The sequence below is a fragment of the Callorhinchus milii genome, unplaced genomic scaffold (assembly GCF_018977255.1).
Source record: "Callorhinchus milii isolate IMCB2004 unplaced genomic scaffold, IMCB_Cmil_1.0 Scaffold12, whole genome shotgun sequence".
Classification (NCBI taxonomy): domain Eukaryota; kingdom Metazoa; phylum Chordata; class Chondrichthyes; order Chimaeriformes; family Callorhinchidae; genus Callorhinchus; species Callorhinchus milii.
In genome coordinates, this window is record NW_024704753.1 from 14052516 (window position 1) to 14184685 (window position 132170).

The 132170-nt window shown below is 45.6% G+C and overlaps 4 protein-coding genes and 2 non-coding genes across 6 annotated transcripts; 3 read left to right on the forward strand and 3 right to left on the reverse strand.

Moving 5' to 3' along the window:
- Positions 1-13749: 13749 nt before the first annotated feature.
- trnan-guu lies at positions 13750-13823 on the reverse strand. Its single transcript has one exon. It is a non-coding gene; the product is annotated as a tRNA-Asn (tRNA).
- A 668-nt stretch (positions 13824-14491) lies between these two features.
- Positions 14492-14565, forward strand: trnan-guu. The gene has a single exon. It is a non-coding gene; the product is annotated as a tRNA-Asn (tRNA).
- A 3610-nt stretch (positions 14566-18175) lies between these two features.
- p4htmb (prolyl 4-hydroxylase, transmembrane b) lies at positions 18176-49417 on the forward strand. The gene is made up of 9 exons (XM_007890327.2): positions 18176-18466; positions 20798-20879; positions 34105-34295; positions 35045-35141; positions 40993-41155; positions 42552-42737; positions 44621-44711; positions 45744-45867; positions 46571-49417. The coding sequence occupies exons 1-9, from the start codon at positions 18176-18178 to the stop codon at positions 46780-46782; spliced, it is 1437 nt and encodes a 478-aa protein (XP_007888518.1). The 3' UTR covers positions 46783-49417.
- LOC103176654 (secreted frizzled-related protein 5-like) lies at positions 27574-30420 on the reverse strand. Its single transcript, XM_007890326.2, has 2 exons — positions 30203-30420; positions 27574-27863 (listed from the first exon to the last, which is right to left on the reverse strand). Exons 1-2 carry the CDS (start codon positions 30418-30420, stop codon positions 27632-27634), a joined length of 450 nt encoding a protein of 149 aa, XP_007888517.2. The 3' UTR covers positions 27574-27631.
- Positions 49418-52340: 2923 nt separating the features above from the next.
- wdr6 (WD repeat domain 6) lies at positions 52341-60755 on the forward strand. The gene is made up of 6 exons (XM_007890554.2): positions 52341-52441; positions 54064-56512; positions 57231-57323; positions 57950-58066; positions 58601-58722; positions 59954-60755. Exons 1-6 carry the CDS (start codon positions 52369-52371, stop codon positions 60418-60420), a joined length of 3321 nt encoding a protein of 1106 aa, XP_007888745.2. The 5' UTR covers positions 52341-52368; the 3' UTR covers positions 60421-60755.
- Positions 60756-66804: 6049 nt separating this feature from the next.
- dalrd3 (DALR anticodon binding domain containing 3) lies at positions 66805-80570 on the reverse strand. Its single transcript, XM_042339699.1, has 13 exons — positions 80337-80570; positions 79098-79399; positions 78035-78330; positions 76629-76681; positions 76159-76281; positions 75284-75354; positions 74488-74546; positions 73574-73656; positions 72611-72737; positions 71760-71818; positions 70217-70330; positions 69164-69232; positions 66805-67387 (listed from the first exon to the last, which is right to left on the reverse strand). Exons 1-13 carry the CDS (start codon positions 80568-80570, stop codon positions 67268-67270), a joined length of 1710 nt encoding a protein of 569 aa, XP_042195633.1. The 3' UTR covers positions 66805-67267.
- Positions 80571-132170: the final 51600 nt, after the last annotated feature.

Sequence of the window (132170 nt, forward strand, 5' to 3'; positions counted from 1 at the left end):
GTCCGCCTAGAGTGTGACCTGAGCCTGGCTGACATGAAGCCCCCAAAAATTAGCACATCAACAATAACAACTTGCATTTATATAGCGCCTTTTACGCGGGGGTAGCGTCCAGGAGCTCTTGAGCCTTGGCCCCTTGTCCAAAATAGAACCTCTAGGTTGGCAGCAACACGAAAGATCTTTCTGGAGGAGCATTTGGAACGACTCACTTTGCTTTTCAAACAGAAGCTTAGCTGTGTACCTTATGAGTTGGCGCAATTTGAATCATAAATTAATCATTGACCCGAACTGAAAGGGTGTGCGTGGCTTTTGTTGCCTTGAGAAAGTTCTGAAGAGGGTTCTACATCCTCCTCCAAAGCGAGCCATGTCTTTTTATCTTCAGATTCCAAAACGAGAACCTCGAGACCGATCTCTGCAGATCAAACAGTCCCTGTAAAGGGTATAGTTTTATTTTTAGTGTGACTTCACACAGCATTCTTTGGTAAAACCGCTTGGGGATCTTATATAAATAACTATTATTATTCCATGCTGGTGTATCTATATATGGGAATGTCCTTGCCCTTATCTGAGGACATTATGAAGCTTCTCCAACGACCGACCCTGACTGCTATGTGCCTATGTTCCATCCTCTGACTCATGCTCAACGGGGAAGTGCTCCAATTCTCTGCGTGTACGGGCTTCTCTTTGGGGGAGGACAACATCCCCCTTGGCAGACAATCACAAGAAAATCCTCTCCCAGGACCATAATAAATGGAAGAATTTGGACACTTCTATTTACACAAAAGAAACCAAGATGAGGCCAAGCTCAGCAAAATAATAAGTTCATCGTCTAAAACTGGTATCGTGCCAATTGCTGACATTGTCACCTCCCGCTGGATAGAGATGAACCATTGAATGAAATGGAAGGCAATCTATGCTTGTGACCCTATTAGGGTTCATCTGAAACCTGCTCCAGCGCAGCACAGAGGAATTGCGAGTAAGTGGAAACCCGGTTGTGAGTCGATTGGTGGATCGCTTTTCCGGGGGTAATAATCCCTTCAAAAATAATAAGTTGGTCACTTCAAACCATGACTGTTTGTGGGACACTGCTATTAGATTCAGCAGGTACACGTGTAACCAAGGTGCATGCTCGACTCTGTGATAGAAGGTTATGGGTTTAAGCCCCACATCTGGACTTGGAGCTCACAGTCCAGCCAGAAATGTCCAACGCAGAGCTGGGAGAGCCCTGTCTGATCGGAAAGGACCTCTTATAAATCCTCTGGAATTACACCTCCCACCTCATCACTCGGACCGTTTTTAAACTCGCTCGTTATATTTCCTGAGAGGTTCAGAAATACCGTCAGCAGAAACTGTTGCAGGAATGCGATGCGTTCAACGGGAACGAAAATGGAATGCTTCATTTGGACAAAAAAGGACACGGAGAGCTCGGGGATAAAAATATTCGATAAACAAAGATGAAAATAACTTGTGGAGCTGGAAACGCACTGCAGGTTTGCAGTTCAATCTCATTGAGCTAAGCTGCTTTTTCATATTTACATTATCCCACAGAAATTGCAGTGTTTATGCCAAGCCCTTAACTAAATGTTTCCTGTGAGAGACAGCAGCTGGAATCATTTCCAGATCTCATTCCTTTGTGTGGTGTTATAGGTTCTGATGAATGTTTACGTGAATTTTGTTGTTGGTTCTGAATTCTCAGCAGCCTATTGGGAACCTCGCCAGTCACCCTTTGCCAAGTGCTTTCAGGCAAACGCAACTGGAATTTGTATCAATAACAATCCTTTCCTTTGATCCACTGCCTTTTACATCGGGAGAATGTCTCAAAGCGCTTCACAGAATGTAAAGTAAAGTGTGGTGACTGTATCTGTAGGCGAACGTGTCAGTCAATTGCCCACAGCAATGTCCCACCAACAGCCATGAAGGGAATGACCATCCTATCTGGGGGATTGTCGATCGGAAAACGGGGAAAACTCCCTTTCTCTTTTCCTTTAGTCCCGCAGGATCTTTTACGTCCATCTGAACAGGAGAGACATCAGTTTTCCGAAGGACAGCACCTCCAGTAATTCAGCGCATCCCCCAGTATTGAATTGGAGGGTCAGCCTGAACTGTCAATTCAAAGTCCCACAGCATTCTGAGTCGGAGGCGAGAGTGCTGCCAACTGAGCCAGACTGACACCTAAATGTTTTTTCCTTTAAGAATTGTGGAATCATTAATTAACCAGCAAGCCGGTTTTCTTTGTAAGAGAGAGAAAAAAAAAACACCTTCTAAATTAAGGCTGAATGTTTGGACACATTTCTGCAGACTTTTAAGACAAAATAATATCGCAGGCCAGAGATGAGGTGGCGTTTAACCATTAACTTATCATTGGGAGCAAGCTTCCCGCTGCTTATCTAGCTAGCGCCACCTTACCCTTTAGGCTTTAGCTTGCGGGATTGATAGGAAGTGAGTTGGAAGAATCCCTGACTGCTCTGTGACCAACACCCACCGGGAAGGACCTGCTTCAGTGAGAAGTTGGGAGAGTGACAGTGGGGTAGAAAAAGGCAGGAACTCAGGAGTCTGGTGAGAACATAGGTGCTCCAAGACTACATCCTCCACGAAGGGTGCTATATAAATGTGACTAACAGCCGGATTCCTACTTACCGCTAGATAAACAGAGGCAATTGGTTAATTACTTAATAGGTAATCAATTAATAAATTAAGGAGTATCTCTGCAAACCTCAGGCCCCTTTGTCTTCTCCCACACCGAGGCTCCGCGTGTTGTTCTGATTAGTCCTAGCTACGGCCTGCTGATCTGCAAAGTGGCCAGGTGAAAGTGACCTTTCTTTTATCTAACTGTGCTCAGGACTCCGTCCAACTTTCCTAACAAGGAATCACAGCCTGTGCTGGAGAGATCACAAAGAGAGGTTCAGGATGAAAGAAACCGCAGCCTGTTTGATCTTATCCTGCCCTCCCTCCCTCCTTCCCGTCCTCCTATCACAATTATTACCCAACGAGCCCAGCATCTTGACCTCAAACCTCCCTTCCTGGTAACCTGTGCCAGATATTAACAACCCTCTGGATAAAGAAATACTTCCTGGTGACTGTCACTGTGCACAACCTTGGCGCTGGGTTTGACTCTCAGCTCTCTTTCCTCCCTCACACCCTTGGTCCCTGACCAAGATACGCTTTTCCACATCTTTGCCACATCACCCTCTGCTCTCCCTATTCTCACGCCCGCCCCCCCCCCCCACCGCGCTGCCGAACCTCCAGTCACTCCTGCGTCACCTCCAAACGTTTCAAATGTTCTGCCCGGCTCCAGCTCATCCCAGACTCCGCTGCCCACATCCTTACTCACACTAAGGGAAGCGACGAGGCAGAAGGGCTCCAGGATGGAGTTCCAGAGAGCTTGGGCGGAATGGCTGGAAGCTCAGCCGTTGGTGGGTTGGGGGCGGGCGGGAGACGTGAAGCGGGCCAGTGTTTGCCGAGGGGAGGGAGGGTTGCGGGACGTCACAGAGGTAAGCAGAGCGGCTCTAGACTACAGTATAAATAAAAAAAAGAGCAGAATCCTTTATCACAAGACGCCTAAAAGGACTATCCATGTCATCTTAAAATAGCTGTATGCTGTCACACATACCAGACAGACTGAAAAGTCTGCACCGTATGATGAACTTTCCCACAGTATTGATGGCTCACTCAGACATTTTCCGTTCCCCTCTTTGAGACCGTGTCATTTGGCTTTCTTTACCGTGTCCGTGCTGCTTCTCCACGTGTTTGCATCTAACCCCGACAATCCAGACCTCCTGACACTGTCCTGTGATTGTGTGGTCATTGGAAAATCGGTTCAGATTTACTCAGGTTTTTGTTTGGATGTCAGCCTGGCTCAGCTGCATCTGGGTCAGAAGTTTGAGATGTCTCAATGACCTGATAAGGTGCCATAGCAAATGTAAGGATTATTATTATTGGGGATTTGAGACCTCCATGGAAACTTTAAGCTCACGTAATGATAATCCTTGCATTTGATACAGCGCAATCAGGAGGATGTCCCAAGTAAAGTATAGTGAGGCAAGTGTACATTTTGTTGACATAGTCCAGGCCTGTGGTGGCCCAATTTTTTGGCCAATCAAATACATTTTTCTTTGAATATTTCTTGATTTATGGCCACACTATGAATAGTCATTGGAAATAAAATATTGTTTACACAGACTTACTTAGACTCGGGTGAATGTTTGGGGCGGTGGGGGAGGGTGCATGGGTTGGCTACTGTTGGTCTAGGTTGACACTGCAGTGGTTGTTTGTCTAACTAGCACCATTAGGGCTTTGACTTGTAGGGTTAGTCCTGTGGAGTAGACTCCACGTGGAGTCCTGTAGCTCACTGGTTAGAGCACTCGCCTCACAAGTGAACGACCCGAGTTCGATTCCCGGACAGGGCGAAACGTTGGGTGAGTTTCCTTACTCCACGCACACGCCTCTGTGTACCTAGTGATTAGGAACCCGGAACCCGGTTGTTAGTCGATTGCCGATCGGGTTTCCGGGGGTAATAATCCCTTAAAAAAAATTATAAATTGGTCACTCAATTGTCGACTGTTTGTGGGACACTGCTGTGCTCAATTGGCTGCCGAGTTTCGCCCACAAAATATGGTCAATTCACATTACAGTTTTTTCTGTGAAGCGCTTTGAGATGACGTGATAAGGCGCTATATGAAATCCAAGGGTTATTATTATTAATAGGAGCCGAGTGGGAAGAATCCCTGCCCCCAGTGACATATCTGCCCTTCCGAGTCCTGCCGAGGAGCCAGGGCAGCTGGGCTCTGGAGTATGGAGGAGCCACCTGGAACTGGATCAGCGAGCCCATCACAGGGGGTTGCCCGATTCTGACTCGGACAGACTTTCGTGGTATTTCTAGAGATCTTCAGTGTTGAGTAACTGGAGCTCACGCCGTTACTGGACACTGCTTGAGCACTGCCGTCGCCATGATCATTGTCCGCACTTGTGTCTGCAAGCGTCTGCATTCCTGTCCCACTCCAACAGCTGGTGAAATAAGAGTTCCCAGACAGCGCAGGTGCAGCTGTCAATCTCATCCATTGTGTGAGCCTTGGGAAATCGGGTGTTGGCATTCTGAACTCTGAGCTCTGGGTTGTTTCAGAATATTTAGGCTGAATTAAATAGATTGTGTCTTCGCTGAGTGGCACAGTGAGGCTGCAGTTCGATTTTTGCCCGGACGATGGGATAAACCTGCTACCGCACAGATGCTAAATAATAATCTTTCCACTTGATACAGCGCCTATAACGTCAAAAAGGTTTCCTGTAAATTGTAGTGACTGTGTATTTTGTAGGCAGCCCATTTGCACAAATCAGCCATGAAGTGAATGACCGATACTGAACTCACGTAGTCTAAGCTGATACACCATTGCAGTGCTCCGGGGGGTGTTTCATTGGCGGAGGTGCTGGCTTTTGGATGAGTCGTTAAACCGAGATCTCATCTGCCTGTTCAGGTGGATGTTAAAAAATCCCGTGGCACTCTTCGAAAAGAGAAAGGAGTTTCACCCAGGGCCCTGGTCAACAATCCCCCAAATAAAATTGGTCCATGACTGTTTGTGGGACATTGCTGTTCCTAATTGTAATACCACGTTTGCCTACAAATATGCAGTCACTCCATTTCGCAAACAGACAAGTGCTTCGCTATACCAAACACAAGGATTATTATTAAGGATTATTATTATTATTTGGGTTTTGGGTTGAAATGCGTGATGGTCTGACTGGCTCTTGATTTCACCTGCACAAAATTGGCACATGCCCATTCCAGCTCCACACAATTATTGATTTGCCAAACAATGCTTTAAGCAGCCAGTGACTTCAAGTGCCTTTTGAAGAGCGTAACTGTGTCGGAGTATTTTATGCTTGCAATAAAGGTTAAGTGAACATTCCTGAGACCAAACCACATATCATTATAGAGACAAGTGCGTCAAGCTGGAGGTATTTTGCAATACGCTGGTATTTATTACTTCAATTTCATGCAATGTGGGTAGATAAGGATTCGGCACTTATCAGAATAAAATCTACTTACTGTGGGCGACAGACAAGAAAGTCTGGCTTGTTAGAGGCACTTGGGAGGGCAGGCCGATCCCCGGGGGCTGGGATTCTTCCCACTCGGTTCCTATTAACCCTGAAAGCCAAATCCTCCATGGCAAGGAGTGGGAAGGTTGCCAGACAGTGCTCGCAATGAAAATCTGCAGTTTTAGCTGGTTAAACTCCAGCAGTTACAGCAACACAGCACACACTCTCTAGAGCTACTTTTGCCATTGTGTGCCGAAAACTCTGGAATTGGCTAAGCAGGAGGTGACCCTCCGGGGACAGAGTGCACGTTCCAATCCACATAAAGTGAAATTTCCATGCATCTAGTGAACTCTCAGTAGGTGAACTCTTTCAGCTAAGAGCTCAGATACGCTGCCCTGCCTGAAGGGAACTATATAAATGCACGTTGTTGTTGTTGTAGCTTGGTTTTGAGAATCTTAAACACAATGCTGAGCTTCTGTCATCATTTCGATTTACCTGGCTGTCCAAAAATAAATGAATGCACTACACTCGTCTCTAAGTCAGAAAGTTTGGGTTCAAGCCCCACATTGGGGGAATTGAACTCACAGTCTAGGCTGGGGGGGGCTTTGCAATGTCGGAGATGCCGAACTTCAATGGGTCGTTAAACTAAGGTCCCATCTGTGCCTATTCAGGTGGACATGAAAGATTCCAAGGTGTCATTCGAAAAGAGAAGGGAGTTCCTCCTGATGTCCTGGCTGACAATCCCCCAAATAAAATTGTGGTTCATTCATGGCTCTTTGTGGGACATTGCTAGGTGCAAAGTACATTTACTTCCAAAGTATACAGTCACTACGTTTTTCAGTAAATCCTGTGAAGCGCTGTGAGACATCCTCCTGACGCGAAAGGCACTATATCAAATGCAAGGATTACGATTGAACCCTTGTCAACGAATTAGTTTACAACAACAACTTGCATTTGTATAGCGTCCTTGACATTAATAATGTGAAACAATCCCTCATTGCCTCCTTTGAACGTTTGAAAGCACTGCGCTAATTTATTAGGGTAGGTACTTCCCTTAGCTTAACCGATACATCCTCTGCTAATAACGTCTGGAATAACCCGAGGGGGGATTGTGTGCTGCATGGAATGACGTTTTGTCTGTACAGCAGAGAGAGTGCTTTGCCTTTTACCGACAGAGGAAACAAACAGCCTGTGAAAGGTCACTTCTGTGCTTCGAGGCGAACAACTGCAAACTAGTGCGTCATTGGGATAAGAGCTTAAGCGACCTATTTAGGTCGTCTGCCAGCCTTGCGCTAGAAACATTATAATGAACGCTTACAGATTGAATCAGTACTGATATCTTTGGAGTCCAGTAGCATTGTGGTTAGTTAGCACGTGACATTGCTATGTGCAAATTGACAAACCGTCAATCCACGACTTTTTTGTGGGACACTGCTCTACGCAGTTCATTTTGCAATATATTCTGTGAAGTGCTTTGAGACGTCTCAAATATAAACGCAAGGATGATGCTGGTGCCAGCTCCTCCACTGAAGCTATAGTAATTATCCTTGGCTTTAATCAGGGGCTGATCACGTCAATGCCTGGGGTTTCTGTAACGTGCAGTGATTGTGTATTTGTAGGTGTATTTGTAAGTGGCCATTGATTTGTATCACCTGAATATCCCGCAAACAGCCAGGAGGTTGGTGACCAATTGGGAGATTGTTAGCCAGTTACACAGAGAGAATCTCCCTTCCGTTTTTAACACCTTTCAGCATTATAGACACCAGATCAAATGTATACGTTATTCGGGGCTGCAAGCTACAGCCCTAACGGTTAGAGTGATCCAAGCTGGACAAGCATCGGGAAGCTTGCCGGACAATACTCTCAATGGCAAGCTATGTGGTGTTAGCTGGTTAAACTCCAGCAGCACCCCAAACCACTCTGAAATCCCCAAGATTTGGTTCTCGTTGCCTAATGCTCTGCAGGAATTGGGTAAATAGAATGTGTCCGTCCAGAGACAGAGTGTGCGCGTTCCACTCCAGACACAGGAATTTCTATGTGTAAATAACACACATATGTGGAACTCTGTCTGGTTTGGATACTCTTAAGTACGGTGATGGGTTTCTGTCATGGCATGTGGTCAGAATGCCGAGACGCTAAAGGTCGGAGACATCTGCCTCAAACGCACGTTTTGAAATTATTATTTATTGAAATTCATGTTTTGAGGGATTCGGTGATATCATTTAAAGGACGAGCTGCATCTAAATCAAACTGGAATCAACCCTGAGAGGTATTTCTTTAACAGAGGGAAAATTGGCTTCCAGAAGATGCTTTCCAGGAAGGGTGGTTGAGGTCAGAACCCTGGGACTCATTCAAGAAACGGGCTTGATACTGTAATGGGAGGCCAGTCGGGAGGGTAAGAAGGGAGCTATCAAATGGTTCGAAGGACCTTCTTCACCCGAAACTCTCCTTTGATCTTAGGAAAAAGCTGGGAATGTTTGACAGCTGTTTGCGTGCAGAGTTAAATTGACGATGGCAGCAGATACTGTACAGTATTTGCACAGTGGGTGTGTAGAGCAGAAGGGAAAAGTTTTCAGTAACAGCATGTTAATGTCACCACTTAGAAAGATGAGCCAAACCCCCTGCCCATGTTCCTTCACTTCTGTCAGGTTGGTTAACGAAGTGCTGAGAATCCAGAACATTTCACAGAGACAAACTGGCGTTCATTTTTAAAAAAATTAAATCAATCCACGACTGTTTGTGGGACACTGCTGTGCGCAATTGGCTGTCTCGTTTCACCCACAAAACACACAGCCAATTCACGTTACAGTATATTCTCTGAAGCGCTTTGAGACGTCTCGACGATGTGATGAGGCGCTACATCAAATGCAAGTATATCAAATGATATTATTTGCAAGCTGAAATTTCAGGAGATTCAGGTAGAAATGCGAGCATGTTGGCTGCAGACCTGAGTGGTCTCAGTACAACATGCGTCTTAATCCTTGGACCACAATCGCAATTCCCTCCTCCGCGTCTTGTAGGATACAACAACAACAAGTTTAGATTTGTATAGCGCCTTTCACGTCAGGAGGACGGACACAGGGATAGGTTCAGACTGAGACGAACAAATATTCCTCAGATCACCCTCGTTTTTTTGCTGCTGGGATTTGGAAATATTTTTCTTTGGAAGGGTAAGAGGGCAGATCTGAATCAATGAATACTCTGCAGTTTCAACAATGCAAATGCAGCAACTCTGTGAAGCACTTCGAGACTTTCTAACGTAATAATAATCCTTATCACGTTATCTCAAGACGTCTCAAAGCGCTTCAGAGAAGCCTGAGATACTGCAAAGGTGGTATGACTGTATTTTGTGGGCAATATATGCAACTTTGGATTATAATAATCAGATTATTATTATATTATAACTTTGATTTAAAATTAGCCAAACTTATTTCAGGTGCCGGCAGCTTTGGCTATGCTTTGGTTGTGCTCTGTGTGTTACAGCTCTGCGATCAATCTGGATTAAGCCTTAAATGGTGAGACTTTGAGCACGTAGCCAGCCTGGTGTGTAGATCACTATCGCTATTAATCCTTCCTGTAATAAGAATCCAAAGAGCAAGATGAAATTGCCTCTCTCTCTCTCCTTCCCTCCACCTCGACCCACCCCTCCCAAATAGGCTCAGTCCATTGGTGGACTATTCAAAGGAGGACTACGACACGGAAGTGCCCAGGTTGGACTCGCTGCTCTGTGCAGTTAGCTGACGGCCAGGATACTTAGTGGAAGTATTCCGTGGCTTAGCTCTGCCTATTATAGGCCAAGTCTGTACTGGTGCTCGCTCCACCTCTGCAGCTCTCCACTCTGATCCCATTCCCCTGCTCTTATAATATATCATACAATACCTCCATTGCGCCTTATCATGTCTTCGAGACGACACAAAGCGCTTCACAGGTTATACTGTCAATAGTGAATTCACTGTGTAGTTTGTGTAGTACTTTCCCTTTTCCCTTTAGTAGTTATTTTAGTAGTTATTTTTAGAATATCTAAAACAAGCATCAAACACATCCTTCAACCAATGGTCCTTCAATCATTCTTACTAAGAATGATTTCTTAGTAAGAAATCTACTAAGAAACACCGCAAATTAGGCCTTCATTGTGGATCCAGTGGTTTTAGGCAGCAGCTACAAGTGGTTTTAGGCATAAAATTAAGCAAAACACAACTAAATCGATGTGAAATGTATTATAATAATAATAATAATCTTTGCATTTGATATAGCGCCTTATAACCTCATTGAGGCATCTCAAAGCGCTTCACAGAATATATTGTAAAGTGGATTAGCTGTATATTTTGCCAACTGCGCACTGCAGTGTCCCATAAACAGTCGCGGATTGAGTGACCACATTTTTTTTGAAGGGATTATTACCCCTGGAAAGTGATCCGCCAACCGACTAACAACCGGGTTCCTACTCACTGCTCGGAAAACAGAGCCGTGTGGAGTAAGAAACCTTGACCAAGGTTTCACCCCGCTTGGAAATCGAGCCCGGGTCCTCTCGCATGCAAGGCGAGCGATCTAACTACCGTGCTATGGGATTCCAATTTATATTCCGGGAGACAGTGTAGAAGATGTTAATGGAGTGAACAGAAAGTAAATATGCATCAGCTCTGGCAAATGGTGCTGTAATCCCTTAAGTGAGAGCAAAGACACCTTAAGTACATTGATATAATTCCCTTGACCTAAAAAGGAACGAGCTACGTGCTTTGCGTAGGTATTAAACCTCGTATCCAAATCACAGCTGTGCAATGTCAACAGTGCTGCACCAGGTCAGCATTAAGGCACAAAATGATGGTTACTCGCAATTATATTAGAATGGTTAATGGGAAATTAACCCCTTGACGAACTTTCCCATCTGAGTCAGAAGGTTGCGGGTTCAAGCCCCACGTCAGAGGCTTTAAGCTTTAAGCTCTCAGTCCAGGCTGACCCTCCAGTGCAGTGCTCAGATGAGATATTAAACCGGGATTCTGTTCAGGTGGACGTCAATGGTCCCACAGCACCATTCGAAAGGAGAAGGGAGCTTCTCCCAGTTTCCCAGCGGCCGACGTTTCCCCCAGGTGAAGTCGGTCAATTTTGCGGGACTTCACTTTGCGTAACTTGGCTGCCGCGATCGCCTCCGAAATACAGTCACTGCGCTTTGCAAAAAAAAAAAAAAAATTCTGTGAAGCGCTTTGATGCTTTTGATGAGAAAGCGCTTGATCAAATTCAAGGAGCATTATTATTCTGTTGGAATTCTTTTTCCAGGGAAACATTACGCCTTGTGCGGCCTCTGAATATCATCAGTAAACAGACATTTTAATCTTCGGTGATTAAATCCACATTTCAAATTCCAAAAGCTATTCTCTGGGGACAGGCAGCTGTGTCCTATCAGACGGCATTCTCCCAAAGGGTTTATTCCTTTGGTGAGGACAAATGACTACAAATGGTTCAGAATAATAATCCTTGCGTTTGATAAAATGCCTACAACGTAGAAATGTCTCAAACTGTTTTGCACTCGTTACTATTAAGTGCAGTTACTGGTATGTGTGGGCGAACACAGCAGCCAATTTGCACGCAGCAATGTCCCGCGACCGGCCATGCGGAGAATGAACGATTTTATCTCGAGGATTGTCGGTCAGGAAACAGGGAGAGGGAAACTCCCTTCTCTATTCGAATGGCGCAATCGGATCTTTAACGTTGGCCTAAACGGGCAGAGGGACCTCAGTTTAATGTCTCATCCAAAGGCCAGCACCTCCGACAATGCAGATACTCCCCCGAGAGTGTCGACGAGAACATGAGGACCAAAGTCCCCGGTGTGGAACTTGAACCCACTACTACCTTTTGGCCAGAATTGAAAGTGCCATCAACGAAGCAGTAACGAACATTCCCTCAGGTACAATACCCGAACGATATTGAGTAACATCAGTGCATATTGGTTTCTCTTTCATTCCATCTTATTAGTCATTTGTCCTTGGCACTCGCAACCCGCAGCATAGACTTTTATAGCACGGAACGCAGACAGATCGACTATATATAGGCACTATATCAAATGCAAGAATTATTATTATTATTATTATTATAACTTCAAAACACCCGGTCGGTCACTGTACTTCACGGTTAAAATCCCGACGAGCTCTCCGACGCGTTTCGACGGCGCACGATAAGGGGCGTTGGTCGGATCCGGAGATGGCTACTGTTATGTTAGGTGGAGAACCCGGTGATGAACGCGCAGCCCCAACCCAGCCTTCGGGAACGGTTCCGAGCCGGGGCCGCGTCAGCCGCTCGCACACTATTCTCCTTTGACCCCGGGGGGGGAGAGCCAATTTGGTCGCCTTTACTCCAGCTCTCGTTGGCCGTGCGGCCGGCAGGTCAGCGCGAGATGGGAGCGCTGGACGCCGGGTGCCCACGGTGGTGCTGCGAAAGGGAAGAAAAAAAAGGAAACAGCGCGGATCGGAAGCGGCGCGGAACCTCGGCCGAGCAGCCAACGGCCCGGCCCCCGCGTCCGGATCAATCGGCCGCACGTCGCGGGACAGCTGCTGTGCATTGCCCTCTCAATCGGTCTCGGGCGCCACAGTCCGATCGGGTTTTCTTCTTCCGCTGAAGTCACTTTCCCCGCGAGCCACGGAGACGTTTCTGCGCAGCGTCGAGTCTGCGCCGCCGCTCTCCCGTCGTGCTCACGCTGCGCCATCGAGTCTGGGTTTGGGAAAAAAAGAGCGCGAAACCGGTTTGTTTGTACCCTTTTTTTTACACAGTTCGCCCACAAACGCACAGTCAATTCACTTTACGGTGTGTTCTGTGAAGCGCTTTGGGACGTCCGCCCGACGTGAGCAGCGCTACATCAAATGCGAGGATTATTATTGTTATTATTATTATTATTATTATTATTACAGTGGCAGTTGTTTTTTTTTCGCAGCTCTCAGCAAATGACCAAAATGTGTGCGTTTTCTTTTTTTTTCCACAAAAAGAAAGAGAGAGAGAGAAAGAGAGAAAGAGTGAAAGAGAGAGAGAGAGACAACGGGAGTAACACGGAAGAGGCGTTTCAAATAAAATACAACACAACACAACAAAACAAATCGGAGGCGAAGGACCGAGTGGTAACCGCAGCGCTGTTCGCAACACCACCGGTGGGACGGCTCCGATTTTTTTTTTTTAAAAAAAAAGAAACGGCGCGAAAACATATTGGACCGTTTGTCGGAGTGAATCACGTTCACAATAATAATAATAATAATAATAGCTATTACGATGATGTGCGATCATTACGTTATTATGTTACTATATTATAATAATAGTTATTACAATTGTATCTGTTATTATGACGACGATGCGGTTATGATGTGTGTTGTTTCCATTGTTGTCATCATTCATTGCAATTATAAGTTGCGTTATTTACGATGTGTGTTATTCTTTGGTGTATAATGTTATTGTAATTATAAATCATATATTGTGTTATTTATGATTTGTGGTTATGATGTTATTGTAATTATAAATCATAAGTTGCGTTATTGACGGTGTATGTGATCTGTTGTTATAAAGTGATTGTCATTGTAAAGGATATGTGACGTTGTTTCTGATGTGTGCGATTTGTTGTTATAATTATAAATGACAGTACCGAGTTATTAACGGGAGATGTTTTATTTGTTATTATTATATTAGAGGTATATTTATTTATATTTATTAATCTATGTCTCCCGTGTTGTGGGGCAGTAAAATCTCCGTCCCTGGGTGGGCTCGAACCACCAACCTTTCGGTTAACAGCCGAACGCGCTAACCGATTGCGCCACAGAGACTGACACGGGCGGTGGCGCCTTCACTGGCCTCTAACCAGCACAACCGCCGCTCCCCCCCCCCCCCCCGGCCCGGCGTCAGCCCCGCCCACAGCCCCGCCCACAGCCCCGCCCCCACACTGCCCCACAGCCCCGCCCACAAGCTCCGCCCGCACAGCCCCGAAGCCCCGCCCCCACAGCCCCGCCCGGCGTCAGCCCCACAGTCCCGCCCACAAGCCCCGCCCACACAGCCCCGAAGCCCCGCCCCACACAGCCCCACCCACAGCCCCGAAGCCCCGCCCCACACAGCCCCACAGCCCCACCCACAGCCCCGAAGCCCCGCCCCACAGCAGCAGGAGGCAGTTACAAACCCTCCCCCTCCCCTCCCCCTCTACACACACACACCCCCCCACACACCCAGGGTGGGGGTCCCCACCCCGACCCCCTTGGCTCTGGCCACTCAGTGGCTAATACTGTAGCCTCAGGTATTATTAGGTGAGTAACAGTTTACCCCCCACCGCGAGAGAGAGCGAGAGAGAGAGCGAGAGAGCGCAGACCCTATTCCTCACAACAACAACAACAACAACAAACAAACTGCATTGCGAGGCAGTGGGGGGTTGGGAGGACGAGGAAGAGGTTAACGCAGCAGCTGTTGTGCTGGTTACAGGGCCACTCGTCTGCTGCCACCGTCAGTCTCTGTGGCGCAATCGGTTAGCGCGTTCGGCTGTTAACCGAAAGGTTGGTGGTTCGAGCCCACCCAGGGACGGAGATTTTATTCCACCCCCCACCCCCCCAACCCCCCGCCTCGAGGGGTCAAATGAAGCGGCAATTCACTCCCCACCCCCCACCCCCCACCCACCCTCACCTCCCACTCACTCCGAACACCGACAAACATTCATCTTGTCAATTTCCTTACCTTTGACCCCCCCACCAACCCCACGCCGCCCCCCCCCACCACCGCCCCACTGCCCCCCCCACCGCCCCACTGCCCCCCGCACCGCCCCACTGCCCCCCGCCCGCCCGACCAACCATTTCAAAAACACCCCACAATTACGTGCGCACCTTTAATTGCAACCCGGAGTAAACCGAACCCGTACAACCCGGGTCGGATTTTACTGCGAGGCGCAGTGATTGAGTGATTTCTGGACGCGTTCCCTTCAGGTCCCGCCGGCTTGTTTGTGCGGCCGGACCTGAAAGATCCCACGGCTCTCCGCCGCGTCTCTCTCGCGTCCCCCCCCCCCGTCAACAAGTTCCTCCCAATAAAATTGTTTCACGTGGCTGCTCGTGGGACATTGCCGTGGGTTTCGCTCACAAAAGTGCCCAGTCCATCCACTTTGCGGTATATCCTATGAAGCGCTTTGAGACATCCCACAGATGTGATAAGGCGAGGAATCAAATGCGAGGATGACTATTGTTAAATGATAGGGGTCAATTTGTGCGCTCAGCAACGTCACTGAGAAATGCGCAATGCCTACACTTTACCGTAAATCCTGTGAAGCTCTTTGAGTGATGTTTGAATGCTGTGATCAGGCGCTATATCAAATGGCAGCATTATCATTCGTAATAATAATAATAATAATCACTGTATCTAATGTTTGACCAGTAGGAGTCACTGTAGCTGTTTAATTGTTTAGGTGTGTTTTTTCATTTAGGGACATATCTCACGTATTTTATGTACTTATGATGTCTCAACGACGTGATAAGGCGTTGTATCAAATGCAAGGATTATTATTATTTTTAAATTCTTTTCATTCTTTGTCTCCTTACTCCTCACTCGGAGGAAAGGGCGAGCTGGAGATAGATAGTCTCAGACCTCTTTTCGCTCTCTCTCTCTCGCCCCAATAACAGTCTCATTCCATGGATGCCAATTCGAAACAACAACAACAACAACAACAACAACAAGATTCCATTTATAAAGCGCCTTTCACGTCAGGAGGACGTCCCAAGGCGCTGCACAGTTGGGTCATGACAGTTCAGGATGCACCAAGGCAGCGGAACAAGAGGACACAATTTTAGAGTTGCAAAGGGCAATTTCAGGACGGACACCAGGACGTTTTTCTTTAACCAGAGGGTTATTAACAAGTGGTATAGATTGCCAGGAAGGGTGGTTGAGGCCAAGACATTGTTCTGAAGGGATGAGACCCGGTGTGCTGAAGGGCCTTCTTCATCCGAACCAATCCTGTGATTGTTTGAACTGATCCTCGGTTCACTTAATAATAATAATAATAATAATAATAATAATAATAATAATAATAGTCCCTGAAATTGATTTAGCTCTTTCACGTCTTCTAGACGTTTCAAAGCGCTTCACAGAATATACTGTAAAGAATTGATTGTATATTTTTGGTCGAAACATACAACATTAAGTGGCCATTTTTCATGTGTGAGACCAAAGTAGTCCTGAGGGGGTCACACTGTTGCCCATATCTGACATCCACACATGCTCACTTTCCACTATCAGGAGTAGGAACCCCGTCTCACACTGAGACCAGTTTGTGACCCTTCCTGAGGTCAGCAAACTGAGCGCAAACCGAGGATTGACCCTGCAACCTCCAAATCCCACTGACAACTGAGCCAGGGGAAGGGGAAGTGGACCTGACCTCATTGTGTTTAATCTTCGTCACAAATTATCCACTGTTTTGTGCTGGATGTTTATGCAACATGAATAGTGGAACATTGTTTGTCATTTCACAGTGAGTGTAGAATTGATTCCAGATGAGATCACGGGCCATTTTTCCTTCAGGATATTAGGAAATCGAACAGCTGTTGATTGCTTGCCATAGCCATGGCAACTCACTCCATATGATTGCAGTGTCAATAGACAAAAAGAAAAGAGCTATCAGCGCTTCATCCTGATGATAATCGTCCTTGCTTTTCAGATCGGGAGGATATCTCACAGTGTTTCACAGGATTTCTACTGGAAGGTGTGTATTTTGCAGGTGAATGCAGCAGGCAATTTGGCCACAGATATATCCCACAAAACAGCCACGAAGACCAATGATTAAATTTATCTGGTGATTCGTTGGGCCAGGACGTCAAACACGAATAGCCCCTAAATAAGTGTAAGTTATCCCTGTTATTGATTGACAGACCACATGTGATTGGTAGTGTAGAGTGAGGGACAGCTCATGTAATTGACAGGCTGTACAACAAAAACAAGTTACATTTGTAAAGGGCCTTTCACGTCGGGAAGGCGTCCCAAGGCGTATAGTCGATTGACAGCTCTGATCTGAATGACAGCTCAAATGACTGACAGTCTACAGTGATTGGCAGCTCTTGCCTCAACGACGTGATAAGGCGCTATATCCAATGCAAGGATTATTATTATTACTGACAGTCTATAGTTGATTGACAGTTTATCGTTGATTGATAGGCTATAGTTGATTGACAATCTGTAGTTACTACGCAAACTCACTGCTTGTCGGCCTCCCCCACTCCTCCCTCCACAGACTGCAGATCATCCAGAACTCTGCAGCCCCCGTGCCCTCTCCCACACCGGGCTCCGTGGCCCCATCACCCCCATCCTCGCCCGACTCCAATGGCTTCCCATCGCACAGAGGATACAGTTCAAGATCCTGGTCCTCACCTTCAAAGCCGTCCACGGTCTTGCCCCTCCCCACCCGCCCCCCCCCCCCGCGCCCCCACTACCTCTGAGAGCTCCTGTCCCTGTACCACTCCCTCCGCTCAGCTTCACGTCTCCCTCCTCGCTCGCCCCGCGATCGGCGGTCGGGCCTTCCGCCACTCTGCCCCCCTCCCCCCACCCTCTGGAACCCCATCCCGCAGTCCCTCCGCCTCGCCCCCTCCCTCGCCACCTTCAGGACCCATCTCGAGACCCTCCTCTTTGATCGCGCCTTCGATCTCCCCCTCCCCCACCCCCTCCCCCACCCCCACCCCCACCCCGGGTCCGAAACTCTGACCGTCCAGCGCCTTGGGCCGTCCTCCCGACGTGAAAGGCTCTCTGGGCAAATGCAATCTTGTGGTCGTCGTCGTCGTCGTCGTTTGTTTGTTTGTTTGTTTGTTTGTTTGTTGTTGTTGTTGTGGTGGTTGTACAGTTGATTGACAGCCTGTAGATGATTGACAGCCCCGAATGACGCACAGCCAACGGTGATTGACAGCGTGACGTCACGGCGCCGCACGCCCGGCCGCTGGAGAGGCGGTCACGTCGGCGGCGGCGTGGTGACGTCAGGGGGGGGGGCGGCGCGCGCTGGCCGGAGTTCTGGCCGCGGTTTGAAAATAACGGTCTCGCGGCCCGCGAGCCAGTCCGGCCCTCCCCTCCCTCCCTCCCTCCCCCCCACCCACCCACCCCGAGCCCTCAGCCCCGTCCCCCGCTCTATGTGCCGCTGAACCCGCCGCCGAGGGCCCAGGCTCCGGCCGCCATGTCGCCGAAGGAGAGCGTGTGCTCCCGCTCCTATTTCCTGGTTGTCATGGTGTTTGTTCACGTTTACATCGTCAATGTGATCGCGCTGCTGCTCTACGTTTACTACACCGGGGAGGGGGACACCGGCACCGCGGCGGGACCGGCCTCTGCCCCGCCTCACAGAGCGACCCCCGCCGCCGCCACCGCCACTACCACCACCGGCACTGCACCGGCACCGCCCTCACCCTCACTCCCCAAACACCACAACCTCTCCCCGCTTGGCCGCCTGCAGCGACTCGAGGGCATCAAGGTGAGCGCTGGGGGGGGGTCTGGGGGCCAGGTTTGGGTTGGGGGGGGGCAGGTTGTGGGGGGGGGGGCAGGTTGTGGGGGGGTCTGGAGGCCAGGTCGGGGGGGAAATTGGGGGCCAGGTTGGGGGTGAGGGTCTGGGGGACAGGTTGGGGGGGTCAGGTGTGGGGGGGGTTGGCAACCAGATTGGGAGTGGGGGTCTGGGGGACAGGTTGGGGGGTGGGGGGGGGGGTCTGGGGGTTGGCAGGAGGGTGTCTAGGGGTTACAAGGGGGTATTTGGAAGATTGGGAGGGGGTCCTGGGGTCCAGCGGGAATGATATGTGATGGATTGAGAAATGCTGGGATGTGGAATGGGGGGGTGTGGGGGGGGTGTCACCAGAAGGAATCAGGCATAATAATAATAATTGTGGCAGCCAATTAAAAATTAATTTAAAAATTACACACAGTTATACACGGCAGTAAACCGATAAATCTGTCAGGGGTACTGCGTCCAGGAGCAGGTAATAGATGTCTGACAGAGCCGACAAACTCAGGTGGGAAGGAATCTGGAATTGAAGGAGAAATTGAAGATTTAGAGGAAGAGGGACCCAGGCATAAGCGATAGTTTGGCACTGTGAAGAATTCCCATTTTAAATGTATATTCTGTGCTTCCCATGGACTGGCGAATCGATCCAATTTTATGATGCAGATTTTGTTGTGTAAATTGATCGTTTTATATGCTGTACAGTGAATCAGTTGCATAAAGTGCGTCAACCATTGACCCCCAGGCTCACTCGGAGCAGAATTCTACCCTTTAAGAATATGGGGCAAATACCGCCTTTTGGTGCACATCCTTTTAATCTGAGTAAGTCAATGGAGAGCATTTAAAGAATTAATAATAATAATAATCCTTGCATTTGATACAGCGCTTTTCACGTTTTCTAGACATCTCAAAGCGCTTCACAGAATTTACTGTAAAAGTGAATTGACTGTATATTTGTGGGCGAAACGCGGCAGCCAATTGCATACAGCAGTGTCCCACAGACAGTCGTGGATTGAAGTGACCAATTTATTATTGTTTTTTTTTTCTTGAGAGATTATTATCAGGCGTTCGGAGGGTTTCACCCCGCCGGGAATCAAACCCAGGTCTCTCGCTTGTGAGGCGAGTGCTCTAACCACTGAACTACAGGACTTACTGCTAATGGTGGAAGCAATCATGCAATTTGTATTTTTAATGTACTAAACACATCCAGAATTAGGCATCGTAAGTTTCTTAAGAAAATACTCCTTAAGATACTCCATCAGCTTCTCCATTACTTCCTCAAGTACTTCGTTCACACTTCAAAGTGACATCATGTCAAACCAATACAAAACCGCTTACCATCAATGTGGGATATTCTATTTAAAAAGCTGAAATCAAAAGATGTCACCTTTGTCAAAATAGACAATACACTCTTAGCTGCATACCACAATTCATTTAAAGAAATAAAAATAAATGGAAATTAGAACAGCAAAAAGAAGATATAAACTACAGGAATATTAAGATACTTTCAAAGTTTGTCCTCTTATAGTCATCTAAATTAGGGTCTGGATTTCACGGAGCAGAATGTTAAGAGTCAAAGTAGTTTGAGGTTAGACAGAATGTAAAGATGATCAATTACTGGATTTAAAATAAAATTGAATTAAAACTTTACTTGCTTTTACACTGTATCATCTGGGCCAGCAGTTGTAATCCTCATGACCGAGTAAAGTTAATGGGTTTGGAATCGGCTGCTTTCAAACATAAGAACGTAGGAATTTGCTAGGTGAAAGATGACCAAGATCTACCCAGTTTGCCTTCCTAACAGGCGCGAGACATTTTGTGTCCTAATCTGTTTCCCAAGATATTATTTTCTAGCAGAAATCTATCTAATTTGTTCTTGAAACAAACATTTTCTGCTTCCACCATCTCCCTAGGGAGCCAGTTCCGTAGGTTTACTGCTCGCTCACTGAAGTAGTGTTTCCGCAGATTTGTTTTGAATTTATGGCCTTGAACTGCAGTCGGTGTCCTATAGGTTCTGCTGTTCAATACAAAATAGAGCTACACCTTAGCACAAACACTACTTTGGGAAGAAACTCTGTTCCTATTAGTAGTAGTATTATAATCTCGGCTGTAACATTATCAGAAGGTCTAAGGTTGAATCAACCCGAACTGCTTTGGTATAACACTCAATGAAACCCTATAGAGGGACATCAGCGAAGGTTGATTTTCCATCCTGGTTTAACTGCACTGTGAATAATGCATTGTTTTTTTTTAAAAAAGGTACTTTTTAAAAAAAAGAACAGCCATAAAAAGTAAATTTTGAATTCTTTGCAGGTTGGCCATGTACAAAGGTTGGACCTATTACCTAACAAGGTACATTACATGAAAACACTGAGCATGAAGCCACTTCTGTTTGGTAAGATATGGTGCTTTTGTTTTTCTTTAGGAATTTTAGATCAAGAATACAAACTGTCAAGTGTCAGTGTTGGAGCCTTAAAGCTCTATTCCTTGAAGGCAGCTATTTTAGGGGACCCGGGGCCAAAAGAGAAGCAGTGTGATGTTCCCACGTAGTGCTATGTACTTGCTTAGGTGATCTCTTCAGGTCGGTGAATGTTTGTTATGTCAATGTAAAGTGGTCAAGGTAAAGTGAAGAGAAGGGGAGCATGGAATAAGTCAATTTGAACAAAAAATGTTTCTATGCAAAAGTATACTGATCCTGCACATACAAATAAGATGAACATCTTGTATGTGTGTATATATATATATAGAATTTTGATTTTTTTGTAACCTTTAGGTGTTTTTTCTGATACCTTTTCATACATGGTTGATTTTAAAGAGAATATTTTGGTTGGTCAGCCAGCAGTTAAAATGTCCGCATAATTCTTCTTGGAATTTAAAATAACTTCAAGTTTCTAACTGTCCGAACATCAGGTGTTCCCCTTTCTCTCTTATGTTTGGCTCAGAAGATTCAAGGCCCCTAGGGAATTAACCTCATAGTCAAGGCTGACACGAACGCAGCCCTGGGGTAACCCTTCATTGACAAGTGTTGTGGTTCACATCATGAGAACTTAAAACTGAAGTCCCATCTGCCCATTTGGGTAGACATTACAGATAATGTGATATGATTCAAAAAGAGATGTAAATTTCTCCCAGTGTTCAGGCTAACAATCCTCCAGATTAATTCACCATTCACTCATTGTCTATTTTCATTGTAAATGGCTCATGTATGCTCTTACACTTGCCAGTAATTGTACAAAACTTTGGGTTTTAATATGATAAAGTGCTAGAAAAATCCTTTTTACAACTATTGTGTGGGGATGTATTAAACAAATGTAGAGATTTCAATAAATAAACAAGTCATTTCAGAGCGGTACAAGGCTTACTAGTTAACACATTTGAATCGTAAATTCTTGAATTTGTGAATGCAATAGGTTTAGGGAGAGGAGAGAGAACATTCTTAGTGTTTTTGTCAAAATAAAGAGACCCAACACTTGAATCACAATACACAATATATTTTGCCCACAAAAGATAGTCAATTCTCATTACAGTATATTCTGTGAAGCGCTTTGAGACATCTCGAAGACTCGATAAGATGCTATATCAAATGCAAGGAATATTAATATTACTATTACTGCACTGGGATATTAATCAAGTCTATGTTCCAAGGTTATTTTATTTCAGTTTTCTCCTCTTGTCCTCTCCTGAAGACATTGTAGCCAGGCTACAGTTCTACAGCAAATATCCAGTACCTCACACAAGTGGAAATTCATCATTCTGATTGCTGTGTACTATAATAACTTGTGTTGGAAAGTGTATGCTTGTGGAAATCAGGTGAGGATTGGCAGCACTCACTATCCACACATAAATAAAGGTCACTTGGGTGAGGTATCAGAGAGCTGCCAGCAAGACTAAAAAAAAGTGAATTGATGGAATTACACTATTGTGAAAAAGTATGCATAGCATCTTAAACATGGAAACAAACTGATATAGAGAACTTTAAATTAAAATACCATTACATTTCTGATTAACTATAAAACACATTTCTTGGAATCTGTTTATTGCCTTGGATAGGTAGGACACGACCCCAGTACTAAAATACAAGATGTATATCATAACCATTTGATCTGTATTACAAATTACGTCTCTAATACAAGTTGCAGAAATTGTTCAATCAAATAACCAGTGCTCCCATTCCTTGGTAGGCTGCAGTATGTTTTGGGATTGAATTACAGATACAAGCAAGGGTTTTGCCTGCAAGTTATGAAATAGACTGCAGAGATTCTCTGAAAAAAAGGATACAACTTCTGACTTACTCTGAGACTTTTGACACCTATTTTGATGTGACATTTCTGCACTCTGCTTAGTTTAGGATTTGTGGAGTGAGACTGAGTAAAGAACAACTTGCATTTATGGTGCCCTTCATGTAGAGTCATGTCTGAGTGCTTAAAGAATGGAAGGGAAAGTGAGCAAAATAGCAAGGAAAGAAATAGCAAAGAATTCAAATGAAGAGGCAAGCAGAAAAAAATCAAGGAGACTGAGAGAAAGAGGCAGGCTACTAAGCAGTAAATTCTGAAGATAGTATTTCAACTTTACATTTAAAAACATTCCTGTACGCACATGTGTGGAAACATGCATTATTCTGTGTGTTGACATGCTGGAAACCCAGAATGAAAATTCAGGGACAAAGTGTGTCACACTGATGGTCGAAATCTGGATATGAGAGCACTGTTTATACATGGCAAATTAGCCATTATGTCGATGTTGAGGCCCATTCACTGGAAGAAGTGTTCTACAACTTTTGACTTGAACTTCTAATAGGGAATCTTTTACCCCTGCCCACAGTCAAAATATAATTGAGGTTCTACTAGAATATGAAAACAGAATTGCCAAGTATGTTAAAGAAACTGGGGGATCGCTCTTAGGGTAGGGTTTCAAAACATTGTTTTTCTGGCAGTCTGGGACCAGAATTACTTACGAAACAAAATCTAATGGTTCTAATTTCAAATTCATTGATATTGATACAAAGGAAATGCTGAGTTTGTTTACAACTATTTGACAGCAATTTTTCCATTATCTTAACTGATTTCAAATATCATTTCCTCTTATTTCTCCTGTGGTTTCAAATTCTTTTTGTTTCTCCTTAATTAGTCCTGAACCAGGGCTGGTTCTCTGTAATTGTCAAAGTTAATCATGTTGACCAGCAGCGATTGATTTGTTGAAAACAGAATAACATTTTTTTAAAGTATCTATGGATTGAGAATTCTTTACCTGTTCGGGCGCGGTTTTATATCTATTATTTATTTTGTTCCGGTGTGTCACTTTATACAAACACACATTCTGGTAATTTTTGTATCTGTTCCAGTGCTGTAGTTTGGGAAAATCGTATTAACAGGGATAAATTGGTGAGATTTCCAATTCTGCGGCTCCACCTGGGGAAAGTTCTACATTTGTACTTTACTTCTTTCAGAACCAGTTGCTGGCGATGTTTGTTAAGTTTGCTTGTAAATCAGGAACAATATTTCTTATGGGCTGGGCCAATAAAAAAGTGCAGAAATATTTGCCCAAAATTGCGGAGCACTTTGAATTCTGCGGACAAGTTTGCTGGCTTTTGAGGTTTGATTGGTGCTATTGCGGACACATTTTGCTGCTAACCTTCATTTTTTTCTCTAAACATGAAGAAATGACACATTAGATTGTTATATAAAAAATATTAATTCCTTCTTTAACAAAAACAGGGTGGCCTTTTTGGTGGGGGAGTGGGGGAGGGACAACAATGAGGCTACAGGGGCTCTTAGGGCCCAGCACCACACACAGACCCAGAGAGAGAAAGAGACACACACACAGGGACACACATTCTCAGAGAGAGAGACGCACACTCACACAGACACTCACAAACAGAGAAAGATATACACACACACACACACACACACACACACAGACACTCACAAACAGAGAAAGATATACACACACACAGACACTCACAAATGCATACAGAAAGATATACACACAGACAATCATACACACTCTCACACTTTCTCTCTCTCTCACACACACACACACACACACACACAAACACACAGGGGAACACACAGACAGTCACAACAGCGGGACCCCGAGTGAAGCCCATTTACCGCTTGCGCCGCACCGTGGATGCGCTTCCGGAACTGCCCCACCCACAGTGACATCAGGTAAACAGCTGGGAGGCCCGCGGGCCAGAGACTACATTGAGAGCGGGAGAGGGTATTTGTAGCGGATTCTGCAGAAGAAGCGCAGCCGCAGTTTTCTATTGGCGAGCTTATGGGAAAGGCATGCACACTCCGGGGGTCCCCACGCCTTGACTCTTGCCAACCTGCGCCTAATACTTTCCAAGATTAGGTAAGCAGGATGCCGCCCTCCAGGGAGGGACGTGCCATTTCAGCAATCTATCTCTGGAATTCCCATGTGTAGGTGGGATGCAAGAAATTCTCAGTTTGGTTTGGATACTCTTAAGCACGGGAATGGGTTTCGGTAAGTGTCAGATACCTGGCTGAACCCCAAAAAATGGAGAAGGCTGTTTCATGCAAGGTGGCGAACAGTAGTGGCATTGAGATCCAGTTGACTAGTTAGATTTTATATTTGTTTATTTACAGTGAACTTTCTTTTGAGCTGCCTCGAGCTCCCTATAAAACTATGTACAAGAAGATCCCATTGTGGAAATTTATGTAGTCATCACTGGCTTAAACAAATGTGCTATTAATCCTCTGCTCTAGCCCTATAGATCTCTTGCAAGTTTAACAGGTTTTTTTTTGCTGGTGCAGGGAAGGATCAATAAGCTGAAATTTTCAGTCAAATTCACATAAGTTTTAAAAATTCACTACCTTGTTTTTCCTTTCAGCGATTAGTTCATATTCGTGGAGATTGCTTTTTGACTTCCAAACTCCTAATTTGAATTTGGAAACTGGCACAGATGCCAGCACTGAGAAGGATAAAGTACTTTAAGGGATTTTTTTTTACATTTGCACAATAGATTATATATAATTTGTTTCTTTATCTTACACTCGGCACCTATGGTATTTCCATTTTCTAACGGCAAGCATCAAGTTTTTGTCGCGCCTTTGCCACAAGTACGCTTTGTTCACCACAACTCTGCCATTGTGGACTTGGCCTACAATTACGTAAGTCCCTGCACGGTTGCCCCGGGTCATGTTCTGGACACACGTGGCGTCCAGGTCGAGCCAGCTCTGAAGCTTGGGTTGGATGTCCGGCTTGAGGAGTGGACCATGCTTGAAGACCTCTAACCTGCTGTCCATCTCGAATCCCGAGATTATGGATGAACTTGTGTTTTTCTTTGAGATTCTGATTTTGGCAGCTGTAGAGAAGCGGAATAACATTTTAAGTGAGTTTGCATTTCCGAACCTTTTTTTGCCCACACGTCAAACATTCCTGCCAACATGATGACATAATATAACCTTCTTCCTACAGTGTAGAGAAACTATTCGTATAATGTCAGTAGTTAACTTATTGTTAATAATAATCTTTGCAGTTGAGATAGCACCTTTGACGTCAAGAGGCATCTCAAAGCGATTCACAGGATATATTGTAAAGTGTAGCGACTGTATATTTTGTATCAAACATGGCAGCCAATTTGCACACAGCAATATCCCAGAAACAATCATTAAGTGAAAAACAATTTTATCTGGGGGATTGTTTACCAGTACACAGGGAGAATCTCCCTTCTCTTTTCAAATAGTGCCATGGGATCCAAAATTCAGCACCTCCAACAACGCTGCACATTCTCAGCACTGCATTAGTGTGTCAGCCCCAACTGTATGAGTATGAAATGGACATTTTCTGTCTATGGTTGAGAAACAGTCCTTACACTTGAGAGCAATTATTTGAGATGGTTTGACATTGTAAGGCACTGCTGCTCCATTTACTGTGTGTATCTTACCAAAATCATTGGTACAAAACGTGTTGAGTATTTCTTTCGATGAAGTGGTTTCTTCCAGTTCACAGTCTCGACAGCTTGCTTGAGGCAACCCTGTGTTTTGAATGGAAACGTATATCTATTATTTGCAGGTTGGACACATGGCATGTGTTACAATGGTCTGAATGGAAGCATACCATTCAACCTTATCACTTGGGCCAACAGAAAAGTGCAGCTGCACTTTTTACGCTGAATCCGCTACAAGCACCCTCCTTCGTTACAAACAAACCCTCTACTGCAGTTGATGGACTAATCGGAAGCGCTAGAGTGGAGAGCCTCATCTGAAATCACAACTACTTAAATTTTCATTGAATTTTCTCTGATTTTTATTTTAGGTGTTGTACCATTTCTATCTCGCACCACACTTTGTGTAAATCTACAGTGGTAGCATTTCTGAGAACTTGCACTTTTTAAGAAGGCTTTGAGTATAGATTAGCCTTTTGGGGAGAAAGTTTATTTTAAAAAAAGGAACAATGAGAATACTTGTAGCCAACAGCCACTACTATTTATAGTATCTCTTGTAATGAGATAAAGGCACTGTAGCGTACTGTGATTAGACTTTTTAATAACTTGAAGGGGAGGGACTATTATAACTGAGCCTTATTCTGTTGTTACTTAATATACGTCCTTCTAACTTTACAGGAATTAATTGGAGAGTGATCAGAAGTAGAAACTCTTTGGAACCTTAGGTTATTTATAACTTTAAGAGGCAAAATAAATTGGGATGTTTAAAAGGCAGATGGGTCGATACTTGAAGGGGAAGTAAAGCTATTATTACAAGTATTGAGGAAAATATGGGAAAATCAGATTAAAAGATGTACCATTATCTTATAGCCTGACAGAAAAGGCTTGTGGGCTGAATGATTTTCTTCAGTTGCTGCAGAGTAACCCTGTTGTATTATTTGGGTTCAATATCTCAGCAAAATAGAAAGTGAATAAATGGACAATATCTGGGACATTGGGTTGCCTCTGAAATCACATTTGCAGTATGTAAGCACTGCTAATGTCACGCTTCACACGTATTCTTAAATGTAAAGGATTCCCTTTGCCATTCTAACTGAGGTTAGTTAACTCGGATACAAACCAACTAGGATTTTCTTGGTCTTTAGATCTCAGCAGCATATTTGCACATGGAGTCAGTGTGGTGGTGCTCCTTTAAATTCAACAAATGATTTGCCAACTGGACAGAATTAGTTTGAAAGTTAGAATTCGTAAAATACTGACGCCTGGATATGAAATCTAGGGTTAAAATTAAACCACTTACTCCTACTGTGTGATGTTGACTTATTGCCGATGAAGGAGATGCACAAGCCGTGGTCAGCAGGAAATTTGTTGCAGTTGAGTATTTCAGGCCACGGGTAGCCGTAGCAAGCCATGATCGGGGCACAGCTATTCCTTACTGCCTCACAGAGGCTGCGACAAGGATATATAAACCTGAACAGAGGCAAAATCCAAGATTAAGTATCTCTCTGTTATTTGTGATAAATGCATTTTATTCCTCCTTACCGCATACACCTGATTTTAGCTGTGAAACTGCAGCTGATTTATCTATGGTTTGTGATTTATTAGATACAGCAACTTGCATTGCATTTAAATCGTGCCCTTCATGTAAAATAATGATGCCCCTACATAAGGTTTCTGTATAATCAGATGTAGATGATGCAATAAATTGTTATTGCGTTATTGCATTGCATAAGATTTTCAGTGATTATTTCCAATTAATATCTTTTTCAGTTATTTATTTCGTTGTTGGCTGATTTGGGTGGATATAAACAGACAACTGCCCCCATTTCAAAATAAAGTGGAATTTTCTCCTGGATATCTTAGTTTCTAATTCTACATCATCCAAATTCACCCCCAAATTGAAATGAATTGGCTTTTGATTATTGTTTGCCCACAAATACGGAATCACTCTACTTCACAGTAAAGCCTGTGAAGTGCTTTGGGATTTCCTCCTGACGTGAAAGGCACAATACCAAATGCAAATATTATTATTGTTTGTAGGATATTGCTTGTGCAAATAAGCTTCCATGTTTGCTTCCATATTAATTTGCCTCATTCTGTAAAACACTTTGAGACATTTTGAGCCACTATGCCTTGACCCTCTGGAACTCATTGCCTCAAACCCTCTGCCTCGCCCCCCCCCCTCTTTCTGCATCTTCAGATCGCACCTGAAGACTTTCATCTTCAACCATGCCTCCGGTCATCTCCCCTTTCTCCCTCTTAAAAAAAAAATGAAAATTTGGTCATTCATTCCACAATTGTTTGTGGGACATTGCTGTGTGCAATTTTCTGCCACGTTTTGCCCACAAAATATACAGTGAATTCATTTTAAAGTATATTCTGTGAAGCGCACAACGACGTGATAAGGCGTGTGTATCAAATGTACACAAATGTATTGAATGTCAGTATTATTATTATTGGTTGACTGATTAAAGAATTCTAAAGTAAGGTTAGTGTTGGAACAATGGGGACAGTTCTGTGAACAAAACAAGGAAGGGAACCAGTGTTTCTGCTCCTAATTGTCATTCACCACGTCCTGTGTCGGATAGGGAGCACCAGAGTAGCAGCAATTACAATGGAAGGTGGAGTAAATTGAGTTACTGGAACACAATTGGATAGCATTTGCTTGTAAAATCAATGAGATGTAAGTGAAGGGTGGAGAGCGTCAGTGGAATTAAGCGGGGAAAGTTGAATAGTAAAGAGGTGCGAAGGACGAATGCTCTGCTGTTTTTTTGCTTGATTACATTGGGGTTCAAGGTGTTTCAATATACTAAACTTTCCCCCGGGAGATGGAGAGAGAATGTGGGTGTGATAGAATTGAATTCCAATGATTTGGAGAAGACTTTTTCTGCTTTCGTCTTTCTTTTTGTGACTAAAATAGCTAAATACTTCTACTATCTTTTTATAGAGTTTATGCTCTCGATTTGTATGCTTAGATCTTGAAAACCTAATATTTCCATTATAATCAGTCCTGGGCAGTTTCAAACCATCAGGCCAACCAGGTAGCGATGTCAGTAATACTCACATAAGTCTTAACTTTATGAATTGTATAATCGCCTAAGTCGTACATGCACCCGAGTCCCATTCAGTTTCCTGTCAAAATTACATAGATTGCTTTGCACTAGTTGTATTTATCATCTCCTAACTGAGAAATGTAGTCTTGCCGTATCACTGCATTGAATTACACATGCGCAGGGTAGATTATTGATTAAATTGGATTTTGTACGACTTGTACAGTTTGCCTGTAACTCTGACTTTGATTTGTCATATAAAATGTTATGGTCCCGACTGTTACGACTTGCGTGGGTTTTACTGTATTAACAGATCTATTAAACGTGTAGGATTTCTCAGCAGCTCTGGTTGTACTTGTATTTAGTCGAATCTGAATTTCATCAAACTGGTTCATTTTTACTACTCTGAGCCTATGGTTAAAACTCAAGGAAAGTGAATCAGTCGTGGAAACGAAACAAACAGCAAACAAATGTGTACATTTCACACTTCTGGGGGTTCACTTTCATACATTCATTCCCATTTCGATGTCTTTTTTAAGAGGCATTAAAGCTCAAACACTTTTGCCCTGAAAATATACAGTCAATTCATTTCACAATATATTCTGTGAAGCTCTTTGGGACGTCTCAACGACTTAGTAGGACGCTATGGCAAATGCAAGGATTATTATTATTATTTGGGGTTAAATACAAGCTGCAACCAATACATAACCATTCAAAATCAGATTCGAGAGAGAGAGAGAGAGAGAGAGGGTGTCTTACCTGTCCAAGCAGATGGGAGCAAAAAGGGAGCAAAGGAAGATCCTGGCGTCTGGGTGGCATTCCCTGGCCAACAAAGGCAGCCAACTGGAGGACTGCTGCATCACCTCAGCCAGGGTTTGGTGCTCCAGCAAGTTGGGGATCCGCATCTCCACATAGCCAATGTCGTGGCACAAGGCCATGGCCTTGGGAATGGGCAGACACCTGGTGGAGCTGCCCATCTTCACAGACATCCCCCGACAGGCGCAGGGCAGCAGGTACACCATAATAAACACTGAGATCCCGAGTTTGGCGTTAATGGCACTTCCAGTTGTTTCGAAGCTCATTTTTACTCTTTGTGCTACAAGTGGCCCCAATGGCTCACTTGCTGTCTCTCACTATTGCGCCCCAATGATCAGGGCAGTGGCCAGTTTGACTGACGATTTATAGGAGGTCAGGGCTCTGCTAATCCCCTCTCATTCGGTCGCTGCTCTGTGCAGTCTGTGGGGTAAAGGACAATGCTGGTGTTTTGTTTGAGAAGTGCTCTGATTGCTCAGCGTTTACAGGGCCCGAAGCTGTGCCAGCAGGTGCTGGGGGGTGGGTTGGCTGCGATGTGTGTCATCAGAATTATCCCATCGCTTCACTCCCCAGACGGCACTGTTGGAGACTTCTTTCTGTTTTACAGCGCTCCCACTCGCTGCTCAGTAATTGTCCAGCGATAAAATACTCCAGTACAGATCATTGCATCTCTTTTCGGGCTGGGGGGAGGAGGAGAGAGAGAAATCGAAGACTTCCCGATCTCATTAGCTCAGACACATTAAGACTTGTTTGTTTAAGGCAGTGAACCTTATGCAAATACTGTTGGGACATTAAAGCAGCGTTGAAATTGCTGTAATCACATTTACAAGGATTTAATGCACAGGCATTTCTTCCAGATGTTAATGTCCCTTTCTGTTTACCATCTTTCCTAGGAATCTGTGTGACTTGTAACTAAATACTGTGCTGTGGTTCCTTGTATCAATATTTTGGAAAGATGGGCATTCAGTCATCTAGTGTTTGGTTAGTTTATTTGCTAACACCGGTTTAATTTAATGTATATGGTGATTATTAATACCCAATCGAGTAGTTTACACTGCTTCTTAACGTTAAGATTTCCATTTCACTTTGAGGAGATGATGCTTGGAGCCATACAAGTGGGTTTCTGGTGTAGTCATCCTGCTTTAAACAGCCAACTGCGGGGCTGGGAAGTCAAGTGAAACGTTTATTTCTGAACCCGAAGAAATCAACATTTTTTACGAGCGCCACCAAAATAAAACTTTTAGAGAAACAGAGCAGTCGTTCGCACAATCATTTTGGCTATATTGTCGCTGTATTTGGAGGAAACCCATTATGTATAATGAGCCACATTGCCCGTTGCTCACTTTCAGCATTCGAGGGGGAAGTTATATTCCGTGCTTCTTGTTAATGGGAATTTCCTCATTTGCTCTTCAATAAAGGTGTGGGTTTTTCGCCAAATACACTTCACTTTTTCTACATTTGCAAATAGTTTTTTTTAACTTCGAAAAAAAGCTGTAGATCGATCAGTGTGATTTTGCGCCGAGCCTGTGTGTGTGTGTGTGTTGGTTTAATTTGAACTTATTGATTTCTGTCTGGTTCGGAAATTGCAAAACGAATTTCTTTTGCAGCCCAAATCATGTCCAGTTTTTTAAGCTCTCAAAAGGTACATTTGTAGCGTCTCCCGGAGTTTGGGGCACAGAAAAACCATTCAGATTGCAGCAATTCCTAGTTCGAAAAACGTTCAGAAAAAGAGATAAAAAGCAGTGAGATTGAAATGACAGGGTTCAAAAAACTATAGCCTTGAAACAAAAAAAAATGCTCTTTCCTGTACCAGATGAACGTGGAATCTGGTTCGAGATGAACAACTAAATGAAGAGGATTGAAATAGTAAATAAATGAAATGAAATGAACAGACTGTGGACGTAAAAAGCCCATTTACTTGGTGGCTGAAACAGCTCTTACAGTTGCGTGACAGAGACAACATGAAGTACACTTGCGCTTTGTGGAAACAGTGAGGTTTTTCCGGAAAAGAGTGCAATTTTGGAACGAAAAGTTCCCAGTGCCATGCTCCTTAGTCATCCTAATGTTTTTGGACCACAGTAATTGCCAGACTCCTCTCCCTCCTGCGGTTACCGATCCCCAAACAATAGACCCTCCCCCAAATATTCCGGAATGAATTTTCCGATTAAATGATTGAGAAAGTTTAAATTTCCGCTTTCCATTAAAAAAAAATGAATGGAGACTTACAATTGAGCATCGTTGGCATCATGCGGTTTTAAAGGATCTGGCCCCAAGTCAGCATTTCCTGCATTAATGTAACTCTCGTGTCATTTGAGAGTATTGTTGTTTAACTAACCGTGTTAACTTTATGAATGATAGTGTTCTAATGTCGTGGAAAGAATCTCATCATTAAATGATATAAACAGCATTTAATGATGCGGATTGTTTGAAAGCTGCAAACCCGGTTTGGACTTCGAATTGAATAACACTCCCCCCCCCACCATTCCACTGCTGTACTGTACAGTTCCTAATAAATATAAGGAATTTAAAAGAGAATATCAATAATCAATGGTAACTTTAGTAAATCCATTAAGCTCTCACAGAAACTGATGTTGACCTTACTGGATAAATGGTAGACTGTTAGATGTATATTAATAATAATACTTGCATTTTATGTAGCACCTTATCATTGTCTTTGAGACGTCTCAAAGCACTTCACAGAATATACTGTAAAGTGAATTGACTGTATATTTTGTGGAAGAAACGCGTAGATGAGTGGTCAAATTATTATTATTCATTTATTAATTTTTGAAGGGATTGTTACCCCAGAAAGCGATGCACCAATTGACTTTTAACAACTGGGTTCCTACTTTCTACTTACTGCTAGGTAGGCAGAGGCATGTGGAGTAAGGAAAATTGTCTAAAGATTTTGCCATGCCCAGGAACCAGACCTGGGTCCTCTCGCTTGCGAGGCGAGTGCTCTAACCACTACACTACAGGATTACATTAATCTCTAAGATATAAAGGTTTGAAATATAATTTTGAGACATACAATGTAATTACTGGGCAAATGGTTCAGATTGGGTTTTTGTTTTACTATATATTTAAGAGTTTAAAACATTTCAGCACCTTACAATCTTTTGCCCACATTTCTTATTCTTCATTGTTATAAATTCATTGTCCAGTTTTAAGAAACTTGACATTCTAGCATTTTAAGACAAAATTGTTTTATAGGCTAAAATCAAGTTGCATTTTGGGCCAAATATAGATCGTAATATACATGCAGAAAAAGGGAGAATTCCATATAATTCAAAACTTTTATCTCTGAATCTCGAACTTCTCTTGAGTTGCTGCAATGTTTATAAATAATCTTTTTCATTTAAAAGAAAAACATAGTATTCTTACTCAAATGTGTATAAGGGGAGAGAGGAGGAAGAGAACAGTAAGTTGTTATAAAATGCTTAGGACATGTTTCTGGGTTGAAATATTAATGACTTCATTCCTCTTTTCAATCTTAAGATTGTGATAATCCTTGCATTTGATATTGCGTCTTAGCACATTGTTGTGACATCTCAAAGCACTTCACAATAAAGTGTAGTGACTGTGTGATTAAAAAGGGAGTACCATGTCTAAAATAATGTTGGAAAGGTATGTCGTCTGTGCTCCAGGCTCCAAGGAGATGTGTCTAAGAGCAAAGTGGTATTCGCATAAGTATTCTAGAAGTTACCAGTGTATAAACTGTACGGTTATCATTTATTTATCCTCCCAAACTAAGAGCAGAAGAAGTGAAAAGGCAGAAGAAAGATGTTGTGCATCTTTTACTGTTTATTTGCAGACTTTTTATTCTCACCTTTTTTTCCCCGCCTCAGAGGTTCCCAGTTTCCTTTCGGAGGAGGAGTGCAAGCTGATTATCCACCTGGCAAAGCTGAAAGGTCTCCAGGAGAGCCAGATTATGCCCTCCGACCTCCAGCATGAGGCAATCGATGAGATGGATATCAGCAAGGAGGAGATCTTCAATCTGCTAGACTACAATCAAGATGGCCAGCTGCAGATGAAAGAGGTAGAGTGTTGGATTCGGGTCTCCTCTCCCTAAGAATTGTGATTCTTAAAGGAAATCTCTGGTTAAATGTCTGGTTAAAAACAGATTAAAGATTCAGATAATGGATACCTTAATATTGTTGGCCTAACTAATGGTGGCTGTCTTTTTATCCCTGAAGAGTTTCATTTGACATTGTTGATGTATGTTGACACTCTTGAAGAGCATGACTACAATTTGTCCAGTATTTTGCTCAGCTTTTAAATTTGACAATAAAATGGAAGGTTTTATCATAGGGAAGTTGCTGAATTATTCTTCTGAGTGAATCAGCTGATCTCATCTAGGATGGTAGTTGAGGCACAGTAGTTTGTTGTCTGGTTTAAGTAGGGGAGGTCGGACAGTGTTCTGACTCTTCATTACTGTCCTGGAGAGGGAAATTGCTAAACATGAATTTTGGCAGATGCAGCATTGGATTTGAGTGTAACAGGTTTGTGGTCAGGCTGAATTTGATTCTGCATTGCATTCGATATTGCATCTTTTACATTGGGAGATTGTCTCAAAGAGTTTTACAGGATTTACTGTAAAGTGTTGTGACTGTGTATTTTGTGGTTGAAACCTACAGCAATGTGGTTAGAAAGGCTCATGATCTGGGACATTACTGAACGTTAACCATCTATCTGACTTTCCAGTCCAGCATAAGTCATCTCTAACCTTCTGCCTGCCAGAGAGTACGGGATTACTTTATTAATACAAATGCTTTGTTACTACTTCAGGTTCTAACACTTTTGCGCTTTGGGGATAGCACATGGATTACACCAGAGACCGTCCAGGAGATCTACACAGGACTCAAAGCTGACCCAGATGGAAATGGTGAGAAATCTTTAACCTAGTTCAGTACAAACACAGCAAGCTGATCTACATTTGGATACCAATGGTTGACCTTGACTTTATATGATAGCATTCGAACAGACTAGCCTACCTGGTGTATGGCGTTGTAGCACATGCTGCCACATGCAGCACATGTTACCTTGCCTAAGTGGTAATTTTCTTATATGTGAATGTATTCATAAAATAAGTTACACAGTCCATTTATCCATTTTACTAAAGTGCCTGTTTCACTCTTTATAGGAATGGTAGCCACTGGAAGAAAGAAATTGGGATAGTGTTCCAGAAAATAACTGATGAGGAGATGATTGGGGGTGGGTGGGGAGTGTGTATCAAGAAAAGAGTGTTATGCAATTGCAGGATAGAGGGAATAGGAACCTTTAGTGGAAAGGGAGAGAGATACCAATCATAGAATGTAGATGTCATGACAATTCTAGTAATGTTTTTTGGGGGAACCAACTTTTACTGTAACTGTTGACTGCAGTTCAGAATTGGTTGATGCAAAATACTTGATTTCACAATGGATTTTCACTGCATTAGTTCACACTCGTGTCTAACCGGGCTCCAACAAATTACTGGACTTCCTGTGTCAGGATAGATTTATAAATTGATTTTGTCGTTTGCCCTGACTAATTGCAAGCGGAAAATGCTGCAGGAGTTCATTTTATGAAATCACAACGGATGCTGTGCTGTATCACTATGGTCGGTGCTTAAGAATGTCACTATTGTTACTACAGCTTTCTTTTTTGCAGCTGCGTTATTCAATGAAGGAAATAAATTTGAGACAAGCGGATGTGAGTTCAGTTGTAAGTAACAACTCAGGAATCTCCGCCGACTGCCCCATTTAAAACGCTCACACTCTGTGAACTGGGTTTGTCTATAATTTGAACCTCAGGGTGGCATTGAATGGAATCTTTTTCATTGTGATGTTGTGTGGTGCAATATCATATTTGATGCAACAACAATAACTTGCATTTATGTAACGCCCCTCACGCAGGTAGAGTTCCAGAGCGCTTGACAGTGGCGGAGTACGACCTTGAGCCGGGGGAGTGGGAGGTGACTGTAGGCGCGGTCGTATAGGAAGGACTTTTTAGGCACGACCTGAAGATGGAGAAGGAAGGGGCGATGCTTTATTACAGCGTTGAAATGCCTCAAAACACTTCATGGGATTCACTATAAAATATAGTAACTGTATTTCATAGGTGAAGGTGGTGGAAGAATTGATCCAAATCGAGGTTCTGTGAGCAGTCTGAATGGATTCACGGTCCCTTTTCTTCCTGCCCGTGTGTATGGTGGACTGTAATTGAAAAGGGCACCTAAAACATCAGATGGATTCATGTAGTTTGAGTCAGTGTGTGAGCCACAGTTAATTGTCGGTTTTATCAGATGCGGTTTAAATTTTAATTATTCTATGTAGTTTTGAATACTCTATAACGAGACTCAATACTCATTAAGAAAGTAACCGAGGAAAATTAAAGTCCATCTTCCCCTCCGAACAGGCTGCGATTTGTTGTTGCTCACTGTTACAGAGTTGCAATCGATCCCTTTTACAAATTCTTTATGTTCTAGCAGGAGGTTTGCATTTATGCAGATCTGTAACTGAATAAGAAGTGTTTTAGCACAAACAATCAGAATTTAGGTTTGGAATAAAATCTCCCCAACATCAGGCTCTGGATAAAACATTTGGTTTTCAAAGCCATAGATATGCATTAGGCTATTAGAAACTACCTGAGCTTAATCTCCTGGCAGGATGTATGCATAGGAAAACTGTGGACACTGGGAGGGGGCTGTGTGGTGGGTTAGCATATTATCTCTGGGACCTGAGTTGGAATCCAGCCCAGACAAAACAGGTACAAGCCTTCTGTCTTCTCTGGCTGAAATGTTTAGACAGTCTCCACCAAGTTCCTAGGTTTGAGTCCAAAACTGAAAACTTCCTATAAATTATGATGATAATCCTTGTATTTGATATAGCTCCTTATCACGTCGTTGAGACGTCTTAAGGCTCTTCACTGAATATAGCGTAAAGTGAATTGATTGTATATTTTATGGGCGAAACGCAGCAGCCAATTGCCCACAGCGGTATCCCACAAACAGTTGGGGATTGAGTGACCACCCAGTTATTTTTATTCACATTATTAACAATATAATACCATTATTATCATGTCTTTGAGATGCCTCAAAACGCTTCACAGAACATACTGTAATTGAATTGACTATCTTTTGTGGGTGAAACATGGCAGCCAATTGCGCACTGTCTCGCAAACAGTTGTGGATTGAGTGACCAAATTAATTTCTGCTCGTCTCCTTCTCTCTATACCAGTTACCTTCTCTTCTGCTTGACCTAGGTACATCTCCACCCCTCATTCCTGCCTCCAGCACACAAAACCTTACAACAGTGACCCTGCCTTATGTTTCTTGGGGTCAGGATGGGTGTCTGACTCATGAGAGGTCTCAGTTGTCTGATCTAATGCATCTTTGTGGAATACAGGCTTAAGAGGCAATGGGATTGCAACTTGAAATCCCAGGGGTTCAGCCTTTCACCAATTTGTACTGTTGATAAACCTATCAGTCATGTGAGTCACCTCTGTGAGTCATGCAATCCAGTCACTCCTGCCAAGTGAATGACCTAAATTGACCAGGTTATCCCTTGCTTTGTGCAGCACAAACTGGCTACCCCATATTGTACTAACTGCGGATTTTGTCATTTTAAAAAAAATAAAAACTAGGAATAGCACATTATGTTTTTTGCCCCAAGTCTCAAGTACTTGTATTTATTAAATTTCAACTGATACTCTTAATTCCTACGTAGCAACGTGGCATTCAGATAGTCAGCCTTAGGGGCATTCGATGCTGCTTCAAGGATTCGTTAAGACGTTTGTTGGTCTTTGCTTTCAACTTGGTATCCATGTCTTCCCGAGGCTTAGAGCAGCGTTTAACGTGCACAATCTTCTGTACCCTCCTCCTGAAGGTTGCATGGCGGGGTCTACGACTAATAATCCTCCTCCTTCGTCGCCTTCCCCCCCGGCATCTGGTTTTTCTCATCGTCCTTCTCCCACATCGTTTGCGTTGGCGACTGCGCCTGGAACGATATCTTGATTTGGTCATGGTTCTTTTGACTTTGACAACTGGTTGAGTCCTATCCCACCAATTTGAGATTTGTTAATGAACATTTGCCCCATCAAAGTACCTTTTATTGAGTGGGATCGCCATTGTTGAATGACCCAGAGTTTGGGTATCCATTATGATGTAAATTGACTTTGCCTTATAAGGTATTGATATGTCCCTCACCCCTCACCTTGTCTACCCTTTGACCACTCATTGATTGTAATTTCCCTGACACGGCTTTCATGCCATATATGGTCAAATTAATCACGTGGCTATCAATTTCCACTAGCCCCTGGTATGTTTCCTCCTGCTCGCTATTGCCACCCAAACCCACCGTTAGCTTTTCTTCTGCTTGACCACAATGCATCTCCACCCCTCCACACCAGAGGAAGTGGGGGTGGGGGCCTTGACGTACACACTAGACAAGCATCGGGGAATCGCTAGCCCACTCGCTCATTACTTGAACCCAACAGACAGGGATACATGTTCGATGCCAGCACTAGCCTGCACATCTTAAGCCCTTCTCAGCATACCAACAGCTATTCTGTCCCTGGAACTCCACTCCTCACACCAGAGCCAGCCACCCTGCCCTCACACCAATGACCTTGCAAGGTGTTTGACACACGCGGAAACCCGTGGGTCTGTCTCTTGAAGTTGAAGAGTCAGAGGCCACTTATACCAGTTGACAAACAGCTTTTACCATTTTTCTTTTGCAGAATGTCTTCAAACAACACTACATTCCTTCACGACACCTCACAGACATTTTTTTTTAAAAAAAGCTAATAAAACAAAAGTTTTGAATACTCTTTTGGCTCGTCTAGCAACTATGGCATCCAGTTTCATCAGTGAATCCCTTTTCTATTAAAAAAAAGGGCATATAATCTGGCCTGTTAAAATTAAGTAACACCACATATTGAGGTCTAGCTAATGATCACTTGGTGAATTTTCTGCAGGTCAGCCACTAAACTATCCAAAGGCTATTGGCCAAAGTGCTCGGGTTAAGCTGATACTATATTTTCATCCCAAGTATATCATGTCAGAAGAATTAGGATCAGGTAATCCTTCATTAAACAAAGGTCATTCCAGGCAGTACTGGGATCAGTGAGCACGTTCAGTGGGCTTTCATAGATAAAATATTAAACCTTTTTTAAAGAGCAGAATATGCCTTTTAAATGGAAAACATTGTATTATGGCTTAAACTCTGATTTAATGGTCAACACAAACACAAAAGGTCTCAAGTTTGCAGGCTGAATGCATACTTCCTTATAATGTTTTACCCAAAGCTTGATGTTGGGGAGATTTTATTTCAAAAATAAATTCTGATCATCTGTGCTAAAACACTATTTGTTCAGTGACAGATTTGCACAAAGACTTCTCCTGGGTTCCTCCTGTTCCATTTTCTTTACAATTAGCAGAAGGGGAGGAGGGGTGGAATGGGGGAGGGGGGGCCACATGTTAGTGTTGACTCTGCATCCCAAACCTTTCTGTTTAAAAATCCCAGTGTTTTCCATGTCTTGTTGCCACACTAGTTTCATACAATCATAGAATTATACAGCGCAGAAGGAGGCCATTCGGCCCATCGTGTCTGTGCCGGCTCTTTGAAAAGAGCTATCCAAATCAATCCAATTCCCCTGCTCTCTCCCACAGCCCTGCAAACTTGCCCTCCCCAAATAATGATCTAATGTTTGGAATGTATGAGATCCAAGTTTGCCTGCGAAACACCCAATCACTGCACTTTAGTATGTCCTATGGAAGGCCATTGGGACGTGTTCCTAATATGAAAGATGCTATATTAAATTTAAAGATTATTATTATTATTATCCACATGCAGCTCCATCATGGTAAACACTTGATTGCAGGTGTGGATACTGTGGCAATGGAGATAATAATAAACCTTGCATTTCAATGTTGCGCTTATCACGTTCTCAAATGTGTCAAAGCGCTTCACAGGATTTTACTGTAAACTGTAGCGACTCTGTTTGTAGGCAAATATTCCTCTTGTGCACTGGGATTTGAGGGCATTTGTTGGACAACTCAAGGGAAAGCTTCATCCAAACAAGAGGTGATTCACTGATCCGATGATGATAATAATATAAAAATAATCCTTGCATTTAATATAGCACCTTATTATGTCGTTGATCTGTCTCAAAGTGCTTCACAGAATATATTGTAATGTGGATTGACTGTGTATTTGTGGACGAAATATACAAAATTACCCCCCAAATAAGGCTTAGCAACTAAGTTGGGAATGTTTTTAGCATAAAGTGACTTAAGCAGCATTCTATATAAAGGCCATTGAGCTCTTATTCCATTTGAATGCTCTGCAGAGCAGATAACAAATGCAATATTGAGTGGAATTGATGGTGAAGATTGAGCTTTTGTCCCCAAGTGAGTGGCAGCCATAGGGGGTAGCAGGTCCATTATAAGATGTTGTCCTGCCACTTTGCTCTCCACTCAGTGGGTGGGAGAGGAAGAGTGGCACTCCCACTGCTAACCTGACTTAATCCACTATTGTGACTTCTGACCTACTGCTGGGATGGAGATACTGTAATTAGTCCCTAATTGTGTGCCTTGCCCATTATCGCTGGAATGACGACACACTTGGCAGGACAACACTTTGCTTACCTCTGAGTTTGGGCCGGGGAGGGGAGGGAAAAGATTTGCCTTGAAGTTGACTAGCTTGAGTTCAGGAGAAAATTGGCCAGAATTAAAACGTAACATTGCCTTTCAGGTTTACTGAGTCTGGAAGAGTTTAAGCAACTTAACACCAACGCTTTCCAGACATACCTGAGGCAGCACGGAGTTGAGAAAAGTGAGCTAGTACGTAACAGCAAGAATGCATGGCTGTACCAGGGAGAAGGAGCACATCAGATCCTGAGAACCCTTCGACACAGGTGAGCTTCTACACTGAATGTGGCTTCTCCCAATGGCCTGCGAGGTAAAAGCACTGTCTGGGCCATATCGACTGGAAGGCTGCAGGTTCGAATCCCTTCTTTTGTCAAATACCACCACAGAATCTTTGACAGGCACCCACCTGAACAGTCAGACAGGGCATCTCATCTGAACAAGGTCACACTACGCAGCACTGCAGAGTTGGGTTAAATTATATGAGTTCCAAGTCCTGTGTTATATAAATAACAGACATCAGGCTCCTGCATAATTTTACCTGATGTGCCATCGCTTCACTTAATTGGAATTGCAGTGAGATTGGAGATATTTCACAGTAAATCAGCTTCAATCCAAACAGCTCAGTCTGCCTGTTTAAGCCAGCTGTTTGACTTTCCCTTGCTTATGTTGCAAAATTTACAGTAGTTTTGCTCTTCTGGCTAATGTGTAACCTGCACACAATACAAATGGGACTGTTCGCACAACATCCAAACCCCCTCAGGCAATACGTGCAGAAGCAGCACTAGTTTACATGTGTACCATTAGTGTTACACTCACAATACAGAGCAAATGCTCGCAGGACTCCCTCAGCAGGGTATCATGCTACAGATAATGGGGTGTAAATTGAAAAGTCACAGTACACAGAGTTAAGAAAGGAGAATAATGGAAATCCAGCTGTAAGGAAGCCCATGATTACGCAAGATAATTATGTGGTTTTGCTAGTCTGTACATTAGTACATTTTATGAGATTATGAGTAATTCTGTTTGATGAGCAAACAGTCAAATTACCATCCCTAATTGAAGAGAATTTAGCTAAACGTACCACCTCAAGTCAATTCACTGTTTTTGTCAGACCTTATTAATCTCTGAGCAATGCAAAATGGCAGACAATTTTTATGCAAACAGGAGAGGTTGTCCTATCCGTAAATAGCAAAAAATATCTAAGGTTCAGCAGCATAGAAACAACTGTATCCAGCAAAATGTTTTTTCACCAAATTCTCTCATGTATTTCACGCAGCGGTGTGCTGCTCACCTCGCAGGGAGTTTGCCATCTGCCTTGTGGGGACTCAAGGCTGCTTGACCAGAATACAACCAACATCTTTTGGTCTGTGGAACTATATCACAACATGTATTTCTGTCTATACCAAAGAGGTCTGATTTGGGCTCTTTTGAACTCTTCCTTCTGAAATCCTAACCCTTCAGTCTTCCCATCACAGCATTAAGGGGTTTCTTCAAAAATCTGGAGTCCTAGGTTCATCTACACTGGTCACCCATCGAAACTCTCTTAAGAAGAGGGAACATTGAAGGGGTGGGGAAAGAATACAAATGTTATATTTCTAAGTGTGAGCGTGGGAGAAAGGGACTTGCGTATTCTTGAACTATTTTACACATGCTTTGTCTTAGGGTGATTAAGCTGACGAGGTTACCTCCAGAGATTGTGGAACACAGTGAGCCACTGCAAGTGGTGAAGTATGAACAAGGTGGACACTACCACGCCCACCATGACAGTGGACCGATCTACGCAGAGACCAGCTGCTTCCACACAAAACTGGTGTCGAATGTATCTTCTGCCTTGGAAACCTCATGTCGGTAAGTGACCCTCTGAGGGAAATCCCCTCTAATAAGGTGATTATTGAACTAATCCTGCATCCGTAATTTGCCAAAGATTGTGTGGTTATCCATTTAACTGCTAACCCAGAGAGCCTTTGAACAGAGTTGCTCAGCCTTACCGTATATAAAGCAAAATGAGGATATTTATAATTTTGTAAAAATGTAAATAATATAATTCTACGAGAGACACCCCAAAAGTAATGCTTCCTATTTATTTTGTGAGGAATAGTACGTGGTACAGTACAGTAATGAAAAACATATACAAGATAGTTTTATGTGTCCCGCTCCTCCTGTGAAAGTTGCAGCTAGATGGAGTCACCGATTCTGTGTAGATGCGAGTCTTGTAAGACGCTGCGTAAATCGTGTGAAAAGTGGAGAAAGTGAATTTCACAATAGATCTCACAGTGGGTGGCCGACAACAGCTGATAGTGAAGAGAATACACAGAAAGTTGATGAACTGATCCATAAAGATCGATACGACACTCAGCGGGAGTTGAGTGACAGTCTCGGTATCAGTCATCATGTCGGAGAGATAGTTATTGGTAACCTTAGTTATTGGTTACTCTAACATTTGCGCTTGGTGGGTTCCACGAATGTTAACAATGTTTCACAAGGAAATCAGAAAGGCCATTTGCTTTAGTTTCACTCACAAAATATACAGTCAGTTCACTTTACAGTATATACAGTGAAGCTCTTTGAGAAGTCTCAAAGATGTAACGAGGCACTATATCAAATGCAAATATTATTATTATTATTCGCACATAATTTTACCATAATGGCAAACTGGCAGTGGTTCCACTTTGGGGCAAGTGTGTAGATCGTAGTGGTGAGTGACTTTGTGGAAAAATAACTGCATTTGTGTATTTTAAACACTTCTTTTGTGCCTATCTTAAGTTTTGTATGTGAACAATTAAAGAATTTTGAGAAAGGAGGCATTACATTTTGGGTGTCCCTTATATATTAGGGTTAGGTTATGTATAATATATATATATCCTGTAGCTCAGTGGTTAGAGCACTCGCCCTGCAAGTGAGACACTTGGGTTCAATTCCAGGCAGAGCGAAACCTTGTGCAAGTTTCATTACTCCACGCACCTAATAATAATCCCTCCAAAACAATAATAAATTGGTCATTTTCAATCCACGACTGTTTGGGGGACACTGCTGTGCGCAATTGGCTTATTATTATTATTGTTATATTATATGTATAAAAAATTCACAATATATAAGATTCACAAAGAGCCACACCAGCCTTTGTGAACTGTTTGTCTTGAAATTTTGTGAAGCAAGTGCAGGTTTGGCTTTCTCCCTTAAGATTATGTTGAATGCCCATTGTGCCTTTTTCAAGTGGTTTCCAGAATGCAATTTCCATGGATATATTTACAGACTGCTTCCCCTTTCTTCTGGTTTCTGTTTGTTGAAGTGTCCAATTGCTCTCCATTTCTTCACTTCAAAATAATGATGATAATCCTTCCATTTGATATTCTGGGAGAACATCTCAAAGAGCTTCACAGTGAATGTATTTGTAGGTGAACACAGCAGCCATTTTGCGCACAACAATGCCCCACAAATAACTGCAAAATCAATGACCAATTTTATTTGGGAGAGTGTTGACCAGGACTCTGGGAGAAATCTCCTCTTTTTGAGTCATGCCGTAGGATCTTGGATGTCCTTGGATGAACAGGTAGACGGGATCTGGGTTTAACAGCTCATCCGAAGTACGGCACCTCCGACAAGAGTGTCGGTGCAAACCGTGACATCAGAGTCTTGACGTGGACTTGAATCCACAACTTTCTGATTCAAAGACGAGAGCGTAACCAGCTGAATTTTAATGATGGGATGACTGAGCCTTTTCTCCCCTGTAGGTATGTGACGGTGCTATTTTACCTGAACACTGTTTCTGGAGGAGGGGAGACTGCCTTTCCTGTAGCAGACAACCGGACGTACGATGAACTGGTAAATGCAAACCACCTTTTGAATATATCTTTTTTTCCTGACTAATCGCAATCCATTCTAGAACTGGCACGTAAACTTGGCTTCTTTGAGTTCTCAGTAGCTGGAAGTGGAGCTTTTTAAGTACGGCAAGAGGTTTTCTGTGCACGTCAGATACTCGGGTGACCTAAATATCTTTAAACTGTGTGGCCTTAATTCAGAACAGCCTGTCTGCACTTGTATCAATGTCAATCCAAATGTGTTGGCAGAGCATGAGAGTGGCAGGATTTACACTGACTCCAGACTCCCAGCACCTTATAATCTTTGCAATTAATATAGCGCCTCATCACGTCATCAAGATGTCTCAAAAGTTCTTCACAGATATACTGTAAGGTGGTGTGTCTGTGTGAATTTTGCGGGTGATCATGGCAGTCAGTTTGCGTACAGCAATGTCCCACAGGCTGTTCAAAAACCTCTGCCTGAACCCAATTTGATATAAGAAGATAATAATAAACCTACTATTTAATATAGCGCTTGTCATGATGAGAGGCTGTCTCAAAGTGCTTCATAGAATATACCGGTTTAAAATAATAATTTGGTCACTCAATCCACAACTGTTTATGGGATACTGCTGTCCAGCACCTTGGGACGTCCTCCCGACGTGAAAGGCGCTATACAAATGTAATCTTGTTGATGCTGCTGTTGTGTGAAATTGGCTGCCACGTTTTGCTCACAAAATATACAGTAAATTCACTTTACAGAATATTCTGCGACTCGCTTTGAGACCTCTCAACGATGTGATAAGGCGTTATGTCAAAGGCAAGGATTATTATTATTATTATAAAACTACACCTCAGTACAAACCACTGCTTTGGGAAGAAACTCAAATGTTCCTATGTCTTTAAAACTAGGTACTTGCCAATGAAAAGTTAATTGTTGCCATTTTTACTTCCTTGCTATTTTGAAGGTACTGGCTGGCCGCAGCTGTGGGAAGTCTCGCCCCGAGTCGCTCGATGCGCTGCACTCATTTCTTGTCCTCCAATTTTGTCTCCTCAGTTTTTAATCCAGAATGACACTGATTTACGGGACACGCGTAAAAACTGTGACCGAGCTAACCTCCGGGTGAAGCCGGTGCAAGGCACGGCTCTCTTCTGGTACAACTACCTCTCTGACGGCGAAGGTACTTGATCGCCGACACTAAGGCTCGACGGTGTTTTACAAGCTTTGTCGAAAATAATCCTTCCATTTCATATAGCGCCTTTCACATAGAGAGGACGTCCCAAGGCGCTGGGCGGTCCCAGGATTTGCATCCGAGCGAGAGGTGGGGCAAAGGGGGAAAGATGGCTGAAAGCATGGTCAAAGAGGAAGGTTCCCGAGCTGGGCCTTGAAGGAGGAAAGGGAAGGGGTGAGCTGAAGGGACTCTGGGACGGGGTTCAGGAAAGTGAGGGCTGTGAGGGACGTGAAGTGCGCCCCAACATTGTCCTGGAGCGTCAGCCTAGACACGGGGTTGCATATAAATTTGCGGCGTTCAAAACAGCATTTCAGACATTGCACATTATGTTTATACTTTGTTCTTCCTTTAAAACAGACCCTCTCCCACAGAGCCGGGGATACTCTGCTGCTATTGCTTAACTCGCCACAAGGAGGCGTGTGACAGCTGTGTTCTGTTTCTGAAAACAACTTCCCTTCCTGTGGGGGCAGTGCCCATCCTCTGCTTGGGACCTCCCTATAACAGCTCATGACAGCCACCGAGACCTGCCCTGCGCCTACTCTTATGTTAACGTCTGCAGCTAAATGTTTTTCCCTATTTCCTGCTTCTGAACGTCAATAACAGGATGTCAGTGATCTGTACCTAATTGTTTGTTTCCCTGATTTTCGTTCAGGTTGGGTAGGAGAACAAGATGAGTACTCGTTGCACGGCGGCTGCGTCGTCACCCAGGGAAACAAATGGATTGCGAACAACTGGATCAATATTGACCCAGATGTGCAACGTCAAGTCAAGTTCCAACAGGCGATTTCCAAATACACCAACGGAGAAGCTCCCGCCAAGTGGGCGATTGATAACATTTATCAGGATCTGCATGTCGAGCTGTGATTCCTCCTCCTGACTGGAATGAATGCCTTTCATGAATCGAATTTCCCAATTTTTCCCCACTCTCCCCTTTTTAGACTAAAAACTTTGAAGGTAAATTGCACTTATAGATTGTTTTTTTCACTTTGACTCGCTCCAGGTGAAGTCTTTTGCTTTCTCTCTCTTTCCCCCCCAGCTATGGCTGTCAGCAGCACACGCTATATCCCAGGTTAGAAAAGCTGGACTGGAAGCGGCCTCTCACAAGGGTTGTGCCAGCGCTGAGCTGTGCTTTCTCTCTCTCTCCTCATCTGGAAGTTCCTAGACTGTGCTCAACACTTCCCTTCAGCGCAGCCGGAGATCACCAATTGGGTTGTGGGGGGAAATCAGTTCATCATAGACCAGGGAATCAAACCTAAGGCTTTCATAAACTGTAAGGCTTGCTACCATAACACACTTGGCAAACCCACTGTGTAAGGTTGCTTGGACAGGTCTATTTCCTTACACAGGATATCATTCTCTTAAGCTTTCAGGACTTGTTTGCTCTGACATCCACGATTAGCAATGCCAATTGCTCTCATTATATTACAATGTGGTTATTGACCAAGTGAAAATAATTTATTTAACAGATAGTATTTTGAAAAGATGTTTCTACCTGTGGCTCAAAAAGGCTTAGTTGCCACTGATGTGCAGGTGTTTAATTTTTTTACATTTGTGTGAAAGTATTTTTACACTGATACAAAAGAAACAAAGTTTGTCATTTTATTTGGGGGGGGGGGAAAGGAATGGGGATAAATCCCAATTTTCCAATTCTTTCCTCATCCCCCAAATCAGGAGCCGGTTGGCACCACAGGATGGGGGAAGGGTTGAAGCCCCCATCCCCTCCTTACCTGATTGAGAAATGAGATTAATTTTAAGTGAGGTCTGGACCTTTGCGTTCAAACCCATCAGCAATCGATCGGGAAGCCAGTTCTCTTCTGTTGTGGCTCATTCAGGCCCATTCCCCTGTGTAAAACTCTTGTGTGTTTTAACACCCGACAAGATAAAGAGTGTTTGTCTGGCAGCAATATTTTTAGGAGGTATCAGAAGTGTGAAGTATTAAAACAAATTAAAAACAGGTAAAATGGATCAAGCTCCCAGATCGCAAGCAATAAGACTTGAAATATTTCCACAAAGCCCACTGCAGTGCGTAATTATTTTTAAAATACGAGATCTGAACACTTAAAATCCTTGCTCTGACTTCACCACAGTGCTTGCAGTTAAATCTCCTTAGAGGCTGCCTAACTTTGTCGGCATCCTGGCTTCCTCATCTCTGACTTGCATGTACTCGGAGCTTACCACAGTTAAAATGCTGTAAATGTCAGGCCACACCTCTGTCCCTTCCCCTCAGTCCACTTTGCACTCTTTATTACCTGATACTGTATTTGAGTGTGCATTTTATTCCAGTTAGTACCAGAAACTTTCTCTCGAAACAAGCTGAAGTAAGTGGATTCTAAGCTCTACTGTGGGTACCTTTTGATCATCCCTACTGTTTAGCATTTTTTAAAAAAAGTTTGTATTTTAGTGCATTTTATTCTCTTGTTTGACTGACAGTTTGCCTGTCCATCCCTTTCCATGTCTGGTAAGCATTTCCTCTTCATCCAAGAAATCCAGACATATTTGTTTTGCTGCTTTTAAGGAGGACATGCTGTGAATTTCCTTCTTCTGAGTTGGGACATTACAGACTCCCAACTTTCTAACTGGTCTGTGCACCTCTATTTCCACCCTACATCACATTTAATAGGTTGGAAGTTATATCAACGATGTATGCAACTGAATAATGGGCCAGGCTTCTACGTTTTGAGCTTAAGATGACATTTGTATCTGGAGAATTGCAATGATTTACAAATATTGTTGGGTTAGTTAACTGTAAAATGTCTACATGTCACTTGTTGCTATGTTTTGTGGTGGGTCAGACACCTGATAAAGCTGAGTGGGAAGGGGCTGGTGAATTTGGATGGTCTGGCTGCAGGCGCTGCTTTGTGCTGGTGTGCAGGTGAAAACAGATGATGAACTCTGTTCTGGCCATTTGTTCCCTGCGTTATTCAAAATCTTACAGCAGGTGAGGCAATTCCTACAGATTCATTGCATTAACTCAAGAATTCCTTGCACAGATAAATCATAAAGGACTAAGTGAAGGTAGAGGTGCAATCACGTTGAATTTGTTGTAGAATGTGAGGGGGTATTCTAATGGATTGCCCTCCAACTTGGCATATTTCCATGTAATGTGCTTTTGTCAATTTTTTTTCTAAAAACTGTGCACCGTTTGCAATTGTCATTATAGCACTATTTCAGGGGTTTCAGTTGCAAAGAGCTACATTCACTCAGTTTATTGGTGTCTCTATTCCCTTGGTTATTCCAAGGATGGACTTGACATATATCTGTCACTTTATTTTCTGAGTATACCTGAATCCTGAATTTCATCATTTTCACAGTCTTAAAGCTGATGTCTTAACATTTATGATCATGTACAATTTTTTGTAAAATTCTTCACCCCAATTTGCATTTATATGGCATCCTTCAAGAGGGAAGCGTCTCAGAGCCCATATCAGTGGTGTAGTTTGACGCTTAGATGGAAAGAGGGGGGAGGTGACTGAATGCGCAGTTGAGAGGAAAGTCTTCAGGTGTGATTTAAGGATGGGCAAAGAGGGGGCAAAGGGATATTAAAAGAGAAAGCAAAATAACAACAAGATTACATTTAAAATGCACAGAGAGATTGAGGCCAGGAGTTACAGAGATTTGAGGCATAGTTAAAGTTGTCTTTATATGGAAACTGATTTGTGTAGTGCTTTTTAAGAACTGTAAAAAAAATAATTTGAAATTAAGAGATTGAAGAATTTTTCAACATTATTGCATGAACTTACATTTTCAGACAATGGTTTTAAGGTTTACCGGTTTTCAAGCTACTTGTTTTTAAGGAAGCTGCTGTAACAATACAATGCAAACCTAACACACAGGAAGGTAACCAGTGGATATCTCAGAGCTCTACTTATTGTCATCTCTAAGTTTTCAAAGTTTCAAAAAAAGTATTTTTTTATTCCATTCAAAACAAAATAAAAACTACATTTTAAAAGAGAAATAATTTGGAAAGCTTGAAAGGAAATGCAGTATATTTATCTAATGTCACCCTCACATTGTGTGAGTTATTTATTAAAGGACATTCACATTTTACATTTAAAATTCACGTTTTATTTATATTTAATGAGTGACTCCCTGAGTTTCTACACTGAATCGTTTTGTGTTCCTATTTGTTTTAAGAACATTCATAATTTATTTTGTATTTATTAAAGTTATCCGTGTTTTATTTATATTTGATGCATGTCACTAACCTTGTTTGGTGGGGAAATGTGTGTCTCATTTGATTTCCCTCAGCATATTTAATGATAGACTTTGCACTCAGTCCCCCAAGACTGCTTGGGTTACTCAGGTAATTATGTGTGAGCTTTCATCTGAAATCCAATGCGTTTCTTGTCCATCCTGCATGTATAAACTCACTGAATTAGTGTAATTTATTGTACTCTGAATGTCTGTCCCAGTCTTTACTTGATTAATGTTCAACAGTAAACAAAATCATTAAAATCTGACCTCGTTTGTATTTATTGCTATTTACACGGCAAATTTTGCAGCAGTGGTTCAGTATTCAGTGATATCATTTGAAAAATATTCAGATTAATGTTTAGAACATCTTTCATACTTTATGCAGACAAATGCAAATTTCACTCTTTTTCTTCAACCACATTTCATCAGCTCTACAGGACCTCACCTAAGTATCAATGTTCACGTGTGAACCTTTACTGTGGTTTAACCTTAATTTACACTGCATGCTAACACAATGCTCGACATTAAAATGTGCAATACGGATCATAAGATTGGTTTGGATGAAGAAGGCCCTTCAGCTCATTTTATCTCACACTTCCAGAACACCCAAACTATAATAATAATCCTTGCATTTGGTACAGCACCTTATCAAGCCATTGAGATGTCTCAAAGCGCTTTTTACAGAATATATTGTAAAGTGGATTGACTGTGTATTTTGTGGGTGAAACGTGGCAGCCAATTGCGCACCGCAGTGTCCCACAAACAGTCATGGAATGAGTGACCGCATTTTTTTTTGAGGGATTATTAGCCCCGGAAAGCGATCCGCCAATCAACTAAGAAGCGGGGTCCTACTTCCTGCTCGGTAAACAGAGGCTTGGTAGAGTAAGGGAACCTGCCTAACGTTTCGCCCCGGAATCGAACCCAGGTTCTCTCGCTTGTGAGTTGAAAGTGCTGACCTCTATGCTACAGGATTACAGGCTTCCCATTACAGCATCGAGCCGTTTCTTAAATGAGCCCCAGTGCCCTGGCCTCAACCAGCCTTCCCATCCATCAACCTGCTCCAACAACAGCGATTCCACCTCAACTAACGCCACCCCAACCACCCAGACCCGAGGCAGAACCTGGCACTTTCCTCCCGCAAGTTCCCAGGTGCGATCCTTTGTCTGGTGACTTCCACCACAACAACAACAACAACAGCAGCAGCAGCAGCAACCAGATTCCATTTATAGAGCGCCTTTCACGTCGGGCGGTGTTCACTTCAGGAAGTGTCGGGGCATTAAAATTGGCACCAATATGCCTCTGAGCTGGGATCAGGAATACCGGCCAGGAATCCCACTCCCGATTTGCTCCCCAGTAATTGCGGTTTGGAAGCACATGTGTGGAGGTTGAAGTGGGGGGAGAGCGGGGAGGGGGGGGGGGGGGAGGGGGGCATAGTTGGGTGTGGACCCAAATCTCCTGATGGCATGTCCTGATGGGTGGTTTGAATGGGGGACGGGACATAAAGCAGTGTTGGCTGAGCAGGGGTCGCCGGGTTGATAGGGGCTTTCGGGAGGTGACCGAGATTGGGTGTGGGGGCGATTCCCGGAGGGAATCGAATTCAAGACGCGTTTTTATTTTTTAAGATTTTTTTTTAAAAAAAAACCACGACAATTAAGATTAAAAAAAAATAAGAACCGTACGGAATTTCCTAATGACTTAGAATATGTAAAGGCTTAAAATATACCGCATTTTAATCACAAACGATGACTCCTGAAGGGCTTGACCTGAGCCGGGTTTGTGGGGTTTAAATGGCTCATTGCCCCCCACACCCCCCACACCCCTCCCCCCACCCCTCAGGCACATTTGGCAACATTGCAACTTTTTTCTTAAAAGCCATAGCAACGTTGTAGCAACGAATCAACCAATTGCCTTTGGGCTTCTTCTGACCCAAACTCTTCCGGGTGGAGTCGTGTGTGTGGGGCTGTGCCATTGGTGTGGAGGACAAGAAGGAGAGAGAGAGAGAGAAAGAGAGAGAGAGAGAGTCACTGCAACACATGGAGCAGCTTTGCTGCAATGGAGCATCCAAAGAGAGAGAGAGAGAGAGAGATCTGCAACAAGACTGGTGTTAATATTCCAGCCAACAGCTGCATAAAGTCATCCTGCCACAGGTTCTGGGGAGATTGCATGATGTATTGAGTGCAAAATATATATAATATATATATATATATATATTATGTGCATATAAGGGGTTTGGGTGAACTCTGCACTCACTGTGCAATGCAGTGTGAATCAGTGCTGCTGCTCTCTCCCATCACAGCCCTGCAGTTTGTGGGGGACTGTCTCCTCTCAGGTAATTGAGACAGATTTTTGTGATGTTACTACTGGAAATTACCCTCCCACCGCCCTCCCCCAATTTTAATCCACCCACCGGGCACTGTTTTTTTTATTGAATAAGGTCGATACGCTCCCACCGGGGCGGTGCCATCCGCAGACGTGGGGTAAACTTCCGCGCGACGCGTATGCGGGTGACGCACAAATCTACTTTGCCTCCTCCGGTACCGACTCCGGGTCCGCCGATGTTCGGTCGGTTTGTTCTGGCGGACGTCGGGGCCCGGACGAGGGTAAACTTCCTGCAGTTGAATGTGGACAAGGCGGATCTAAACCCCTTCACCGCCCTGGGCTCTCCCTCGGACTCACCGAACCACTGCGCAACCTAAGCATCCGGTTCGACCCCCAGTTGTCCTTCCTCCCCCACGTCCGGTCCCTGACCAGGACCGCTTTCTTCCACCTCCGACCATACCTTACCCCAAATGCGGCTGAAATCCTCGTGCGTCCAAACGGATCAACTTCAGGGATCCTCGTGCGTCCAAACGGATCAGCTTCAGGGTTCCTCGCGCTGGTGTTGAAATCCATTCACTCCCCGGCTGCTCGCTACCTCTCCCAGAAGGTAATACGTGTAGGTTGGCAAGGCTTGGGCGCTCCAGAGTATGCATTATGGTGTTGCTGAAGATTAATGGGTTAAAACCACGCAGCTCACCATTGCAATCTTCTTGCCGTTTATCCAGCCAGTACTGTCCCACTCTGCCTGTTAGGGCTTTGGCTTGCAGGGTTAACAAGAGCTGATGAGCTTCCAGTGACCCGTCTGCCGCTCCAGACCCTGTCGACGAGCCAAGCTCGCTGGTCTTTCATCAGCAATGCCCTGAAGAGAGAAGCACCTTGGACGAGGCAGAGCAAATCAAACAGCATTCCTCTCTCTGATCGGTGTTTGGAGAGCGATACTGGAAATGGGTGCGAAAGGCTGAGCAGTGAAGGTGGCTCCATTATAACATCCTCCATTGGAGGATTTTTATCAATGAGCACTGTCCCGATGCACACATACAAACATTAGTCACTTAGACAAGGTGCTGGGTGTCTGGTTGCTTTCATTACACCCTCGTCAGCAAGAATTGGCCAAAAGAGGACAGGAGCATTTTACAAAGCGGATTCAGATGAAGGAGGCGCTTTGACCCTTTTGATCTCCTTCCAGAATCCCTGCACAAATACTCTCCCCTCCATCAGAGCATTAAGCTGTTTTTTAAATGAATCCCAGCGTCCTGGTCTCAACCACCCTTCGTGGTAACCCTGCTCCTGATGTTAATTATCTTCTGAGTAAAGAAATACTTCCTGGTGTCTGTCCTGACCTTTCCCTCCGCACCCCTGAACCCGTGCCCTTCTCGTTTTGCTGCCTTGGCGTATCTGAAAGGATTGTCCTCGTGCCGTCCGCTTCCAACATCTCATTCGCACCCTCAGGCAGGGCCGAGCAGGTTGTCAAACATCTCTGTTAACGTATAAGTTGGTTGCGTGATATTTTTGATTGTGGCTTCTGCTCTCTTCAGCTCTGCACGCGGCTGCCAGGATGGCGGAAGGCGAACCGCGTGGACCCTGGTCTTCTTCCGTGTGGCTATTCTTATGTCCTTCTGCTCTCTTTGCCAGGCGAGGGCGCCGATGTGCACGTGTATACCTTGAGTCCGGCCAGCGACAGCCACAGGGCAATTACCCGCAATGTCCTTCGAAACTACTGTATTCACGGAATCAAACCACAGCCGGGCTCCCACACCCAGGCACATGGCTCCCTGTTGGCCGTTTTTGGAGCGAAAGGGCTCATAGTCCTGCAGCTCTGCGTACGTGACGAAGGGCCGGATCTCCGGGAGACGGGTCAACTGCGGGAACTGCACGACTGGATTTGGGACCTTCAGTGGCTGAAGGGGGATCACGTGTCCAACGTGTACTTCGGCCTGGCTCTTGGCCACAATTCTGTGGTTCTTTACGACTACGAGGCCGGGAACGCACTGCGTGAAATTCACTGCGATGAGAAATGTATTCTGTATTCCGCCTGCTTTGTGGGTTGTAGCTGGGCTGAGCTGGTGTTGGTGTCTGGAACTGTCTTCAACCAGCTTGTCATATGGCGAATGGAAGGTCCAACAGACCCGGGCGGCAGAGTGAAGACAGCTAAACGAATCATTGGGCACAATGGGGTCATCTTTAGCATCAGTTACTTGGAGAGCAAAGGGATTCTTGCCTCTGCCTCAGACGATAGAAGCATTCGGGTCTGGAATGTCGGTAATTTACTGCACAACCTGGGAGCTGAGACGTCGGGAGCAGCCTCTGTTCAGTGTCTCCTGAAGCTGTACGGACACCAGTCTAGGGTTTGGTCAGTGAAGCTCCTGGAGGACTATATTATCAGCGTTGGAGAAGACTCGGCTTGCATTGTATGGGATTACAGCGGAGAAATTGTTAACACTTTTAAGGGCCACAAGGGGAGGAGCGTTCGAGCACTGGCGGTCAACGAGGACCAGGGTTGGGTGGTCACTGGAGGAGCTGATTCAGGGATCAGATTGTGGACCATTAAAGAGAAAGAATCAGAAGATTTGGCCATAACTCAACTCAATTTGGGTGACGCCGAGAAGCCAAAGATGCCCAAAGCGGTGAAGTTGGTTGACCAGACTCGGCTGTTGGTCATGACCGACGCTGGTGGCATCTACTGCTATCACTTGGCCTCCAAAGAGTGGAAGCTTCTCCTGAGAGACCCAAGTTACCAGTCGTACAGCTTGCTGGAGGTCACTGCCCTCCCCAACGGCAGCGGGCTTTGTGCCGCTGGAAATATCAAAGGCCACATTAAGATATTCCTGATTTCCAACCCTGGAGATGCAGTGGAGAGGATGGTGTACAGAGGGAAGGTCCACAGCTTGGATTGGGTCTGGAGAGAAGAGGACAGGCCGGGCATGTGCAACCTCTTCTCATCCGGCCCGGACGGAGCGCTGGTTTGGTGGGCGGTGTCCTGGGAGGCTGACCGCGTAACATCCGTGGTCGCGAGCTGTCGTTACTCCCTCCCTCTGTGCAAGCAGAGGTGGCACACGAGCGCAGCATTCCTGCCGGAGGGCGACTTCCTGGTCTGTGGAGACCGGCGCGGTTCGGTACTGCTCTACCCGTGCGCCGAGCGGCCGAGTCCGGTAGCAGCCGGAGAGCCGGGTGGATGGGATCCGGCGTTGCGGTGGTTCGCGAACGAGGAGGAAACGACCGGCGCCCGAGAGCCGGTGTCGGCGCTGTTCGGGCTCCACGGCAAACTGGGGGTGACGTCCGTCCTGTGCCACCGGGGTTTCGTGTACAGCACCGGCCGGGACGGCTGTTACCGGCAGCTGAGGCTGGAGCACGGGGCGCTGAGAGTCCAACGCAGCCAGAGAGCCGGCGGAGGGATGGACTGGATCGAGCGGCTCCTCTTGACCCCCGGGGGAGAGCTGGTGGTCCTGGGTTTCCACGCGACCCGCCTGGTGCTGACCAGTGCCGGGACCGGCGAGACCCTGCGCTCGATTGCCTGCGGCGGCGGCCACCGGTCGTGGAGCTACGCCTGCTCTGCCCGGGGCGAGACCTTCGCCTACGTCAAGTCGGGCGACGTCTTCCTGTGCCAGGCCACGCTGCGGACCCCCACCTGCCGGCCGGTGGTCAAGGAGAGCCTGCACGGGCGGGAGGTGACGTGCGTGAGGCTGGTGGAGAGGGCGAGGGTCTCGGGAACGGGTCCCGTCAGCGTCTTGGTCGCCAGCAGCGAGGACACCACCCTGAGCGTCTTAGCCTTTCAGGAGACCTCAGGCTCCTTGTCAAAGCTCACCACCATCGGCGACCACATCTCGAGCGTGAGGACCGTGGCCGTGGCCAGGGCCGGGCGCGGTTTAAACCGCGCCGACGGGGAAGGGTCCGGGGCGCGGGCGGTGCTGTTCTCTGCCGGTGGTCGGGCCGAGCTGCACTGCTGCCAACTGCTGATCGGACGTGACGCGGTTCGAGCCGGGGTGAGCTGCGAGGTGGCGCACTTGGCCTCTCACAGGCTGGGCGAGGAGTGGGAACGTCTGAAGAACCGGCACAGGAGGAAAAAGACGGATCCCGAGACAAGGTGGGCGGGTGCTTCAAACTGCCCGTGCGAGCAAGTGACGGCCACCGGGACGAGGCGTCAAGGTCCCACTCTCGCCCCCGGGGCAGCAGGTTTGCTGCCAGTGTCAAGCCCCCGGCGGGGACTTTGAGCGCACGGTCTGTGTCGGTGGTCAAGTGCAGGGCTGGGCGGAAATGCTGCGCTTTGGGCGTTGGGTGAGATGTTAAACTGAAGTCCCATCCACTCGTTCGGGTGGACGTCAAAAGATCCCGAAAGCACTAAAGGAAAAGGGAAGGGAGTTTCTCCTGGTGTTCTGGCTGAAAATCTCCCCGAATAACACTGGCCATTCACATCGTGGCTGTTTGTGGGATGTTTATTTTTTAAGTGTTGTAATCGCTGTATAAATGCAAGTTGCTGTTGTATGAAATGCGACGTTTGTTCTTTTGGAGAGCGATACTCATCCAACAGCTCCCACACACACCCGAGTTCTTCCCATCGCGTATTGCTCTTGTTGAAGGAGGGAGGGAGTGGGGAGCAGGGCTCCGAGCCTCAGTTCATGCAGAAGGTGGGAGCAAAGAGAAACCACGGGGTCTGCCTCTCTCTCGGGTGTTCCCAAGTTGCTCAGACAGTGCTGAAGGAGAAGGAAAGCTGCCGTGGTACCCAATCTCTCAGGCAGGGTGTGAGGTGCTCCATTCATTGAACCGCTAAGTAACCTTTAACCCCCCCCCCCTCTGATTTTTAGATACATGTCCATTGCCGTGGTGGATGATGGGATAGATCAGGGTGGTCCTCCCATGTACTTCCTGGCTGCTGCCTGTAGTGATGGTGGAGTGAGGTAAGCCACGTGTTGTAGCGTGAATCCCGGAGTGGCTGGTCCTGGAGTCTTCTCCACGTTGGGACTTCGGACTGACCATCTGGGCTGATGCTCCAATATAGTACGGGGAGAGGAAAGTGCTGCATTATCGGAGCTGCCGCCCTTCGGATGGGACGTTAAACCGTGGTCCCGTCTGCCTGTTCAGGTCAGCGCCTTGGGACGTCCTCCCTACGTGAAAGGCGCTATACAAATGTAATTTTGTTGTTGTTGTTGGATGTTGAAGATCCTGTGGCACTATTCGAAAAGAGAAGCGAATTTCTCCCAGTGTCCTGGCCAACATTCCACCAGATAAAATTGGTCATTAACTTCCGACCGTGTGCAAAATTGGCTGTCACGTTCACCTACAAATACAGTCGCTACACTTTACAGTATCATAGAATTATACAGCACAGAAGGAGGCCATTCGGCCCATCGTATCTGTGCGGCTCTTTGAAAAGAGCTTCCAAATCAATCCCATTCCCTCGCTCTCTCCCCATAGCCCTGCAAACTTGTTCTCCCCAAATAATTATCGAATCCCTTTGAGATGTCCTCCCAACATGAACTGTGTCTAATGCAAGGAATATCGTTATTAACATTTTTTTTTGTAGACTTTTCATGATGGATGAAGGTCAGAAGAAGATCCTGCTTCTGGCCGAGTCATTCTACCACCAGAGATGTGTCCTGAAGGTGGAGACCTTTAAACACCAGCCAACCACTGGGCAGAGGTGGGCAGAAAGTCAGGCGTCACATTGGGAACCAGTTCTCTGCGCTTCTGTTGTTTACTGTGTGGGGATAGAAGTTACGTGTAACGCTGCTTCCCTGTCTGCGAATGAATCGACTTCAAGGTCCTCACCCTCACATATACCCTTCGTGCCGCAGGACATCCCCATCTCTCTGATTTGCTCGTACCCCGCTCCTCTCTCACCCGCTCCTCTCTTAGCCATTACAGGCCTTTTGTGCATTCGTTCCCCTGCCCCCTCTTCTCACCCAAATCGGTGGCCAAGCTTTCAGTTACTCTTTCCCCTCGAACTCCCTTCACCACGACCCCTCTCAACCTATCTTTTAATCCCAATTTAAAACATACCTCTTCAACCGCGCCCGTGGTCCCTTCTCCCTCGCTCGGCGTCCGACCCCACCACTGTGTGGAGCGCCCCCCCCGCCATCCCCCGCCCCAGACATTATCCTGCCTGAAAGGCGCTGTGCAAGTGCAAGTTGTTGCGTTGGAATTTAGCGCAAGAGCAGTGCTTTTCTTTTCCCAGCGGGAGTGTGTTCCTGTGCAGCGCAGCTACTGACGGGAGGATTGTGTTTTGGGATTTGACGCACACCATTGAGCGAGCGAGAAGAGAACAAAGTATTTGCGATAAAGTGCACCAGCCCTGGGGTAGGTACTGTGAGATATATACTTCAGGATAATAACCCTTCAAATAAAACTGGCCGCTCACGTTCACCGCCCTAGTGTACGGCAAATTGCACAAATTGGCTGCCACGATCGCCTCCAAAACACACAGTCCCTATACTTTGCAGTAAATTTGGTGATTTGCTTTGAGATGTCCTCCCAATTTCTCCCACAAAATGCACAGTCAATTCACTTTACAATTTATTCCGTGAAGCATTTTGAGACGTCTCAATGACGTGATAAGGCACTGATTATTATTAAAAATGCACACAAGTGCAAGGATTATTATGTGAAAGGCACTGTATAAAATGTAAGGATTATTACAGTACAACTCGTATAAATCTGATCTGTATAAAATAAGTTGTATAATCGCCAAAGTGGTACATCTGCCCAAGTCCTGTTCAAGAGTTTATATTCTGTGCAAGTTTGACTTAACTCACACTTTATATAAGTCGTATTTAATGCAAGATAATAATAATAATAATAATAATAATAATCCTTGCATTTGATATAGCGCTTTTCACGTCGGGAGGACGTCCCAAAGCGCTTCACAGAACACACTGTAAAGTGAACTGACTGTATATTTGTGGGCGAACGCGACAGCCAATTGCGCACAGCAATGTCCCACAAACAGTCGTAGATTGAAAATGACCAATTTATTATTGTTTTGGGGTTTTTGGAGGGATTATTATTAGGCTCTGTGTGGAGTAAGGAAACTTGCCCAAGGTTTCGCCCTCTGCCTGGGATTGAACTCAGGTCTCTCACTCGTAAAGCGAGTGCTCTAACCACTGAGCTACAGGACTCCACAGTGAGAGCGAGTGGGTGAGAAAGAGAGGACGAGAGCGTGAGAGATGGTGTGCGTGTGTGTGTGTGTACGTGACAGGCTGCGTGTGAGAAATAGAGTGTGTGTGAGAGTGTGAGCGTGTGTGTGAGAGTGTGAGCATGTGAGAGAGAGTGTGAGCGTGTGAGAGAGAGAGAGAGAGAGAGAGAGAGGGAGGGATAGGAGATCCCAATTGATACGATTTATGTGAGGTTTACTGTATTAAAAGCGGCAGCCAATTGCGCACAGCGTTTCACCCACAAAAGATACAGTCACTACACTTTACAGTATGTTCTGTGAAGCGCTTCGAGACGTGATAAGGTGTGTCAAGGACTATTATGATGACGACGATGAGCTGATGGGATCTCTCTGTGCGTTGTCCTGTGTTTCTCACAGAGCTGGGAGCTCCCTGCTTTGCCCTAAAGAGCCACCAATGCGGAATCAACAGCCTCCAGGTCCGCGCTGTGGGGGGTGAACGCTACCTGGTGGCCAGCGGGGGAGACGACAACGCCCTTCACGTCAGCGTGATCTCCGTGGGGACGCCGTCCCGGTGCCCGGAGCCTGGCCAGCGAGACCAGGCGTCCGTGCGGCTGATCCGGCAGCTGCGTGTGGCCGACGCTCACTCCGCACACGTGACGGGGGTGAGGATCCTGAGCTCCGAGATCCTGGCCTCCGTCTCCGTAGACCAGAGACTCACTCACTGGCGCCTCAGCGAGGCTGGCGTGGGCTTCCTGCAGAGCAAACACTGCCACGTGCCTGACGCAACCGACCTGGACAGCTGGGAGGCAGAGGGAAGAGGGAGCCGGTACTTTGCCATTTGTGGGCAGGGGCTGCAGATCTTCCACAGTCACCACATCGAATGAATTCTAGTGACCGGTGCCTGGCCAGAGGCGCGGGGTGGGGGGGGGGGGGGTGCAACGCTGCTTTGTCAGAGGCGACGTCCTTCGGAAGAGTCGTCAAACTGAGATCCCCGTCTGTGCCTGTTCGAGGCAGACATTAAAGATCCTGTTGGAAAAGAGGAGGGAGTCTCTCTCTCTCCCCGTGGCCTCACCAACGGGACTCCGGTAAAATCGGTCATTCACATCTCGGCTGTATTTTGGGGACGTTGCTGTGTTGCAAATTGGCAGATTGCCTCCAAAGTCACTCCGCTTGACAGTAAATCCAGCGAAGCACCTTGAGACGTCCACCTGACGTGAAAGACTCTGCAGTCGAATGCGAGGACTATTATTGTTTTTAATGGGGTGGAGGGAGGGGGAAACTACAGTAGCGATGATTGAAAATAATTTGTGCTTCTAAATACATCTGCCAAACATTCACATCGACTGTAATAATAATTCAGAGTGTAAATTGTTTTTGCAAATAAACAGTGACGACGCTTCACCGAATATTATGTGATGCGCTTTGAGATATGAAAGACTCTTTTTCAAACACAGGAGAGCAAAGATTCTGGAGCCTCACCTCCAGAGAAGACATCCCACCCGGGTCTACCTTTACTGATAGCATTTCAGAGAGTTCAGCATTTGGCAAGTTATTGAATTCAGCTTTTAACATTCGAGCCGTTTTTTTTTTGTAATATCGTGTTCAACGGAAACTTCAAAGTAAATCCGCTTCTTCAACCGTGTCGAAATACACAGTCACTCCACTTTACAGTGTATCCTGTGAAGCGCTTTGCTCGTCTCAACGACGTGATTAAGGCACTATTACAAATGCAACATTTATTATTAATGCCTGGCGGACGAAGGGCCTGTTTAGAACAAATTCACTTATATTCACTTGGCAGGAATGCGTGTCAACATGATCTGGTAGAGAATTTTTAAATGAATTTGCACTTAGTTATTTTACTTGTATTTTACCTTTATCGCTAAGGTCACCTCCTCACTCTCCCCTCTCCCTGACTCGCTATCCGACCCCATCTCTGTGAAGCGCTTCCAAGATGATATCCAATGTAAAGAGCGCTACGTAAAGGTATTATGTGATGTAGAGCACGACACAGCCAGACTGTTGTAACCCTGGACGACGAGGCAGGGGTTAAGGTGCTGGAAGGAATGCCATGAATTTTTTATACCCCTTTTTTTTTGGCCTGTTGTGCAGATAGTGCGACCGTCTTTGTGAAAGGGCTGAGTGACGGCTGACTCGTTCTTCACGGCTGAAACGCAGCGGTTTGCGGTCACGGGAGACAGAGAAGGCTGTGGGAGCTTCTCTGGTGAGGGTTGGGGCACATGCTCTGCCCTCAGAGAACCCACCATCACTGATGCCGTGAGCTGTCACTGTGTTACAAACGTATTGTTACAGCTCCACAGGATTGAGGTGGACTAAGAGGCAATTACTGTACAGTGAGGGAGCCAGTGTTAGTCTGAGATCCGATGACAAGAAGTCGGGGGATGAAATTGGTGAGGAGCAAGGCCATCGCCCGGAGCCTGACCCCTGCTGTGGACCTGCTGTATCGGCCGAACTTCACACACTCTACTGAGGTAATGGAGGTGAAGTCTGTCAACTCTAAGCCTTTTTCCTAGACCTCTCCTCTCGTTTCTTCTCCTCTCGTTTCCTCTCCTGAAGGCATTTGAAGGTATTTGACACATTTTTGCGCCTTTAGTTGTCTAAATGGCCTTTCTTCCCATGTAAGTGTTAAGACTGAGGGTGAGCGGGCTATCTGGGTGCGTGGATATCAAGGTGAGGGGTACGTGGGAGGTGTATCACATCCAGGTCAGATCTGATCCTCATCTAATCCTATTCTATCCAACACAGAACCCTCTACTGCACTCATCCTGAAACTTGCAGGAGAAAATGCTCTTTTGAGGTTGAATTTTGGGCAGAGTAGAGGGCGGTGTAACTGCTGAACTTGACCTGGCAGAGCTTGATGTTAATACTGAAGTGAGAATGAATTCCATTTCCAGGCACAACCACCTCTCACCTTCATGAGGCCAAAATTCACCCTCTCTCCCAAATAGAACTATCCAAGCCAGACTAAGAGCTCCACATATGTACGTCAACTACACATGGACATTTCCTTGTGTCTGGAACGGAACAAGCACTCTTCCTAGAGGGATGCATACCAATTTACCTAATCCCAGAAAGTATTAAGTTGCAGGTTGGCAAGACCAAGAATTGGAGAACCCAGAGTATGTTTAACCAGTTAGCACCACTTATCCATTAGGGCTTTGGCTTGTAGGATTAACAGGGGTTGAGTGGGAAGAATCCATGTTCCCAGTGACCAGTCGGGCCCCCCAAGCCCTGCCGATGAGACGTGATCCCCTTCACTGATGTCCTGGGAACGATGATCGTTTTACACATCTTCTCGCCCAGGAAAGGATCCTTGTCAGATCTGAAGGAGGAACGACCTGGATGGATGGACAGCAGAACAATGTGCTGCCTTCTCTTGGCAAGAGGACGGAGTTTGCTTTTGGTAAGAGAAGCACCATTGCCATTGGGAATTTTAGTGTTTTTTTAAGAAAAAAAAGGGAGTGGGATAATGGGATGAAGCAGGAAGTGGCAATTTACAGAGAAAGTCATCTTGGTCCTATAGTTAGAGCCAATTGAGCCCAGCCTTTTCAGGACTTGATTGCACTAGTTTTGTTCTTTCAGCATCAGATAGGATGGATCGAACAGCCTTTTGCGCTCTAAACTCCAAGGAATCTATCCCCTACCTCCCCAGCCACTCGAATAACTCTTTCTAACGCTCACCATCAAGGCAGAAGAACGGTCATTTGAGCAAGGTCGACAACGGGGGCTTGCGGAACCGACCAACCTACACCAGCCCAAGTCAGCGTCTTTAGGATATGAGTGCAGGGGTTGGGGGCTGGTCGGGAAGAACACTGATGTTAAAAAAGTCATGCATCCATTTCCTAAAACAGCTGAAGGGGAATGATCTTGATTCATTCACTGCAGGTTCAAATGACTCCGTTTGTGGTATCATCTGACCTCCAATTGGCCTTCGCCCAAATTTGCTACTGTACAGATCATATTCTGTATATTCTGTATATTCTGTGAAGCGCTTTGGGATGTCCTCCCGATGTGAAAAGCGCTATATCAAATGCAAGGATTATTATTATTATTATCATAACAGCTCACCTTCCCTCTCCCCCTCTTCTGTGACCATTACCACATCATCTTGGTCCCAGAGACACCTTTTCTCTCCCCGATCTGCCTGTTTTATTGCAAGTTCTCCACCCCCCCACCCCCCCCACTACTTTTGTTCTGCAGTATTAACACCTCTATGCCCCTGCTTTGTTGCAATCCCCCCCCACCCCCCACTTCGTTCTGCATCATTAACATCTCTTTAACTCATCATCCTCTGTCCTCTACCCCATTTTCTTCTTGGTCTTTTTTTGCCCTGCTTCACCCCCCCCCCACACCTTCTCTGTTAGCCCTTAAAATGTTAGCCCGTGCCTTCAGCTCCCCTCTCGACTCTCTTCCTCCTCCTCGCTCCCTCCCTTCCCTCCCCTCACCCTGACCATTTCCCCCCTCCTCTCTCCCTCCCTTCCCTCCCCTCACCCTGACCATTTCCCCCCTGCTCGGGTCATGACCCAACTGTGCAGCGCCTTGGGACGTCCTCCTGACGTGAAAGGCGCTCTATAAATGGAATCTTGTTGTTGTTGTTGTTGTAAAAGCCTCTCCCTCCAAACATGCCCCAGTTCTGACGAAGGGTCGTGGACCCAAAACGTTGACTCACTTTCCTTTCTCCATAGATGCTGCCTGGCCTGCTGAGTGTTCCCAGCGCCTTGTTTTTGTTTTCATGTGATGGCCTCTTGTTTTGCACATTATTTAGAGAGATCTCACTGAACGTCTCTCCTTTACATTTTGACAGCAAAGGGCCAGCAGCAGGAGAGGGCTCTCCCCACCCGAGCCAAACCCCCAAACCTTCCACATAAAACGCAGGCAAAGAAGAGGCAGAGCGGCCCCAGCGCCAATATTGCTCCCTGGACTGCCAATCTGCTCTCCGACCCTTCTGTCGATCCCATTCCCCGGTTGTTGGTGTCGAGGTTGGGTTGCGCAGCTCCCCAACCCATCCCGGTCAGACTCCATCATGGACTCACCGGGAACCCGGAGGAACGGGCACGGCGTATAAGAAAGAAGGACCGACACGGAGGTACCAGGAACAATGGCGACCAAAAGCCGCCCAAAGTGACCCCTCAGAGCCTGAGGGAAGCCGGGCCTGCAAAGCCACCCACCACAGAGAGCAAGGAGGACATGAGGTACCAGACAAGGTTCCGGAATACATTGCGTGGAGCCACCAAACTGCCCGCAGTCCAAAGCATCTCCAACCTCAGCTTCAGCAGGAGCTTCACATTCTCCTTCTTCGAGCTCCCGTACTATCAGTCACAGGAATATCAAGCGCAGAGGAACCAGGCCATCTACCTCATGTGGAACCAGCTTTGCCGTAAGACCAATGCTTTGCTCCCACAAAGGTGTCAGCTGCCTGGCTTAGTCGGTAGCACTCTTGCCTGTGAGTCAGAAGGTTATGGGCTCAAGCCCTATGTCAAAACTTTGAACTCATAGTCTAAGCAGATGCTCCAGTGCAGTGGGAAACACTGTAATAATAATAATCATGATCCTTGCATTTGATATAGCGCCTTATCACCTCGAGACGCCTCAAAGCGCTTGACAGAATATACTGTAAAGTGTACTGACTGTGTGTTTGTGGGCAAAATCGTCAGCCAATTGTACACAGCGAAATCCCACAAACAGTTGTGAATTGAGTGACATTTTGTTTTGAGGGATGACTACTCATTATTAATCATTACTGTATTGTAGAAGGTGCAGTTCAGATGAAGCCAGGAGGTCCCACCTGTCATTTCAGGTTGACGTTAAAGATCTCACGGCGTTATTCGAAAGGAGAATGAAGTTTCTCCCAGTGTCCGGGCTGACAATCTCCAAAATAAAACTCGTCAATCACTTTGTGGCTGTTTGTGGGTCACTGTTGAGGGCAATTAGCTGCCACGTTCAGCTACAATGCTGCCATTGCACTCCACAAAAAANTCCCACGAAAGGCTTTGAGATGTTTTGACGACATAATAAGGCTCTCTATCAAATGAAGGAGTATTATACTATTATACTGTTTCCTCTCAGGAATCTATTACACGAAACCAGTGCTCCCCCATCGCTAGCGAGAAATTCCTTTCATTTCTTGGTAAATATTTGTAACTGAACATTGTGCAAAGTGAAGCCCATGTAAGTTACACACAACTTTCCCACTTGTTAAGTTTTCAGTCTCAGCATTAATAGGAGATGATCAGATGACACAGGGCTGAGAAGACCAGGTGACAAACATACAGCAACAGATTCCTGCCTTGGGGGCAATGTTTAAGTGGGTGGAACTGAAAGAGGGCATTAAGTATTACAGGCAAAGCACAGACCAAGGAGCACGACACTCACATTATCTGTACGAACACGAACCACTGCGTTGACTAAACACAAGTTGCTTAACGTTACATCCATTAACATTAAGCAACTTAACTTTCCGACTGTTAAAGGGATGTGCGTTTGTATCCGATTCGTGCTGCACTGTAGTCGCAACAGCCCAACAAAAAGGGACCTGAGCTTTTAAGATCAGGTTTGGGCTGTTTCAAATCATTAAGAGGTTCACCTGGATTCTAGGGGTTTTGTGGGTGTAAGTGACGGGCTGAGACTGTGGACTGTTCTTTCTCTCCTGATGGTATGTTGAGTATTTTTAACTGAGTTGTTTCCTTTGCCATCTTTCTGTGTTCATGGTGTGAGTTACTACAAAGGGCTTCGATCAAGCCGTGGACGCTGGCGTGAGCCATGTCAGGTAGGGCTCCGCGTGTATCTGTTATTTCTATATGTTATTTCTGAACCGATGCACTGGACATTGTGAAATAAACACATCTGTGCTCTGGGGAAGCTTCCTAAGATGGGATGGTTTCGAAGTGAGAGCAAAGCATGAGCCGATGATGACTGTCAGAATCTGTGGCTGAAGCAAAAGGCATAAATGTACTCGAACGAAACATGACGCCGTCGGATTCACACACCAGGAAGAAGGAAAATAGAAAGATTAATCCCGAAGCGAAATTCCATTGGGCGACTGGATTGCATTTCGAAAAAAGGCATTGTAAAAATTAACTTTATTTTGGAGATTCCCGTAGCCCAGCGGTTAGCATGGTTGCCCCGCAAACGAGAGGACCCGGGTTCGATTCCCTGGTGGGGGTGAAACTTTGGGCACATTTCTTTAGTCCACATGCCTCTGATTATCGAGCAGGAAGTAGGAACCTGGTTGTTAGTCGATTGGCGGATCGCTTTCTGGGGGGAATAATCCCTCAAATAAAATCAGTTTCTGACCAGGAGAGCGTAGGTCTAAATGCTGAACAGCGTCTCTTTGGTCCGCAGCTACTCAAGAGGAAGTTTGAGCAGATATATTGTCATCTCTCACTTGCAATGGTGTGGGTTTGAACCCCGCAACAAATTAAGTTTTCAACCGGCTATCGACCGAAACCCCTCGACTTGCTTAACTCTCCAGCATCTCTCTGGTGCTTATTCACTCCACTTTCAACTGCGGAGGATTCAGTTTGCTAGTTCTGAAGGCAATCCCTCCTCAGGGGTGTGTGGTGGTGGTGGTGGGGGTGTGGGAGGTGATCAGTTCAATACTGTTCCATGCTGCCTGGTGCAGGGTTTCTCTCTGGCTGACCTGGTGAGGCACGGATTGCACTCGGTTCTCAGGCTGTGCCTTGGAGGTGAGATGCAGGACTTGCTGAGTTCTCAGAGCTGGTTGGGTGGCAGTATGTGCAGGGTTCCCAACGCTGTGTGAAAGACATCGCGCAATGCCTTCATCAGCCACAGCCGAGCAAACATCTGGTTAAACAAGTGATCCAGCGGTTCCTGAGGAACACAATATACTGTTAACACACTGGCCAATCATCACCCTTGTGTCTCATACTGAGCGCATATCGCAGCTGTCTCAAAGCGCTTCACGTGCAATTGATGTCAAGCGTAGTGACTATTTTCGGGCAAAATCTCTTAAGTATTGCGCCCGAGCGTGAAACACAGTAACATTTTCTTATCAGTCATTAAATAATAATTTTGCATTTGACGCAGTGCCTTTCATGTCAGCAGGACGTCTCAAAGTGCTTCACAAGATTTACTGTAAAGTGCAGTGACTGTATTTTGCAGACTAACATGTTAGCTAATTTGTGCAGAAGCAGCGTCCCGCAAACAAATGTGAAGTGAAATAAATACTGCAGTTGGCTGAGCAGCCTACAATCAATTACATAGACTGTACAACGCCAGCCATTCAACCCAACCAGTCCATAGTCCATGCGTGTGATTATACACCTGATGAGTCTACGCCCATCCTAATTCCCTCTCATACCCCCCTAATCTCTTCTCCCTCTGTGCACTGAGCCTGTGTTGTTCCTGTGACATCTGACCGACCCATCGGGCAGACAAGCCAGGATTCAGTGTTCAGTTTATTTGGAACGGCTCAGTAGTGATTATCTTGTTGAGAGTGTTGATCAGCAATGTTCTTACAAAGGAATTTTAATTGAATGTAACAGAGGGACAATATGCCAGGACATTAATATTAAAGGGTTGTGGCACTGCCTGGAGATGAAAATTACTATGATCAGAATAGTTCCAGTAGGTCATTTTAAAACTAGAGTGTGGCTGATAAATGCCCCGATGACAGCAATAATAATAATCCTTGCATTTGATATAGCGCCTTATCACTTCATTGAGATGTGTCAAAGCACTTCACAGAATATACTGTAAAGTGGATTGACTGTGTATTTTGTGGGTAAACAGCAGCGTCCCCACAAACAGTCGTGGATTACATTGACAATTTTGAAAAAGGCATCGTAAAAATATTTTTTCATTCCCAGTACATCTATTGTTTCTCACTCTTTTCAAAGCAAAGTGACAAAAAAATCTTAACTTTTTAAAAATTTTAAAAATTCAAAGAATTTTGTCACATAAGTTTAAAAGGAGTTTGAATCTTCCTGAATACCTGCAATCTTAGGAAATCAGCTCCCAGCATTGTGGGCTCAGTGAGATCTTGGCATTCGTGTTTACTGTTTATAAAGTTTGTCGTAATTTATTTTAGTTTTTTTAATATAAAGGGCTCTCAGCGCTGAACTCTCATGATGTACCACAACCCATAAATTGTGCAATGTAATCTCCTTGCTCTTATTCTTCTTGTTGATTTTATTTTCTGAGCTTATTCCTTCCTCTTCTGAAGGAGATATAACCTGTTATTTATATTGGTGTCAGGTAACTTGACCAAGTCCCTTGATTCATGCAAAAATCCAGATACTGAGTATCGCTGGATATTTGACCATGGTGGGGAGAGAGGACATTAGATTGGAAGCCAATCACTGTATACACACACCATCCATCTAGTGAGTAGGGATCGGGATTGGGGAAACCTGGTAGATTCTCTCTTCTTTTACTCAGGTCAATTGCTGATGTCAATCCTGACTGTTGCCATACCCGAGATCCTCTTCATCTTCCCACACACTGGGATTCAAACCTGTGACCTTCTGGTCTGCAAAGGCCATTTCAGGTTTCGGGTGCTCCTTTCACACTCGGGTAGGGAGTTGGGATGAATAGCTTTTGAATCTTGCACAGAGCAGATGCCGTTTCATTACAAATTATACTTACTCCCAGGATGTGCACACGGTTGTAATAGGAGCTGAAATCCATGCTGAGCTTCACAAGAAACTTGCAGATCTGAAAGAGCACGAAGAAAAGTTGGTCAGACTCGTGGCACAAGTGGAGTTTGCGATTCTCACCCCTTCTCAAGGCACACAAGGTTCACGCACTTCCAACGTCCACGCTTCTCCAGCATTCTTGAGTTCAAATAATAAATAATAATAATTTGGTCACTCAAACCACGACCGTTTGTGGGACATTGCTGTGTGCAACTGGCTGCCGTGTTTCACAAATAAAATACACTGCCAATACACTTTACAGTATATCTGTGAAGCGCTTTGAGACGTCTTGAAGATGTGTTAAGGCATTATATCAAACGCAAAGATTATTATTATTATTATTATTAGCGTTTCTAACCTGAATTGTCCGACAATTCTTTCCCCCACTGGGAGGGAGTGTGTTGCACATTGCCAGGAGCCTGTTTCAGAATAGCATTGGCAATGGACCTAATGCCTTTTAAAAAAGGAGTTAAACACCTAAAAATGTAAAAGGGCGCCGAGAGTTTTAATGGAACCGCTGTGGGTGCAATGTCCTTCTTCTGTGTTGTAAATATAATGGGAGTGATTATAATGGTGAAAGTTTTGCTTATGGTGCTTGTATTGGGGCGTAGACCCTGACATTTGCTGATGAAAAATCCAAAATAGTGACAATCTGGTGACCCAGAAGTCATCTACTTTGTTTTAAATAGCTGATGGCTGGATGGTGGTAGGAAGCTCTGTGCAGAAGCACTGATTGGCGATGGTACCCTATTATAGTGTAGGGATTATATGGATTCCCCCAGATCCACTGTATATTCCACTGTATATTCATATGCACTACTGTATTCATATTCATGTCTCGTTGCAAGAGGCTGAGGCAGAAATGTAGAAAATGTGGAACAGTTTCTGGGCAGTTTGCTATCAGATGCATCTTGTTGCTTCGCCCTGGAGTCAGTAATGCAATTGACAAAGACCCCAAAGGATCAGGAAGTTTCACGTGTATCCAGGGCCTTGAGTTACTCACCGCCTCAGTGTTGACTGTGAGTCGAATCCCCTCGGATGAACTCCAGGACTTTGCACTCTCACTGAGAACCTCTGGGAATGGGATAATATAATTGTACAACAGAAGCCATTCCCCCTGTACAAATGAGAAAGACCTTTAATAGTTACTGCACTAGAGTTCAAATCTTCAAATACAGTAGGTCTAAAGATGTAACATTCAAGGTGAAATACAGAGGATACAGTTCAAGATCCTGGTCCTCACCTTCAAAGCCCTCCATGGTCTTGCTCCCCTCTACCTAACCCCCCTTCCATCCTGCTTGCTCCCTCCGCTCAGCGGGCTCTGGCCTGCTTCACGTCCCACGCCTCGCTCGCCCCACTATCAGTGGGCGGGCTTTCCGCCACTCTGCCCCCGCCCTCTGGAACTCCATCCCGCAGTCCCTCCGCCTCGCCCCCTCCCTTGCCACCTTCAAGACCCATCTCAAGAGCCTCCTCTTCGACTGTGCTTTTGATCTCCCTGCTTCCCCCCCTGCCCTCCACCCTCCACAACAAGATACTTGGAGAAGAGTGCGAAGGACTTATAAATAAATAATAATAATCCTTTCATTTGATATAACGCTTTTCACGTCTTCTAGATGTCTCAAAGCGCTTCACAGAATATACTATAAAGTGAATTGACTGTATATTTGTGGGGGAAATACGGCAGCCAATTGTGAACAGCAGTGTCCCACAAACAGTCGTGGATTGAGTAACCAAATGATTTTATTTTTTTCTTGAGGGATTAGTATCAGGCGTGTGGAGCAAGGAAACTTGCCCAAGGTTTCGCCCTGACCTGCTGGGAATCGAACCCAGGCCTCTCGCTTGCGAGATGTGCTGTAGCCACTGAGCTACAGGACTCCACAAAGATTTGTGTTGGTATAAGGGACACAGGAGGGTCAGAGAGCAAAGATACCCAAGGCCTGGGCTGACCAGGCAGTTGAGGGCAACAGGCAGTTGGAGTGTGTTTTGAGTAGGATTTCAGGGTGAATGCCCATAAGAGGCAGCATGAACACAGGGGTCTGCACCTCTCCAGGACTGTCTAGTAACAGGGAGTGTGGTGTGTCACTGTTTACTGATGTTTTAGGAACATAGGAACAGGAGTAGGCCATTCAGCTCCTTCGACCCTGTTCCGCCATTCAATTATATCGTGACTGATCTGCACCTCAACTAATCTTGTCAATTTCAATTTCCTGTTTTTCCCCATATCCCTTGATACCCTGAACTACCAACCATCTATCAACCTCACTCTTGAAGATGTGGATGGATCCAGCATTACAGCCTTTTGGGAAGAGAGTTCCAGATTTCTACCACCCTTTGAGTGAAAAAATGCTTCCTGATTTCACTCTTAAATGGTCTGGTTCTAATTTTAAGACTATGCCCCCTTGGTTTGGATTCTCCTATTGCACGAATAAACTTGTGTGGCTCGAACCAATTGTATGTCCGTGTGCGGGTCGGTATCTGACTGACTTGGGTAGTCTATGGTTACACTGGTGTCGTAAGTGGGACTCGGACTTCAATGGAGACTGTACCTCTTCCCGAAGAGCAGAAAAGTTCAATTCCGAGGTGTCCGGGAGCTCTGGATACAGCTCTGGGTAAAGGAAAGAAATCAGTGTCATTGCTCCATATTAAACTGTTCAAATTATTGCAGAAATCTGGCACTCAGTTACCAAAAGGATTGTGTGGGGAAAATAGCCTGAGTTGACACTTGTCGGCCTTCAATTATTTTACCTTTCTCTGTTGTTTTTTTTTGGTGAATTTATTTATTTTGAAGTCTGACTTAAATATTACTTAAAAGGTAGGATTATATGGATATGAGTATTTGTAGGCAAACAACAGCAGCCAAATTTGCCCTCAGCAATGTCCCACAAACAGCCTCTATATAACAACGTGCATTTATATAACACCCCTCACGCGGGGTAGCGTCCTGGAGCGTTCTATATGAGACACGTGATCAATTTTATCTGGGGGGGATTGTTGGCCAGGAAACTGGAAGAAACTCCTTTCTCTTTTGGAATAGCCACTGGATCTTTAACATCCATAACATACGCATAACAGACTGTTAGATTCCCTGTAATTTGCTGCATTCACACTGTGCAACGAGTTCAGAATCCACTGCGCAAGTGCAACAAGTGTCAAAGCTTCCATCTCCTCAAAGTGGGTTTAAAACTATTGTGTCCCCCAGCCGATGCAACCAGCCTGGTGTGAATGGTCAGATCAATCCACTCTCTGGGTTTTCTGCTGCCTGCTTTACTAGCTCACGTCTGACTGAAAACACACTTCACCCGCTAATGCCCTGGTTTTGAGGAAGAGCTGAATGAAAACAACACCAGTGTGACGAGAGCGGTAGCTGACCTGGGCCACAAAATTATGCAACTCTTACCTTGCTGGACGGACTTGTGGAAATTATCAAATAAAGTGGCGAGCCTGGCACAATTGTACATGACGAATGCTCCACTCCGTGTCCCTTTGGTAGAGATGCTGGCTTCTTCGCTCAAGTCCAAGGTCAGCTAAGGTTTGAAGGGGAAGATCTGTTACAAGTTTCCAACATGACCTATGATCCCTCTCACCCTTCAGTGTTGACAACCCAAATATTTACGGCAGATTCAATACAATTGTGATTGGAGAACTGTAAAAGAAGCGAATAAACTGGCCTCCTGTTCCTTATTGGTTTGAGATCCTGCAAGCTTCAGTCAATCTAACCTGGTCCTGTAGCTCAGTGGTTGGAGCACTCGCCTCGCAAGCGAGAGAGCTGGGTTCAATTCCCGGCAGGGCGAAACCTTGGGCAAATTTCCTTGCTCCACACGACTGATAATAATCCCTCAAGAAAATAAACGATAATAATTTGGTCACTCAATCCACGACTGCTAGTGCACAATCGGCTGCTGTGTTTTGCCCACAAAATATACAGCCAATTCATTTTACAGTATATTCCTTTAAGCGCTGTGAAGCGCTAGAAGTTGTGAAGAAGTGAAAATCGCTATATCAAATGCAAGGATTATTTATTTTTATTATATTATTATTCCTGTCTGCAAAGCTTGCCATAATTCAGGGTTAAAATAATCAGACCACCCATCTTCATAGCAAATTGACGAACCAACAAATTACGCTGGTTGGAGCACTGAGATAAGTGACTAGGGCAATTGATCTCAGAGTGGAGGCTGAGTGTCTCTGGGCTTCCTTTGCAAATCCACCAGATTCATGTAACAATAGAAAGTGAGTTAGCGAACTCGCCACACTCCTACCCTGGCAGATAAGGATGATCCAAGGCATGGGGCATCTTGGAATAAGGTAGAGAGAGAAACAACCCATTGGAAAACAAGCACGGACCCATTGGGCTACTTACTGGGCTGCGGTGCGCTGCTGCCAACAGCTCAAACCTGATGGTGGCAGAAGTCATACTACTAATGATCCCAGTCCATGAATCTCCTAGAAAAACACGGTGAACAATAGTCAAGAATTTTTTTTTTTGAGGTTCATAATGATGTCTTTGAGTAGAGGCATCATTCATCCTTGCATGTCAGGCAGTGATGGAAGAATCGAGGATAAGGGCTGGAGAGGATTGCATAGATATTATGGGTGAGCCCATGAAAAAATGTATTACCTTCGATAAGAATACACCACTCAAAGGTGCACTCACTCATCTTTAATCGTTACTATCTGGTTTCTTGAAGTAGGTTTTACAATTTCTCAACCATATCAAACTCGTAAACTTTGTTGACTTCTCTTCCAATTTGAAGTCGTCTGAGAGACGTGTGCTATTTCTCTCAAGAAAACACGATCAGCAATACTTGGTGCTGAGTCTGTGTAACTTTGGGAGGAGAGGGCTTGTTGTTAGTGCAGTTCTCCACTCTCTCACCTACCATAACTATGCAATCTTCTCTGCACTACATTCCAGCCTTTGTTGCACTTTGCACCCACCAAATGGCTTGAGCGAAAATAGGAACTAGAAAATAGGTAGTGTTCCAGAATATAATCAAATGCTGGAACAGGTTACCAAGACGGGTTGTTGACAGTTTATAATACTGTCTCCTATTCCTCATTACCTTCACTTTAACAATAGCTCGGGTCTGAAATGCTGTACACTGTCCAGCGCCTTGGGACGTCCTCCCGACGTGAAAGGTGCTATACAAGTGTAATCTTGTTGTTGTTGTTAGACTTGATGACCATTCAATTCTATCATAATGTTCTAATCTCCTCTGATAAGTAACAGCAAGAGGTCTGCTAAGGAGAATGAGCATCACTGGATACCACGTGTACCTTGCACCAGGTCTCCATACTTCATCACAGATGCCTCTTTCATTTGAGATCTTCGAAACCTACAAAGGAAGAATAGAAATTTCAGTTGAACGTTCTAACATGTAATCTGTACAATAAAGTGTACAAAATTCTCAACCTTTTCCCTCATGTAATAATAATCCTTGCATTTGATATAGTGCCTTATCACGTCATTGAGACGTCTCAAAACGCTTCACAGATTACATTGTAAAGTGTAGTGACTAGTGTATTTTGTGGGCGAAATACACAGGCATTTTAAGTATCCGTTTGAGTTTGAGGTCTCCCCTCACTCATCGCATCTCCAGGCTAATATGGATTTACTCTGGCAAGTCTGGTATGGAGAAACATCACTAAGCAGTTTGAGAAATTTGGCTGAGGTAATTAAACATGCAAGCATTTTTTTATCTTAGGGGCTTTTGGAGAATTTATGTGTGGTAACTTAACTATTAAATTTGACACATTAAGCACTTGGGAAGCATATTTTTCAATGTTTTCGAATTTGAAACCGCCTTTGTGATGGAATATTTAAACAGAAGATAAGCACTCCACTAGATTTCCCTGAGTCTCTCTCTCTGGATGTTTAAGAGGTGGACACATACTTGGGTAGTGGTGGTATGAAGGGGTATGGCAAAAGCATTGGAATTAAAAGACGTGCCAAGATCTAATAAATTGGTGGAGCAGGCTCAATGGGCTGAATGGCCTCCTCCTGTTCTCCTCTGTACCTAACTCTGTAACTGTAGATAAAGGTGTACACACCCCAGCTGGAATGATAACTCACTGAAAGTATTGAATGGCACTGATCCGAGGGTTTTCACCAGTAACTCTCACTGGCCCACACACCACGTATTTCTGAGGAAGAGAAAATAAATACCAAAGTGCTTTAAATACAGCACCAAGTGTCTGCAGCCCGCCACCCCACCTGTGTACAGGTGAGCTCCAGCCACTAAAGTGCAATAGTGTAACATTCCCAGTCCCACACAGTGTTCCTTGTGATCGCACTTATAATGCCATAGAGTACAGGCAGTTTAGTGCTGATAAGTGCTCTTAAAGATTGAAATGGTCTGAGTTCAAGTCAACAGGTTCTTTAATATACTGTGGCAGCTGCCCTCCCCACTCTGAATTTCGGGAACTTAGAAATGTGTTACGTGGTCCAAACGTCAATAACTGAGAAGATAGCCTGCAAACCCAGCGAGACCCTTGTCCCCAATGATTCCCACTGGGATTTGACACTACTAGACTGAGACTCCAGCTCAGTGCTGGGCGAATGGCTGCATTGTCGGAGCTGACACTCTTCAGATCAGACGTTAAAACCAAGGTGCTGTCAGATTGACGCTAAAGATCCCGTGACACTATTTGGTCGTTCGCTTCATATTTGTGCGTTAACCCTGCTCCCTCACCCCGAGAACGCTATGTTTCCCCAGACCTTCTCCTCTTTCTTCATCAGTGTTTTCATTGCCTTAGGGATGTCCTCCCGACGTGAACGGTACTTTACAAATGTAATTGGCACCAATGCTCATCATAGTTTTTCAAACTTTGGATTTTCAATTTAATGTGGTTGACCATAGTCCCAGACCAACCTGGGAAATGATTCAAGACCTGAACCCTAACAACCCCCCACCCCACTCCCCCCAAACCTGTGGTGACTGAACTAACCTGGGTGAGGGGATCCCTCCCTGTGTTGAGTATTTGCCAGAGTAGATCAATCTTCTGCTGCTGGAAATCCTCCTCACAGCCCACGACGTGAATCACAGTGCAATGCTCTGCGGCCTCCTGACACTGCAACACATTCATTTTCAAATCTTAGGTATGTCATTTTCAAACACTGATTAAAAAAAAAATGCTTTAGAATTGGTTTGGCCAATAATTTTGTGTAGAAGTTTCCCCGAAGACATGAATGAGCATGACATCCCCAGCTCGGATGCCTGTCAAGCACCTTGGGACATCCTCCTGACATGAAAAGCTATGTAAATGCAAATTTGTTGTTGTTCTCACCATTTCTGCAGGTTACTCAGAGGGAATACTACTTGCAATGACTGTCCCTAAGCAAACAAACTGGACCTGTGGCAATTAACGGAGAGTTTCGAGTGCAATGGTTGTTACGAGGGCAGGTAGTTTGTACTGACCTGTGCGGTGGCATTCTGTAGCTCTGCAACTTGTCTCAGGCTTCCCTCCTGCACTGTGCAAAGCGGAATAGATCAAAGTGTTTTTTTTAAAAAAACATTTGGAATTGCGCAGTCTTTAAGCAAATCCTTTCTCTATTTTATGCAGATCATTTTTAAAACAGGAGACAGTCAATAGAATCAATGACACAACTGTCATTAATTGCCGCTTCAAGGAGTTTGATTAATTCAAAAATAACAACTTATTATTAATATTAACTTGCATTTATGCAATGCTATTCACGTGAGATATTGCCTCGGCAGGCTTCACAAAAGCAGGGGTTGGTTCATGAGCAAAATGAAATAGGATGTAGTGGAGGGAAGGAGAGGTGATTAAAGACACAGTTGAAGAGGTTTTTAGGCAGGATTTTAAGAGATACAAAGAGTAGAGAGACAAAGGGTTAGAGATTAGGGGCACAGCTGCTGAGTGGTATATAAGGCCCAAGTAATAATCAGAGTTTTTAGCTAGTTTTGTTTCTAGAGTTTTACAGCTGAAACAGTTTTATTTAAGTCTCTCTTACTGTTTGCCAGCTGACAAGCAGCAGGATGGAGATACCAAATCATCATCTTATTAGGTGCGGTTTGTAGCTACTAATCAGCAATAATTCCAAATTAGTTTCCTCAATCCACACTTCTTTACAGGACAAATAGTATCGAAAGAATCGCAGTAATATCTAGAATTGTCAGTCGCAGGGGGTATTGCAAAATAGCCTTCTAACCACAAAAATGGCTGAGAAGACTGATCAGAACATGATAAGGTGCTATATCAAATGCAAGGATTATTATTATTATCACTGACTCGTTCCATTAAGTACCCTCAAGGAGGTGTTTTGTTGTGAACCCAGGATACATACAGTGTGCAATGCATATCTGCAGTCTTCCAATTCTGAACTTACAATATTCTTTGCACATGAAACACCTTCAACATCGCAAAGAGCTTTGCAAGTTTTTAATGCGAAGTGTAGTGTCTTTATTGTATGTGAACATGGCAGGCGATTTGCACACAGCAATGTCCCAAAGACCTCATACTGTTTAACAGAACAAATGTCACTTACAGAAATATTCAGCTGTAAAGTATCTGGGATATTCAAGCTTAATGAGCCTACCCTTTGGGTAGTAATAATGATAAATTGGTCTCTTCAATCGACGACGGTTTATGGGACATTGGTGTGTGAAATTAGCTGCTGCGTTTCGGCCTACAAAATACAGTATATTCTGTGAAGCGCTTTGAGACGTCTCGAAGACATGATAAAGCGCTATATCAAATGCATGGATTATTATTATTATTATTGCAACACTTGATCACCCGGATATCTTGTGGACATTCCAGTTTGTATAGATTTAGTGTTTGTAACAATTTCAGAACCTACCCAGAGCAACATCCAAGTTGGGGTCGTAACCTTCCAATCCTTTCTCCTTCACAAACTCTTTTAAATGCACCTTAAATAGCACGTCTTTGGGCGAAGCCTTGTGGCCCTGGCTCGAGAGGTCCTCGGACTTCCCGAGTTCCGTGTAAACTGACTCGCGCAGGATCCGTTTGAAATCGGACACTGTTCCCTCACTGGAGGGGCCGTGCCAGGAGGAAAGCCATTTGACGCTCAGCAGCTTCAGGAAGTTCCAGATGTCAGTGTTTTGGGCAACGCTTGGGGTCATGTGGACTGTGTATCTAACAGAAGGACAGAAGAGGATGAGATTGGATCAGATGAGCACAAAGATGGAACAGAAAAAGGCAGAGCTGACAGGAAACCATTCCAGACAGTGGCTAAGAGTGTCTTCCAGAGCAGTCGCTGGTAACTCATGTTCACTCCAGTGCCTCTGGAAACTGTTCTGGACTTCTTCACTCACTCCTATCCAGTTTTCAATCGCACTAATTCCACAGAGGTGAGATGGGCACGGGTCAGTTTATTTAGGTGTTCTACATTTTATATTACTCCACCCCCTCTCATGCAAATCATGTTTGTTCCTTCTCCTTACGTTCCTGTGTTTTGGCAGCATTGAGAATATCAGAAAATTCCAACACTCTACTCGTTCAGGGCTCCTCTCTCTCTCTCTCCCAGTAACCCTCCCCATTCCACCCCCTCCCCCATCTCCCCAACACCTGAAACTCTCCCGATGTTCTGTCAATTGGTCATTCACTTCATGGCTGTGTGTGGAATATTGCTGTGCACAAATTAGCTGCTGTGTTCGTCCATAAAACACACAGAGGCTTTAAGACATCCTACTGACGTGCATTTGTGCGAGAGGATAGGGTTAGACTTGGCCGTGATATCCACCCTGGAGTCCACTTTTCTCCTGATGCTCCCTACCTAGGCTGACACAAGAGGATGTACGGCTTTGGTGATGTACGGGGAAGCCTGTGGAACAATACACCAGCAAAAAGCGAGCACTTGCAAGAGTTGAGGAGGGGGCCTCACACGAGAAACCAAAACTAACCCTCGTTGTCTTAACAGTTCAGCGAGATGGTCTGTCAATAGGATAGCGCGCAGATGCCCGACTGTGAGCGACTCCAGGCCTCTGCATCCTTGCAAAACTGCACAGTTCAGAACTACACCTTTCTTCTCCACCAGCGCAGATGCCGAAGACCTGGTGTACTGAGCGACATTGCTCAGGACGTCCGTAAAAAGGGCGGTGTGGTCCAACTGAATGAGGAGTCCGGCATCCGTCTGCTCACAGCTCTGTATGTGGAGGCCCTGGCACTGATCCGAGCTGAAGCCTTGCATGACGTTTTCGGGAACCTGGAACCAGATAAGAAATTAGTGATTATAATAATAATAATAGTAGTTATTCGGGTACAGAATAAACACAAGGCGATTAATTCAGCGAGAATCAGGTCCGACCATCAGATCGGCACCAGCTCTCAGAGTAAACTGTCTGTTCAGTTCCACTGCCCCCACCCTATCCCCAAACTCCGTCACCCATTTTCTTTTGTGAACCTCCCAATTGCTATTTTAAATCTCCACAATGGACCGTTAACATCTCATCCAAAGCACATCATCTCCAACATTGCAGCCCACCCCCCGCCCCCCACCCCCCGCTCCCCACACCCCGCTCCTCACCCCCCACCCCCTGCCCCCCGCCCCCCGCCCCCCGCCCCCCCCCCCCCGCTCCCCCCCCACCCCCGCTCCCCCCCCACTCCCCAGCCTGGACTGTGAGCTCCAAGACCCCCCCGATGTGGGGCTTCAATCCACAACCTTCTGACTCTGATGTTCCCCGCCCGCCCTCGGCCCCCCACCCCGCCCACCCTCCCCAGGCTCCTCCCCTTCTCCCCCAGGCTCCTCCCCTTCTCTCCCAGGCTCCTCCCCTCTCTCCCCAGGCTCCTCCCTCTCTCCCAGGCTCCTCCCCTCTCCCCCCAGCTCCTCCCTCTCTCCCAGGCTCCTCCCCTCTCCCCCAGGCTCCTCCCTCTCCCCAGCCCTCTCCCCAGGCCCTCCCCTCTCCCCAGGCCCCTCCCCTCTCCCCAGGCCCCCTCCCCTCCCCCCCCAGGCTCCTCCCTCTCCCCAGGTCCTCCCACTCTCCCAGGCTCCTCCCCCTCTCCCCAGGCTCCTCCCCCCTCTCAGGTCCCCACCTCTGCTGTCCCTTCCCTCCACAGTCCGCTCCGCCAAAGCTCCGCCCACCCGCCCCTCCCTCAAGCTCCGCCCACCCGCCCTGAGCGGCCCCGCCCCCCGGGGGGGGTACCTGGCCGCGGGGGAAGAGTTTGCCGAGGGCCCCGCGGGGCGCTATGAAGTCCCGGCGGCGGAGGTTGCGGGCGCTGCTCTCCTTGAACCAGGCCCTGCCCGGGGCCGGGGCCGAGCGGCGGCCTCGCAGCAACCGCTCCAGGGCGGCTTCACAGGCGGCGAGAGAGAAGCTGCCGGCGGCCTGGGCCTGGGCCTGCGCCTGCGGCTCGGCCTCGGCCTCGGCCTCACGCTCCATCCCGGGCTGGAGCTGAGGGGGAGGCGGGGGGCGGGGGGAGAGGGAGGGAGCGGGGGGACCAGAAACTCGGGGACTTCCGGTAATCGGTTGCTAAGGAGCGACTTCCTGTTGTAAGGTGTTCCTCCTAAGCCTTCCCCCCCCTCACCCCCCCCTCACACACACCCTGTACACCCCCTCCCACACACACACACCCTACACACACCCCACCCCCCTCACACACCACAACCCCCCTCACACACCCCCACACACACACTACACACACACCCCCCTCACCCCACCCCCCCTTACACACCCCCACACACACCCCCACACACACTACACCCCCCCTCACACCCCACCCCCCCTCACACACCCCAACCTCCCTCCCCACACACACACACCCTACACTTACACACCCCCACACACCCCACCCCCCCCCCACACACCCTACACACACACCCACTCACACACCACAACCCCCCCCCACACACAACCTACACCCCCCCTCACACACCACAACCCCCCCTACACACACCCCCCTCACACACCACAACCCCCCCCCACACACCCTACACACCCCCACCCCCCCACACACACACACCCCAACCCCCCCCACACACCCCCATACACACACCCCAACCCCCCCCTCACACACACCCCACACACACTCCCCCACACACACAACCCCCCACACACACCCCTCACATACAACCCCCCCCCACACACACACCCTACACACCCCCTCACACACAACCCCCCCACACCCCCCCCCCCACACACACACACACCTTACACAGCCCCCTCACACACACAAGCGCCTGATCATAATCCCTCAAGAAAATACACACGAGAATAAAATCGGTCGCTTTAAATCCACGACTGTTTGTGTGGGGCACTGCGGAGCGCAATCGGCCGCCGCGATTCGCCCACAAAGTATACAGTCGATTCGCTTTACGGTTATATTCTGTGAAGCGCTTTGAGACGTCTCGAAGACTGCAATCAAATGCCAGCATTATTATTATTTTTTCTTTTTCATTTTTTCTATCGGTTGAATTTGACTCCTTTCCCGCCACCAACCCTCCCCCCCCCCCCCCCCCCCCCCCACCACCTCCAACCCGAAACCCTGGGGATAATAATAATTATAATTGTTGCAATTGATACACTGCCTTATCGCGTCAAGACGTCTTGTAAAGAGCTCCACAGGATCTACTGTAACGTGGATTAACATGTATTTTGTGGGCGAAACGCAGCAGCCAATTGTGTAGAGCAATCCGTGATCAAATTATTAGTATTTTTCCCCCATTGCTCTCCTCAGCATCGCCTCCGGAGCTGCAATGGACAGAGCTGCACCTGGGGAAGAAGATGGCAGGAACAACCAGAAACTATAATGGTGATAACCAAAGTGAGGGGAATGGGAACTTGGGCACGTCATATCACTTACCACACTCAATAGACTTGTTTTGAGGCATTGGGGAAGTTTGTTCTCTTGTGTTTGAATTAAACGGTTGAATTCTTGACCTACCCTGCAACTTAGTGCCTTGATAGTTAACATTAAAGCTGTAGGGCAAATATTGAAAAGAAACCTCATAGCTGGAAGAACAAGTCAGATGGGTGCAGATGTTTACATTTTGCTGTGTCTCAATTTACAATATCTCTCAATCATTCTGTAAAGAAATTCAGTTTGAACGTTTCCATTTCAGTTCAAATGCGTTTGAGCGTGGCGAGAACGCTGGTAAATTTCCATTAACTGGTTGGGGCGAGGAGTAAATTTCATTCAGGTGCAATTTTTCTACGTCCGCAATATTGCCCGGCTCCACTATTGTCTCTCACCGCAGGCCACCGAGACCCTCCTCCACAACTCCTCCTACCATAGGCTGCAGATCATCCAGAACTCTGCAGCCCGTGCCCTCTCCTGCGCCAGGCTCTGTGACCCCTATCACCCCCATCCTCGCCTGACTCCACTGGCTTCCCATCACACAGATGATACAGTTCAAGTTCCTGGTCCTCACCTTCAAAGCCCTCCATGGTCTTGCTCCCCCCTACCTCTGCGACCTCCTAAACCCCTATCAACCTGTCCGCTCCTCCGCTCAGCAGGACTGTTCCACGCCCCTGCCTCGCCCTCTCCATCATTGGCGAGTGGGCCTGCAGTCTCTCTGCCCCCATCCTCTGGAAGGCCATACCACAATTCCTCAACCTCGCCCCCTCCCTTACCTCCTTCAAGACCCGTCTCAGGACCTTGCCTTCGGTCACCCTCCTACCCCCACCCTCCCCGCCCTCCACCCCTCCTGAGGAATCAGGAATGAAATCGGGAAGCACTTTTTCACACAAAGGGTAGTGGAAATCTGGAACTCTCTCTCCCCCAAAAGTCTGGGATGCTGAATCAGAGTCCTGTAGCTCAGTGGTTAGAGCGCTCGCCTCTCGAGCGAGAGACCTCGGTTCGATTTCCAGCAGGGCGAAACCTTGGGCAAATTTCCTTACTCCACACGCCTGATAATAATCCCTCAAGAAAAAAAATAATAAAACTGGTCACTTCAATCCACGACAGTTTGTGGGACACCGCTGTGCGCAACTGGCTGCTGCATTTCACCCACAAATATACACAAATTCACTTTGCAGTATATTCTGTAAAGCGATTTGAGACGTCTCGAAGACATGAAAAGCGCTATATCAAATGCAAGGATTATTATTACTATCGATTCAAATTTTCAAGACTGAGGTGGATAGATTTTTGTTATGTAAAGGGTATCAAGGGATCTGGAGCAAAGGGGGTAAACAGAGTTGAGGTACACATCAGCCATGATCTAATAGAATGGCTGAACAGGCCCGAGGGGCTGAACGACCTACTTCTGTTTCTATGAACAGAGCTGTAGCGTGTGATTAATTTAAAGAGGCTAATTAAAGAGCCCCGAAACTCGCTATGCTTTTCGTCCGTTTCACATTGCAGGTCGAGTGTTTATCGCTGGGAGTGTCATGTTGCCCTGACAAGATGTTAACTGTAAAACAATTTGTTGTGCTTTTGGAGGATACACTGCATGTACGTACCTGCACTCCTCCATATAGTGCATAGGAAATGAATGATTGGTGTAGAATGCACCCACATTGAATTGTGGGCTCTGTTTACAAGCTCCGTGCGCGGCTTTGACCTCGGGGATGGGGGGGGGATTAATGTCGTACACTTTGCATTTGCACGTATTGCTGATGCCAAGACAGTTTGTGCACATTTCTTTTCCCCTCTCTTTTCTTTGCTTCCTTGAAACCTTAAGCGTTGTAGCCAACTTGGCTCCAGCTTCTGTTCCATCGCTTCTGCAGTGTTGTAAATCGCTGCGACAGAAAGTTGGAGGTGCGCCCAGCTCTCTCAAGCCAACCGTGAGATTGGCATCTTGGAGCTAAGCTGGGAGGGGGTTGGGGGGTGGGGGGGGGGGTGGCTGGGGGAGGAGATGCTGGAAGAAAAACCTGAGTGTCAAAGTGACATTAGAGTTAAGACAATGGCTTCACACTTTGCCATTTTAAAAAAGTGGCCGTAAATCTCATACAAGAGGCAGCAGACTCGAAATATTCCGATAGATCTGTGGCCAAATCGTGGCACTGGCTCGCCGATGAATGGGAACTTGAAAGGGCAATTATCTCAACGCCTTGCTGATAGCCCTTGATCTATTGCTACGGCTACAACTGCTGAAAAGCAAGCATGCGTGAGACCCAACAGTCCGATCCATTTGCTCGGAGGTACATTAGTGGCATGCTGACAAGAGCAACGGATTTAGGGCCCCGTCTTCGGCGATTGCTGTGGATTGTGTGGCATCAGTTCCTGTGTTTGTCACCACAGATTGGCATATCCACCAGAGAAATTTATGTGCTCCCAAAGTAGGGCAGACCTAAGTGGAGAACGTGTCTAGGTAATCCTTTTCTCCTGAATTCAAAACCTGAAGGATTAGGAATGAGGGACTTGAATTATGTGGAGAAGGTCACGGGGAGATTTAATAGAAGTGTTCAAAATTATGAGAGGATTTGATGGTGAACAGGGAGAAGAAACTGTTTCCACTGGCGGGTGGGTCGGTAACCAGGGGATATAGATTCAAGGGGAGATGAGGAGAAAGTGGTTCTCGCAGCGAATTGTTCGTATCTGGAATGCATTGCCTAAAAGGTTGGTAGAAGCAGATTCATACCAACTTTCAAGAGAGAAGTGAATCGATATATGGGGAAGACAAGTTTGCAGGGCTATGGGGAGAGAACAGGGGAGTGGGGTTGAAGCAGGCACGGGCACGATGGGCCAAATGGCTGTCTTCTGTGCTGTTTGATTCTATAATTGCCCCCAAGTCAAAGGGCATCTGAAGAAAAAGATAGATCAATATTAAGGACCCAGCTTTCTCTCACAGGCTGTGGATTAACTTCCAGGTTTGTAGCGGGGCTGCAATTTTGGTTTATTACCCACATTTATCCAATTTTCAATGTACTTTGGATAATTTACTTAATCTTGTGCACTTGCACTTATCTCATAAAGTAATCTCACTGAGGAACATTATCACTGAGGAACGGTGAGCATTGTATTCCTGACTGCAGGCTGTGTAGGCTGTTCAATGTGCAAGTTTGCAAATGAACCATCTTGAAGTAACTCGACTGATTTACCCTGGAACTCTCTTTCTCTGATTCCCTCACATTCATACCACCTGTCTCTGCTTTCAAAACCTTTCTAAAACTCAACTACAACCACAATTTGCATTTGTTTGGAGCCCTTCATGCAGTATTGGACATTGTGCATTAAAACTCTTATTTCTTTGATTGTGTCTTTGGTCACCTCCCTCTTACTCCTTCTATCTCCTACTCTGCTCCCGCACTCTTTCCATCTCTCTGAAGTGCTAGGTGTAGCTGCCGCCTTTCTTGTTGATTCAGGCTTTTGTTGTGATGTGCGGGATGAGATGAATGAACAACGGCAACTCTGGGCATGGATTCGCTCAGCCTAAATCTAAATCCTAAAACACATTGTTTCCTCTTTTAAAGCCCTGTTGAGAGAGTGTAGATTTATTCTTACTGTGTTATAGTTCAATTCCAGGCAGAGGGCGAAACCTTGGGCAAGTTTCCTTACTCCACACAGAGCCTAATAATAATCCCTCCAAAACCCAAAACAATAATAAATTGGTCATTTTCAATCTACGACTGTTTGTGGGACATTGCTGTGCGCAATTGGCTGTCGCGTTCGCCCACAAATATACAGTCAATTCACTTTACAGTGTGTTCTGTGAAGCGCTTTAGGACGTCCTCCCGACGTGAAAAGCGCTATATCAAATGCAAGGATTATTATAACGAAACACCCTGAGGCACTACCTCACACGAAGGGTGCTGTATAAATGCAAACTGTTTTAGAAGTGGCTTCATACATTTTAACTTTAAATCTCTAAACTGGGTATTTAATTTAAGGTGGTTCCAGGTTTTGGATGACTTAACTACGAAGAAAAGCTTCTATTTTCAGCTGGGTTCAGCTGACAAATGATTGTGGTGATGGGGAAAGAGACCAGAGTTAGACATAATGCTATTGTGTAAAAAAAAGGATAGGCAAATCATAAACTAAAGAAGCAAAAGTTGAATACAGTATGAGTAATTCCTTCAGTGTTTGATTTACAAATGCATTTACATTTCGTCTACAAATATACAGACAATTCACTTTACAGCATATTCTGTGAAGCGTTTTGAGACGTCGAGAAGATGTGAAAAGCGCTATATCAAATGCAATGATTATTATTATTATATACTGCACTGAGCAGCAATCCAGCTTAATCATCAAGTCTAAAAATGGAATTTAGATCAATTGCTGGTTTAGTGTGGGGGCAAGTACTGATGGATGTGAGTTAAAAAGAAATGTTAACCAAATTGGGTTCAGCAGCTGGGATGAAAGTGTGCGCTGGATGGTGTGTACGGCCTTTCAGAATCCAGCCTTCCACGTTGCGCTCTAACATAAAAATACCACAAAAGCAATCAAAGAGCAGGCAAATGTAACATTGAGAATTCTTTTATTTGGCTATCGTGGACATTTCCAGCCTCTGTAATCTTCAAAACATTTGAGTCTTCTTTTGCAAAGAAGATTGGCTGCTATTCAAGGTACTGCATGAAAGGAGCCAGCATTAACCTTTCAGTAGCATAGCACTCCATAGCCTCCGGGTGGTTTATTATCCCAAAAGAATCCAGTTAATGTTCATCATTATGTTTCATTATTCTAACACACTATCAGAGGAATCCCGTAGCATAGTGATCAGGGCATTCCGCTCGCAAGTAAGGGGACCCGGGTTTGATTTCCAGGCGGGGCAAAACCTTAGGCAAGTTTCCTTATTCTACACGTCTCTGTTTACCTCACAGTAAATAGGAATCCGGTTGTTAGTCGATTGGCCGATCGCTTTATTATAAACAACTGACACAACTAGTGGCATTTACTGTTTTTCCATCATGTTGCCTATGTTTCATTATTTTAACACTCTATTACAATTCTGTTTGTTTTAAAAAAACACATTCAAAAAAATCCTCAGAATTACATTAGCAGATACTGAAAGAGAAGCTGGTAAAATCCAAGTCAACTTGAATGCATCCCTGAAGGATCTCTTCGAAGGACATGTTGGAACCAGCAATCTTTCCACTGTTTGTTCAGGAAGTGAAATTATGGAAATTTCAAATATTACATCCTGGGGAATGATTTGTGTTTCCTGCGTTCCTGTTCAAAATAGACCGTCTTAAAGCGTTAGTAATTAGTCTTACAACTGGTATTGCGGTCTCTGTAGCATCCCAGCCACTATGCATGTGATCTGGCACTCCCTATCCCCAAACTGGTTAAAGGAAGAGCTCTCTCACTGTGAATCCTGTGCAAGAATAGATGCACAGCTAAAACTAACTTATTTTGTCACTGGTTGGCTCTCCAGTCATACATAGGTGTGATTACTGTAAACTGCCATAGATTTTCTCTATTTCACAAGAGAGGCTTGGATGAAGCAGGCTCTTCAGCTTATTTGATCTCATCCTCCCAAATACCCGCTCTCATCCCTTCCCATCAGAGCATCAATCCGTTTGAAAAATAAGTCACATTGTTCTGGCCTCAGCCACTCTTTTTCTGGTAATCTATTAGTGCTGTTAATTACCCTCTGAGAAAATAAATATTTGCTGGAGCCTGTCCGGAGTTACCCTCTGACCCTGTGCCCGCTAGTTCTGCTGCCTCAGTGCTGCCAGTTGAGCCAGGCCTGGACGCACTTTATTTAGCTTCAAAGGATGATAGCCTGGGTGGATCAACCGGAAATCAAACCCAGAACCTGAATTACCGAGATGGTCTCTTCCATTCTCGCTTTATTTTATATGTACCAGGTTATCTTCCGCTCCGAGTTGGGCTGATACACTTTTACATTCTGGGATGGAGTTCCAGAGAGAGTAGAAGGGCTGAATTCTTGCATCAAATGCTTGGTGGTTCTACATTGTCACTGCCCCCAAAAGAGGTGAAGTGTTCAGCCAACACATACTGACTAATGGGTAACATGGAGCAAAGTTTCATATTTGCATTCATATCAAATGATCAAAACATTCCTTTATCTGAAAACTGTCAGCCCAATGTTGTATCAACAGGCAACTGAAACCGAGGTTACCAAGAACGTCACACAACTTGTGATCAGCCTGTCATGTGTGAGAGCAGAGTTAGCTTTATCTAGGCTATTCTCTAAAACCACATGTGAAACTATGATTACAGTGTGGGTCAAAGATAGTAAATAGTGCAAACATGCTTCAGGAAATGTTTGTCATTGTAAGGCAGAAGGACCTCTAATCTCCATGAGTGTTGATGTTTGCTGTGGTTCAATTTCCAAGAACGCTGGTTTTCCCTGACTGTTCAGCGCCTTGGGACATCCTCCCAATGTGAAAGGCTTTATAGAAATGTAATTTTGTAATTTGTATTGTCCTATGCCTTCCCCAAGTTCCCGTTCCTCATGTGGGAGCCTAGCCAGCGAGTGTTGGCAGGCTGTTCCAATTGAACTATTGCGATTTGTAATAATAGTAATCGTTGCATTTGAAATAGCGCCTTATCCATGTCGTTGAAACGTCTCAAAGCGCTTCACAGGATTTTAATGCACAATGAATGCAGTGACTGTGGAAATGGATAAACTCAGCAGCCAATTTGTGCACAGCAATGGCCCAGAAACAGCAAGAAGAGAGTTCAATTTTACCTGGGAGATGGTTGACCAGGATACAAGGCAAAACCCCTCCTCTCTTTTTGAATAGTGCCATGGGATCTTGAACCTGCAAACTAGGGTAGGTTAATAATTCTATTGAACTCACAATGCACTGATAGTTCTGCGTTGGCATTACTCATCTGAATATTGATGATAATAATAATAATACTTGCATTGATATAGCGCCTCATCATATCACTGAGACGACTCAATGCGCTTCACAGATTATACTGTAAAGTGGAGTGACTGTGTATTTTGTGGGCGGAACAAATTTAGCTTTTATTATATTACATTCTACAATTTCTGGAGATGTGAGTTATTTTGTTTTGTCATTAAAATGCAATAAAAAAAAATTAGTCGCGGCAGACATAGAGAAGGTGATTTATTTTCAAGTTCGTAGCATTGGAATGAAAATGGGAGAACTCTTTCTCCCAATGTGGATGTTGGATTTCACACACAGAAGACTTTTACCTGGCCATATTCCCAACAACGTCGCCGTCCAACATAGCGAGACTCTGCGTTCAAGGACATTGCTGACGAGTTAGGAAGTCCCCTTGGTTGACACGAGTTTCCCGGTAAATTCTTGTCAGCTTTAACCGGGAGTGATCGTGTCATTCCAGAGGACATCTGAGAGTCTTGAGAGTCATCACGTTTGTGCTTCGCGAAGGTGACTTAACCTCACTATTGACCTGCGAGCTTACTTTCTCCAACACATCGTCAGTGACCCAAGTCTCGACCTGGCCATCATCCCTTTGAAATCTTTCCCCCCAAATCTCTTCACCTTGCACCCTCTTAAAAACACATCTCTTTGACTGTGCTTCTGGTTAGCATGCTCAAACTCTTCCTCCCCTTGCTTTGCTCTCCGCACAGTGATTCCCATCATCTCTGTAAAGCTCGTTGAGGCATGTCAAGTCAGATTGCAAGGTCAGATTTTTTTTTAAATTTGCCCTTATTTTGATAAAGGCACTGACCGGAGTTGAGATAGAGTTCTGTCGGTGCCAGTATTTTCCTGGTGCCTCACTCACTCTTCAACTGGCCAAGTGGGAGCACTGCTCAACATCAAGAATTATACTTTTTGCAGCAGAGGCCACTAATATTCCAGAGTTTGAACTGTAGACGATATCTTCCCTGAGCCCAGGGCAGCCGAAGCTAATTGCCCCACTGCTGCTTTAACTGAGACTGATTAACTCGGCGATCCACTATGAATCAAACCTGTGATCATAATCTGTGTGAAGTGCATCTAACAAAAACAGGGAGTATTTTTTCTCCTTTTGCAGACCAAAAGAGCTGTCCGCAGGCTGAGGGAGCTGTTAAAATATTGCTTCGGTTGAGGATGATAGTGCCGAGAATACAGAGTGTCTTTGAGGATGGGGAGTGGGGAGAGGAAGAAATCTGATTTTATTTGCCTTGAAGTAGCTCTCCTAAAATACTTTGTGCTTTTTGTGTACAGCAGAAGAGGGGTAGATCAGATAATCATATTTTTCTAGCCCTGCAAAGTAGCTCTGTTGTAATCTGATGAATGTTGATGATAAACGAAAGGGAGTTTCTACTGGAATGCATAATATGGAGAAGTTCCATTCACCGGCAACTATTTGAGCTCCTGATCTTCTGCGTGTTTACCTCCTGCAAGAAATGAAGCCTTTTCCCGAGACGAGTAAGAAGCTTGAGGCCATCGGAAAGTTCAGGTTAATCTCCGAACCGAAAGTCAAGTGAACTAGACCCGTTTAAAAAAATCTCAAGGGGCAGGACAGTGGAGTTGTGGAAAGCCTTTACTTGGCCTGGTTTCAATGCCTAGACTGCTAACATTTGTATATAATTGAAAGCTGATTGGGTCACTTTCTAATGCTTCTCTCTTCCAGCCTTCACTACTATTGCTCTTGTTTAGTGCGGAGTTGGCTCAAGAGTTATCAATTGACCTGAATCTGGCTCAAGGCCCTCTGGGCTGTCTCTCTTGCTCATTGGAGTTGAACGTTTTTTCCACTGCTTGTTATTTTCCAGCTCTTACTTCCTAATGGAAGATCTGACAGTTTGGGTTGGGGAAATCGATATTTCATAAACTTTGTGCATAAGGTCCTGGGGAGTGAGCGTTTATGTTTGTTATTAAAAAAGGAAAATGGTGTTCAAAGCATTAATGATACATTTCAAATCATTAACTCCCAAAGGTGTTCCCTCTGCCAAGGATATGCTGTGGTGTTGGGTAGGCCTTTGGAATCTTTTGTACTCCCTGCATTTCTGGATGTGACAGTGTCCTTATAATAATGATTCTTATAATTCATATAGCCCCTTTCATACCAGGAGGACATATCAAAATGCTTCACAGGATTTACTGTAATGTGTAGTAACTATATTTTTTATAGGCAAATGTGGCCAGCCAATTTGTGCACAGCAATGTCCTGCAAACAGCCATGAAGCGACTGACCAATTTTATTTGGGGGATTGTTGGCCTGAACACTTGGAGAAACTCCCTTCTCTTTTTGAGTAGGCTTTAATGTTCGCCTGAACAGGCAAACGGGATCTTGGTTTAATATCTCATCCTCAGGACGGCACCTTCGACAATGCAGCAGTTTTACTGGACAGCGGTAGTGTCCCTCGCTATATTGGATGGGGGAGTGGGGGGGGGGGGGGGGAGGGCTCTCTGTTAATAAACATGAAGCCAAATGTTTTTGGAATTGTGAAAGGAGTGTTTCTCTGATCATACTCAATATAATGGGAGAGTTCCCTCTGTGTATATCAGTCATGGAGACGAGAGGAATCTCTCTCTCTCTCTCTCTCTTTCTTTGTACTCTAGCTATGGTGAGAGCTTTCTCTGTGTAATAGATGTGAACACACACACTCTCTCTCTCTCTCTCTCCCTCTATCTGTCCACAGGATGCAGTCAATCTTCTCGTTGGCGGTGTGATGTTCCAGCAGTCAGTTCATGGCCAGCAGCAACGGAACTCAACAGCAGCCGAATCTTCTCTACAAGGCAGCTACTTTTGGGGTTCCGTTTGCGCTAGCCACGCACTAGATGCTTCCCCCTCCGTTCTCGGTCCAACGTACAGCGCTCCCTTCCTTTAATAAACGACCAACTCACAACTCACAGCGCTAGCTGGTCGGGATCGAAAACACCTTCAAGGAAGGGACCGCACTTGTTAGGATCCTTTTATGCTTTCGAAACAACAACAAAAAAAAGAATCGTTACAAAGAATTGCGTTCATTTGAAAACGTTTCTACACCAACAGTGCAAGGATAGGAGTTCAGAGCAGGCGACCAAAGGGATATTGTGTGAAGCCGATTAGCACCAGTTTGTTGCTGATACAATCCTGTCACCCTGTTCGGGCCTTCACTCCCTCATATTCTCGTTGATTTGCGCTAATAGGGCTAATTTTTTTCTTTCTCTTCTCCCCCATTACCTAACCGTACGATATTTTGAACAGAGGCTCTTGTTCCTCACTGAAGCACCTTCCTTTTGAGATTTGAGACGAGATCATTGTTTGTTCTTTAGTTAGCGGGTGTCGGACGCGCACACGGACGGAACCGCTTCACTGTGAACCCGTAGGTGATCCTCAAGAAAGATATTTCTGGATCAACATTAACCCCTGTCACAAAGCATACGGGTGGATTTCAATTTATACAACAACAAGATTAAATTTAAATTTAAATTTAAATTTAAATAAAGGGAGGGGAAGGGAGGTGGCCGATGGCATGGTCGAAGAGGAGGGTCTTGAGGCGGGACTTGAAGGAGGCTAAGGAGGGGGCGAGGCAGAGTGACTGAGGGATGGACTTCCAGAGGTTGGGGCCAGAGTGGCTGAAAGCTCTTCCGCCAATGGTGGGCGGGTGGGTTGGGGGACGTGGAGCAAACCGGAGCCGGGGGGAACGGGCGGGTTGATAGGGGATTAGGAGGTCGCAGAGGAAGGGTGGTGCGAGGCTATGGAGGGCTTTGTAGATGAGGACCAGGATCTTGGCAACTGGATCCTCTGAATTTATATTACTAAATGCACACCTCTCTTTCAAGTAAGTTGGTTCGCATGAAAGGCAAATCCTGCGATTGATCCACTCACATGACTGTAAGACCCATGTTCTTGTTTTGGAGCATTTGATCCCTTTCGCTGCAGCGTTTATACCTCCTGAAACAAGATATGAGAGAGAATGGTTTGTACGTCTCACATAAAGATACATGGTCCTCGGTCAAATCTTAGACTCTTGCCTTCCCTCGGGGGCGTGTGTGTGTACGTGTGTGTGTGCGTGTGTTATGGATTATGTTCTGGAGTGGGCCATCTGGCTGATATATATTTTTTATTCCCTCTTCTGCCCTCAAACTCGGGGGCATTGAGGACCAATTATTGCTGTCCCAGCTAACAACTTATAGACCAGGTATTAAATCTGCAACCTTCTGTCCTTTAACCCCCAGAGCCTCACTGGATGGGACCTTTATCTACGAGCCGATATTGTTTTCTTTTCTTTTAGAAAAAACAAAAAGCTTAAATTGAAGTCAGATCTTCTGCTTCCATGTCCGTGTGCATGGATGTGTTCTTCGCTCGCACCCTCCCTCTCTCCCTCTCTCTTTATTTTGAATTGCTTGATCTCTGTTCTGTGTTGTGATAACTTGGAGAAGTTTCTCATCGCAGGTTCCATAGAATACAGGGCACAACCTGCGATATTTGTAAATGCACGTCCCGCATAAATCACCCTGCGAACACCTCCATCGCCCAAACCTGACGAGTTGCATTCCAGAGCTGACATCTCCAAGGTGGCAGCAACACAGACACGATTGTTTGTGCAGAATATTTTAATCGCCTCATCTTTATACCCCTGAATCTTGCATCACTAGAAACTGATTCAGCTTTTCCTAAGAATTTATTGACTGTGTTAGCTCTTTATGATGGGAGTCAATATACATTTATTATCTTCCATAAAGGAAGATTATACCTCATTGTTCCCTTTTTTNAAATTGCTATTTTAATATATATTCCAGCTTCAAATGTGCCCAGTACTTGTTTGCCCTTTCTTGACTGTCAGAGGGGAATGGAATTTAAACTCTGCGCGTAATATATAATCCTTGCATTTGATGCAAAACCTCATCATGTCGTCAGAACAAGTGCTTCAAAGGATTTTGTACAGTAAAGTGTAGTGACTGCGTATTTGCAGGCGAATGCGGCAGACAATTAGCTACAGCAATGTCCCACAAACAGCCAGTAAGTGGATAACTCACTTTTATCTGCAGGATTGTTGGCCAGGACACTGGGAGAAACTCCCTTCTGTTTTCGAATCGTGCTATGGGGTATTCAACGTCCGCCTGAACAGTCAACAATGGCTGACTTGACGTCTCAGCTGAAGGTTAGAACCTCCCACTATGCAGCATCAGGTATGTTTCTCAAGTGTTTGGAAAAATGGGATGTTAGATTATTAATTCTTATTAATGTTGTACAGCAGCATAAAAGTTAGCTCTTTGAGATGACTCTACATCATCAAAGATGAACTCTGATTTTGTCTGTAAGACGCAGCTTTCATTCTCGTCATATCAAAAGGCCTCCAAGTGCCATCGACATCAAATGTAGTGACTGTAGTTGCAGGCCAACAAACAGCCTTGATTGATAAATTGCACAAGGAATTTCCCATTTCTGAACACAGATGCTGTTAGCTTGACTTGATCGTCAACTTGCACTGCTTGCTTTTATCGGAAACACACTCCACTTAAGCCGAATATTGGCTGGCAATGCAGTTCACCATGGTGACAACACTCTTTCAAGTCCAACAGGACTTTTTCTGCTTAAAGAACTTTGTGAGACGCTAAGCTCTGGCTCTAAATCCAAGTGGATGCTGGTCTGCAATCTTGCTTGGACACTTAAAGCACTTGCACGAAAATAAGCCCAGTCAAGTTTTACCTTGTTATCACATTATCCGCAGGGCTCTTTCATATTTATCTGCTTAATTGTGGTGGTGATTCAGAGAGTCAGGAACGATGCCATTAACTAAGGGTTACCTTCTAAGAGAAATTCACTAATCTGTGCCAAAGCAAAACTTTCTACAAAAATGTCCCTTTCTCTGCATTCCACCTTTATGGTAAGGAACTTTATCCAGAGGTTATTACAATGAAAACTCATTGATTCCAATTATAAGTGTCCCCTGTGCAGCTTAATTTGTGATAACACTGTAATAATAATCTTTGCCTTTAACACAGTGTCTATAGTGTCAAAACATCTCGAAGCCTTCAGAGGGAATTGTAAAATATAGCGACTTTATATCTGTAGATTAATGTGGCGGACAATTTGGACACACCAATGTCCCCCAAACCGCGGAAGTCAATAACTAGTTGTAGTTAATAATAATAATAATAATAATAATAATAATAATAATAATAATCCTTGCATTTGATATAGCGCTTTTCACGTCTTCTAGACGTCTCAAAGCACTTCACAGAATATGCTGTAAGGTAAATTTGTGGGCGAATAGTTATAGGGGATTGTTAGCCAGGACACCAGGAAAAATTCTCTTCCCCTTTTCAAATAGTGTCACGGGATCTTTAACGTGTACCTAAACGGACATCAAAGCAAGGGACAAGTTTATTGTCTTGTCTGTGGTACGGCAAAACCTCCGACAAAAATAATATTAGATTTGATATAGTGTCTTTCACGTTAGGAGAACGTCTCTGAGTGCTTCGCAGAATTTTACTGTGAATTACAGTAATTTTGCGTGTGCAAGGGAACGTAGCAGCCAACTGCACTCGTTCGAACATCTATCTTGATGATGAACTGAAAGTCCCAAATGAGCTCAGTGTCCTGAACCCACAAAATTATGACCGTGGATGAGAGAATGATCAACTGAGCTTGGCTGACGACTGACATGAGGGAGAGGTTACAGGATTTATTTTTTCCACAGAGGGCTGTCGGAACGTGGAATTTCTTTCTACAAACTGCTGTTGAAGCTGAGTCTTTAAGTACTTAAACAGTATTTAAAAGGGAACTGAATAAATAATGGATTAAATCTACTGATAATACTCAGTAAACACAGGTTGACCAAAAAGTTGCGAAACCATGACAATGTCAAATAAGTCTTAAAGAAATGATGATTTTTTTTCAGATAAATGAGTAGCTGAAAAATAAAGACTATTTGGTCACCCTGTAGTTTCCTAACAAGAGAAAACTATGTTTTACGATCGATTAAGTTGACCCCCAAATGTATAATAATGACAATCTTTGCACTTGATAGAGCAGCTTATCACATCATCTCAAAGCACTTCACAGATGTAGTGTAGTGACTGTATTTTGTATGTAAACACGGCAGCCAATTTGTGCATTACCAATATTATTCTAGGGAGCCCCTAATACTATTAGAGCGTCAGCCTAGACTATAAGCTCCCCATGTGGAGCTCGAACCCACAACTGCTAACTGAGTGGGTTGACACCTCAGCCGACACAAACTAATAGGGAAGAGATGGAGAGAATGGGATTAGAATAGATAGCTCCAGCGGGGATCTGGGACTGGCACAGACTAACTGAAGTGAACGCCCTGAATTTATTTACAGTCGTCCTTTTTAGCTGCAGTTGTGTGATGTTCATTTTGCTGCTGTCCCCTTTTTAAAGAAGGTTTTAATGATCTCGCTGCAATCCAGAATGCAAGTTAGTCGCTACTTAACACATACTATTCCCTTGCAAAGCTACGCATGATGAAGAACGTCTCCACCTAAATACGTACCAGCGAGGAAAGAAACAACCTTTTTTAAAGAAATTGTAGCTTCATACCAAACCGCTGCCCTTTTAGGGTTTTTAAGAGCAAATTCTGGAACGAGGAATAGCTATTTGGCTCACTTTCTCCCAAAAGCAATGAATAATTTGCATTGTTGCTGCCTCTGAGACAGATGATTTATTACAGGCCCAACTTCTAAGAAGAGAAAACCTTTCTTTACAAGCTCTGAAGTCAATCAAATAAATATTCCAAACAAACTCAATCCTGACTGGTTGTTTTTCAGATGTCCTGCAGAACGTTAGATCATGCATATCTTCTCAATATTAATCCTCACATTTGACACCGTGCCCTATCACTTAGTTGAAATGCCTTAATGCGCTTCTTAGGAATTATTGCAAAGTGCAGTGACTGTGTATTTTGTAGGCGAGTGCGGGAGCCAGTTTGCGCACAGTAATGTCCCACAAACAACCACAAAGTGAATGACCAATTCTATCTCAATCCTCTCCTAACCAACTACTCTACCAGATTTTTAAGTAGTCAGTGGATTTATTAACTGATGTTGATGGTAGTGTATTCTGTATAGTGCTTGGTCTTTTGGCATGGCATCCAGAAGCACCAAGGTCCTGTGGAAGGCACAGATTAGAGGGTTGTAGTCTTCTGCCTCTGGTCCCATGTGCTGAGATCCCAATCATACCTATGCCATCATGGGCAGCCATTGAATGGTGGTGAGAACCTCAAAATTCCACCTCGTCGACCTGGTCTTAAAGCTTCTCAAAGATTGTGCAAAAAAAAACAGCTTGACGCTGTGATGCGAGGATCAAATGGGCTGAAATGCCTTCTTCACCTAAAACTTTTTTGAGTCTTAATTTGGAAGTCAATTTCCTTTGAAGGACTGCTGGAAACCGTCTTTTGGATTAGGATTGAATTTAGGATGTTGCCCCAATTCTGCGCCATCATGAAATACTCTCACAGGCTGAGACAAGGTGGAAGTTTGGGAACTTAGCTGCTTCCACCACAGCAAAAGTGGGATCGAGCTGTGGAAGAGCTAGGATGCTTTCACATACCTTTTGACTGTGGTGATTAGTCTACTTGACTGGTACGACTGTACTCTCATCTCTCAGTCAGAAGCTGTAGGTTCCAGCCCCACATCGAGACTTTGAGCTCACAGTCTAGGCTCTGCATTATCAGAGCTGCCGTCCTTTGGATGAGATGATGAACGGAGGTCGTGTGTGCCTGGTTAGGTGAACATTAAAGATCCGGTGACACTTATTCAAAAAGATAGTTTCTCCCGGTGTCTGGGCCAATAATGCTCAATAATGTCAATCAGTCATTGACTTCATGACTGAGTGCTGGGTGCAAATTGGCTACCGTGTTTGCCTACAAAATACACAGTCACTGCACTGATAAGTGGAATATTTCCCTTTCTCTTTCCCTCCAACAGACAAATTATGTCAGACGCTCTTCGTGAGACTTTGCATTCGGACTAAGGGGACAAAAGAGTCTTGTGATGAACATCGAAACCATTTGAATAGACTCCCATCAAAACTCTACAGCTATGTGGCAGCTCCTCTGTACGATCTCAAACACGTTGTGTAAGAGAGACTAAGGTGAGGCCTTTCCCTTCCCACTAGCATGTCTGGCTTCTTCACAGGCCAGTCGATTTTGGTTCTAGAGAGCTTTGTTCTTAAAATTTCTGGCTCCAACATAAACACAACTTCAGGGCTGGTCTCCAATCTAATTGGCGCAGAACCACCAACTGGGGAACTGAGGGTTAACAGAAATCCTAAGTGATATTGCAGCAAAACAATGTGGACTTAAATATTTCTTCGGAACTGTTTCCTCTGAATATTTAGGGTGGGGATTTGGCAACAACAAATTGGGAGAATGTATTAATTCTGAGGAGGAAAAAAANGCACCTGTCTACTCTTTTTCTTTAGCAAGCTCTCGTTTAACGACTGAGCACTTTCCCTTCTTAAAAAACTTTCAACCGTCTTCTAATTGACCTTTTTGTTATTGGAAAAAGCACTTTGCCCTGCCTTCTCGAACATAGCACACGTTCAGATCGCCAAAACACTGGGTTGCAAACCCAAAGCTTGAAATACCTATCACAAGGCAAAATTGTGGATAAGACTGAAGAGAGGAAAAAAGAGGTGAAAGGGCATGTGACACAGACAGTAGATAACTGGGAGTGGGGGTGCTGGAGTGGGGGGAGATAAGAGGATGGTGAAATCAAAGTAAGGGGGAAAGATGGGGTAGGGACCGAGAGGCGTGGACAAAAAGACAGAGGAAATCTATACCATCGGCGGAGTAAAGAAGGAACTGAGTTCATTGCAAACAGGTTAGAGACAAGACGTACAAACTCTTGCAAGAAGGAAATCTGGCATTGCAACTAAACTACTGTTTGTTAAAACTCCTATCCCTAAACCGAATTGAAAGAAGCGAAGCCCACATACCTGTCTGCTGTACAGGTTCCCTGTGTGTGAAGGTTACAGCCTTCTCTCCCACTTCATTTAAATACACAGATGTGATCCACAGAGACCGTAGCCCAATGGGGATTGAACTATCACTTTGAATATTAATGAGTCATATCCTGTAACAGCCTGGGGCCGTGTTCATATCTCAGCCTCTATTGTAACTAGATCCGGGGCATTGTGCTTCAGATAGCTGTGCTGGTGGAGAGGAATCGTTAGTCTGGTTAATTCTTGAAACCCAAGGACGATTGTTTTTTCCACTAGAGACACCAAACTAGACCAGGAAACGGTTTCCGCAGAAACGAAAAAGCACAACTCGATTTCAGAGAATTTTTACAAATGCTCTTTTGTGCCTTTCGCCACCAAAATGCACCAGTCGATTCGCTTTGCAGTATATTATGTAAAGCGCTTTGAGACGTCCCAACGACGGGATAAGGCGCTATGTCAAATGCAAGGATTATTATTATTAATTGGTGCTGGGTACACCAGGGTAGTAATCCGTGCGTTAGATACAGCACCAGAAACGTCACAAGGCGAGTGTTCTGAGAAGTGTAGTGGCTATATTTTGAAGCTGAACAAGCCACCCAATGTGCGTTCAGCAATGCCTCCTAAGCAGCCGTGAAGTGCATGAGTGATTTTTATTATTACTTGTGGGGAATGTTGACCGGGACACCAGGAAGAAACTCCCTTCCCTTTTCCAACAGTGGCACAGGTTTTTAACATCCACCTGAACCAGGCAAGCGGTTTGAACCCAGAACCTTCTAACTCAGAGGTGGGAGTGCTTGAGCCAAGCTGAGTTCCTTGCTTTAATTGGTAGATTTACAAGTAGACGTTTCTCTCGATGCTTCTCTCGGTGCTATTCATTGTCTCTGTTATCACTGTGACTCACTTATTCATGTGAAATCTTGTCAACTGCATCTTTAATTTAACAGGAGGGAAATAGACAGACCCATGGTGTTGAGGACTTTGAACTCACAACCTCAGCTGACGCTCCAATGCTGTGTCTCCAAAGTGCTGCCCTTTGCTTGGACGTTAAAGATCCCATGACACCGAGAGGAAGCATGACTACTTGTGGGACAAAACTGTACTCAAATTGGCTTGCACGTTTTTGTGCTTTCATTTGATATTGTACCTTATCATTGGAGTCCTGTAGCTCAGTGGTTAGAGCACTCGCTTTGCAAGGGAGAGACCTGAGTTCAATTCCAGGCAGAGGGCGAAACCTTGGGCAAGTTTCCTTACTCCACACAGAGCCTAATAATAATCCCTCCAAAAAAAACAGAGCAATAATAAATTGATCATTTTCAATCTACGACTGTGTGTGGGACATTGCTGTGCGCAATTGGCTGCCGCGTTCGCCCACAAATATACAGTCAATTCACTTTACAGTGTGTTCTGTGAAGCGCTTTGGGTCGTCCTCCCGACGTGAAAAGCGCTATATCAAATGCAAGGTTTATTATTATTATTATTATTATGTTGTCACGATGTCTCAAAGAGCTTCTTAACATTTACTGTAAATTGCACTAGCTTCTGGTGAAAGGGCGCAGCCAATTTGCACACAACACCGTCCCACAAGCAGCCTTGAGGTGACAGCCATGACTGCCAGCCAGGACACCGAGAGAAATTCCCGTTTCTTTTTGAATAGTGCCACAGGATCTTTAACGTCCATCTGATCAGGCAGACGTGGGCACCTTGGTTTTATGTCTCATTCGAAGGACGGCACCTCTGACTATAGTAATAGTTATAACAATAATCCTTGCATTTGAGACGTCTCAAAAGCGCTTCACAGAAAATACTGTAAAGTGAATCGACTGTATATTTCGTCGGCGAAACACGGCAATCAATTGCACACAGCAATGCCCCCACTCGTGGATTGAGAGACCAAATTCTTTGCCTTTATTTAGAAGGAATTATTATCCCCAGAAAGTGGGTTCCTACTTACTGCTAGGTGCACAGAGGCGAATGGAGTAAGGAAACTTGCCCAACGATTCCCCCCTGCTCCCACAACGCAGCACTGGAGATTCAGACTGTTCTATATGAGGTTAAGGTAGAAGTGTGTAAGTTGGGTAAGTAGGGCAGAAATGGGAATCAGAGGGAGGAGATGCAAACTCTTGCACGCTGTTAAGTCAATGGCCGATCTATATTTGAGGAAGAGTAGGTGGGAAGAGCTGGGACTGAGCCTGTCAGCCCCCGGCGACCATCCCTGGGCTAGAACCACATGCAGGAAGTAACATTGGATCTGCAGGTACTGACTGGGTGTAGCCAGGATGAAGTGGGTAATATTTTTCCCTTGCATAATCCTTGAAGGTTTATCAGCTCAGGTCGATGGAGGATGCAAATGATCATGGTGCCACAGAGCTGTAATGCAGCAAACATCCAGTTAATCAAGTCATGGAGAAAGGACTTTCGTTGGGAGCTCAACGCCCACTCTTAACTCTTGGCTTCATTCCCAGGGCTTTTGATGATCTTGATCTGTGGCAATATTACCAATCACAACGAGAGGCCAAAAGCAAAAGATGCAAAACAAAGTATAGCGCCTTTCACGTCGGGAGGATGGCCCAAGGCATGGAAAAAAAGGTCCCTCCCTGCCTCCTGGCTTTGGGTTCTTTGACCTTACCTACCCTCCTCCCCCCCCCCCCCCACACCCCACCCCCAACCACTACTCCCAACAGGGCCTTCCTGTCATGCCAGTTCTGAGAAGAGATCAGCCCCACAGGCTCCCTCATCTTTCGCTTTCAGATGTTGATCAGCAGTTTCTGTTGTTGTTTCAGATGATCCAGTCTATCTGGCTCTGAATAGTTTCCTTCTTTGCAATACAATTCTATAATTGCCTCTGTGCATATTGGCTACTGCGTTCACCCACAAAACCCACACAGTTGCTCCTCTTTACAGTACATCCTGTGAAGCGCTTTGAGACGTACTCACGAAAGGCTCTATATATACCAAATGTAAGGATTATTAGGATGATAATTCTGAAGAGTTACGTTGAAGCAGAGTATTGATATTCATAAATTATATTCATTGTTATTCATTCAGGCCTCTGTTTACCCAGCAGTAATAGGAACCTGGCTGTTAGTCGATTGGCAGATTGCTTTTGTGGGGGCAATAATTCCTTCCAAATAAAAATAAAAAGAATTTGTTCACTCAATCCACGACTGCTTGTGGGGGGACACTGCTAAAGAGTGGATCTGTGTGAAAGTTCAGAGTGACACGCTGTGTGTGTGTGTGTGTGTGTGTGGATGCACGCTCAGACATACTGTGTGTATGTGTGTGTGTGTGGATGCACGCTCAGACATACTGTGTGTGTGTGTGTATGTGTGTGTGGATGCACGCTCAGACATACTGTGTGTGTGTGTATGTGTGTGTGTGTGTGGATGCACGCTCAGACATACTGTGTAGGTGTGTGTGTATGTGTGTGTGGATGCACGCTCAGACACGCTGTGTGGGTGTATGTGTGTGTGTGTGTGTGGATGCACGCTCAGACACGCTGTGTGGGTGCATGTGTCGATTTACGAAGAACGTACAGCACGGAAACAGACACTCGGCACAACCAGTCCGTGCCGGTGTTTTATACTCCACAGGCGTTGTCACAATTCCTTATTCTCTCCCATCCCCTTCTATTCCCCTTGCCCCCATGGGAAGTCTAACTTTCTCCTGAATGTATCTACAGTATCTGTCTCAATCCCTCTACCCAATGCGTGAAGTAGTTCCTCCTAAATTCTTGTTTAGATTCCCCATAGTCACTATCTTGAATTTGAGTCCTCTCGTTACAGACTCTCCAAACAATGGAAACAGCCGGTTTATGTGAACCTTATCATTTTTTAAATCATTTTAAACACTTCTATTGGTTCCCCCCTTAAACGCCTCTTCTCTCCTGAGAAAAGTCCCAACTGCACCAGTCGATCTGTGATCAGGGCTCCATCTGCCTCCTTGTCCTCCTCGACCTCTCTGCTGCCTTCGACACTGTCAATCACTCCATCCTCATACACCGCCTCTCCGCTTTACTCAATCTTCACGGACCTTCCCTTGCCTGGTTCAATTCCTATCTCTCTCACTGTCTCTACTTTGTTGCCTCTAACGGTTTCTCCTCCAGCCCCCGCACTGTCACATCTGGTGTCCCCCAGGGCTCCATCCTTGGCTCTCTCGTCTTTAATATCTATATGCCCACCCTTGGTGACACCATCCGCAGACATGGGGTCAACTTCCACGTGCACTCGGATGACACCCAACTCTATCTTTCTGCCTCCACCCTCAACTCCAGGACCATTGCTGTCCTGACAGACTGCCTGTCGGACATCAAGTCCTGGATGAGGGCAAATTTCCTACAGTTGAATGTAAGAAAGACTGAGGCCCTCCTGATTGTCTCACGCCAACGCCTCTGCACCTCAGGCTCTGGCAGCATCAACCTCCATGGTTGCACACTACAACTCACCAAGCCAGTCAGGAACCGAGGTGTCTCGTTCGACCCTCAACTGTCTTTTGTTCTCCACATCCAAGCCATGACCCGCTCTGCCTTCCCTCACCTCTATAACATCGCCCGACAACGCCACTACCTCACCCCTCAGGCCGCTGGAACTCTTGTTCGTGCCTTCATCACCTCCAGGCTCGACTGTGCAAACGCCCTACTTGTCAGCCTTCCCAACTCCTCCCTCCACAGGCTGCAGATAATCCAGAACTCTGCCGCCCATGTCCCCTCCCGCACCAAACTCCGTGACCCCATCTCCCCCACTCTCGCCCGACTCCACTGGCTCCCTATCCTTCAGAGGATCCAGTTCAAGATCCTGGTCCTCACCTACAAAGCCCTCCATGGCCTCAGCCCACCCTACCTCTGTGACCTCCTAACCATCTGCTCACCCGGCTCTGCCCTGCTCCACGTCCCCTGACCCACCCACCCCACCATTGGCGGGAGAGCCTTCAGCGACTCTGCCCCCAACCTCTGGAATTCCATCCCTCAGTCACTCCGCCTCGCCCCCTCCTTAGCCTCCTTCAAGTCCCACCTCAAGATCCTCCTCTTCGACCATGCCATCGGCCACCACCCTTCCCCTCCCCTCCCTTCTCCCCCCCTGACCCCAGCTCGGGTCTGAAATGCTGTACTCCGTCCAGCGCCTTGGGACGTCCTCCCGACGCGAAAGGCGCTATACAAATGAAATCTTGTTGTTGTTGTTGTGTGTGCCCGCATGCTCAGAGTGACTGTGAGTGTGTGTGTGTGTGGATGGTGTGGGATTTATTCGAGTGAGAAAATATAGATTCAAATAGATTTTGGGGGGCAAGGGGGGGAAGGGGTTTCATCAAAGAGTCTGTCGGTTGGGTTTGGGCAGGTGAACCCACCCCTCAGAGACTGGGTCCTTTGACCTGAACCTCTCACCGTGGGCAAAGTATCCGATTGTACAGGAAGATGTATGCTCTTTGTGTGCTGTACATAATCCCTCCAAAATATAATAATAATAACAATAATTATAATAATGCGGTCACTCAATCCACGACTGTTTGTGGGATGCCGTTGTGCGCGATTGGCTGTCGCGTTTCACCCGCAACACACACAGTCACTGCACTTTGCAGCGTATTCCGTGAAGCGCTCTGAGATGTCTCGAAGACGTGATAAGGCGCTGTGTCAAATGCAAGGATTATTATTGTTATATTATATCCCGTGTTCCGGATGTGCGCTTGGGTGTGTGTGTCAGTGTGTGCGGTACGTGTGTGTGTTGTGTGTGTGTGTGTGTGTCTGTGTGGCGAGTGAGAGAGGAGTGAGAGAGAACAGGAATGGAATTTAAAAAGAAAATGACTTATTTATAAAATGACTGTGTTTCCTGAAGAGCAGCCAACTCCCGTCCATAACCGCCTCAGAGATTAAAGGGCTCTCGCTCTGGGCAGGACAGAGCCCGGTCCTCCTGGTCCAACAATTCCGCAGATTAAAAAAAAAATCTTTTTTTTAAAAAAAATTTAAAATTTTTTAAATTTTTTTTAAATTTTTAAAAAAAATTAAAAGATTTTTTAAAAAATCTGCAGGAGTGCACAGTCACTACAATTTACAGTAAAAGCCGCGAAAGCCACTTGAGACTTTTCGAGGATGTGATGAGGCTGCACGAAATGCAAGAGTCATTCTTATTATTATTGTTATTATTATTGCTATCACGGTAACGACGATGTCTGTCGTCTGCGCTCACACAGAGAGCAGCGAATTGAAGCTCCTCGCAGTCCTGTCCCTTCAAACGTGCGGGTATCAAACCCACCCGAACCTGCCAGCGCTCACTCACCAGCGCTCGCTCACCAGCAGCTCACTAACCAGCGCTCACTCACCAGCAGCTCACTAACCAGCAGCTCACTAACCAGCAGCTCACTAACCAGCGCTCACTCACCAGCGCTCACTCACCAGCGCTCACTCACCAGCGCTCGCTCACCAGCGCTCGCTCACCAGCGCTCACTCACCAGCGCTCACTCACCAGCGCTCACTCACCAGCGCTCACTCACCAGCGCTCACTCACCAGCGCTCACTCACCAGCAGCTCCCTCACCAGCGCTCACTGACCAGCGCTCACTCACCAGCGCTCGCTCACCAGCGCTCACTCACCAGCAGCTCCCTCACCAGCGCTCCCTCACCAGCAGCTCGCTCACCAGCGCTCACTCACCAGCGCTCACTCACCAGCGCTCACTCACCAGCAGCTCGCTCATCAGCGCTCACTCACCAGCAGCTCGCTCACCAGCGCTCACTCACCAGCGCTCACTCACCAGCGCTCACTGACCAGCGCTCACTGACCAGCGCTCACTGACCAGCGCTCACTGACCAGCGCTTCCTCACTAGCAGCTCCCTCACCAGCAGCTCCCTCACCAGCAGCTCCCTCACCAGCAGCTCCCTCACCAGCAGCTCCCTCACCAGCGCTCCCTCACCAGCAGCTCCCTCACCAGCAGCTCCCTCACCAGCAGCTCCCTCACCAGCAGCTCCCTCACCAGCAGCTCCCTCACCAGCAGCTCCCTCACCAGCAGCTCCCTCACCAGCAGCTCCCTCACCAGCAGCTCCCTCACCAGCAGCTCCCTCACCAGCAGCTCGCTCACCAGCGCTCACTCACCAGTGCTCACTGACCAGCGCTCACTGACCAGCGCTCACTGACCAGCGCTCACTGACCAGCGCTCACTGACCAGCGCTCACACACCAGCGCTCACTCACCAGCGCTCACTGACCAGCGCTCACTGACCAGCGCTCACTCACCAGCAGCTCGACTCACCAGCGCTCACTGACCAGCGCTCACTGACCAGCGCTCACTGACCAGCAGCTCACTCACCAGCGCTCACTGACCAGCGCTCACTGACCAGCAGCTCCCTCACCAGCGCTCACTCACCAGCAGCTCAAACCGCCTCCGGCGCTGCGCGACCCGACAACATTTTTCCAAAGCCGTTTTAAGTGCTGAAAAATCTCTTTCTCTCACTCTCTCTCTGTCTGTCTAACGTTCTGCTGTGCGAGCGAAGCGCACAGTCCAACCCCACTGCTCAGTGGCTTTGCCAGTCAGCTGCGATCTCGAGATCCCTCTGCCTGCCCTGACTCCCTCCCCGGCTCGAGCCTTTTTTTTTTTACCTTGTGTCTCTCCCAGGTACGGTTTGATCGGGGGGGGGGGGGGGGGGGGAACTGACTCCTCCACACTGTGCAGGATCCGAGTGCTCGAGGTCGGGTTAAACTTTCCTGCAAAAAGGAAAGGGTTCCTCCTCTGGGTCCTGTTTGCAGTAGCACTCGTAAGTTCGCATAGCACCAGTGCAAATTGGCTCTGGAAGGAAACATTTCCCATTTCACACCATTTCACACCAGTCTGGGTATTTTTCGTGTTGTGCAGATGAAGTTGTCCTATTTTTACAATAAAGACAATAATCCTTGCATTTAACGCAGAGCCTTTATCGCCGCACTGAGTACATCTTAAAGTGCTTCGCGGGATTAACTGTGAAGTGTTGTGACCGTATTTCGGAGGCGAACGCAGCAGCCGATTTGTGCGCAGCAACGTCCCATAGACACGCGTGAGGTGAATGATCGGTTTTCTCTGGGAGATTGTTGGCCAGGATACCGGGAGAAATTCCTTCTTCTTTTGGAATTGTGCCGCAGGTTATTTAACGTCCACTTTGACAGGACCTTGCTCATCATATCTCATCATTCAAAGCCCTGACATATTTTAAAGCGACACAGATGTCTTCCTAAATTATGATTCGCAATTTTAATACTGTAACACTGCATTTGTTGGACAGTGCTTTTATCATGTTCATATCTTTAGGGCTCTTAAGCTTAATGAAAGTAATTATCCTTTCGTATGATATAACGCCTTATCACGTCTTCGAGAGTCTCAAAACGCTTCACAGAATATGCTGTAAAGTTATTTGACTGTACGTTTTGTGGGCGAAACACAGCAGCCAATTGCACACAAACAGTCGTGGATTGAAGTGAACAATTTATTATTACTTATTTTTTGGAATGGAATTTTTTACCCCCGGAAAAGCGATCCGCCAATCGACAGATATGCAGTCACGACACTTTTCAGCAACACTTTCCGGCACTTCCTGTGAAGTGCTTTCAAAAGTTTTGATGCGATAAAGATTATGATTAAGATTATTATTATTTAGCAGTGGTGTTGTCTACGCTTCCTGCTGCACGTTCTTTAAGCGTTCCAGGATGCTAACCCTTGTGAAGGGCGCTCTATAAATGCAAGCTGTTGTGTTGTTGCTGCATTCTATCATGTCATTGCAATTTGTTGATATACTGTCTTCCTACCTGTGCGTGTATTAACATTTTGCAAGGCATTGGACAAGACTTTTTACTTAAACAAAAATTTAAATGGGTGCCTTGTAAATTAGATTCAACTGTCCGACCTAAGCCCCCACCCATGACAAACCCACACTACCACCCCTGTCCTCGCTCGGCTTTGCTGGCTCCCTACCTACCCCCTCAGCGATTGAGTTCAAGATCCTCGTGCTCGCATTCAAACGTTTCCAAGCCCTCGAGCCACCCTATCTCGACAGTCTCCTGTGACCTTACAATCCCGGCCGCTCCCTTTGCTTAGAGAACATCGCTCCATGTCCCCGGTCTGAGTTGCACAATGTTGGTGGGGGGAGTTTGTAGCCATTCTGCCCCCCAGCTCTTTGGATTTTCCTCACAACAACAACAACAACAACAACAAAATTACATTTGTAGAGCGCCTTTTACGTCGGGAGGACGTCCCAAAGCGGGAGTTCCCGCCCCATTTCGCCCCCTCCCTCCATCCCTTCAAAACCCAAATTAAGACTTATCTCTTCGATCACCCTTTTGGACATCTTTATCTGCCCTCACCACCAACGCACCTCCCCCCCTCCCCCGCCAAATCAGGCTGCCATTCAACTGTGTAAAGCGCTGTAGGACTCGAGCCCACGTGAAGGTGGTTGGAAGCCAGACTACACCGGCTGTCTGTCCCACAGAGGATCGACTTCAAGATTCTCACCCTTGTCTTCAAATCCCTCGACTCCTCTGCACTCCTACCTCCTCTCTCCTCAAAACAGTACCCGTTGTCTTCGTTCCTCCGGGTCTGGCCTCCTCCTCGTCCCCCGAGTCCTCCGCTCCACCCTCAGCGGCCGTGCCTTTAGCCACTATGCCCCGAGGCTCTGGAACTCCCTTCCTCACTCCCTTCGCCTCGCTCCCTCTCTTCCTATTTTCAGGTCTTGGCTGAAGACCTTTTCGACCGCGCCTTTGGTCACCTTCCTCCCCCTCCCCCAGGCTCAGCCCCGGGATCCGTTACTGTGAAGCGCTCTGAGACGCAGTCCGGCGTGGAGGGCGCTATATCAATCCAAGTTGTTGTTGTCGTCGAAGTTGTTGTGACGTCTTCACGACATGAAAAGCTCTGTATAAAAGTAGTTCACCAGTGTATCACTGATCAAATATATCCCTGCAATAGAAACACAGAGGGAGGAGGAGGCCATTCAGCCCCTCGAGCCTGTTCCGCCATTCTAGAAGATCATGGCTGATCCGTACCTAAAGTCCAATTACCCGGGTTTGCACCGTATCACCTCAATACCCTGACCTGATGGATCACAAACATTAAAAAAAAAGGTTATTTTAAATGCTTCAAGTCGAGGTTTCAGACCAGTTGGAAAATATTTTTGATAAAAGTAGGGGGCGAAAAAAAAGAGACACACATTCGAAAGCGTCTGTATCCGGGTGTCAAGTTAATAGTACCCGCTAGATGGCAGCCAATTTTAAAAAATCAAATGCTTAATGTTTCTGTGAGAAGTATCTGTATCAAGTGTGAATACTATTATAATTAAGGACATTAAAGTCTGTTTTATCCCCAAATAAAAAAAAATAAAGTAATAATCTGCATTTTCATATTCACCTTATCGCACTGACCAAATAATATCTCAAAGGGTTTCACAGGATGAAGATACTATGAAGTGTAGTGACTGTGGTATTTGTAGCCGAGCACAGCAGCCAACTTGCGCACAGCAATAACCCACAAACAACCGTGGAGTGAATGACCAATGCTATCTGGGGGATTGTCAGCTGCTGTGCGGGAGAAACGTTTCTTTAACATCTACATGAGCAGGCCAGGCATACGGGACCTAGGTTTAATGTCTTATCTGAAGGACGACACCACTGACACCGCAATGCTACCCCCCTGCATTGTACTAGAGTGGCAGCCTAGACTAATGAGCCCAAAGACCCCACACGGGGCTTGAACTCAAAACCTTGTGACTCAGAGGTGAGAGTGAGACTGACTGAGCCGGGTTGACTACAATGGCTTTCAGCAGAGAATCACAAGCTTCTAAACGATCTACTCATGTTCTCTATCTCCATCTAATGTGGTGCCTATTCTATGCAGTCACATCAATCCCAGCTTCTGTCTGACCAAATTAATGCAGCTCATTCAATGCAGAGGTACAAATACTTCCGGGAATCGCTTGGAAGTAGGGGAGTAAACGCTCACTTGGCAGGAACAGCTTTGCTGGACATAAATCTTTCCATTGACAAAATGTTGAAAACCCTAACTGCTAAAAACTTAACAGCAAAGAGAAGAAACGGAGATTGAGTGCAGGGCAGTACATTCACCAAAGAAAATTGATGGGCTCTTCAATACCAGAACAAACAGATAGGAGATTCAAACAAATGGTCCAATTTATAGTCAATTGAAGAAACGTCAGCTCAGTCAGCTGTGGAAACCTATCTCCGTGCTTAAGGAAACCAGACCGAGAGTTCCATATATACAGCACAGTATATGCCACTTACTCAGGGAAATCTCCTTCGTCAATGATGGAATGCACACCCTCTCCCACACACACTATGTACCTATTTCCAGAGAGTATTACGTGCAGTTTGGCAAGAGTCAAGCCTGGAAAGCCCCAGAATGTGTATTCTGTTATTGTCAGGAGTTCAGTGAGATAAAGCTGCGTAGCTTGCCATTGAGAACACTGCCTGGCCGGCTTCCTTTTGCTTGTCCAGCTAGGACCATCCTACCCAGGCTTGCAGGGTTAACAGCAACTGAGAGAGCAGCTTCACTACTTCCAGGGACTGGTCTGCCCCTGCTCTTGCTGTGATGAGCCAGGCTGACCGGTCTATCGTCAGTCAGCAGCGCCTTGGAGTACTGCAGCCCCACCTCGCTCAGGAGTCAAGATGGCCACAGTGTTATGATGCTCTGATGTATCACTGTAACCCCAGGACTTGTAATTGGATTGCGCAAGTTGTCACACATCCGTTGTGTTATTTATTTGGGGTTTGTCTATCAATGAGCGATGGCTAAATACTTTAATGGCTAAATACTTTGATAGCACATGTTTACAAGTAGCTTTTTATAAAATATGACCTACCAAAGAGTCCACCCTACTTAACATACCGTTCCTATAGCAGTTTGTGTTGCTTTCCTATCACATTTGGCCTTAAAGAAGTTACACTGCAATTAAATAATAATAATAATAATAGCCCTTGCGTTTCATCCACAAAATACACAGTCAACTCACTTTACAGTATATTCTGTGAAGTGCTTTGAGACATCTCGAAGACGTGATAAGGTGCTACATCAAATGCAAATATCAAATGCAAGGATTATTATATGAAGCCCACAAAATAAACAGCCACAATATTTAATAATAATATAACAATCCTTGCATTTGACTTAGCGCTTTTCACGTCTTCTCGACGTCTCAAAGCACTTCACAGAACATACTGTAAAGTGAATTGACTGTATATTTGTGGGTGAAACGCAGCAGCCAATTGCACACAGCAGTGTCCCACAAACAGTCGTGGATTGAAATGACCAATTTATTATTGATTTTTTCTTGAGGGATTATGATCAGGCGTCTGGAGTAAAAAAACTTGCCCAAGGTTTCGACCTGCCCGGAATCAAACCTAGGTCTCTCGCTTGCGTAGGCGAGTGCTCTAACCACTGAGCTGCAGGACTCCACATTTAACAGTATATCCTGTCCAGAAAACTGCTTTGAAACATCCTTTCAACATGAAAGGTGCCGTATCAAATGCCAGCAGAGCTACCATAGCAATGGGTGAATTTTCCTTGAATCTCAAAGTGAAGAGAGCCATTGATCGTATCCACAAGGGGTCTCCTTCTCCCTGCGATTTGTTCTGCTGTCCGTCTACCGGAAAAGGCCTGCCTCTGTAGATAAAGGGCTTCGTAAACCTCGGGATGTGCTCTCCCAAGTTTTGAAGGGTGTTTCATGGTCTCTGAAGATGAATCGTTCACACAACTACGGAGACTTTGTGGGCTCCTCTGTTGAAATTTTACCGCAAACCAGATGATTCAAGTTTAACGTTTCCCAAACATCGCCCCCTCCCAGTCAAAGATGTCTTTAGTTTTACTTGGCCTCCAACCTCTTCTCCTGAACTCAATGACTTGGTATATGATTGCATGGACCTTATTGATCTATTTTTTTTTGCATTAGCCGAGTGCAGGCCACCCAGGGAGTGGGAAGTGACCAGATCTGTATTCAAGATGTGGCCCAACCATTATGTATGATTCTGGGCATCTGAACTCAACTGATAGGGCAATATGGCCCAGTACAGCATCCTTTTTTATCAAGGGATCCACTTCAAGATCACAACTCACCTACAAATCCCTTTATAACCTGGTACCTCCGTATCTCTCCAACCTGCTTACTCCCCACTCCATCACCTTCTGCCCCCGCTCGGCTGGCTCCGGCCTCCTGCTTGACCCTACCTTCCTTGTCCCTCTTCCCCTCCGCTCCACCATTCGCTGCTGTGCTTTCAGCCACTGTACCAGGAAATAACATTTTACACCGCCACCACTGAATTCGAGCCTCCTTGACCCATATAAGTTGGTGTCAGGGTGGCTCATTTGGTAGCACTCTCGCTTCCGAGTCAGACGCGTCCGAAGGTGGCATCCTTTGGAGGGTCATTTGAACCCAGGTCATTCAGAACTCTGCAGCTCGTGTACTGTCCCGCACCAGGCTTCGGGAACACATCACTCCCACCCTCGCTCGCCTCCACTGGCTCCCCATCCCCCAGAGGATCGAATTCAAGATCCTCATCCTCACCTACAAGGCCATTCACGGCCTCGCTCCCTCCAACCTCTCCGACCTACTGTCCCCCTACCTACCTGCCCGTACCCTCCATTCCTCTGGCTCCGGTCTGCTCCACATCCCCCGCCCCAACCGCCCTACCATCGGTGGCCGGGCCTTCAGCCTCTCAGCCCCGAGGTTCTGGAACTCTATCCCCCAGTGCCTTCGCCGCTTCCTCCCTTTCTCCTTCAAGGCCGGTCTCAAGACCTTTCTCTTTGACCGAGCCTTCAGCTCCCCTCTCGACTCTCTACCCCTCCTCGCTCCCTCCCTTCCCTCCCCCTGACCATTTCCCCCCTGCTCGGGTCCTGACCCAACTGTACAGCGCCTTGGGACGTCCTCCCGACGTGAAAGGCGCTCAATAAATGGAATCTTGTTGTTGTTGTTGTTGTTGTTTGTGACTGTTCAGGTAGACATTAATGATCCTGTTGCAGAATTTGAAAGCATTTCTCCCGGTGTCCTGGCCAACAACTCCCCAGTCAATGTCGATCATTCACTACATGGCTGTTTGTGGGACGGTGTTGGTGCAAATTGGCTGCCTTCAAAATACCGAGTCACTACACTTTACAGTAAATCCAGCAAAGGGTGTGAGATGTTTTCCTGATCGAGAGGTGCTAAGTCTAATGTGAGGATTTTTATTATAAATGCCAAGAGTAGGCGAAGACAATACGTAACATACAAATCGATTATGCGGGTAATCAGAGCTCTGTACTTACTTACTGTAGATACCCTTCAACTCACTGCAGATAACTCTTTTGAAAGGCTGAAGGCAAAATACTGCAGATGCTGGAAATCTGAAATAAAAACAGAAGTCGCTGGGAACACAGAACTCTGACGAAAGGGCATTGACCTGAAATGTTACAACAACAACTTGCATTTATATAGCGCCCTCCGCCCCGGGTGCCGTCTCAGAGCGCTTAACGATGGTGGAGCCCGAGGCTGAGCCAGGGGAGGGGGAAGGTGAACCGTAGGCGCGGTCGAAGAGGAAGGTCTTCAGGCGCGACCTGAAGATGGGGAAGGAGGGGGTGAGGCGAAGAGATAGAGGGAGGGAGTTACAAAGCTTTGGGGCGGAGTGGCTGAAGGCACAGCCGCAAATGGTGGAGCGGAGGAACGTTACCTCTCTTTCTTCTCTCCATAGATGTTGCCTGACCCGCTGCGTGTTCCCAGCGACTTCTACTTTCAAAAAAGCTGCCTGGTAGAAACCCAGTTGGAGGAGGACCCCTTTATAACACGCTTTGTTATACACAGATCTGCTAATAACGTAGGGTTGTGGCCCCCCCCAACATTTTCTTACCTAAAAGCCCAGAATCCCAACATCGCCCTCAGGTCACAGTACAGTGCAACGATGGGATCTGAGACGTGTTTGTACGCTGGTGGTGAAGTCAATGATGTCGTGATGCAGACAAGGCCTTTTTTTCACCTGTTACAAGGCGGATTGGAATTTTATGGACACAACAACTACCATCTGAGCACCTAGTTACCTGGTGACCCCTGGTTAGAACATAAGAACATAAGAATTAGGAGCAGGAGTAGGCCATTCGACCCCTCTAGCCTGTCCTGCCATTCAATGTGGCTGATCTATTCTAACTCCACCTACCCACCTTATCCCCATATCCCTTAATCCCTTGGTTGTTCGGTGATCTCTAGTTATCTGGTTATCTGGTGATCTATAGTATCTGGTGGCTTCCACACAGCTTGGCACACAACTCTCCATAATTTGGCACAGTATGGAAAGGTCATTTCCACAAGCTGTAAGGACGTGTGGTGCGGGGGCTGGAAACCACCATGTGAGTAGTACAGGGGCGGGGGTGGAGGTGGGGGCGGAATGGCCTCTGAGATACTGGTTACGGCCCATTGCTCAAACACAGAGTCCAGTGAGCACCGCTGCCCCTCATTTTGATCACAACTGTCTGCTCGGCTACAAGCTGAGGGGCAGAGGTTTTTTTCACCCTGACTGTACAAGTAAATCAGTTCATGTAAATTAGTGATATGATCAAGTGCTGGGATTCAATCCAACTTACTGCAGTGAAATCCCTCTCTATGGCAGACTCCAGGGTGATTCACTCTCCAGAGTGCAGAGTCTCTCGTGCCAATGCGACATTACAGACATTCCCTTGTGCGTAGGAGAAACCTTCTCAACCCTCCTGGTTCAAGAAATGGCTCAAATTACTGAAGGGAAAATGGCGAGGCAGCCTCATTAATGAGGTCAGATAAGGAACTCCAGGACAGGAATCCAGACCAAGGGGACATGATCTTAAACTTCCAGCTAAACCAAGTGCTCGGAGACGCTGCCTGGTGTTAAGGGTGCTATATAAATGCTGTTGTTGTACATATCAGGCTGTCAGGCATGCATGAGGGTTTCAGTGACATTTTGGTGTGAGGTCAGAGCAAAAGGTGGGCAATTGTGGTGGAGGTGATGACTACACTTTGGGTATCAGGCTCAATCAGTTGGTAGCACTGTCGCCTCTGAGTCAGAAGATTGCGGGTTCAAGTCCCATGTCAGGACTTTGAACTCACATTGTCCCGGCTGATCCTCCAGACTAAAGACGTTTCCTTGTACAGGGGGCAGGCTCTGAAACACGGTGATGGGTTTCTGCAATTGTCAGACACCCAACCGACACCCCACCCCCCAAAAAAATGTCCGTTTAGGTGCACCATATCTGAACCTGATTCCATTATATTAGAGATGAAAAGCATTGAACTGTCGAGTCAGTTTCCTCTGTCATTTCCTTTAAAATATTAGAGCGTATCCCCATCTGGTCCATGTGCCTTGTGGCAGTAAATTCTTCCCAGCACATGTTTTAACGGCATCTTTTTGCTACGGATTCCTAATTGATTAGATCTGGCCTGACCACAGGCTCTGTTTGTTTAGAGTAATGTGAAGGATTTATTTAACACGAATGGCCGTTTCCTGATTGCCCATATTTGTTCCTTGCTCTTTAACACGGAATGTCCTACTGATGGAACCAAATGAGGCCTTTAGACACTCATGGCTTCTACAGTCTGGCTTCTGACTTCTTGTTTGCCTCTTCTAACTAACTTGGGCTGATCTCGTTATGCGTAACTCCCAGGTTTCTCTCTGATCACTGGGGCTTGGCCACTTTGGCACATTATTGCTCACTCTCAAATCATTTTATTGTGTTTTTTAAATAAAGGCTTCGTGTTTTATTACCTTTCAACATTTCAAAGCGCCTTGTGGGCGAAACACACAGCAGTCAGTTTGCACACAACAAACAGCCATGGAGCGATTGATCAATTTTTTTTCTGGGGGATTTATTGGCCAGGACACTGGGAAAGAGAAACGTCCTTCTCTTTTTGAAGAGTGCCATGGGATCTTTAACGTCCACCTAAACAGGCAGATGGGTCCTTGGTTTAAAGTCTCATCCAAAGGACGGAAGTTGTGGGGTGTGGGGGTAAAGAGTTATTTAGTACACAAGCCATGAGCGCAGGTTGAACTGGGAAATGACTGTATCACACATGTGCCATTTCCTATTTTTAAAATAAAGCCTGAGGATGGCAACATGCATTTAACCCACAAGGCAGGCACACTTCCAATATCCGCTTTGTGGCACGAATTAATTTGTATCATTTCATATGCGTAACTTAAAGGGACTGCTTATTAAGAGCAGATACATAACTTGCTGCCACAGCCCATGGCCACCAGATGGGGAGCTGGTTTCAGATCGAAGCTGAGGTGTATTTCTTTGAGATGTCGGGTAATAATGCTTGTATTTGATACGGCGCCTTTCACATCGGGAGGATGCCTCAAAGCGCTTCACAAGATACACTGCAAAGTATTTTGTAGACAAACGTGGCAGCCAATTTGCACTCGCCAATGCCCCACAAAACAGCCAATGAATTGAATGACCAATTTTATTTAGAGGATTGTTAGCCTGACCGACGGAAGAAACTCCCTCTCTGTAACTGCAGCGAGAGACATTTGGGGTCATTGGGTAAAAGCACCATACAGTGTGACACTGAACAAAATAGACAAGGAGGATGCTGAGAGATGGGGCCTAACATAGAAATCCCAGTGTTGAGAATGGTTCCCTCAACACCCCAGAATGACAGTCTGCCTTATTTTCCCTCCTGAACCCTGGCATGCTCATTGCATCACTCCTTTCAAGGTTACTACACCGTAACGTGTCGTGACAGTGTGTTAGGAGGTATGCATGGCAATCGATTTGCACACAGAAATGTCCCATAAACAGCCATAAAATAAATAACCAATTTTATCTGGGAGATTATTGGCCCGATACCAGGAGAATCTCCCTTCTCTTTTCAACCTTGGTCTTGTTATGTGGACCCCCTAACCACCATGCTGTGAAGTCCTGTAGCTCAGTGGTTAGAGCACTCGCTTTGCAAGCGAGAGACCTGAGTTCAATTCCAGGCAGAGGGCGAAACCTTGGGCAAGTTTCCTTACTCCACACAGAGCCTAATAGTAATCCCTCCAAAAAACCGCAAACAATAATAAATTGGTCATTTTCAATCTACGACTGTTTGTAGGACATTGCTGTGCGCAATTGGCTGCCACGTTCGCCCACAAATATACAGTCAATTCACTTTACAGTGTGTTCTGTGAAGCGCTTTGGGACGTCCTCCGGACGTGAAAAGCGCTATATCAAATGCAAGGATTATTATTATTATTATTATAACATGTGCAATCTGCAAAACTATGGAGGAATATGTCTGTATAAGCACGTGGAAGCAGTTGCGAAAGATCATTCGGTGACTTCTTTCTCCCCCCGCCCCCAATCAGTTCTCCACCTCTCTTCCCCCTTCACTCTCATCCGGCTATCTCTACTGCCCCCTCCCCACTTGCCCTCTCCACCCCCCGCCCCCTAATGAAAATCCACTTTGAAGTAATCTGGGGTCAAAGTAACCAGGGCTTGTGGCTCTCATTGTTTATTTTAATTCTAAATTGCTGACTTTTCTTCTGAAATGGTTCCACTTCTCCTGTTCAGGCTACCGGGAATATGAAGGAATTTTGTGGGAGTACAGCTGTCTAGCATATGAAATACTCAGCTGGACCGCAGTGCGGAACACTACACAGATTTGTAGAGACTCTTCCTTTCATACTGTGATAAAGGTCTGGCCACATCAAGCCTGCTGTATTTATATACAATGCAGATTCTCATGCTATGAAGTTGATTTGGCAATTGTGCTCTGGACATACTTTCTGGTAGAATGGCTGAGATATGCGGAGGCTGAGCAGGCAGTGTGGCAGTGCAGAGGAGAGCCATGTGGCTTGATCCCCAGTGCCAGAGGGGAGCATTGATGCTCTTCCCCAGGTGTTGGAGAGATGAGCTAAGAAGAAGCCTTCCTCTTTGACCGTGCCTACACTCACCTCCCCACACTCCCCAGCCCGGTGTTAAGCTCCACCGTTGTTAAGTGCTCCGAGATGCTACCTCGTGTGAAAGTGGGCTGTACAAATGCAAGCTGTTGTTGTTGTTGCTGGAAGCATCAATGTTGAGCCCAATCCTTCCTCGCCCAGACTCCAGACGTGGAACTTCCGACGAGGAACTATCCTTCGTGGAGTCCTGTAGCTCAGTGGTTAGAGCACTCGCTTTGCAAGTGAGAGACCTGAGTTCAATTCCAGGCAGAGGGCGAAACCTTGGGCAAGTTTCCTTACTCCACACAGAGCCTAATAATAATCCCTCCAAAAAAACCAAAAACAATAATAAATTGGTCATTTTCAATCCACGACTGTTTGTGGGACATTGCTATGCGTAATTGGCTGCCGCGTTTGCCCACAAATATACAGTCAATTCACTTTACAGTGTGTTCTGTGAAACGCTTTGGGACGTCCTCCCGACGTGAAAAGCGCTATATCAAATGCAAGGATTATTATTATTATTAGATTATTATTCGTTGGGGGGTGGGGTGCGGCTTTGGTTTGTAGGATTAACAGTTAACTGGGAAACTTACTAGATGGTGTTCTCAATGGGAAACTGCGTGACTTTAGTGGATAAACTCCAGCAGTATTGTCCTTACTGTTGACCTCCGCTGGCCGCAATTTGCTGGGCCTTTCCTTGATCTGCATGACTCAGCTACGAACCGAGAAGGGCCTTTCTCAATAGAGTTGGTTGGGTGGGGGTTTAAACCGTCCCCGTCGCGTGGACTCTCCGGCACCTAATGGAAACCTTGAATAATTCACTCTTCCTTCACAAGGTTGTAAAGTGGGCACTTCATGTAACACCTTATCACAACATTGAGCTGTCTCAAAGCCCTTCACAGGATTTGGGAGATCGTGAGATCAGCCCTAACAGCCCTCTGCGTGAAAACATCCATCTCAGTTTTGTTCTTTTTTGTTGTTCATCTTATGTTTATTTTTGTAATTACGTTAAATCTGTGCCCCCGACCCACTGGAAATAATTTCTCCTTTCGTGCCATTAAATGCTCACTAATATGAGGCAGCACGAAACAGGTCAAACAAAGTTTGACTGTGTTTGTGGACAAACCCGGTGGCCAATTTGCACACGGCAATGGCCTACAGACAGCCGTGAAGTGAATAACTCACTTTATGTGGGAGATTGTTGGCCAGGACACAACAACAACTTGCGTTTACATAGCGCCCTTCAAGCCGAGTAGCGTCCTGGAGCGCTTAACAGTGACCCCGAGCCGGGGGGAGAGGGAAGGGGTGGTTGGGTGGGGGGGGGGGGGGGGGGTCGGGAGGTGACCGAAAGCACAATCAAAAAAAGGAAGGACTTTAGGCGGGATTTGAAAGTGGGGATGGAGGCGGCAAGGCGGAGGGATCGGGGGTGAGAGTTCCAGAGCTTCGGGGGGGGGGGGGTAGTGATTGAAAGCGCGGCCGGCGACGGTGGAGCGGACGGGGGAGGGCGAGGGACGAACTGGAAGGACTCCCCTCTTATTCCAAATAGAAAAATGGAATCTGTAAGATCCAGCTGAACAGACAGACGGGACCTCGGTTTAAACCCCCTCCCCCCCACCCCCCCACCCGCTGACAACACACAGCGCACCCCACCCTCAGACCCCTCAGACGGAAATTGCTTATGACCGCGTCGAGAAATGAAAGGGCGGGATGCGAAAGGTTAAAAATCCAGTCCCCGCACGCACGCACATTTGCATTTAATTCAGAAAAGAACTCTGAAAATGTGGTGGGACCTAGGATGCGTTTCCTTGTTTGTGGCAGTCGTCGTTCACCAGAAGCAATACACAATGTTCTCAAAACAACATATTGTTTCGATTTTCGCTCCGGTTTATGACCAACCTAATGGGAAGCAGAGAGATCACTGTCTTTCAGCCGGCCGGAATGGACCAGGAACTCGCACGAGATGTCAGCTCAGGCGACTGGTCTCTGCTTCCCATCGCTGGCCCTTCAGGTGTCGATCTGAGTTCACACCTTTCCGCTTGGCGGAGTCCCGTAGCTCGGCGGTTATGGAGGAGCACTTGCCTCGCGAGCGAGAAGGTCCTGGGTTCGATCCCCGGCCAGGGCCAAAGCTTAGGCAAGTTTTTCCTTCCTCCGCACACCTCTGTTTACCTAGCAGCAATAATAGGATTGGCGGGTGTTAATCGATTGGTGGATCGCTCGCCGGGGATAACAACACGACTGTTTGTGGGACATTGCTGCGCGCAATTGGCGGCCGCGTTTCGCCCACAAAATATACAGTCAATTCGCTTTACTTTCACTTTCGTCCAAAACTCTGCAGCTCGTGTACCCTCACGCACCAGGCTCCGTGACCCCATCACTCCCACCCTCGCCCGACTCCACTGGCTCCCCATCCCCCAGAGGATCGAGTTCAAGATTCTCGTCCTCACCTTTAAGGCCATCCATGGCTTTGCCCCCTCGTACCTCTCTGACCTGCTGACTCCCTACCAACCTGCCCACTCCCTCCGTTCAGCGGTCTCTGGGCTGCTCCATGTCTCCCGCCCGACCCGCCCTACCATCGGTGGCCGGTCTTTTAGCCCCTCTGCCCCCACACTCTGGAACTCCATCCCACAGTCCCTTCGCCTCGCTTCCTCTCTCGCATCCTTCAAGGCCGGTCTCAAGACCCTTCTCTTCGACCGTGCCTTTGGTTGCCCTCCCACCTCTCTGTCTTCCCTCAACCCTACACCACACCTCCCCCATGCCCGGGCCCTGACACCTGACTGTTCAGCGCTTTGGGACGTCCTCCCGACGTGAAAGGCGCTCTATAGATGTAATTTTGTTGATGTTGTCGTTGTACTGTATATCATGTGAAGCGCTTTGAGACGTCTCGAAGACATGAAAAGGCGCCACATCAAATGTAAGGATTATTATTGTTATATTATTATTGGGACTGTTCCAACCGTCCTGTAATTCTCTCTCCCCCCCTTTCCCCTAACCCTCATCCTTTTACATTTCTCTTTTTCAGACATATATCTAATTCCTTCTTGAAATTGCTAACACACATTTTGCCTCAAGCAGTTCCAGGTCAGGTGTTCCAGTCCTAACAGTAGTTTGTGTGAAAATATCAATCCCAGTCGTGCTGGTTTGGTTTTGGTAATTACCATAAATCTGTGCGCTCGAGTTACTGACTCACCGACCAATGGAAGTATTTTCTCTTTTTATGCTATTATTAAATGCTCACTATGTGAGCGGTTCTAAAACAGTCAAACAAGGTGCTGGGTTATATTGATAACAAATAACAATATAATAATAATCCCTGCATTTGATATATATTTTTATGCCTTATTACGTCATTGAGACATCTCAAAGCTCTTCACAGGACAAACTGTAAAGTGGATTGGCTGTGTATTTTGTGGGCCAAACGCAGCAGCCAATTGCACACAGCAGCGTCCCACAAACAGTCATGGAGTGACTGACCAAATTCTTTTTTTTTGGAGGGGGAGGGATTATTATTCCCGGAAAGCGATCCGCCAATCGACTAACAATCAGGTTCCCACTCACAGACACACACGCACAGACACAGGGAGAACATAAGAAAAAAAAGACCAGACACACACTCACAGACAAAGAGACACACACACAGACACAGAGAGAGAGACACACACACACACACACACACAGGTCTCTCGCTTGCGAGGCGAGCGTTCTAACCACTGAGCTCCACGACTCCATTAAACTTCTAGCCCTTCCTCTAGTCTCTCCTCATGAGTAAAACTTCTCATCCTTGATGTCATCTGAGTGAATCCCCTCTGCATCCTCTCTTATGGCCTTGATATTTTTCCTAGAGTGGGAATGCCAAATGCTTCAATTGTGGCCAAACTGTTGATCCAGGCCTAGCATTACTCCTCTGCTTTGATATTCTGAGCCTCTATTTATAAAAATTATGGTTCGATTTATATTTTTTACAGCTTTGTCATCGAGACTTTGAGCTCGTAGCCGAGGCTGGAATATTGCTGTGTGCAAATTGGCTGCTGCGTTCCCTTACAGAACACACAGTCACTACACTTTCCAATAAATCCTGTGAAGCACTTTGAGAATGACATGATAAGGCTGTATATCATATGCTAGGTTTATATAAATATTAATTATATTATACAAACATTTGTGTATATTAACTTGTAGGGCTTTCTGCACTTCCACTCTTTCGTGAATTGTGTCATCTTGATCACATTGAGGTCCAATTTGATACGTTTACACACAGGGTTGACTATATTAACTATAATTTCCAGACCGTGAATATCAAAAGCTGTTTAGTTTGCAAAATGGGCTAATTGCACTTTCCGAAGGCTGGGATAGCCAATTGGTTGGAGACCACTGAAACAACAGGCGAAAGATTGGTCACTGAAACCACCTACAGTAACAATAATGAAAATAATAATCCTTGCATTTGGTATAGCATCTTATTACATCATTGAGACGTCTCAAAGCACTTCACAGAATATATTGTAAAGTGGATTGACTGTGCATTTTGTAGGCGAAACACGGCAGCCAATTCCACACTGCAGTGTCCCACAAACAGTCACGGATTGAGCGACCAATTTTTTTGGAGGGAAAGTGATCCGCCAATCGACCAACAACTGGGTTCCTATTAACTGCCGGGTAAACAGAGTCGTGTGGAGTAAGGAAATCTGCTTGCCATGGAATCGAATCCGTGTCCTCTCGCTTTGTAGGCGAGCGCGCTGACCACTAGGCTACGGGTCTCCACAATAGTACGTTGATGCTGGTGGTGGGACAGAGTATCAGCTTGCTGCCAACCTTCCCCAGATACGGGGAGCCACTGTGCAGTCGGGGGAATCACGGCTATTAGATGGAGAGAAGAGAAATCATCCAGAGGTCCCACATCTGATGGCCCTCCAGTGGCTGCTGCCCGAAGGTACAGATATTAATAATAATCATGATCCTCGCATTTAACACGGCGCCTTTCACGTGGGGAGGATGTCTGCCAGAGTTTCACATGATACACTGTCAAGTGTGGTGACTGCTATTTCTGTGGATCAATATTATTCTTTTTAAATAGATATATTTACATCGATTGATATGGCACGGAAACAGGCCATTCGGCCCAACTAGTCCGTTCTGGTATTTAGACTCTACATGAGCTCTGACCCCTTCTATTCCCCTAACCTCTCTCTATTCCCGCGGCTCGGACACGCATCAAGTCTCCTCTTAAATGGGTTAATACTTTCTGCTTCAAGCACAGCTTCCGGCAGTGAGAATCTACATTCTCATGACCCTCTGTGTGAGGTAGTTCCTCCTAAACTCACTATTCGATCCGTTGCTGGCTAGTTGCCCTCTCGTCCTGGACTCACCAACAAGAGGAAACAGCTCATCAATTACAAAATGTTTCATAATCTTAAACATCTGTATCAGGTCCCCTCTCAATCACCAATTGGGAAAAGCTCTGACTTGTCCAATCTTTCTTGAGTGATACAGTACCACTTATCCCTGGTAACATTCTTGTAAATCTGGAAGCAACAACAACAACAACAACAACAAGATTCCATTTATAGAGCGCCTTTCACGTCAGGAGGACGTCCCAAGGCGCTGCACAGTTCATTGGTCAGGGTGAGGGGAGGGAGGGAGAGAGGAGGGGGAAAATCTGGGAAAGCAAAGTGGTGTAATGTATGTGTGTGTGTGTGTGTGTGGAAACTTTTCTATTTATCCCAGTGTTGTCACCCTCTCCTTGATGGGCACGAACATTCACCAGAACAAGCTGGAATGGCTAATTTGAAGATTTTTTTAAAAAAAAACCATTGATACCAATATGTACATCAACAAGGTCAGAGCAGATCACGTACTGCTAAATTCAAGGCCTCATAAACATCGTTGCCGTAGCCACCAGAAAAATTCCCACTGGCAGCTGCCGCACATCCTCTGTGGGTAAATAGATAAAAGTCAGAGTTGTGTTTCATACTCGCTGGTTTCTCCTCGACATTTTGCAGAGTTAACTCTAAGACCTTGGGTTCTACACCTGTAGTAGTTCAGTAGTGAGTGGCACAATCCTGCAGATCAGTCAGTTTCTGGGTGAGAGGGGGTGAGCAACATTTAACCCTTGACGCCTTTTTTATTGAGTATCTGCATCCAGTTTTTCGAAGCAATCCTTGTATCTCATCACTTTGCAAAGCCTGATCCATGTTTTATGGAATGGTGATATAAACACCCGGACAGATCAAAAAATATTTCCTCACTCGATTCACGTCCATTTGCGGGACACGGCTGTGAGCAATTGGCTGCCGCTTTCAGCCCACAAAATACTCAGTCGATCTGCTTTACAATATATTCTGCGCAGCGCTTTGAGATGTCTCAACGACATGATAAGTCGCTGTATCAAATGCAAGGATTATTATCCTTGCATTAGCAGCAGTAGTAGTAACAGCTTGCAAGCATTGACCTTTTGCTCGTCTCCCCATCTCTTGGGTGTGTGCGCGATGATGAAAAGGCTGATAAACCTGCCATTTTCCGTTGATGAGCCATAAAACAAAAGGAAATTCTATGGAGAACCAAAGCCTATCAGGTGTGTTGGTTGATTTACAACCTGGTGACAGATCTCAGTGATACCACAGTGTGCCCAGCCCCAGGCCTGACCGAGTGTCTTTGACCCAAGATATTTATGGCGTCTCTCCGATTGACTGTTGCACTAAAACCAAAATGTTCAACATGTGTGATAACTTACTTGATCTTCTCACCAAGTATTTTCTCTTCGCTCTTCTCTCCTCCGGGTCCCTATTCTCTCCACTTGGTTTGACGGGTGTCAGTTGTTCTCTGGTATTTGCCTATTTGGCGGCGGGCGGGTGGGTTGGTTGGGGTGGGGCTGCGGGTATTTTAGCCAAGTAGATGCGTTCATCTTCCAACTGAGGGTCTCCAGATAGTATCAGGAGCGGAAATCCTGACTGATTTTCTCCCTCAGCCTCCACCACGCACATACACACACACACACACGCAAACACACACACACAGACCGAGGTTTGCTGAGACCCATTGTAGCACTCTGACCCGTCTGGGATCAGCTAACTCAGCACAGATGTGAAAACCTGAGCTTGTGCAGATGTGCCAACAGATGAATTGGAATTTGACTAAGATTATGCCTTGAGCTAAAGTCCACTTTCGCTGCGATTACAAAACAGAAGGGTCCCTCTCTGGATTATCTCACTATGCTAAACATTTTGTGTAAAGGAGATTGCTGCTCTCTCGATAAATAATCATTGAATTTGAGATCGCGCCTTACCCTGTCGTCAAGATATCTCTCACAGGAATTAATGGAAAGTGTAGTGATTGTATTTTGCAGGTAAACGCAGCAGCCAATTTGCGCACAGCAATGTCCATCACAGCAACGACGAGGTGAATGGCCATTATTTTTATTTTAGCGGACATTTGGCCAAGGCACCAGGAGAGAAACTCTCTTCTCTCTCAAAGAGTACCGTGGGATCTTTAACTTCCACCTGAACAGCACAGGCGAGATCTAGGTTTAAGGTCTTCCTTTCGGCCTCTGCCATGCCATTGGGGTAAAGCCTGGGTCCCACGCACGTCTCCTTCGAACTGACCTTTGTTTCAGCTTAGACACGATTGATGACTTTTGAGGCATTGGCTGGCATCGCTGCCTGCAAGCTGCACACGTACAGAGAAAACCGCCCGCCTTACAACACACAACCAAAGCCACTCAGCAGTAGGTTTGGTTGTGCACATACACAGGTCCACAGGGCACCTGCCTAATACACAAACCCGCGTTATAACAAAGGGAGCTCTAGCATGGTTCTGACTGTGGGAGAAAAACACCTTAGGAGTTTCGGCATCAGTAATAATAATAATAATAATAATAATCCTTGCATTTGATATAGCGCTTTTCACGTCGGGAGGACGTCCCAAAGCGCTTCTGACTGTATATTTGTGGGCGAAAAACAGTCGTAGATTGAAAAATGACCGTAAGGAAACTTGCCCAAGGTTTCGCCCTGCCATCAGTATTCTTTGCTCGAAAGCCTACGGGTAAAGTACGAGGCATTTGCTCGAGACATTTCTAATTAAACATTACATTCTGCGATCAAGAGGATACAAGTCTGAGCCTTAGCATTGTTTCCTACAGTGCGCAAATCGCTGTTGCTAATCAGTTCAAGTTGCACCAGATGTCGTGAGCATAAACAGGAATTATACAAACTAAAGAGGTCGTTTGCTCGGGTGAGTAACCAAGTTAAATATGTTTCTATGTCTGATGTGCAATACAACGAGTAGTAGCTCTGTCCTGTCTTTTGTCCACATCTTCAAATCCAATACAAACTTTACCAACCATATGTGGATCCTGCTATAGCTGTCTTGTAATGAAACATCTGAGGTTGGGGCTGAGGACAGGATGTCTACAAAGTCCTTTTACTTCCCTTTACTGAATACAATTATCATCATTCTTCCACATTGTTGGTTGTGGGTCAGTGTACCGTAGGAAAAATGACATTGGGTAACAGGACTTGGTAGTGGAAGCTTTCAACTGCACTTGATTAGGCTATAACTGGCCTAGGATTTCATATTATTATCATAATAATAATCCTTGCATTTGATGTAGCACCTTATCGTGTTGAGACATTTCAAAGCGCTTCACAGGTTATACTATAAAAAGTAATTTGAGTGTGTGTGTGTGTATGTGTGTGCGTGTGTGGGTGAACAGGAATTTGTGCACAGCAATGTACCGCAAACAAACATGAGTGACCAATTTTATTTTGGGGGATTGTTGACCAGGACAATGGCAGGAACTCCCTTTTCTTTTCCAATAGTCCCAATGGATCTTTAACGTCCACCTGAACAGGCAGACGGGAGTTCACTTTAACATCTGATCTTAAGGACTGCACTTCCAATAATCCATTGCACCCCCAGCACTGCACTAGAGCATCAGGATAGACTATATGGGATCCAAGACCTGACGTGAGGCTTGAACCCACAACCTTTTAACTTAGAGAAGGCCGATGTTTAAACCCCACTCTGGGAGCAAGTAGCTGAGTCATCACCCTCTTAGCCCCAGTTTTTAGCACCGTACGGATAACTGCTACTCACAAAGGGAGAAGTAATGAAACATTTAAGACATTCGCATACAGCTCAAGGCAAGTATTAGGTGCTGCTCATCTGACCTGGCCTTTACTGTGTCTGCGGGGCATGTGGGGATGATTGGCCTGTGCCGGGTGCAAGTCCAGACAGGAGCAACAACGCAATGTACTGCGTCCCCTCTCTGCTCTCTGCAGCCCTGTAACATCGTGTAATGGATGATGGCACACAGCAGGCTGGTAAGCGCTCTGGGACCCTGTCCGGCGTGAATAAATGCAAGTTGTTCTTGGTAGATAATAGAACTAATAATTGCTGTCTGTCTGCAGGATCAATTAATAAAGTTGCAATAATCTTTAACATTTGGTGCAGCACCTTTCACATCGGAAGGACGTCTCAAAGCGCTTGACAGGATTTACTGTAAAGTGGAGTACACTGTGTATTTTGTGAGGGGATTAATGGGTCACTAGTCCAATTGTTTGTGGTTTTGCTGCACAAACTTGCCAATAGTCATTGCACTTCCAAGGAACTCGCTGCACAAAGTGCCTTGAGGTGTCTTCACATGATTAGGAAATGCTCGCTGAGCTGCAGGCGTTCTGCACACAGCGCTCAGTCCTAGCACGTGTACGATGCACTTAGGTTGCATGGACTCCAATGTACAGGGCGGCCCCATTATTAACGTGATTATTATTATTATTATTACAATGATGCTTTAGGGATCTCCACACCAGATCCCACATTATAAAGCAGCGCGGAAAATTGGCCGCTTTCTAGTTCATCGGGTCGTTGCTGATGTCACTTCCTGCGCCCGGCTCAGAAAGCGCCAATTCCAAGTGATGTCAGCGGCTCGTCCCGCGCGCACACTGAGCCAACGTGTGCCAGTCGGACAAGGTGCTTTTTGACGTTTCCCCTAAAGCTGAACGTAGAACTGTGTAAATCAGGAAAGACAAGAATAAAACCACTTGAGACATTGTTCACGTTTACACCATTTGACTGACAGAAGTAGGCCATTCAGCCCCTCCAGCCTGTTCCGCCATGGATGATCTGTACCTCACCTCAGAAATGCTTCTGGGTTTCACTCCTAAATGGCTTAGCTCTAACTTGCCCCTAACGCGACTCCAGGTTGGCTGGAGTGAAAATAATTTACCCGTTTCTGCTGCGAATTGCCTGCGTCGATAAGACAGCAGCCCATCTTTCCTGCACTCGCTGACCTCTGAATTCTTTGCATTTTGATGCCAAAATTGGTCAACTGCAAACTCTGATTTAGGGCCAAGTGTGTGGCCTGAGCCCTTTCCCCCCCCCCCCACCACAAAACTGGGAGTCAGAGTCAGGCTGTAGAATCTCATTAGAGTTGCAACTCTTAACATTCATCCATCAAGCCCCTGTGGTCTGAAAAGCACTCACGTCTCGAGAGGAGACTTACCAGAGCCTATTGTGTCCTCCATACTGTTAAAGGGACTCTGCCCCTCACTTTTTAGCTTTGCTATGGACACAGAGGAAGTAGGCAGGGAACATCCCCACGGGAAGAGATTGCGAATATCGGAACTGGTGAATTCTGCTTCTGTGAGCTCCAGACGGCTGGATTGGAGACTTAAGCATTGCAAAGGAGTTTCCGTGTTTGTCTTAAGGGCTTTGAGACGGCCTTCCTAATGTGAAAGCCGCTATACAAATGCCAATCGTGTCGTGTCACCTAACTCAGCACAGACCGAACCTAGAACCATCACAATCTGCTCGGTTCAGACCCACATCATGAGATGTATTTATATTGGTGAGCCATTAGGAGAGCTGTTATTGGAGAGGGCAGAGGGCAGACCAGTCACCCACTGGTCTGTTAACCCTCCAAGCTAAACCTGAGTGATGGGTGGGATGGTCTTAGCTGGACAAGCCGTGGGAAACTTACCAGTGTCTGCAGTGACAACTTTAGATAAATCTCCAACATACAGCATAACCCCAACACACACTCTGGACCAAATACATTTCAGGATTAGGATGGGCAGGACTCATCCATCCGGGGAGAGAGCGCTCACACCATTACAGACAAGAAGGAAATTTCCACACATTTTATACGTGAAACTTTCAGTCGTTTGGCTTGGAGAATCTTAAGCACGGTTTCTGTGCACGTCAAGACACCCGGCTGACCAAAGAAATATTTTCTTAGCAGCGTGATAGCAATCGTAATAATTACTTGCAGTTGCTGTAACACCTTATAATGTTATTGAATGGTCTCAAAGCGCTTCACACGATACACTGTGATGTGAATGTGTATTTGTAGTCGGAGCTTTGCAAATTACTTTTATAAATGAAATGGTAATTTTCCACAATCCTTCCTCCAGAGGGTGCTGTTTATTAAAATTACCGTTTTTCTAAGAAAAGAAAGTATTAAGTTTCAATTTTGTCATGATATTCAGACTCACTGTGCAACACGTAACCCAGGAAATTCGGGTCAAACCTCAGGAGTGAGAGACGTGGTGTTGTGTTCTGCGGAGCAATAAAGTAAGGGAGGGTGAATGGCAGTGGGCGTTCGGTTCACTAGGCACTATAAATTGGACTTCCTGCTGCACTATGGACAAGCAGTGGGAAGTTTGCCAGACAGTACTCACAATGGCAAACTGGGCGTTTTTAGCTGGTTAGACTCCAGCAGTTATCCCATTGCACACTCCGAGATTAGGTAAACCCTCCAAGGAGAGGTCACAGGGAAGTCTCCGTGCATAAGGAACACGCACACACACACAGATATGTGGAACTCTCAATCTTGTCCAGCTAACCATAAACAAGTCATGGTTGTTTGTGGGACATTGCCATGTGCAAATTGGCTCCTGCGTTTGCTACAAAATACACAGTCTCTACACTTTGCAGAGAGACTGTGTGACGCACCGCGAGATATTTCTGAAAAAATAATTCAGAAACATGCCCAGGAAGTAGATGGGTTTGGGTAGTGTTGAGACTATTTGAAAGGTTCTAGATAGTAAACGGTATTTGGGATTATGTGAGAAGGATGGGATGGTATTTGCAAATTAGACTGGCCGGATAGACTGTCATAGGCTTTTCTTGTCCTGCACGGTCCAACGTTTCAAAAGTTATGGGATTAAAGCCTCATGTCAGGACTTTGAACTCACAGTCTGGACTGACACTCCAGTGTAGTGCTGGGGGAGTGCTGCATTATCGGGATTGCTGTCCTTCATATCAGACCGGATCGCCCTTAAATATATACCGTCCTTAAACAAGGTCCAGTCTACCTGTTCAGGTGGATGTTAAAGATCTTATAGCACTGTGCAAAAAGCGAAGGGAGTTCATATAGGTGTACTGGCTAACAATCATCCAGATAAAATTGGTCATTCATTTCATGGCTGTTTGTGGTATATTGCTGTGTGCAAATTATCTGGTGCATTCACCTACAAAATAGTAATATTATTACTATTACAAAATGCAATATCAAGTGTAAGGATTACTTATTATTCATTATGTGCAATAATATACTGTAGAAATGATACGTTCTGTTTTTGTATCTGTATAATTGGACCCAGTGTTTACCTAGAGAATGGTGAACGTGTTTTATTTTGGCATTTGATGGACATTATTTGTCAAGGAACGGAATAAATTGTTACTTCAACAACAACACCTTGAATTTATGTAGCGTCGCGGAGCGCTTGACAGTGGCAGAGCCTGACTCCGAGCCAAGGGGAGAGCTGTAACCTATTGGCTGTAACAAGAGATTAAAGGCTTGACAGAAATTGAGGTTTAAGCAATCAATCAAAACTAACTTAGGATCCTGTTTTTGGTCAAATCTGTTTGAGATTTCTAAGGTGATCTGCACGGCAGTGCGATGTTAACCAGGGAGTATTAAAGTGGGTTTTTACATCATTATTACAGGTTTGCAAATAAGTACCTTCAGTGGATTACATGGAAATTGTGTATTTGGTTGCCTATAATTCCACTCTGTGTTGCTGGGATCAACTTGGCTCAGCTTAATGGCTCCAGGACACCGTCTGGTGTGAAAGGCGCTATATAAATGCAAATTGTTGTTTGTTGTTGTTGACAGTACTTTCACTTCTGGCTCAGAAATCTCAAGCCCCACGTTGAGACTTTGAGTTCATAGTTTGGGCTGAGTGAAGGCTGTATTATCAGAAATGCCGTCCCTCAGATAACACAATAAACTGAGTTGTATTCTGCTGTTAAGTGGAAGTTAAAGATCCAGTGACTATTCAAACAGGAGAAGGGAATCGGGCAGTTGTCACAATGCAATCCGTGTAGGTTTAATAATGATAATAATAATATTAGCTGGTTATTCTCCAACAGTTACTGCCCCCGTACTCTGGGCTCCTGCTGACTTGTGACGAATACTCTTTGAGATTTGGTGAGCAATGTGGGCTCTCCATCTCCTTTCCTCATAAAGGGTAATTTCCAAGTCTATGTGGAACTCTCAGTAGACGCTAATAGCAGGCGATGGGTGTCTGTGTGTGTCAGACGCCCGGCTGACCAGAAGAAAAAAAAGAACCACATGTAGACGGAGAATTTGTGAGATAAATAGGGTCTGTGTCAAATCGGAAAATATTATAGCAACGTTCTACGTTTTGGCGTTTACCTCGTGTTTCGTTATTATTTGGCCGATTTATGAAGGAATTGAACGTGTGAATTCAAGTCAGATTCGAATCTATCCCTCTTGGTCCACTTCCACCTCTTGTGTCCCCATGAACTAGGATCTACACCCATTCCTCTCACCCACCCCACCAGTCTCACTCCTGCATGTATTGACGTGTTTATAGTATAGTGGAATATTTCCAGCTCTTATATGCATGTGACTATTTAATCCTCTTGCCTTGGGTTTATGACCTTCCCTTGTTGTGCCCGTTTAAGGAGAGACTGCGGAGAATGTTAATATGTTTCTTTAAGGACTGTCTCTCCATTGGAAGGTCTGATGTTGGAACTCTGAATAGCATTTTCGTTCAACGCACGAGGAAAAAAAAAGGAAATCACAAACGGAGATGAGACGGAAAGCATTGCGGTAACAGAGAGCTGGAAATCTGACACAATCCCTGATTGAGACAGATAGGAACGCGAACCTATTCTAATCACTGCGTCAGCCCAGGAGAGAAGAGGCCCGAGAGACTGGCCCACATTCTCTCTTAAACCAAGGTAGTTAACCTGGGCTCAGGGTCAGCTAATACACCTGTGCCCTGGAGGCAAAATTGCTGATGTATGATTTGTTGCATTCTTCTCAGCCCAGGGAATGGGATTGGGTCTCAGGGAGCACTCTGACTTGGTGGATTTCACCTGGTTCGAACTTTACAACCGCCTCCCAATAACTCAATGAGGCGTGTACGTTTGGGGAAATTAGGTATTTCTTCACTCCCTGCATCCACTGCCAGGACAGG

Excerpts from the sequence above, each read along its gene's own strand:
- LOC103176654 (XM_007890326.2), bottom strand. The coding sequence starts at position 30,420 with ATGGGCAGCTCCACCAGGTGTCTGCCCATTCCCAAGGCCATGGCCTTG. Across the intron at positions 27,864-30,202 it reads GCTCCCATCTGCTTGGACAG|GTTTATATATCCTTGTCGCA; the intron begins GTAAGACACCCT and ends GCCTCTGTTCAG.
- p4htmb (XM_007890327.2), top strand. The coding sequence starts at position 18,176 with ATGTCGCCGAAGGAGAGCGTGTGCTCCCGCTCCTATTTCCTGGTTGTC. Across the intron at positions 42,738-44,620 it reads GCCTTGGAAACCTCATGTCG|GTATGTGACGGTGCTATTTT; the intron begins GTAAGTGACCCT and ends TCTCCCCTGTAG. Across the intron at positions 44,712-45,743 it reads ACCGGACGTACGATGAACTG|TTTTTAATCCAGAATGACAC; the intron begins GTAAATGCAAAC and ends TTGTCTCCTCAG.
- dalrd3 (XM_042339699.1), bottom strand. The coding sequence starts at position 80,570 with ATGGAGCGTGAGGCCGAGGCCGAGGCCGAGCCGCAGGCGCAGGCCCAG. Across the intron at positions 79,400-80,336 it reads AACTCTTCCCCCGCGGCCAG|GTTCCCGAAAACGTCATGCA; the intron begins GTACCCCCCCCG and ends ATCTGGTTCCAG. Across the intron at positions 70,331-71,759 it reads TTTCTGCTCTTCGGGAAGAG|GGGGAATGGCTTCTGTTGTA; the intron begins GTACAGTCTCCA and ends TCATTTGTACAG.
- wdr6 (XM_007890554.2), top strand. The coding sequence starts at position 52,369 with ATGCAGTGTGAATCAGTGCTGCTGCTCTCTCCCATCACAGCCCTGCAG. Across the intron at positions 52,442-54,063 it reads GGGGGACTGTCTCCTCTCAG|GCGAGGGCGCCGATGTGCAC; the intron begins GTAATTGAGACA and ends TCTCTTTGCCAG. Across the intron at positions 58,723-59,953 it reads TAAAGTGCACCAGCCCTGGG|AGCTGGGAGCTCCCTGCTTT; the intron begins GTAGGTACTGTG and ends TGTTTCTCACAG.